Source organism: Channa argus, chromosome 5 (genome assembly GCF_033026475.1).
Source record: "Channa argus isolate prfri chromosome 5, Channa argus male v1.0, whole genome shotgun sequence".
NCBI classification, from domain to species: Eukaryota; Metazoa; Chordata; class Actinopteri; order Anabantiformes; family Channidae; genus Channa; species Channa argus.
This window is the reverse complement of record NC_090201.1, coordinates 5,527,955-5,672,133: the sequence shown is the minus strand read 5'-3', so window position 1 is coordinate 5,672,133 and position 144,179 is coordinate 5,527,955. Positions and strand designations below refer to the sequence as shown.

The window sequence follows — 144,179 nt, the reverse complement described above, 5'->3', positions numbered from 1 at the left end:
GATTGCAAAGAATGCTGGAATCTCTTAATGCACACATGCAGTACAGAGGCAGAAAATAGCAACATGTCTGAACAGCAGCTGGAGGACTCACACGCAGAGCTAAAGACAGTCACAGTAGAAGTCCCCCTCGCTGCAGGGCGGCTATAAAATTTGAAAATGATATGTGATACCATAGAACACAATGAAGAAATGTCAAGTGAGAAGATAATGTTTTTCAAAAAGGGAAGATCCGCTTCACGAGTCAAATTGGAGTCGACAGATGCGCTCTCAATCTTATCTGGGCCAGGTTACTTGACAGGCAGCCTCTCCGATGAGGATGAGGAGGCTCGGGAAAATAAAAGCCTCCCTGGATGGGAGCCAGTCTTTTTTTTGTTGTTGTTGTTGTTGTTGTTCAAATTAAAATCTGTTCTGCACAGTTAAACAACAGGGCAACCATCTCCATCGGTACCGATGGAACGTTATCCCCTATTTAGTTTTGCAACTTTGAATGCTAATTGTGAGACTGATCTCCGCGACCGTCCATGCGAGTCGGAGCTTCTGAACATGCGCACGTTGAAGAAAACTCTGCTGTTGTTTTCAAAAAGTCGGCTGAAAACTCTACTTTGTTTGGCTGGATACTGATGACGGCCGATGGCAATTAAAGTTGTGATGATAATTAGACTTTGCTGACAGAGGTGCTGACAATGGCAGTGGTGGCAGTTACAAGCACTGATTGGGATAATGAGGATGATAATGATGATAAGAACCATTACAACAATTAGCTGAAAGCGAAAGAGGGAGACAGACACAGGGATCACTGTTTTTGTATGACCTCGTCTCATTAATGTCTGATTAGGCGATATTCAGGTAGTGCTCACTTATGCCAGGACTATTACTTTGAAAGGTTATGCACAAATAATCAGCATTGTAGAGACACAAATACAGCTCAGTGGAATATTGTGTGACAAAACGTGAGAGAATTAGTCAGTTCACAGCGGTTTTCTTTTTGGCTGCTTGCAGGGGGTGCAGAGGCATCATGGATGATTTCTAAAAGAGAAATCTGGGATAAAACAAAAGAACTGGCTCCACACAAGTTAATTGAAAATGTGTGATGATGAGTGAACACATTCATCTCTCGCTGGATCTTGTGCTGCTGCCTTTAATCAACACAACTCCTCACGCTGCATTTCCTTTCCTCTCCGTCTTCGTCTTTTCTGCCCCACCCCACCACCCCCTCTGTGAGATGACAAACCTACTGGAGCCAAAGTTTTAAGCGGCCCAGTTACAGGCAACAGCAATGAACATGAAAAAAATAAAAAATAAAAAAAATTCTCGGCGGAATCGCTAGAACAGGAAGACAGTGTAGCTGGTTTTCATGTTTTGACCCTCACTTAGGCGGGGGGCGTTTAAACCTCACGCACATCCTTCAGAAGTTCAAGGGGAGAAATGGTGAAAGGAAATCTGAACGCATGACCCTCTTAAAGGATACGCTTCAACTGGCCTTTTGTATTGGCTTCACTTGACAGACACCAGGTGCAGAAGGAAAACTTCTGATGGGGGACGGGGGGGGTTGAGTCTTTACTAGATTTTAAAGACACTGATATGATAATCTTATTAATATTAGCATATGCAGCATCATATAGGGGGAGAGGTCTTCCTAAAGAGATGGATATTTAGTAATATCAAGCAAATGAAGAATATGGATAATGATAAAGATTTGAAAAAATAGAAATGAGAAGAAAACAGTTTCTGCAGTGATAAAGCCCCTGTTCATTAGTATTTTCCAGGGGGGAATGATTGATTTGTTATCTGTGCGGGTGGACACACACACACAAAAAGAAAATCTAACTTTTTTTGTTCAAGCTTTTTAAACACGAATTGTTGCTCTGTGTGATGACTCAAACGTAGTCTTGTCATTTTCTGTTAACTCTAGATCCATCCATATATCAATCAAGTACCTTCTACTACTAGACCCATGAAAGAAAAACTATGAGCTATGAGCACTACTACATAATTTAAGTTTCTACATAGATTATGAAGACTTTGAAAGCGTGAAAGTTTGAACCAGACTGTTGCTGACTTCTGTGCCTTTGCATGTATCACGGACAGGACTTACTCTTGAAAAACCTGTGCATTTACCAATTCCAAAAAAGCTGGGAAGATGTGAAAACGTAAATCAAAACAGAATGCAATGATTCACAAATCTCATCAACCCATATTTTATTCACAATAGAACATAAACAACATATTAGATGTTAAAACTGAGAATTTTTACCATTTCATGGAAAATATTAGCTCATTTTGAATTTGATGGCAGCAACGTCAAAAAAGTTGGAAGAGGGACAACAAAAGGCTGGAAAAGTAATTGCCACAAATCCAAAACAAATGGAGGAGCAATTGACAACTAATTAGGATAATTGGTAACAGGCCAGTAACATTTCTGAGAGGCAGAGCCTCTCAATTGTAAAGATGGACAGAGGTTCACCAAACTGTGTCTACAAATTGTAGAACAATTACAGAAAAATGTTCCTAAACATAAAACTGTGAAGACTTTGAAGATCCCACCATCTACAGTAAATAATATCATCAAAAGATTTGGAGATTTAGGAGGAATCTCTGTGTGCGAGGGACAAGGCCGAAGGTCAGAACTGGTTGTGCGTGATCTTTGGGCCCTCAGGCACCACTGCATTAACTATTAACTTGACTATTGCAACTCACTGGTCATCGGGATCCCTGGCGAGAGTCTTCAAAAGCTCCAGCACATACAAAACAGCGCTTCCGGGATCCTGATGAGGGTGCCCAAACATGAGCATACAACTCCTATTCTCAAGTGCTTTCACTGGCTCCCGGTCTCCTCCAGAATTCAATAAAAAAAAATTACATTACTTACATATCCCCCGGCCTACCTCAAGGAGCTTATCACTCAGCAAACTTCGTCCCACAATCTCTGTTTTACAAGTGCCCACCACCTGCATATCCCCAGCACTAAGTTACAGACTATGGGAGATTGAGCTTTCTGCTCAGCTGCCCCCCTGCCTGTGGAACTCCCTTCCTGAGCATTTGAAGGCCCCACAGACTGTAGCTGCTTTCAACAAGAACCTGAAGAATTACGTCTTCAAGAAAGCTTTTTAATAACTGGTCCTTGCTTGTTTATTGTTAATGCTTATATTTTTTATGCTCCCTTTTTCTTGTAGCACTTTGAGATTTGTTTTTAAACGAAAAATGCATTAAAAATTTAATGCATTGTTATTATTATCCATCAATGCTGAAAAGTACATAGAGGTTTTAGTGCAACATATGCTCCCATCCAGACAACGTCTCTTTCAGGAAAGGCAATACTATAAACCACATCCTGCATCCATGACAACAGCATGGCTTCACAGGAGAAGAGTCCGGGTGCTGAACACACCTCCCTGCAGTCCAGACCTTTTACCAATAGAAAACATTTTGCGCATCATAAAATGAAAATCTGGCAACAAAGGCCCAGGACTGTTAAGCAGCTAGAATCCTGCATGAGTCAAGAATGGGACAACATTCCTCTCCTCTAACTCCAGCAACTGGTTTCCTCATTTCCCAGACATTTACAGACAGTTGTTAAAAGAAGAGAGGATGCTACACAGTGGTAAATATAACCAACTTCCAACTGTTTTGAGATGTATTGCTGCCATTAAATTCATATTAGCTAATATTTTAAAATGGTAAAATGTCAGTTTGTCTCAGATTCTGTTCTATTGTGAATAAAACATGGGTTGATGAGATTTGCAAATGCATTCTGTTTTAAAAAATGTTGGCGCAGTAGTTGAGATTTGCTGTAAATGGGTCTGACAACAATCCAAATAAAGCCAGAAAGTCTCTAAAGGTGTAATTATGTTCACGTACTGCACCTGTAAGAACACATACTGTTCACAGGTTATGTTTGCAGACATTTTCATTTGTTTCTGTTATTCTTGTGTGATAGACGTATCAGACACAGCATTTTAGTGAAGATTTCATTTTTCTTCAAAGTTTGTCGTGACTGTGTTAGATGCTAATTAGAGGTGTCATAGCAATCCCCAGGGTCAGCGCTGGGAATGTCTGGTATAATGGTCAACAACATGTTGTGGGTCTTTGTTGATCATGTGTCACACACTGTCCCAAGATACAGTTTTACCATGGAAAATCATTAGAAAAGGGGTGGCTATAAAATTCGAAATCCATCTTTTGGACTATTACAAACCCGGTTAATAGGCTATTTTATTTGTCAAAATAATGAGTAAGATTTTTTCCACTATTATTTGGAAACTTTGGAAGAGCCATATCAAATGTGTTACATTTGGGATTGATGTCCAATTTTCGTAATGTCCAGGGTTGAGATTTGAAAGACAGTCTGCACTGCTGCAATGTGTGCTTACATTTCTGGGGAGGTGCACATCGGGCTACGCCGTAGGAGTTTTGAAAATTTGATGCACAACTTTCAATTAAGCTTAATAGAAATTAGTACTAACATTAGCAAGCTAGTGTTCCCCTTTTAGAGGGGACTTTTTTAAATTGCACTTTTTACGTAGATATTTGAGTCTCACTGTGTGAGATTGTTAAAATGGTGCACAAATGCTCCAGTCGACAGAATGTGAAAACAGGAAAAATGCCAACCAGAGGCCTGAAAAGAAAGTTGTTTCCATAAATATTTGCAAAAGCTGTTAAATTCTCTTTTGAAAATCTGAAGTGAACGATGTGCAATAGCTGTGTTACCATAGTTAAATCGTACAAAAGTGAGGAGTTCAACTTTAACATTTAGAAGGATTTTCAGCAATGAACTGAAAAAAAACCATCAGCTAAAGTGTGTGTAAAAATACACACACACACATACATGCACACTCTCACTCACTCACTCACTCACTCCAAAGAGAAAGACAAGCTCTAATAGGAGATAATGGATTCTAGGTCAACACCTGGTAATCCTTACATCAGTGAAGGGGAGGGCCTTGACATTTTCCAGAAACTGCCATACAACATGCCTATAATAAGAAGGTCAACTAAATTTCAAATAGAAGCAAGCTGGAACAAAGAATGCACACAAACAGAAAATGTGAAACCTTTGGATTAGAAATTGAAAAGCGAGTGTGATACTACATCAACTTTGCAGGCAAAGCTGAAAAGGACAAGAACATGTGAAAATCAAATTGCTGGTTTTCATCTGTGGCGGCTACACAGGCCTCTGTTGGAAATTTCAAACAAACCCTAAACCACTAGGTTGCTGATTTGAACTTCTAACCAGTTCATCTTGTTTTGGCATAGTCTGTAAAAATGTTCGGCCTCAGCTGCATTTATAGGCTGGCTGCATGTGTGTTTTGCATGTGTGCGCGTACATGTGTCCAACCACAGTCATCAATAAAAAAGCACATGTAGTCAGTGTTTCAGATGAGTTCTGTATTTATAGATGGTGCGGAGGATATGGGTAAGTTGACCCCCCCCTAAAAAATAAGAAAACAACTCCTCCATCTGGGTTGTCTGTTGTTCATCCAGAGACACCAACTTTGGTTTAATTCTTCCAGAGGCAAATTGAAAATCCCATAGAATTTAGTTGCCAAATGAGAATGAACGAGCCTCAAAGGGCACAGAGTTGGTCATGTTGTTTTCAAACCCCGTCTTGATCCGACTGCCTGTGAAACACACAGAGGGGAGAGTTGATAGAGGACTCCAGTGTTGTTACTGCGAGGCTGGCAACACAATAACGCCCCCTGCTGTCTGACTGATCCCCCCCACCCCCCCTCACCCACACACATACACAGACACAAATCACATTACATCCCCTACTGCTCCAACTGCCCCCCCACCCAACAGTCTTGCTGAGGAGAGCCTGCCTCGCCCTCCCCCGTCGTCTGATGTGATCTCACAGCTGCAGCCGCTCTTCGTGTACTGTACACCCACCTCTATATTGGACCCCTCTACCTCTCGACCCCTGCTCCTCACCTCACAGGCTCTCACAAGACAACAAATTAAAAAAAGAAAAACTCACCGGAGACGCGCATTCCTCCTGGTTTGGCTCTGAGAAACAACAACAACAACAACAAAAAAAATCCTCCGAACCACATCTGGTTTTGCTTTGCTGCGATCTCTCCCAGCACTGAATTGGGTCTTAAAAATACGGTCAAGTAATAAATGGAGGGTTGTGCTGCTTATTTGTACGCTGTACAATGAAATTACAAGGGCTGTAATTGGTTACTTCCATAATTGCATTTTAAGTAATTTATGTTGTGCCTTGGGGACGCCAAATGAGATCAGCTGAAATGATGATAGTAGTGAAGTCAGTAAACATTTATTGAATCTTCTCTGCAGATCCTGTCATTTCAGCTCCAGGAACATTTGTGTAAGCAAGCACTGATGGAACTGGTTAGGGCGGTGGCATGCTGGACTGAGCACGTGCACGTGTGCGTGCGTGTGTGTGTGTGTGTGGGAGAGAGAGAGACACACTCACACACACACACACACACACACACTGAGTGGTACTATTATTAGAGAGCCACTGGAGGGCAGTGAAAGTACTTCGTGTGGCAGGCAGGATCGTCACTGTTCAAGTATGTGCATGTCAGCCCAGTAAACAATCAGCAGGGTGTGAAAGAGAGGTCATGCATTATTGGCCTAGAAACACAAACATGGAGCTCTGCCTCCTCTGGCCCCCCTTCGTGTTTCTCCTTGGGCTCTCCTTCTCTCTGTCTTCCCATGACCTACTATTTATACGGATGGAAATATTCTGACTCTGATAGACCAGAACTGACTTTGAGCTTCTTTCTTTAGTGACACAGCAGGTAGAGGCTCAGGGAGTATGTGATGTGCAGAAGAAGAAGGGTTCAGTGCTGAGAGTTATTGTTAGGGCCATGCCTGTACAATAATAAGAGCTTGTTGCAGCTGTTTCTCTGGGGACCGGTACTTTTGTATGTAAATTAACTGCGACAGCGGTAGCAGGAAATAATCCGGCTGCAGTAATAACACTGTGGAGCCATGAGAGTATACAGTACAATGCAACTGCAACTAGAATATCACTTTGATTGGCCACGTATTGCCTCCTCAGTCTTACCAGTGATGGGCAGAGGCATTGAAGACTTTTTGGTCACTCAAAGATTATCTGTTGTACAATGGCTGAATTTCACAAAATGCGCCAAATGATTATTTAGAATAGCATCACTCAATAGAATGAAAAAAATCTTTTGAAATCAAGCGCCTGGGCTTATACCCCACACAGTCAGCTGTACTTTGTTTCCCAAGAGGACAAATGTAGCCCCTAGTGTATGAAACACTGAAGGCTGGCGAGGTAAAATTGCATTCGGAGTCAGAGTGCGCTGCGGCTCGGGAGCTGGTGGGTTGCTGGATGAACTAGATTCGCGTTAGGAACCTTTCCAGTCGGAGCTCAACCCTCTTTTCACGCTTCAAACACAAGAGGGTCTTTTTTAGTGCAAATTACAGCACACCGCTCAACAGCTTAGGCCACGTGGCAGCACTCCCAGAGGTCACACGTAGAGCGACCTCAACTTTCAGGAAAAATCTCGCTCTGACAGCGGCCGACAGCTGATCAAGTTGACACATTACTCTTTTTTTGTCCTGCTGCCATTCACCTGTTTATTCACATTAGATCAGTGGGCAACCCCTGTGGGACTGCATCATAAAGCTGACAGGTAGCATCACTGTTCTCCTCCAGCCTTCGCTAACCTTGTGCCTTCCCACCCTGAAACAGCGTTTGCATTGATTGCTTCTGGGGTAACCTACATAAACTTAAATATCCTTCAGTGTTGTTGTTGCTCACTGTTTCACCCCAGCTCACCCTGTCCAAGCGATGACCTATTGAGATTTGACACGTCTAGCAAGGGGGTTGGGGGGGGGGGGGGGGGGGGATTTTGAAATCTCTCAATTTGGTTTGATAAGCTGCATGCAGTAATGCGTTCTGTTCATCATCAAGTTCGGCAGCAGGGCAATCAACTCCCAGCTCTCTAATGTGGATTCTAATGCCCCTTGAAGTTGATGGAAATGACAAACATGCTGCAGTTCAGAGGATTATTACTTCTCCTATAAATTCCGCCAACAAGAAAAAAAAATGACATCTTTCTTTCTGATCAAACTCAATCTCTAAGACAGACCCGGAAACATGATCAACGTGGCTTGTTAAATTGAGCTAATGGTGGCAACGGTGTTAGTTTCTGTTCGGGCCTCAGTCAGAGGAATTGTTGTGCCGTGCTATGTGTATCGCACGGAAAGCTTGTCGAGATCAACAACAGAGGACTGACAATGGTGCCAAGAGAATATCTGAGGGCCAATTTGCTAAAGAAAGATCCGGCATCTGAGCAGCTGATCCCTTTAGATAAGAGCAAAAGCTCATTTTCAGCTCCTTACAAAAATATTTCACCAGCACAGGCTCTGCTTTTTTTTTTTTTGCATGACCATTTCAAGGTTAGCGGGAGAAACATTGGCGTTCGGTTTGCAGCCACTGAGTTTAATGGCTAAGATGATCTAAAATCCATACTTAGTTATGGAGGAAAGCTAGACAGATGAAATCCAATATGTACAGAGAGGTGTTTATGCTCCAGCAACTGTAAAAAGTTGTTTTGCAGATACACTATTAAAATAAATCCATTAAAAATGTGCCTATTCTCTCTTTTTTTGACTTATTTTGTTTTCATTCATGTTGGTCTTTGTCATATTATGTCTATTTTTGCTCTTTCTTGTCCATTTCTTTTCATGTATTATGTATCTTTCACCCAAATTGCAATCAAATTAGAAATATTAGTGCAAAGTGAATCCACCCTTCAATAAATCACATATGCTGCGTATAGGTTCTGTCATAAAATATATTTTTCTGCATTCAGAGCAAAGCCCAGCATGGTGGATGGGTTTCTGCTTTCACAGTATGGCATAGATTAAACATCATCAAATCAACAACAGAGATGTTTTCATTACTCTCAAGGGAAAGTAGCTAAAACCTGCATAAAGTTGCTGGATGCTCCTCACATGCTGATTATATATAATCAAAATAGTATAAATGATGTCAAGCATATCTTAACTGACGTTGACGCATGACTTTGTGCATGATCAACGATTGAGAAGAACGGAGTGGGAGCCACGTTTCTATGTATTTAAAATGAATCTGGTCACAACCAACCTGGCAGAAAACTGAAACCAACACAAAGTGGCCTGCGGAAGTCTTAATGTCGACCGATTCCACTGTTGAACATTTGCATATTTTTTAAATTCAGACAGTGAGAAGGAGCTCCATCTGTTTCCCTGCCTGTCTTTCATTTAGTGTGCTGTCAGTTTTTGAACCCTACATACAGCAAAAACGAAGGCAAAAAGTAAGAAACCTGCATCTTCCATCACTATACAGTTAAAATCTGTGAGCAACGCTTCCAAAATAAGTTTAAAGTAGAGGAGGAATCCAACAGTTAAAGTCCACGCAAAAAGCAACTGATTGAAATTGAAAAATGAGTTACAATCACCAAATCCTTAAGTTGACACTGGATGATGTCCATCATATCAGCATAGGCAGGACAAGTGTGTATATGGCAGACATGAGACTAAGTGGATGTTATTCAAGTATCATAAGAGTTACAGCTTTTTGTAAACTGCTAGATTTATTGCTTATCTTCAATGAAGGTTTCAACTTTTTATAGCAACTGCTGAATTAGATTGTCCAATAATATAGAAAGTAAACCCCAGGAACAAGCTTCATTTGTTCGGAAATCAAGCAATGAAAGAAATGTTGAATGAGAGCTTGCGCTGGGTTAGAGCGGCTTGTGGAGGTGTCGTCATGACAACTCTCTGTTCAAGCAAAGTACAGCTGCTCTCCCCACGAAGAGACTGCTACTGTAACTTTTTTCCAGCCGTCCATCTTTCAAGCCTACAGATGGCGAGAGTTTTACACTCAAAAGATTCATTGAAATTTAAAAAGAGAAGCTCTCATGTAAGGCTGCATGCGTATAACGTTAGTCTGTGTTCTGCATCCATACATGCTTACACTGGCAGCGAGGGACCTATGGTGCATGACGTGCGTTTTCCCCTTGCTACGGTAGTTTTCCATCTTTAATGTGCCATGCTTCATTCCCGACAGCCCCTTGAGACATACAGTGATGAAACAGATGAAAAGGGAGAAAACAAACTGAGTTGTGCTGGATGTTGGTGTGATGAGCCTCTCTGCGGCCATGCATGTGACAAGCACTGGAGGAATATGCGAACAGAGCCAGTTCCATGGCTCGACTATACAATCCATCTATTCCCCTACTTCTAACCCTGTGGTAGTATTCAGGGCTGTCTGCAAGATGAGCACGGAGGCTCAATGGAATAAAACGGAGTATTTCTATGTGGCTGAGTGGGTGTGTTTGGCTGCGTTTATCCTGCAGACCTTCATGCTCAGTTCTGAATCGCTGCTTATTTCTGATGTTCTTGGATTACCGTTCCAGTCTATTCTGGGATGCATCTGATACCAATGTGAACTGACAGTAATGTGGAAAAAATATTAAATACACAAGATGTCAGATTTGTATTTGTACTTACAAATTCCCCTCTTGTTTTGAGCACAGTTTGGTCACCTACAGCAGGTTTGGACTCAGAAGAGGAGATTAGGGGGCGTCTGAAGTTACTGTCCATGTTTCTTGTTTGAAAGGGCTCAGACAAAAAAAATGATCAAAACCAGATGCACAACAACCACAAAATAAGTCAGAAGTGATGAGAAACAGACACAAGACAGACACAAAATGACCCAACGCAGACATGAAACAGCTAAAAATAGACAAGACATTATCAAAAACAGACACAAAACAACTAAAAACAGACCGACTAGTCATAAAGTGACCAAAATTAAATATACAAAAAATTAAAATGAACAGAATTACACCTCAAATGACAAAAAACATCTGATAAATCCACAAAAAAATTAATGAATATATAAAGAAACAAACAAAAAACAAGCTCAGCAGGACTAAAAAGCAATAGTGTGCAGACCCTTCCCCTGTCTGTTCCTAGGGGCCAGTTTGCCCATAACCCCTGTATGTTTACAAAATATTCATTTGTATCTGTCTGCATTGTTGCAGCTGCTTTAATTAACAATCTGCCATTACATGTTTTCTGCAATATTTCCATTTTTCCCCAACATCTATCATTTTTTTTATGAACAACTAGAAAACGCACGCACATAATAAAAACCTCTCTTGTTCAGAAAGACATAAAACTCAGGTAAAATTCAGTATTCTGCAGCCATCAATCCTTTCAAGGATTTCAGTGTCAAGGGAAAATCTGTCAGGGTTTGCACGAGTCATACCCAGGTGAGTGTATCCGAAAAAACCTACATCGAAGGAGAATGGTCTCTGCAGTGGGAATGAAGTCTTTAGTGACATGCCAGCATGTGCAGGGGTGTGTTTGGTGCACACATTTCCACGACAGAATGTAACTACCCTTTATGCCCGTTGGAGTCCCAGCACAGATATGTAGGGCAGAGCTCATAACCCTTTGACAAGCTTAGTTAGTGCACATCAAACCGGCTGCGCTTTGGCACAGTTACTGAGAAAATGGGAGGAAAAGGCTCCTCCCCTATCTTCTGAAGCATCCAAATTATGATAGAGAGGGGGGGGAAAAAAAAAGCTCTCCCAGGCCCGCTCTGATAAAGCAAGATTGAAACCTTATCGATTCCGGGTTATTCGAAAGCGGATATCAAATATCCTTAGCAGAGAGAGAACTCGAGGAATGCTGAGTGGCTGAGATGCTGGATTCCTTCCTACTCTTGTCACAGCATCCTTCTGTGCCCGGGGCCTCCTATCGTCGCACACTGTGGTGCCAGCAGTTAGCTCGACAGCTGGTCTCCGCGCTTGCCTCCGCTCTCCGTCCCAAAACACCCAGCAACTATGGTCTCTCGTCAAGTCCTGCGAGCCAATCCAGGCTTTCATCTCCTGACAGCTGATGCGTCTCTACAGATGCTTGTTTAAATCATTCATTGAAAACACTCCGTGCTCGTGGAAAGGCCCGAGATGTCTCTTCCGCTCCTTTTTTTTTCTCTGTGCTAGCAACGAAAATTTGTGGATTGATTCATTAGTAAGAATGTGGAGGCTTTTTCAGAGTGGTGCTGCTGCTTCCATCAGCTGTAATACAGATATGACACAGTGCTCATAAGCCTGATGAAGCCTTGGCTCATTGCAATAGGCTGAGAGGCTCAGGGAGATTGCCTACTGCAGAGTCACGGAGCTTTGGTAGTTTCCACTTGATTAAGCCCGACTCAACGTGCTCAGCTCCGGCTTTAATTTAAAAAACTGCATGGGAAAAAAAATTGTAATGAGAAAGTCAAATTCACAGATATGATGTAATTGACTTGCTGAACATCTAGGAATCCGAAGGAGTTTGATTAGTGGAACCTAATCATAGTTTAATTAGTGGACTTGAGCTAGATACAGCTTATAGCGGATCAGGAAGGCTGCAGCAGACAGTGATTGAGATGTCATTTGTGTTAACATCTCGTCTACGTGCAGCCCTCCATCTCGTCCTGCCTGATTTGATCTACTTTGGAGTTTCAGATTTTACTCGCCATCACACACTCTTCCTTGATTGCAAGCTGTTCCACTAATAGAGTGCATTGTATCTCAAGCTGCTGCTGACAGCCAAAGAAAGCACTCAGCCTTATACTTATCTTGTCATGATTTTTCCGCTCCATCTTTACCTCATGTTTGTTATTACCAGCCTGCCTTTCAAGGTCCCCACCGAGGCTTTCTGCAGCATCATATGCTGCTGCTGCCTGACAAATTCTATGCTGTCTGTTTTCATCTCCTCTTTTCGATCTGCTGATATTCTCCTGAGATAAAAGCAGTCATTTATCCACATGGAAGATTTTTTATTTATTTATTTTTTGTCTGTGCCTTTTTACTACAGGTTTTAGTTTTCTGTGTGATACCTTTACATTGAAGTGGGCATTATTTACTTGTGATAGTTTAGCTTGAAAAATATACATGTCTCTTATCTCATAGCTTTTCTTTTCACGTTGAAAGCACGCATTTACCAAAATCATGTGATCAGTCAGCAGTTTAAGCAGAATATCACCACTTTGTTCAGAAACTGAAAACTGAAAATGAGCAAATTTTAAATGTCTGCAAACTTGGATGCATCTATTTACATAGTTTGGTAAACAATTATAGGACTTGGCATCTTTATTTCTTTCATAGAAGTGCAGCCTTTTTTGTAAATCCCTAATCCACCACCTGTGGGTAACCCAGGCCACATCCTTTCAACACAATCTGAAATCACTTCAGAAGCGTACAAAGTTTTTGAGTGAGGCATCTTCTTTGCCTCTTTAAGGTGCATCAAGTTGGAATGGGTTTTCCGGCCCCTGTGGATCTGACGACCTTTGAGCCCATTGTACCCAAACCTGAAATCCAAATTAGAAAAAGCCAATAGTTATTACATGTGGGAATTTATTTTTTTTTTCCAAATAGGATTGCTATTAAGTTGTTAATTTGGCAAATGTGCAGGGTTGTAAGAAATAAACGGTTATAGTGTGTTTAGGATTATTAGAGATTCAGACCAAAGTAATCCCAGGGAACAGGGGGCTTTGTTGGATGGGTAGTGGTGAGCAACTAATAAGATCCGTTGTAACAACAGTTAATTATGTCTATGTGATGCTAAAACACTGGGCACAAGAAGCTTCAAAATGGCTGACAGGTTGCTTTTCAGATGTAAGACCAGTCGGTAAACTTGGGCTGTTTTTCCCCTCGATCTAGCTTCTTTTCACAGGTCTTGAAAAACTCAAGAGAACTAACTGCATCACTACAAGTCCCTGGAGAATAGTCGTGTTCGTAATTAGTTAAATTATTTTGGGGTGAAAACAAAAAAGCAAACAGAAGTTTCAGTTCTATGCCAGTGAATATTCCTATGTGAAAAATTGCTCTGCAGCAAACACAAATGGCATTTGCTGATAACTGTGGCAATCGTCCGGGCAATAGTTACAGCATCAAGCAAAACACTGCCAGCAAAATGCTGAATGCACTTCTATGTAAAGAAGATGTGCCATCGACTGGTGTTAGCTGTTTTAAAATAAATACTGTTTTGGGATGGATCAAGGTCTGAACTCACCATAAAATAGTGCTTCCGAGTATTTTGGAGACCTGACAGAGACCGCATCCAGTAAAGGATCTTGATGCAGTGGTTTTGATCCCCATCCAAGTGTGACTGCTGTAGTTAGACCTGCCCCAATGAACTGCACCAAGGGGGAAAACAAACACTTTGGGTAATTGCTAAATCAGGCTGTGGTGCCCTGTATAGTGCCTCTGTAGTAGTGTACTGTATGTGACAATCTGAAACAAAGTACCCTCTTGGTGCCTTTTTGTTGGTGAAGGAAAATGTTTAAAGTTTGATGAAGACCCAATAACTGTATCAGGTGCCCTTCATATTTTTGTCCATCAAGTTGCTGGACCCTATCAACAGCAGGTAGCCTGCAGAACTACATTAGTCTGTGCACCAGACTGTCCTTATTCCATCAACACAAAAGTGTCAGGTCAAAGTTGGAGCGTATTTTCATTAATAGGCTGTTTTTGATGATTACGTGGTTATTAGTACTAGGAAGAAGCGGAAAGTTTTGGCTAAACACGTTGAGTTCCCATCAAGGTCCTTGGCTGGACTCTTCCCCCAGGATTTTGCAGTTACATGGTGACTAGGACTTTGTGCCACTGTGCCATCAGACCTCCCCCTTTGTGTGTGACATTTTTTATGTTAATGTTATCCACAGGCACAGACTGCAGAAGGTCCGCAACAACAAATTCGCCATCAGATGTTTTAAAGGCGTTCTTCGGTATATTTTCGTCCTTGTGTAATCTTCTAATTTACATTAGCGCCATGCCTCGGCCTTGCTTTCATCCCCAACATGACACTGTTAATCTGTATCACGGCGTGAATCGATTTTACTTTCTTTCCATTTTCTCCATCATGATTGTATGCATGCTAGCAATAGTTAATTCAAAGCCCAGTGGAGCGCAACAATATGCTGCTGCTACTCAGTTAACAAGGTTATTGATTTTGGAAACCACCCTCTACGTATGGTTGCTCCTCAAAAAACACACTAATTGCTATTTATTCCTTACTTTGGATTCGACATAGTGACTGATAATCCTTGCAAGGTCCAGCAGACTAGTTTAAACTTGGTACATCACACTGAGGATGGAGAATACTCTGATGTAGATAATGCTTCAAACAAACACAGCTTACTCCCGTTCCCCTCTCAAATCACAGACCACCTGTGTCTGCTTTAGGAAGAGGAAAATAGGGCACCGAAGTGAGGAGATGAATCTCCTGGCAATAAGAGAGCACCCATGCATTCCCTGGTTCTCTCTGCTGAATTTGAGCAAGTGCAACAAGTATGTCCCACATAAAAAGCACCACAATCATTTATCTGCAAGCATCTCACAAAAACATCACACTGCTTCAGAAGACAACACCCCAGTGGAGCGGCGTGTTTCCCTCTTCTCCTGACATTGATCAATCGGTGTGCACCGCAGGTCACTCGTTAACCCTCCCAATTGCTTTCTTGCTCGTCTCCTGAAAAACCATGCTGGCAAGACCCTTAGACAGTTGACATCAGGTTCTCAAAAACCCAGTTAAAGGTTCTATCAGTCGAAGGGCCACCGAGGTGATGTGAATGCGGGGTGGATAATCGAGGATGGGAATGAACCCTCAGGTGATTAATCCATAGGCACCCTGCTTCTTCCAGATGGCATTTCACCAGGGGAAGTGCATTAAAGTCTATGGACCCTGCTGTTACTGCTGCTGGTCTGTCACTGCCTTCTCTGCTGTTGTGATCACCCGTCGAGAGTCATTCGCCCCTTGCCCCCCTACCGTGTCGTCACTACTGCCCACTCCATCCATGCAGACTTGTTCCTGTGCACATATGAATGAGGTATTGACATTTGAATCCAGCTGAAGGATTATCACGAGTGGGCAGCTGCTACATAAGATAGACACATCCATATAAAGTAGACATGTGTGACAGACCACCAGTATTCAGGGTCTGAAAATGATACTGCTGGGAATTCTCTGCTGTGTGACATGCTCAACATATGGCCCATTTTCCTGGATACCTGTGACGCACATACAAATGAAGGGATGAATGATGCTCCCCGATGAAAGGATTAAAAATGAAATCGAGCTTTCATATGTAGTACATGACCCAGTATTCAAGCTGTTTCAGTTGGCAGTAAGCAGTGATATTTGTCATGGGAGTGTCCACACTGAACCTGATCATCGGTTCTTTACATGTTCTGAAGAAATTGCTTTCCACCAAGCTGAAATTTCAGACAGCTTATCAGGTGCATACTTCATGCAGTGTTGGCAGAAATGACTGGATAACCCTATAAATCAGCACTCACACGCGGAAGCAGGAACACAAGCCGTAATTCATCTTGGTGATAAAAATACGATTTTTGTAGGAAGGGGAACCATCTGGACAACCAGAAAGTCTGACCACATCACAACACTCCCGTGGAAATTACATTCATTCCAGTAATTTGCAACTACGGTAAAATGCGTGTAATTTAATTATGGTAACATCTACAGTGGTTGTGTTTTATATTAACCTCATAATGAATGAACAGTTCTATGAACATCTCTGTCAGGTCAAAACGTTTATGCTAAATGTATCAGAAAAGCACAATATCTCCTCATATCAACTAAAGCATAATTTAACCGTGTGGGTCACGCTAAACAGGAACGTGGACCAGTTCTCAGCATTTGATTTTGACTTGAATAAGGGACTGACTGAGATCAGTGGATGTGAAGTTCTAGTTAGTGAAATGTGGTTTTTGATGCAGTTTCTCTGCCGTCTGCCTCTGCTATCGCTGCTGTCTAAACAAGGGTGCGGCTCAGCTCCTCCAAACATACAGCGGAGCAGCAACCTGCTGCCAGCAGCTGAGGTGAGACACACAGGTTGACAACGCCAATGCTCATTACTGTGGGTGGAATAAAAACTCAGTGAGTAAAAAGCCAATAAAAGTAGTTTACTACAAACTCAAACAGGATTTCACACTGTATGAGGACTCACACTTGTTTGAAGCTGTGCACGGATGAAAAACGGCACAGTAATGGAAATGAATCAAAACACAAGTACATAACCAGTATCACAGTCTGTTATCGTATTTTTCTTCACTTACTTCTCATCAGCTTTTCCCCACAACACTGTCCTCTTCACATACATGTGACAATCTGGAAAGAGTCTCTTACGTTCGTTTTTATCGGCATTCGCCACAACCAGCTCCTTTCTTCTCAGATTCCCTTTACAAGTACCAGTCCAGCAGTGAATCACATCAAACTTTGTGCTGGATTCAAATGGCGTCCACAGGCTCAGGTTGTTCAATGTAAATGACACATGCCAGTCTGAGCAAAATAGAACATGCTAAAGCAGACATTGAAAATTATTTGCACTGGTGTCCCACTGCAGAAAATATTTACATTTTATCATTTTTAAATGACCACAGGGTCAGAAGTTTGTGCCTCCTGGCTACGTGCCGTAGTGACCTTACACCAAACACTAAACTCCAAGCTGCTTCTTGGGGGAACCTTGCATTGCAGCCGCCATCATCGGCATGTGAGAGTGTGTGTGAACGGCTGAAAGAGAAGCAACACCGTAAAAGTGCCACGTAAGCAGACTAGTTGCCATTTAGCAGACCACGGTCAATCTATGTATGGAAGCTGTAAGCAAGAAACCTACAGTGCAAAAAAGCCAAGAGTCCTGGAATAAACACTGGAGGGATATTATTATTTTATATGTATGAAGTTGAAGGTCACAGCATATTCACACACATTATATAGTACGGTTATATACACTGATCAGCCACAACATAAAATCCACCCTGTGCTTTTATTGTTGTGGTGGTCGTGGATCAATATGTGTTATGATCTGTATGAGCATGTTCATGGAGCACAAACAAAGGAGGCTGGTCTTCACAGTAACAACTTTAGTGAATAAGGTTTAATAGGAATTCAAAATAAGAAAAGATCTTCAGGGGTGAAGTGGGGGTGATGGAGGTTAGGAGGCCTACATGACAATAAACAAAAGCAAACTGCAAATCCAAAGAAAAACAAATATAAACTTTGTTGGGGGGGGGAAAAGGGACCCGCTGTCCAAGGAGAGAGAGGTGTATATTGTACAGACCTGGATTTCTAATGAGATATGTACATGTGTGTATTGTGGGTGTTTTTTGTGTTGTGAGGTTAAAGCACAGGGATTGTTTTCTGACACACTGTATGTAACTGTTAATCAGTGTGATAGCCTGTGAAACAAAACTGTCATCTGCTTGTGTCCAGGGTGTGATGAGTCTAACAATCTGAGGAGGATGCAAGACAGGATAGGCGTTAACTTCCACTTAACCATAACACAACGTTTCCCCCAATGCCTGGACCCCGTCCTCCAGTGCTAGTGTCATGCCACGCAAATGTTTGTGCGCGCAACTGTATATCTGTGAAAACATATAAGTAATAATGCATGTTAATATCATTTCTAGGAAACAAGGTTGCACATAATCAGATCCTCATCCTGTTGTTACAAACGGTGAGTCAACGTCTGGCACATTAGCATGCAAACATCGCACTGGAATCTTTCCTTAAGGTTAGCACCATTTTAATAATGCCCATAAGGAAGCCAGCCTTCCTAATAAAGTCAAAACGTGTTTTGTGGCTTTGCACAATCCTTTGTTGACTCAGAAGGCACATCCAACAGTCTCATTTGTTGATGTATTGTGTGGCTTAGGAGAAAACACAGGTGTGCCAAAGAAGCTGATTCTAACACCAGGGGAAAGAAAAACAGCACATCTGTTGTGGGTCATAGTGTTGTCAAGCAGACAGACCATATGGGCTGCTTCCGCTCAGCACCAGCCATATCTCAGCAGCACTAATCTGACAGGAATGACACCTCCGGAGAGGCTGTGAGCTATGTTTTAATGAACATTGCACGTTATTAAACTCATTATGTGCAGACTCTCCTTGCCACTAAAACTCCTACAGCCTGCTCCGTCACTGTTTCTCCCACTCGCCTTGTACTCAGATGAGTGAGTGTGTGTACGCACGCGTGTGTCTTCAACCTTACGATAACAACACGCCCAGCGTGTTCTGTTCTCTGCAGCCTGTGTGCGACATTGGAAGATTGCACATTGTAGGATGTTGGGCTACAGCCTCGACTGGTTTCCTGCACCTTTAGGCACCAAATGCAAATGTTGGTATTTTCTAAACAATGCGCTGAAGAGAAGGAATGTTTAGCACATTAGTATTCATTAGCAACTGCATGCAAATGCAAATGTTATATCTCATGTCAACCCAGACTGCTTTATTATTGCATAACTCATTTGATCAGTGTCATTAGCCCTTTGAGATGTATCTATATATATTATAGAATCTAAGGAAGAAATAATTACCCCCGTGGATTGGTCGATTTTGGCTCAGTTCACTGGCATGTATGGATTTTCAAGTGGAACCTTGTTGTAATTATCTTTGCAAATTAAAAGACATTAGCAAGCGTCTTGGTAGTTGTGCAGGGGGCATATAACTTCATTAGGCCAAAAGAGGGAATCAGCACTACCAAAGATGTAATTTGCGGTGATGGATATTTCAGGAGTCATTTCAGTTGGACCTACCTCTCGTTGGACGTGTGCTGCCTCACAATTTGGAAACGAGACAGTACTCTGGCTAGGAAGAGCAAAAAGAGATATGACATGAACTGGGAAAACTGAAAGGGAAAATGAGGAAGAAAGAAAGAATTCATGGTTCAACTGAATGAGCTCTGTTTCAGACACTCGTGCTGATTTACTCACTTCAATAAAGTCTGGGCATTCTGGCAATGAAATGAAGCTCTTATCCTGATTGTTTACATAAATCTAGCTAAGGATGAAAGTTAAACCCAACCACAGCAACTAAGGACGCATGCACTGATTTTGAACTTGCATCTTTTTGTTCTAGTTTGTGGTAGTTCATGTAACTAAATGATCAGGAATGAGGACATCAGAGGGACAGCTCATGTTAGAGGTTTTGGACATAAATTCAGAGAGGTGGTTTGGACATGTTCAGAGGAGAAACTGTGAATATATCGGTAGAAGGATGCTGAGTTTGGAGCTGCCAGGCAGGAGGTCTAGAGGAAGACCAAAGAGGAGATTTATGGATGTGGTGAGAGAGGACATGAAGTTAGTTGGTGTGAGAGCAGAGGACTCAGAGGACAGGGTTAGATGGAGGCACATGATTCGCTGTGGAGAACAGCCCAAAGAAAAGAAGATGTAACTAAATGCCATTAAAATGCCGTTCTCTCTGACGTCACGATTTTAAAATATCTCTGTACTTCTAGCTGTAAAATGCCTCTGTATGACGTCACTTGAAGGAACTTTATCTTAATATATAAGTTAAAAGTTGGTGAAGTTGCTCTTTAAATATAAACTACTTGCTTTGGAAAAAGCAAACAAAGTTGAGGTTGCCATCACTTGCAATTTTTTGAAATAACATAATAATTAATGCATCGATTTAAAAGTTAGCACCAGTTTCATCATATTTCACACATCAAACACGGCTGTGTTTAGCTGAAAGTAAACTCACTCAGGATTTTTGTTCTGCCATCTGGATGTTTTATTTTATTTTTGGTGTGTAAGAAGAAATACAAATTATTCTGACTCATTTTCAAAGTACAAAAATAGACTGAACTGGTGTTATGTCAACAATTTACTTATTTGGAGCTGATAAAATATGAGCCATGGCTCTAATGAGCTTTTTTAAAAGGAGAATATAATTTAATTCTGTGTTTTTCTTACGTTTTTGCCTGCTCCAGCCTCTTCTGCAGTACACCTGAATAGGATGAGCAGCCCCTGGCGTTTCAAGCTGCTGCTCGGTGCTGTTGGGAGTGTGAGCTCTGATCGCTTCCTCTCAGACCTTCAGCTGGATTATCAAAAGGGGGCCTTGAAATTCCTGAACTGATGCACAGAAGCTTCTGGTCCACAGCTTCAAGGCATAAAAACACTGATCTCTGATATTGCTGCCCTTTTGTTGCCTTGTTCTGTTGTTAGCCATGTGAGTATCAGAACAAATATGTTGAAAATGAAATGATTAAAAACAGACAATATCCTGCCAGAGACACTTGTTTGCATTTTCATTACTATGAACAGACTACTGAAAAAGCCTTTTGGTAGCATATTATTCCTACTCGACTAATATTTTTCACTTTGTGATTTATTCATTATCTGATTTATTTCTTATATCTCAAAGTGGAGAGGACTTAGCCAGCGCGTTGCCTCAGGCTCCATAACCAGGAAAGTGCTTGAAAGCCAAAGGCAGACAAATGTAAGGTAGCACCGCAGAATGTCTTCTATTTTAAGCTTTGAGTTGTTCAGGTTTCAAGTGGTGCATTTGTTAGTTGTGCTTTTGTTGTTGCTGAAAGCTTGTGTGAGCTTTGCTGAATGCCCATTAGATGTAGCTGATCCAAGTCAGAAACAATTGCAGTGCACTGTGTCGCTAGGCACTGGGTATAAGGTTATTGATCAACCGTCAAGATCAAGGTGCTTTAAATCTAGACGTTCATTACTGATACTTGATTTTATTGTTTTTGCTGAGCCAAAATGTGAAAATCCAAAAAAATAATCTATCCTTTAATGTCATGGCTTTGAACGTTATTTTGTTCTCATTTGCATTTATGATTAATGCAAATAATTGGATTAGATATTGGAATCCAAACCTAAAGATTATAAATCTTTAATTTATTTTTAGTCGAAATTTGCTAGAAAATGCAACACACAATGCGGAGAGGTACTGACAAACCCTCCTGTGATGCAAACTGCAGTGCAGAGATATTCGCTTGTTAAAGCTAAATCTAGATTTGCCCTGCTAACTAATCACAGAATTTTAAATAATTTCTGCAAGATTATTAAAATTTGGAGCATTCTCATTTAGTGTAAAATTGGAATTGCATAATGACGGCCACCTAAAGGCAGAGTGGGGCAGAGCATAGCAGAGCAGTGAGGCAGGGCTGGGTAGAGCAGAGTGAGTCTCATGCTGGTTTAAGTTCCATATTTGACTTCACTATTTTGTTTCTACCTTTAAATACATTGAGCTTCCACTTTCAAAATAATACATCCTTGAAGAGTTCAAATGTTGATTGTTCTGAAGGGATAGTTTAAACACTTGATAGTTGAAGCTGTGTGGACATCTCAACATTAATAGAATATTTGTCCATAATGTGCCTTGTGGCTGATTCATCTTGCTAGTATGTTTGTGTGGTACAAATGTGTACTGGAAAAACAATAGTGAGCAAAAACCTCAAAACATATCAGATAAACCAGTTTAGTATTTCTTTCCCCATTAGCAGCTGAAGGTACTGCAAATAGTGACTAATAATTTATTTTCTCTTGATTTATCTGAATAATTGTGAATAAATAGTTTTTTGTCTGATAAGGGAAAACGATCTTGTAAAAACGAGGAAAATCTGGAAAACATGACCTCAATTTTGCATTGCAGAACAGTGCTCTGCTTGCTTTTTTTACTGCTGTCTTTGCGAACGAGGGTCCTGACCCCGTGGGTTAAGTGCCCTATTTTGCCTACCCCAGCATGCGCTAACAAAATGACATTAAGCATTTGTGCAAGATGCAGAAATGTCCAATGGCCTCTAGGTTCTAACAATAATTACCACATTTGTTTGATGGTACCAGTTCTTCTCATATTAGAATACACCCTAGTTTATTGACATCATAAAAAGACAGGCTGAAAATATTGTTGGTGGAGAGAAAAAGAAAAAAAAAAGCTATAAAAAGACAGAGACAGCTGAAGTAGGTGAAGGGGCTGTTTCTTTAGATGGACAAAGAAGGAGAGGCAGTGTGCGGCAGTAAGAGAGCAAAATGCTTCGTAGCCTCAGGGGTGTGCGATGCTGAAAGAGACAGCCTAATGGAGGGTCCCTGTGAGGACTGTTGACAGTTTATTTGCTTCAACCCAGTCAGCAGCTCACTATACCACCGCTGAAAGCAGGTGCACTGTAAAACCAGTACAAAGGCAAATGAATACCTCCTAATTAAAGGTAAATATACATATTTAATGAGGCTGAAGTGGTCTCATCTACACCTCCTGCAGGGATGTCTGCATAATGTCCACAGTGCACTAATTATTGGCAGGAAAACAACGTTAGGAACACGAAGAGACAACGAGAGGGCGAGTAAATCCCCAACATACAGCGAGGAAACTATGCTTTGGTTCTTGTTTTTACCAATAACACATAGTGAGGTTTCAAGAACAGCCATAAGTTATCTTTACTCCCCAGTGCAAAGCCCAGAGAATGTTTCCAAGCTTTGACATAAACTATTATTATGTAAAGTGTTTATCATGTGGGACCTATACAGTAACCTTGGCCTCTTCAAAGCTTAAATTCATATCATGGGCAGTGCATAAACAGAGGATTCATCTCTCAGACATATGCATCCATAATGCATGACAAAAGTCATCATTTCTAAATAGATTTCCTGCAAGATGTCATTTGCAAGTGGTGAAATTAATAACCCCCGCCGAATAAAACCCCACATCACAGCTACACTCGGCAGCATCTTCATAAGGGTGTAAAAGTTTTAGCGGCCACATGCTGCCTGACAGGTACACAGCCACAGCTAAATGATAAGAAATAATGCAACATTTTTTTTGGCAGTTGCTTCCATGGATCCCAAAAGTATTTTGTCCTCCTGAGGCAGACCCGCCTTGGGAATAAGTGTGCACAGCAAGATAGCAACTGCAGTTCCTCTAAGGCCCCTGTAGCTATATTTTTAAGAAGAGCTTTCTATTTTAAGCAAACCACCGCTGAGCTAGGCTGCATGCTAGTGAGTGCTGGATGTGAGAACATACCCAGCTCCAGCTCCACTGTGAGCTCTGGAATCACATTTTAGCTCTACACCCTCCCAAAGTGTGCCGTCGTTTTTTGTTTTTTTTTAAAAAAGCACTGGAGAAAGCGAAATAAGTAGAAAAACCTTCCAGATTCTGGTCAACAAAACATGGCTTAAGGAGAATCATTTTACATGGACTTCAAAGACAGCCAAGCAGAAATCTCTCTCCTCTTAGCCAGGTGAGACCTCGTGAGATGTTTACAGGGCTGCGTCTGATGTTAGTGGAGCGATGATTTCTGAGGAATTTAAATGATGTCAAGCTTTATGAATTGCATATATACCATGGCCTTGGAAATGGCATGTTTCTAATTGGCTGATGTTAAATTCCTGTGACAGAACACCTTCTGGTCAACATTTTCACATTTTTTTCTAAATGAACATGTAACCATAGCAACAGCATACCAAGGTTTTTCCTACTTTACCAGATAACTCTCCTTCATCAAACAATGGGTTCAAATAATTACATACAATTTGACGACTTCTGTTCAAAGATGAATGAAAAGGTGAAAACCGTATGTTCCTGCCTGTTGGTACTAATCAATTTCATGTTCCCAGAGGGTAAACAGACCATGAGTCTCATGGATTAACAGAAAATCTCCTGATTGGACAGTCACCCTGCAATATTAGTGCTACAATATATGTAAACGGACCTTAGAGAAATGTTGTAATGCATAAATATAAATATTCTAAATATTCTTGCGTATTTACAGTTCATTATCTGTACGTGAGTAAATTCTTTTAGAGGTTGCTTCCATCACTGGTCACAAACAGCAAATGAAGAGTTTAGCTTCTCAATTCAGTGCTGTGTTTTGCCCTCACACCATTAATTAATCAAATCAGTTTTCTCGTAGAAGCACACTAAGACCTGCCTTCTCAGGTTGTCTCTGTCCAGCTGTCTGCACTAGCTGGCAGCTGACAGCTAGTGCAGCGGCCTAAACGAACCGAAGCACACGGGCAAACACACCATTCGGTTAATTTAAACCACACCAAACAGCTTCGGTGCGAACACGTCCTATAACTTGTTGGAGATGTAGAGTGTCCTTTATTACAGCAGTTTTTCCTTTTTCCAGTAAAGGAACTTAAAAAATTACAAATGAAATGTCTCCATATTCAGCATAGATATCACGAGGGCTTTTGAGTCCAGTCAGAAAACTACTGAAATGCTACAAGAACCACTCATACAGTCTGCAGGTGCACACAGCACCTTAATAATTCAAAAGAGATTTAAGGAATTAAATGCATGGCTGGTGGCGGGCACAGTAAAATGCCCGTTTTAGGCCAAACCTTCAGTGTAATCTTCTGTCTTATAAAGAATGGAGAGAGACACACATACAACAGTGTGTGTTGGGGGTGATCCAGCTTCACTTTTCAGAGCCAGCTTGGGCGACCGTAGCCCTGCCAGCCTTTTGTACTTCTTTTCAACTTTCAGCGTTTATAGCACTGACTGGGAAGGCAATGTTTTGGACTCTGTTTAAAAATTTATCCCATTAAAGAATATTGAATGCCTTTTTAAATTCTAATCACATAACTAATCCTCTGTATTAAGCTGCAGTTGGGTTTCTCCTTTCGGCTCCACTTCTAACTCCACAACCCATTGCTCCTTTTTTTTTTTTTTTGATGGCTGTGGTCACAAGTCTACACTGGTGGTGCTAAGATCTATCCTAACCACATATGATAAGATTATCCAAATTAGGAAACCATCTGGTGCTCAGTGCTGTGATTTTGCTGATAGCTATTTTAAAACTGTTCAAGACTACAAATGCACAGAGAAAAGGCAACAAAACAAAAAAAATGCAATTTGCACAAAAAAATGCAATTTGCATCCTACTTAGGTAAAAATATCATTAGCTGTAGAATATGAAAAGAAAGATTGAATGTTTTCTGGTCTAGTCGATGCATTATGTGTTTGACATTAAAGTGGTGCCCTGGGAGCCCAAACCCAATCAATCTGAGCAAGGCTGTAAGAGAGAAGCCAATTGCTTAAGTGTTCAGATATTCTGATTGGAGTCCCAGGTGACCAGGCCTGTCAGTAATGAGATATAATATGTGGAGCCCTGGGAGACTTCTATTCACATGATGCCTGGGGAGACTAGAGTTGCAATGGCATTTGAAATCTAATTGGAAACACTTTGGTAGTGAATAAAGGGGGACACTAGGCACTGCTGCCATATGTGTGACACAATGAAGCATAACAAAACTAGAGTCCCAGCATTCGGTGTCTCAGATATAAGTCATCACTGAAGCAAAGTAAAGCCAGCAGTTTATACAGGAGTTGGAAACTGTGTGTTGAACATCTGCATTTGGAAGATTTCACTTTAATGTCATGCAGGTTGATTGTGTCCATCGTTTACACCGGGAGTTAATGAAGGTTAGGGAGCAAAATGTATGTTGTTTTTATATCATGGAGTATGAAAATGCAAACCAATCAGCATTAACCCCTGACAGCAATCCACACATCCCCATTGTTACCTCTGAGTAATGTGATGTGATGCTCCTTTTTTTCCTTCGAATCCTTCGTAAGCCACTGTCTTACTAAGAGTTACATAGTAAGAACAGTGTTGGGTTATAATAACTATAATAATATTACTTTTCCCTGTGAGTAGTATAAAAAGTCACAGAATTTCACTAATATTGTTACAGTTATTTCCTCTGAAAACAACTCAACTACAACGTTACTTTTGTTGTCACCACAGCAAATATTAATTTGAAATGAGACATTTGATATTTGTAGTTTTGCTGCACACTTCACTATTAGCAGCACTATAGCTGCCTGGAAGATGAAACGGTCCACATTCAGCGGCTGGGAATATTTCCATTGCTTTGATTTTTTTTTTTATGGGCAAAAAGATGATAAGAACGTTACTGTATTGTGCGCAGGTAGTGGATAAGATCCTTTCCACTGCAAAAGCGCGACTTCAAACCTCTTTCAAGACTTATTTAAACAACACAATAATGCAAAGCTTCTGGAGATACACCCCAACAAAGAGGAGCCCTCTGGGGGTGCTCACAGTGCACGACCAAACAAATAAAACTAGATTTTAATCATCGACAGCAGCTAAAACAAACATCAAAGAACTAATGAGGGTTGCGGCTGCATATGTGATAAATGAAATGTTGCACATGTTGCACTCTAACCCTTTGGGAAAAGTAATGTACTGCACGAGTAACACAACAAGTTACTTTTAACAGTAAGTGATAAGCAAAGTTATAATATTAACTTTAGGCAAATGCGTAATGATCATGCATCTGCATCAAACTCAACTCAATCAAACTCTCCCCCACACTAAAGTCTCTTCATATGCCTCTGGTTCACCACAGGATTGATTTGAAGGGTTGGAAATGACCTAATACATCCTTCTACTTCCCTGAACTTTTACAGTATCATCACGGGGAGTTAAAAGGTCAAATTTCCCCAATTCTCTAACTATTCCTAAGGTATTTAAAGGGCCTGTGTCTGTTAGAAATGCAAAGGTAACATTCTAAGAAGCACAGCCCCCCACTTCCCCCAATACTTCGTAGCTAGAATACTTTACAGAAATTGATGCTGCAAACACTAACATAACGTAACATTTGACAAGTTTTGTTATTTAAGTTATTAGCTGATTATTGTCATAGTAGAAGCGAATAATTCTGCAATGTTTGCAACGAGCAAGACTAGTACACGCCGTCGAAACAGTCTCGCTGCACCCATTCAAAAAAGTTGAAAAAAAGCTGGTTAAATGATGTGTAGAGAGAGAAGAGTGGTGCTGTGGTATTTGAGACGTTGATACAGTTTAGAAAAGGCCACAATTTCCAGTGTACTTTACAGTAAACATTTTGTAGTGCATTTTAAAAGTGGAGGTACTTTATTTTCACTCTGTTCTGTCAGCTCTTCAATTTTTTCCGAACACGTCAGGGCCAATGCAGGCCCTTGTCCTTTTCATATTTGTTTCATCGCTGCCCCATAAGGAGGCAATCCAAAACGCCGCTGAGTGGTGCCACACTTTAGATAGCATGTTACAGTGCAGAGAGCCTGTCTTTCTAAAGCCTGCAGCACTCTGCATCTCCACCTGTCTATAAACACTGTGGCATGTTGCACTGTGGGAGTTCACATCCAATCAATTTGTATTTATCTGCTTCTGTTGAGCCACGAACACACACTTCTCAGATGTAACAGCTCCAACACAATTTTCAAAGCCGGCCCTTCTCCATCTAGGACTCTGTTTATTCATCCACTCCACATCAGCTTCACTCGCTGCCTTTTATATTCGTAGCATGCATATACGCACAACTGTCACATACCTGATTTAAATGCATCTCAGTGGGCATAAGAGCCAGGAAGCTACTTTTAGTCTGAGTCTGGCTATTCGAGGGAATGACGGCCGGGTAAAATGTGCAGCTGCTCTGTGGGATGGATTGAGTGCGTGTTTGGGGCTCACGGCACTGGGGGAGGCAGAGCTGCTTAGCATGGTGAGACTGGAGGTGGTGACACGTGAGGCGAGGCCGTGTCAGCGCTCAGGCTGCACATTAACAGAGGCAAAGTCATGCTGCACAAGAAGATTTCGCCTGAAAGACCATAAATCTGTTGTCCAAAGGCCTTGACATCCAATTAACTCTTGGACAAAGGAACAAGTGCTGAGGCTTTGGACTCCAACACTGTAGCATATTTTATTTTTGCAAGGATTTAAGGTCACCCTGGTACACAGCCACCTTGTCATTTTTGCAAGATGCCATGCTTCTGTAAAAACAAACTTATATTTAATATTCAGCTATATACATACACACACACATATTAACGGGATCTTATTTAAATGACCTTGAAGAGGATTCTTTCACCACAATTTGCATTGCACACAAATGTCACAGTGTAGCACTATAAAGGATGAAGTTCATTAAATGTGAATTTTCACATCTTTAAAGCTTTAATTTTTTTTACCGAGGAGCCATGTTTGTATGAGTACTTATGAGATGATAACGGGAAGCAGAGGAGGGTGCTCAGCTCTCTCATAAATGGATGGTCTAGTTGAACTTTATTATAAGTGGACTGAGGTCGCGGCAGCATTTTGCAACCTTCAGCTGGAAAATCAACCTTGACAGATTTTTTTTTTGGAAAGAAGTGCACTTTGCATGATACACTAACAGATGTGTGACGAATGGAAATGTTTGCTTAAGAGGAGCCACGCGGATCCTTGAGAGCTCAGCCTGGCAGGGATTTATATCTCAAAGGCATCTTTGGTTGGAAATACCATACAACAGTCTGTACCAATCACAACATATGACATCTACAAAATGAGATGCTTTATCTGAAAGTGCTGTGGAAGCCATTATTCCAAGCAAATCTGCACTTTTAGATCATATTTATTCCTGCTCAGTGCCACAGAACAGATAGCACTCTCCTTGGTTATCACATCATATTTTTCCCTCCATACATCACAAATGGTTAAATGCCAGATCGCATTATTTTGACAGCCTATTCAAGCATTTATAAACCTTTTCATACCATCTGTTAGCAACACACAACACTCTCTGCTAGCCTTGTATTTACTACCCTGCTCTGGCCCACAGCCCCCACAGTCATGTTCAACCCCATGCTCCCATTCAGCCATTGTTATTTCGATGGTTTACAGAAGATCCCTTTGGACAGTCAGTTGCCTCAGCATCAATGGCTGGAAATGACAATGAGACCACTGTTGACTGGACAAGCAGAGCTGCTGGTCTGGAAAGCATTCTTGGCATTTTACTATGTGAAATGATTTGACATCTCTGCTCAAATATTAGATCGAAATAAAGCACGGACCTTTGGCTTATACAGCCACTGCATATCAAATAGAAAGGATTGGTGTCTCACATTCTAGTATAAAGTTTACAAGGTTCTCTTGCCAAGCTAATGCATAAATGGCGTAATGATTGTACTGACAATACTAACATGCTGTTGTGTAGTGGATATGTTTACTATGATCACCAGCCTCGTTTAATATGCTGCATGACCTGAAGTATAGCTGAGGCTAATGGGAATGTAAGGGTTGGAGGTATTTGGACACAAACAAAAGTCTAGACATCATGACAATCTGAATGAAATGTCATGACAATCTGGGTAGTAAAACAAATCATGGGAATTAATCAAAGAATTGTGGAAATATTTCGGTCAGGATAACAGTGGTGGACCAATCGACATACCAACATTGCCATCCCTGGAGCCATTATAGCGTGGTAAAAGAAAGGACACAGACGAATGTTCCTACTCACAGCAAATAGAAATAAAACTAAAAAAATAATTGAAGCATGAGTCAGAAAGTAGGTCCCAGTGGTACACAGTAAGCTCTGTGTGTAGGGACATAGTTCAGCATAGAAAGGAAATGCCATCAAGAACTGCTATGCTACCCAGAATAAGCAAAAATAAAAATAAAAAAGTCAAACGGACATCAGAGTGATTCGTGGAAATGTCAGCCAAAGTGTGTCTAAAGAAATGGTAGCATGTGACAATGTAGAATATGTATATTTAAAAGCGAGGGAAAGTTCAAATACTGCTAAAGGTCATTGCATCGAGTCTGGAGGCCAACAGGATGACATCTGACAGTATGCTAATTATACTGCCTCTGCAGCTGGGGCCTGCAACACCTCTGCAGTGCTTTAGTACTGCTTACAATGAGCCACTGTTGTCAAGGGGTTTTTGCAAATGTACTTTAAAGCTTCACGGCAAGAGCTGCGTTCGTGTAAAATAATAACTTTCAATTACCGCCAGTATTTTATAGATTGTCACGAGAGTTTAATGAGTTTAATAGGCTACTCAGACTGAAAAAAAACAAAGAAAGACTGTAATTTAGCAGCGTCAACTGCAATGGCAGCTTTCAATGCACGAAGTGATTTTGTTACTGATGTTACTGTTAATATAGTTGTTGCCATCATGTTGGGTCACAATCCTACATTTCAGATGCTGTGAAAGAAGCAGAGAAAAGCAAGAATCTGAGAAAAGAGGAAAAATCAATGAAAGGTATTGCACAAACATTGAGCATAGCAAATACAACAATTTGCAATGCCTGAAAAAGAAATACACCACTGACATGCGGAACAACATAAACAGAACAGGTCAGCAAAGGAGAAGAACTAATGAAAGAGGCATTTTGAAAGCTGTGAAGAAATATGGTAACCCTTTAATTTAGAAGTTCCAGCTTACAAACTCATCCCAAATTTATAGCATACTTGGAATTTACTGTGTGTTCCTGTTGAGTACTGCACATACCAATAGATATTTGTAGGTACAGAGGAACAATGTGCAAAGTTTGGGGAATAAGGTGGGAAACAACCTGGCAACCTTAAACATATTTATACTGTAAGTGTTTTCTAAGTAAGGGGTATCTATGCTAATATATTTACAGATATATATTATGTGCTAAACAATAATCTGTCAATCTTCTCTGTGCAGCAGAAACAAATAAATTAGCCTTAATGTTTGAATATTTCTAAGGGGACTGTATAAAACAAATGCAAATTACTTTAGCAAATTTTAATAGCGATGCTTTTCTGACATTTCCCTGCAACCAGTTTTCTTTCTTTTGAGAGCACACTCACGTAGAGATGCAGACATGCAGGCTACTGTGGGACACAAGACAAATCCATCAAAATTCAAACACATCTCACCACTGTTCTCCAGTATAGTCAAGCTTTAGTCACCAAACATTTTCGGCAATCAGGCCTTCATCAGGGCAAAAGGCTAAATATAATGGTGTGATGTGTTTTATTTGCACCAAACATTGGTCTGATCATCCAGCCAGCGAGTACAAATGCATAATGTTTATCATTATTTAGTTGTTTATTATAAAGACACACAATTACAGACTAACCAAGCCATCATGTATTATTTTTGGTTATTTTTCGCCCACTTGGATGATAAACTGATTAGAATTTGTTGCTCAAAGGTCAAGGTGACTGTGTCTTCTATCGTGTAACGTCATATCTTGAGATAATGTAAAATAAACATTCAATTGGACAAAAGAGTGAACTGATTAGATTTTGCCGGGCATAACTCTAAGATCTGCTGTAGGTGACAGTGATTTGATATTTGTCTCATTATTGTAAGCACAATATCTCAGGACCACCTGGAGGGAATTTCTTCAATGTGTCTCTCAAACTCATGACGGACTGATTTCATTTGAGTTATCAAGGTCTGTCCTCTGCATGTCAATGCTATACCTGGCACAAACCTCCTTTCATAACTCAACTGATTATACTGAGAGACTGGACATATAATGACTTTTACTTAATCTTGTTCAGTCTCACTTTTACAGTTTTCCACCTTTCGTCCAAAGTGATGTGATTGTGTGAGTTGTCGTGCACGGTTCTAATAAAGAAACAAGTTCTCAACTTTGGTAGAGGGGAGACTGTTGATTTGAATAATGGAGTATCAGGCTAAGAGAGATCAAGAAAGGATCAGTGTGGCAGTTAGCCATCTCTCCCACAGGAACACTTTGAAAAACACAATGTCTGTTAATTTTCTCGCCGGCTGATGCCTGGGGGGTAGAATAACATTTGCGAGGCCTACCCTGGAAGTGTGACCTTGGGTCCTGGCCTAGCACTTTGACAGGGAAAGCCAAACAGGTTTTGCATACCAAGACAGGTGCCTCCTGGTTTTCAGTACAGCGGGGAGCCATATAATAGCACACTGGAACAGGTCGACCAATCCCTCCCACCAACTTCCCCTCTGTTTACTTTGTCCTGAACACCTGCTGTCTCTCAGCTGTAAATTAGAGGGAGCAGCACAGGAGTAGTGTACTGCACAGGATATGTGGGAGTGCGGCACACAAGGATTAATTGCCAGTATAGTGATAAGAGCCCTGCTTTACTCTGTTTCTCTCTACTGTCTCTCAACAGAGACTTTAAAACTCCTACTTCCAAAGCCCTCCTAGCTCCACACCACCTCTGCCAATTCGGATCCCTGGGAGTGACTAACACCATGTCTATAGTGGCAGAACCAAAGCTCAGTCCTTCACACCTCCCAGTAATTTATATATTTATTGATCGGTTGGACATCTGCTGGTGAATTTTAGCTGAATAAGAAGAAGGCGATGAACTGAACTGGCTGCAGGGAAAAAGCAAAGAAATGAGGAGGAGAGTTTGAAAACGAGATTTTACTCATTTATGTGGACATTCATGTCAGTTCTAGGAGTCTAAACCTTGAATGTGTTTTCCATCTGTCACCCGGCAACTGTATCAGAAAATCTGAGTTATACATCCAACCAACCATCTATACATTATGTGTACTCTCTTATCTTGTTTGGCAGAGGTGGGGGACCTGACTCTACTGTAGTCAGACTTGAACTGCAATTTTGAGGACTTGAGACTTGATTTTGAATTGGCATTCATGTCTTGAGACTTGACATAGACTGAGACAGATATTTTAAAAACACTTTTTGATTTTGAAACATGATTGGGTAATATGGAGTAATACGTGCAAACCTGGCAACCAACGTACATTAGAAAAGACACCTAGTTGTAATTAAAATACTTTGTTCTGCATTAGTAATGGCTTTGCATTAGTAAAGGATGATGGCTTTCAAAACAGAGGCAAGAATTTCAGTGTTTTGTGCATTAGTGCAAAGCAAAGAAAAAAAAAATCTGTTTAGTGTATTTAGGATGAGGTCAATTTTCTTTTCCTCAAATTCATTTAAAGGGTTGCTTCACTCACATTATAGTTTGCGAAATAACTGAACAACTAATTTAATTGTAGATGCAGAACTTGATGCAAAACGCTGTAAAAATGTAAAAAAACATTAACAATGGACAGTGGTGAATAAACGTGAATTGGTTTTTTTGAGCTGCCATTCAAACCGGATTTGTTTTTACCTTCATTAAAAGTGATGTTGGTGACTTTGCTCATGGGTTTGCTATAAGCAGTGTTGAGGGTAATGCATTATGTAATACATAATAAATATTACTTTTCATAGTAATGCAATAATATAACATGTTACCTCAGCTGAGCTGGCTGCTCAGGGATTGTTGTGTATAAATTACACTGGTTTAGCTTTAGGCTTTGTGAGTAGGACACATGAATGTTTGGACTGTCTGTGTGAGAGCACATATAGGAGGAATGTCTAAGGATACTTAGCAGTGACAGTGGTTTGAAAAATGGGACATGAAAACTAAAGACTTTTTTCTTTAACACGTTCATGCTTTCTCCAACCCGTCCTTTGAAGTGACACGATGGACATCTCGATCACGAGTTTTCAGTGTTAAATATTAGGAAGACTTAAATGCTGAACCAGTTTTATTACTGTTGAAAATGCAACCTGACTCCTAGGACCACAATATTTTTTTTTTCAGAATTCTAAAGGACTTGACTTGTGACTTGCTTGTCAGTGTTCTACATTATTTAACATAATCTCAGTCTAAATGTTATTTAGACTGAGTTGTTCACGTTTTACAGCTGAGCTTCACTCTCATGTGCACAAACCTTCATAGGATACAGTTAAATCAATTAAGTTGCATCTGATGGTGATGAATATTTACATAGTTATCTACACTCACTGGCCACTTTATTAGGTACCTGCACAATCTAATTCAATCCAATACTAATGTGAATTCTACTTTTACAATGTTATAACTTATCAGTTTTTCAGTTGAAACTGACAGGTCATAATTCTACCTTCTGTTTATTATTGAGGTTGAAGTGGGTATTAGTGTTGTACTGGAGTGCATTATAAGACGAGGTGGTTGTAACTGTTTGGCCACTTCATTCATTTAAAACAAGATGGCCAAAACAATGGAACCACCTCTTCTTATAATATGCTCTAATGAAGTCATACATTACTTTAATTAATTTCTGATGTTACTTTAATTAATTTCTGATGAAAGAATAGTTGTACTAGCATTAAATATTATGCTTATTTTATTATTTATCATTGAGTATTTTATTTATTTTACACATTTTAAAATAAAGAGATGCAAGCTTTTGCACCATATTGTGTCTGCGGTGGAGGTAACGCTGTCAAATAATCTTTCCATAAATGTGCTTGTAAAGGGTACACAATCATATTACTGAAGTACACATACTGTTACTCTAGTGAAATTATAATAATAAAATCACTTTGGTAAACATCTACTTTAATAAACGTTAACATGTTAAAAATAAAATTAATGATCTGAAATGTACCTTGAGTAATTACATTTACTACTTTACTTACTACTATACTAAGCACTGCACATTTATTTTGAAACACTGTTTCCTGTTGTAAAGTGACTTTAAGGAGAGCTAGGTGACAGAGAATGTTACTTTAGCTCTACATAATTAGAACATGAAATTTCCTAAACCTGGTTATCAGTAACCAGCAAGAGATGAACTGACAAAAAAAAGGAACTTAAAAAAAAAAGGACCAATTTTACAACTTGGTCGATGAGACTTTAGGCAGTTGGGAGACACAGAAGGTGTTTTGTTTCTGAGCGGGGAGGGATGTCCACTCCTCAAGCTGGTGGGACAGTTTTACATTAAGAAAATAAAATATGTTAAAAATAAATAAATAAGTATTTCTAAATGTGTAAAATATTTAAAAATCTACAGCAGCTGACAGCCTGAGGGATTTTAGTATCACATCAGAACTTAAGTGAGACAATTTACTCCCTAATGAGCCAATGTTGTAACAGGATTAGGCGGAAGTAAAATGTTGAGCAGCACTTCTGTCAGTTGTGAGATAAAATAAAAAACTAAAACTAAAAAAAACCCACCTAACATTAATTCCATTAGCCGAGCCAGAGTGTTAACGTCTCTGGTATCAAGCAAAATGTTTGCTGAATCACCAGGTCGACACAAACACAGAACATTAACAATTTGCCGCCAAGTCTATTGGCTCGGCGGGGAAATTCTCACCTGCAGAGGCCTGTGCAGGTTGGATGCAGAGTTTTGGAGTTTTAAAGTGTTATCTCAACATTTGGAGTAAAAACAAGATTAATGTTACACTAAACCATGAAGTTTCCAGTAGGACACGAAGTTCATCCCTTCTGCATATTCGTCTTCAGTCTAAACGTCAGTGGGATTCAGATTCATTTAGATCTACATTTAGCTCACTTTGGTCACTCGTTATTTGAGCGTCAGAGATCAGGTCATTTCGTAGCAGTTCATAGTAAATATACATACGTACAGTAAATACAGTAAAAGTTTTAACAGGAGCTTCACAGAAGGGGCAGTAGTGACTGGGAGTTAGAAGAAAAATTTACGTTTACAGCCCTGAAACTCAAGTTGTGCTGTTGTCCAGTGGACCAATTACCAGCCGCTTTACAACTACTATATTTTCGGACTTGGAAGCATGAAAGTGTCTTATTTGCTGAGACACCAACATGCTAAATATTGTATTTTATTTTCGAATCTGAACAAAGCATAAACAAATTTCAGTAGCAAGTACAATATGCTGATGTAAAAACAGTTTACAGTTGTTTTTACTTACTGTACATCGTGATCCACACACTTTAGGTTTTATATACTACCATCTATTTAATTGCGTTAATCAGGGGGGTCCCCATGGGCACAATAGTTGCTGATTAGATGGCTCCATTGGCTCCAAGTTATAGGAACAGAGGCCTATATTTAATTATGAGGGAGGACAGTGAGCAGGCTGTGTACTTTTTACTTGATTGTTTGTTTTACAATATATATCCAAAATCTTTTACACATATTTTATGCTTAGATTTTATAAATTATTGTATGAAGTGTACAATGTGTATTACAGGATTTGTAACTACTCAGTCATCTTATTATTTCCATCTGTGTCTTTTCTGCTTTGCCATGGAAAATGTCTGCATAGTTCAGGAGGCTGAGATTTGAACAGACTTGATGTGTGAATACATGTTTGCCTCCTACAATTGTAGAACACAATGTTATCATTGTCATTTCCTGTTTCACTGTTTATGCTCCGTGAGTCCATTATTTTCTGATTTGCCATGGCATGTTGTTAGAAAGGGTTTTTTTTTTTTTTTTTTTTTGCACATTCCAATGCAATTGCACTCTTTTACATGCTGGACATTTAAATGCACTATACCGTTTACATGCTGCTCTTTTTTTTACACCCCTAGCACACTTGACTGTACTGTACTGTAATGTAAAATAGTATACAGTAGGTTTACTGGTCGGCACTGTCTCGGGTTTTGTGTCCTGTCCTGTGTTACTTGTGTTGTCTACACTGTCTGTCTGTACTGTTTTTCGTCTGCACTGTTTGCACTTGGTTGCACTCGATGCACTTTACTATAGCTTGTGTTGTTTGTAGCACCTTGGTTCTTGGAGGAACGTTATCTCGTTTCTACTGTGTACTGTGTACCACTGTGTATAGTAGAAATGACAATAAAAGCCAATGGACTTGACTTGACTTGACTTGACATCCTACTGCTCAGCAATGTTATCCAGCTCCACCTGAACAGTCCCAAGGCGTTCCCAGGCTAAAGGACACATAATGTATAATCTCCCCAGCATGTTCTGGACAAAACCCTGGTGTCTCTTACTGCTCGATGGGCCCAAAAAACTTTCAGTGGAAGGCGGCAGGTGGCATCCGCATCAGATAACTAAACTTGCTTTTTTAGACTCAAAGGAGCATCGGCTCTACCTTGAACATCTGAAAATATCTGAAATTGATGTCCTACTTCTAAGGCTGATTCCACCCACCCAAAAAAAGGAATTTACTTCGGCCATTTGTAGTTGAGAACCTCTTCTGTTGGTCACATCCCAAAGGTCATGGGGTCGGGCAGGTGTTGGAACGTGTATCAACTAGTAAGTAAAAACGTTGCCTTTTGGCTCAACTTCCTCTTTTCTAAAACAATCTGTCAAAACACTCATTCCGTGTTGAAACTTGATCATTCTGCTTTACGTAAAATGTAATAGACTGATGTGGTTCCTACACTACAATACATTCCTGTATTAATAACAACAAAATAATTAAAAGGTGGCAGTTGTACTGTACATTGTGTGGCATTATGGGAAATCTTCATGACCTGGGACAAGATCTTTTTTTTGTGTTTGTTTTACCAGATACAGTAATCCTACGTCTTACTGTATCACTGCCCTGCTTGGTTTCCAAAGGTACAACAATTACATCATGTTGCTAAGAACTTTCTGTCAGTTTCAATCATTTTTTTTTTTTTTTTGACTGAACTTATTTGCAGTGGTAAACAGTTTCTGAGTCCACTTTAAATATATAGACTAATTTTTACATTGCTGAGCACTGGATTGTATGAGAGAACATTCCCTGACTCAACAGGCTTCTCCGATCTAACTGTTTAAACCTCTCAGATGTCACAGTGTCCAGGTTAAGGCTTTAGACGAGTACATTCAGTTTTTAGTTTGCTGGTACGGTCTGTGTTTTTAAAAACTCACTTCAAAACTTTCTAACTAATGGCTGTTTTTGATTGCATAATGTCATCACATCCATCTGCTGTTTCTGCTTTTATATCTAGTGTACATATAGTTTGTGACAGATTTGTTTCTTTGTGCCAGTTGTTCTTGTCATTCCTTTGTGCTGCAGATGCTCTTATGGTATTTTATAATTCGTAATTGCATGTTATTTCTATGCCTCTAAAATTCACTTTGTACATCTCTCTTGAAAATTGTTATTATTATCATTTTCATTATGTTGTGCTCAAGTTGTCAAAGTTATAAAACTACACAACAATGCAACAACCGGGAGCAATTTGTATGGTGATCCACCTGCTACAGCAATTTTCAATTGTTGGTTTACTAAAATTCGATGGAAATTATCCAACACTGTTTCCTTATTGGCAACAATAAAGAGCCTTTTGAACAGAGTGGATTATTTTCCTTAGATAATCAAAGCAGAAAGGATAAAGCTGCATCGGTCTTTATATTTGATTAAAGAATCATTTAGCATAGGAGGCATTACAACTTCTGCCAGAATTGATTTGACAGCCCTAAGCCTATCTCTTTTCCGTAGCTCGCACATCCCATCTGTTTGTCACCTTTTAATATGAACAGAGTCACTCAAGCTGAAAATGTGTTGCAAGTCTAATATTTACGGAAAACCAGTTATCCTAATGCATGCTAGAGCTACCAGCATTATGCCTGAACATTGGGCAAATATGTGTGGGTGTTGGTGATACACGTGATTAGAAAAGGCAGCCCCTGGAGCATTACATGGTGCTAATGGAGACATGGTGTGTGTGTTGGGGGGGGGTTGAGGGAAGGAGGTTTGACCTTGTTTGACAGTAATCAGTTAAAGCAGCAATGACGATGTAATAAAAAGTATTGCTTTAACACGGACAGTCAATTCCATTCACTAACGTAATTAACAGGTCACGGCCACCTAATAGCTACAGTCAGTCATCATTTTAACCCCTTTCAACCCCGTATCCCTCAACAATGTTATAGGTCAAAAGCTACTTCGCTGCATTCATTCATAATCTGGCAAAGAAAAATAGATATATACTAGCTGCCTAAACAATATCAATCTACACTTTGCATGCTAATTTTGTACGATGATCTCTTTCAGGTGGAGAAAAGGGAGTTTAACACAAGTTATTTTGCAGAGTGCACATTACTCGGTTCACTGCAGCTGAAAATGGTTAGTAGTTAATCATCGGAAGATTGATTTGACTTTTTTTTTCCTTCAGACTTGCTGGCTTTAAAACCTCACTGAGCATTTTAATGTGACCGTCATCAGGCGCCTGGGAAAAGTGTTGTTACCGCACTGGGCCGTTTCAACAGGCCGAGGGAGTATCGAGACCTGACAGAGGCAAACTTCAAACCCAGAAGCTTATCTCATTTTAAATTATTTACAGGCCAAAAGAAATCAATTTTCAAAGGCAATGGCAAATCTCTTCCCCTGCCCTCTGAAGTACAGTTCCCATCTTATGTTTTCAGCACACTGTCAGAACCTTTTCAAAGTCACATAAATATAAATCAGCACAGATTTTTATAACTGAGCTATTTGTGTGCTAAGATCAGGGACACTGATTAAATTGTTCCGATTCTTTCCTCCATAGTACAACCCCATTAAATCTACTCAGAGTGCTGTCGAAACACTTTTGAAATCACATAAATAAGCAGATATTTCTCTAACTAATAGATTCGGGAGATGTTGTCGATGCTCTGATTCTTTTTTTTCACAGCTAATCTTGAGCATGTTTTTTTAGAAGATTGCAAATTCTCCTCGTTTTCTTCTTGTTTTGGGAATCATGGAATTTGTGAAGATACATTATCCGGGTTCTAACATTTAATGATTGGGCCTTTGCATTTACATCTGATATCAATAATCTGTACCATTATGACAATTGTACCCGCTGTATGATCAGATGTTTGCATACAAATAAATGAGCAAAACTGGTAGATTTATCAATAGTGGTGTATCTGCAGGAAAGGGAAGTGATAAAGGAGCCACGACACACCAGTAATGTTCTTAAAAAAACTGGATTCCTTGTTTAAAAATGAACAAGGTGCCATGTGCACAGTGCCTGTGCTTCTGTGGCTTTTGGCCTGCACAGTATTTTCACCTCAGTGCCCATGTTCTACTATAACCTGACTGAACAAATTACTAGGGGAGTGAGTGAGCAAAAATTTACACAGACACGGAAAAGTCAGAAAGCAGCGTAACTACTGCTTTGTCACTGTACCATTAAAATCTGTGCAGCAGCCTTCCAAAATGAATCAGTGGTGGAGGAGAAATCAGGTTACTCTGCTGCTGCATGTATGCACGGATTTCCTGTAACCAAGTGCGTGTAAACATCTTTCCCTGATTACTTGAGAAAGCTGATTTCACTAAGTACCCCGGTTACTTACGAGCATGTAAACACAGTCAGTGAGTGACATACTGCCAACACTTATTGATGGCCTGACACTGGCTGATGGTCAAATGTTGGCTTGGTGTGTCATGCACTGTGATGCTCCCGACCCTTTTTGTCACGGTTACGGTTAAAACACAGAGCTCCAACCTTCACAGTTTTGGGCACAGAATCTATGTGGTGAAGTTATAAGGCACAAACTCCACTTTGTTGGGTTTAGACACAAAAACCTTTGAGTGAGGTTTAATTCAGGTTTAGATACTAGTAAAGTCAAAGTAGTACTTTACTGGTATTTCAAAGAGGGAAACAAACATTTAGTAATTTATATCTTAACAGTTTGAAATAAGTTAATGAATGGGTACTGTTAATGCCTCAAAATGATACATTATGCAAATCTATCTAACTTTAATTAACCACATGTAGGCTGGCTCTTCGCACGACTGATATCCAATCATCTCACTTGTGTGTTGTCTGAGTAAATGTTATCACTTTGGGGACACACAGCAAATTTTTTAACTTTTGTCTCTGAATTATAAATGGAGGAAATGTGGCACTGATTTTATCTACGTGAGAGATCTGAGTGTTAATTAATTAAACAGCCCTCTCTCTTTACTTGCCTCTTTAATTACAAATGAATTACACAATGCCCTATGTGAATTCTATCTAATCAGAGGAATAGATTTCTCCAATTAAAGTGCCCTCCAGTCTGGAGGTGAGAGTAAAATATGTCGCAGACTTGCTCATAAATCCAAGTATTGATTTGAACACAGAGGCAGGGCGATTCAATAAATATACCACAGCTCTCTCTGTGCATTGCAATGTCAATACCTATACAGAGAAAGAGAAAATGATTGGGAACCATTAAGCTGACTGCTGATAGCATAGGGAGCTCCGAATATTCTTTTAGTGTCCAAGAACTTATCTGTGATTTCTGTGTAAAAACTGTAGTGATACGCCTCTACACCATCTTTACATTTAGCAGTTTTGCAACATCTATACATATTGTGCTGCAGTTGTATTTAGGGAGAAGCTTGTGGTGTCGAGTATAAGAGTGACGCAGTATGAGGACGTATTATAGGATTTTTTTCTTTTTTAAATTGAATTTCAGAACAAAGAGACTTTGAACATAGGAAGTCAGATACGAATCTCTATTTCCGCATAAGTAATTTATTTTTTAATTACTCATTACTGGGATTATGGGTTATAGGATGGCATATGCAAGTTGAAACGTTGAATTTAATTCTACATTAAGCATTCTGGTTCAATAACCATCACACTCAGGGATGGCATCAGTGGGGTGGTCAGCGTGGCACAACCCCAGCTAAAAATCATTGTCTGGTGTACTCACCATCCCCGGCTTCCTAATGCAGCAACATATTTTATAGATGCGTATGTTTTTTGAAAAGCAAGGCAGTTATTCATATACACTTACTACTTACAACTAATATAATCTAATCAGGCTATTTTAAAATATTGAGGTGTCACAAGGACAACTTCACTGATAGCTACAGAAATGAGAGAGTTGTTAGTTTGTCATTTCTACGTCTATCAGTCAAGCTGGTCTATCAGATATTTGAATCACTATAAACAAAACTACAAGTATGTTGAAAAAAGACATGAAACATCGTGAAATGTTGTGCTTATTGATATTTGTGACTTGGCAAAGATCCAATCATGACTAATTTAAGCCGAAAACCAGGAAATTCCTTTTTGCCATTGTATAAACACAAAAACTATGCAAATTCATATTTCAACGATGTCATATGTTATATTTTATCACGTAGTTAGAAGGGAAATTGTGCAGAGAGAATATGTAGATTAAATGTAAAAGCTGTTTACACTAACAGTTATGAATTAAAAACAGCAAACAAAACTTGTTCATGAAATATGGAACAAGTGAGCTTTACTGTATAAACAGTGGTATATAAAAATTTAGAAATTGCATGTGACATGTGTAGATGATAAATACATTGTGTAAGAGTAGATGTGGGAAGAAATGCACAATGTGAAGCCAATGCAATATGTGAATGTGTGGATGTAATGACAATATAGGTAGTATAAATAAGGACAGCATAATGGTGGGGTAAAATGACAGCTATTCTGCAGCCATTGAAAGGATTTGCTTATACATCTCAGACCTACAGTGAATTTGCATTTCTTCTCTTTTTCAGTATTGTGGAAGGAAAAAAAGGGTGGACATCCAAAATTACAATCCCAATTCCAAACAACAAACAACATATCAGATGTTGAAATGGAGAAGTTTTACTATTTTTTGGAATATTTTAGCTCATTTTGAATTCGACGGCAGAAACACATCTTGAAAAATGTGGAAGAGGGGAAACTAAAATGCTGGAAAAGTAATTGCCTCAAATCCAAAGTCAAATGGAGGAGCATTTGGCTAATTATTAGATTAATTGGTCAGTAGCATGAATGGGTATAAAAGGAGCATTTCAGAGAAATTGATATCTTCAAAAGATTCAGAGAACCACCTCTGTGTGCCAGGGACAAGGCCGAAGATCAGAACTGGAAGAGTGTGATCTTTGGAGCCTCAGCATTAAAAACAGACATGATTCTCTACTGGACATCACTGCATGGGCTCAGGAACACTTCCATAAATCACTCTCTGTGCAATCCATAAATGTAAGTTAAAGCTGTATCATGCAAAGAAGAAGCCAAATGGAAACAGGATCGAGAAACGCTGCCGTGTTCTCTGGGCCAAAGCTCATTTCAAATGGTCCGAGGCAAAATTGAAAACCTTTCTTTGGTAAGATGAATCACAATTTTAAATTGTTTTTGGAACCATGGACACTGTGTCCTGTGGACTAAAGAGGAGAGGGACCATCCAGCTTGTTATCAGCGGACAGTTCAAAAGCCTGCATCTGTGATCATATGGGGGGGCATTAGTGGCTATGACATTGGCAGCTTCCACATCTGGAAAGGCTCCATCAATGCTGAAAAGTACATAGAGGTTTTAAAGCAAAATTTGCTCCCATCCTGACAACATCTCTTTCAGGGAAGGTCTTGCATATTTCAGCAAGACATTTATGTGGTCAGCTAAACTACATACTGCATCCATCACAACAGCATGGCTTCACAGGAGAAGAGTCCGGGTGCTAAACTGACCTTCCTGCAGTTCAGACCTTTCACCAATAGAAAACATTTGGTGCTTCATGAAACAAACAATCTGCCAACAAAGGTCCAGGACTGTTGAGCAGCTACAATCCTGCATCGGACAAAATTGGTAACAACGGGTTTCCTCACTTCCCAGACTTTTACGTACAGTTGTTAGAGATGATGCTACACAATGGTAAACATCACTCTCTTCCAACTTTTTTGAGATGTGTTGCTGGCATCTAATTCAAAATGAGCTAATATTTTCCATGAAATGGTAAAATGTCTCAATTTCAACATCTGATAAGTTGTTTATGTTCTATTGTATGTAAAATATGTGTTGATGAGATTTGCAAATCATTGGCTTGTGTTTATATTTATGTTTTACACATCTTTTTTGGAATTTTAGATGCACTTTTTTAACTGCAAATTAATTCAAATAGCTAATTAGGTAATCACATGGCAGCAACTTAATGCCTGTAGGTCAAGATGATTTCCTGATCATCAAACTCAGCATCAGAGAATAAAATGGTATTTTAGTGACTGTGAATGTAGTTGTTGTTGCCAGATGGGCTGGTATAACTATTTTCGAAACTCTAATCCCAGTAGATCAGCTACTGGGATTTTTATGCACTACCATCTCTAGCATTGACAGAAAATGCTCTGAAAAAGAGAAAATATCCAGTGTGCAGGGTAAAAATGCATTGTTCATGCCAGAGGTCAGAGGAGAATCGCCAGAGCGGTTTGAGTTGTTAGAAAGGCAACAAGTAACAAGCAGATGGGCTACAGTAGCAAAAGACCACACTGCATGTCACTCCTGTTAGTTAAGAAAGTGAGGCTACACTTTGCAAGGGCTCGTCAAAACTGGACAATGGAAGATTGGAATAATATCGCCTGGTCTGATGAGTCTTGATTTCTGTTGCAACATTGGATGTTAGGGTTAGAATTTTAATGTTGCTCATCCACAGTTGACTGGTCAAGTTCAGGGGAAATGAAGATTCAGAGCATGTGGGGCAACATTTGTTAAAAAAATGTTGGCCATGTGTTGTGGAATGAAGAAACATGTCAACAAGTGAGGTGGTGTGTCTGGCTCGGGTTTCTTTAACAGTTTTTGGACAACAATAATGGTCTACGACCGAGACCAATAGGCTGCAGGTTTGTCAAAGATCACCTTAACACTGCCATGTACGGTACCAACACGATCATCAGATACCTCTCAACATAACCACAGAGGTTACAAAATCACTGACGTAGCACATGTGGGTGACTATTGTATACAGGTACTGGAACAAGAATAGAGACGATATCATAATGATGACCTGATCTCTACAGTGGCAGCATGTACAGTCCTGTGCATCACACATAGGGAAGGCAGCCCGAAGCAGCCCACAGACTAGGAGTGAATGAACTAAAACAGAAATGACTTAGTTACTCAAAGCAAGTCTTTCACCACCTCGAACGAACAATGGCACAACCCAGTCCTGGAATAAATATAAATATAGATTTTGCCAATTGGGGCTACAGGCGTATGAGAGAACGCTTGGATTCTGTCACAAACATGCAAATTTTTGCTCATTATCATGGGCTGTAAGTATGTTGCCATGCTAACATGACATACTGGGGCTAACATATTTTAAAATGAATGCGGTTCAGAGGATAACTCCTCCATTAGGGTTGCAGGGAGGCTCCATAGCGGCTGTCATTGGACAGGTTCAGTTTACCTGGAGAAAACGCAGGCAAACATTTGGAGAACATAAAAAGCATAGACAGAAAGGCAGCAACCTGTGAGGTGGGATGGTAAATTATTATAGCGTCCACTGTGCTGTATAGATGACCAATGATAAAATTAATATTAAAACAATGAAAATCTTTTACTTATGAACTGTAAAAATTGTTTCATGAACTGCAGTGTGAAGTCAAGCCTTGCATTTGTGTAAAATCTTCAGCCATGAAGAACAAAATACAATGAGTCTTTTTAATAGTTTTTAATTACAATGATTAATTTGGACAACAGAAATTTGTAAAGTGTGGGTATGATCAGGATTTCATAAACAACAAAAGCCAATTACTACCCAGCTCTGTGTTTAGTCTTAAATGATGAACAGCGGGTGTTAAAGCAGCAACACAGTCAATATATAAACATGTAATTATGCACCACATGGAACTAATGCTTGTGTAGATTGAATACAGTTCGAGATTGTTCTGGACAACAGCATGACCTAAGAAATATTTCTTAGTTAAAAACTACTGCGAGAACACTACTGCTGAGCCACAATATATCATTTAAGACTTTATGGAGTTCAGGACATCCACGTAGGTGGAGCTGGAAATTGACATTGTGCCAAGACACTGTGCAAAGAAAACAGTTAAAATGTTTGAAATCTCAACTCTAAAATTAAGGGAATTTGGCTTCATTTATGTTTTAACCAAGCTAAATTAGTGACATGTGGTATTTAAAAGGGAAAAAAAAAAATCTAATTTTTTCCTCTCTGCTCCTTTACGGGGTTGTCAGGCTCCATTACAGCAGGAGAAAACCTTATAACCTCCCCTCCCAGAGCACTTGTGCAGCTCACCAGTCACCGGCCAAGCCGTTGCTATCTAATGCATAATTGGATGCCTAATTCGACCGTCTTCACTTGAGCCTTTTTTTCAATTTTTTCGCCTCTAGCTTCTTAGTCAGCAGAACAAGCTCTGCGTGTGTGTTGCATGCTATTCTTTATATCTGTGAGCACATCTCTTGTTGATAGGTAATTGTTGGAACCCTTCATCTCTTCACGATCAGAGTCTTGGAGGTTTGCTTGGCATCATAATCCATTTCTTTTGCGTTTTTATTTGTCCTATAACTATGTGGGAAAATAATAAGGCCAAAGCAACATTTTGATTTAAAGCTTTACTGAATTAGAGGGTGGTGCTTCAGTGGATGGAAGACACTGAAACACATAGAAACCACTGCATCAGACATGCACCCCTCGTATTCCCATGTTATATCTCTGCTTCACATTCAAAGCCAGTCCAATTACGAAATGGGAGCCCTTCACAGGGAACTGTTTCAGAAGTCATGTGATTATCCGTTTATTGTCATGAACCCTAAATCCTCCCCAATCCCATTTGTTGATAACTCCATGCCTGTGCTGGCTTAAGAAATATGCGATGAAACCTAGGAAATAGTATCTGGTACAGTTGCCATTCTCTCCAGTAAACACAATGCAATTATATCTGCCTGTAATGAAATCGACTAGCTGAGGCCACTCCGTCTCATCTGCAGTCATTGCTGGCACTCTGGAGATGGACTCGCTGTACGCATTCACTGTGTTGAGTGTTTTATGAGCAAACAATGATTCAATGCTTTTGTGGTCTACCACAAGCTGTGCTTCTCACACATCAACTGGAGTGCTATTAGAGAACACTTGGGGCGAGGAGGAGAGGTGGGGGTTGGTGCCTCGGGACGAACTCTTTTTGCACTGCAGGAATTGTGCTGACTGAGCCTTTGGGATAGACAGACCATGTCTGTATTCAGAGTTCAGTGAGGTTTAGGAGCTCTGTGTGACAGCAGCAGTGCTGCCAAAGGGAGAAAGGCCACAGCAAACCAAACTGGCTGCTTTTAAGCTGGTGAGAAAAGTGCCAGAGTGCTAGTCCTGTTTGTCAAAGTCCTCAGCACGGCCTAAAGCAGGAAAGATGGGAGGTTTGGACATGTATGGAAAAAAAAGACATATTTCGCAGCACGCATATTTGAGAAGAGTGAGAAGCATGTCTGCGAGCTCCAAAATTGACATTTGACATGTGCATTTGAGCACGATATATGAGAAAAAAAAAAGGCTTGAGCGCAGCCGAGTCTTTTGAAGTCACTCAGACAGCAGCACAATACAGTACAGAACAGCCTTTTGTGTTCACAGCTGCCATTTTATTTGACCTTGAAAACCTTTTGTGAAAGAGACAATTGACCGGCAGACATAAAAATCCCCGCGCTGACCTGCGGATGAACTGTTTACTTCTCCACCCAAACTCTCCCACATCTTATTACATTTTTTTTTTAAAGTTAAATAAAGAGAGCACAAGCGAGTAAGTAAGTTTTCTTACAGTATTAATGTGTGGAGGGGCTTTATCAACTAGCAGTTCCAAGAGGAAGGTACATTTCTCATCCAGCAGGAACAGTCCTTAAAATCGCTTTACCGTGAGATATTCAGACTTCCTGTCGAGGTAAGAATAGAACGCTAGAATTAGGACTGCGGAATTTGCCAGTACTTAACATTAAAATTCAAGATCTCTGTCAAGAGTCAGCACCTCACACGCAGTATCAACAATGAGAAATTAGCCAGACTTGTTCTGAAAACCACACTTCTGATAAAATCAAACATTTCCATTCCAGCCCGAGCATGCAGGTCAAATCAGTTTGATTACCACACATACAAGTTGGAAATTTCATGAAACTCTGTGTGTGTGTGTGTGTGTATTCAGTGCAAGCTTTGCATCATCCCAAGGTGTAGTAGTAATGCTGTTTGATCATATTTGCCTTCTAGGTGAAAGTGCACTTACCAAACTATAAACTCTGAGGTGGGGAGACTGATGTGTGTAAAAGGTTTCTCTTTACAGGGTCAACAACCGTTCTCAACTCACTGTCAAAGTCTGCTGCAGTCACATTCATAACTAGCTTTTCATAAGCCTTGATTCAGTTTTTTTTTTTCACAGCATGCTGCACAAAGCTTGTCTACAGTGTCTTTTAAAAATAAACTGTAGTCAAAAAAAAAAAAAACTCTGTAGCCTGTGTTGGTTTTTATCATAATGAACAGCGTGGATTTAAATCTTATATTTGTCTTTCTTGTTCAAAATATTAAATAATTTATTGTTTGGGATTTGGTAAACTTTTCTTTATTTTGGAAGTGAACAGAGAGCTCATTTTCATCTGCCCCTGGGCCACAGTTAAATATGCAAACCCTAATGAAATTAAAGCTCAAAACAAGATAGCAGCACTAAAGAAATATAGAATGAATCATCTGTGCAGTAAAACTTACTATTAACAATCATTTAGCATTTTTAAGCACTATATTACAAATGCTGAATCATTTGATCAGCACTGTCCATGTCTCATCCGGACTTGATTATAGCAACATTTTGTTATCAGGTCTGTTATCTACCTACGTTTACTAAAAATCTAGAAAATGATTGATGTTTGAAGTAAAACGTATAAAGCTAGTGCGAATCTTCTGTGTGGAATTTGCGTGTTCTCCCCCCCAGCCCCTGTCTAATCACCTTTAACCCTATATTCCATCCTGTGCTCTCCACTGTCAGAATGTATATGCAATTCCATCAAGCCACCAAATATCCCCCATAGATATATGGGCTGCTGGGACCTATAATGTTCCGTTCTCACAGTTATCTGCTATCACCCCTTCGAGGACTCTGTGCTAGTGGACCAGTGGGTGCAGAAGGCCAGTAAGCAGCATTATGCTATACTGGCCAAAAACATATCTGTGTAGGACATTTATCATAACAATTTAGATTTTCATGTTGTAGTTTACTGATCTGAATTCTCAACCAAACATGCAAATAAGACAAAAAATTGAAGCATGAAAATATAAGTGCCTTAAATAACGTTTTTAATTGAGCAAAAGTTGGCATACAGGGAACTAATCAGCAGCACAATTCTCAGAATTCCTGCACAGTTTCTCAACCAAATACTTCACATAATAAATCCAATCTGAATGCAGGGCTCCTGTCTTTCACCAGAGGTGCAGAAAAGTCTTCTGGCTGCAGGGACTTTTCCTATCACATCGACTTTCTGTAGAATAATCTCCCTGCAGAAGCTTTGAAATCCAAACCTAAAGCTCATCTGTGTGACTCAACCTTCAGTTAGGGGGTTATACTTTGATTATCAGGGATGGTACCTGTCACCAAACTCCCACTCAATCTCATTGTATCTATTAAACCTACAAGTACAATATAGTCCACGTTGTCCTGCTGAAAAGATGAGTGAAAACTCTGAAAACCACTGCATCTCCCTAACCCTCTGTTTTCACGTCTCTCTCAGCAACATGAGCAGCCAGCCTTTCTCTCCTCCTCCTTTTCCTCTTCTTACCCTCTAAGGGTTTCTGTGCTGGCCATCTAGGGATGTCTCTGTCTCTCTCTCTCTGTCTCTCTTTCTCTCTCTCTCTCTCTCTCCATCTCTCTCTCTCTCTAGCTCTCTCTCTCTCTCTCTCTCTCTCTCTCTCTCTCTCTCTCTCTCTCTCTGTGTCCCTGCTGCCATTGCCTGATTCCAGATGGGTTGGATCTGGATCTGCACCCTCCAGGAGCTTTAGCCTCTCTATTCCACCCTCTCCCAACTGTGGTCACGTTGTCTTTGTCTCTTTCTTTATGTGTGTTTGTTCCTTTCTCCAATATGTGTCAGGCTGAGTTGCTCAGCTCTGTATCGCTGCATCTGGACATTGCTCAACATCCTCTTGCATCACATGTTTACAGTTTTTGTTGTACTGTATTTTTTGTACTGTGTTGCTTTGTTCTGTACACATAACACTGGATGGGCAACATCTGGAAATGAGACGCTCTCCCCTGTTTCCCTTCCTGTGTTTATTTCCATTCTTTGCGTATGAAACATTATCCAAATCCCTTATCCAATGCTGTGGACACTGACCCTCGAAGCAAGTTTGTATATTGCGATAGCACTGGGCCATAGAGATATTGCTCAATATCTAAATATCTAAATATTTCTATATAATCTAAATATTCTCCACTGTCTTATACACTCAAAGTGTCATGGTCCCAGTGCACTTCCTCCCTTTGGACATTTATTTTATGGCCCCTTCTCCCCACTTCCTGTGCCTAGTTAATTTCCTTAGCTTTACCTTCGTCATTCCTCACTGTTTGCACCTGTTCCCCTCACTTTTTAAGTCCAGTCTTCCCCACGCTTCCCTGCCAGATCCTGGTTGTCTAACGCGTCGTAAAATGCTCTGAACTTCAGTGCTGCTTGTCTTTTGGGTTTAAACTAGTTCACTGCTTTTTCGGTTAATACCCCAGTGTTAATGATTTCACCCAACCTCTGCTTTTAGTAGTTTGTGTTCCTTATTCATGTTTCTGTTTATTAGGTGTGTTATGTTTAATTACTCCCCTTAGTCTTGTGTTCATTCTGGTTTAAAGGTTTGTTTCTCTTCTGTGTCTGTTCTGTGTTGCTGTGCTCATTTTAGTCTCCTTGGTTTTTGTGTAAGTTGGTTTTCACGGTCAGTGATTTAGGTTTTGTGGGAGGTATTTTAGTTTCTTATAATCTGTCTTGTTTTCGTTCGGGTTTTGCGTGCAAGGTGGTTTTCCCTGGGATCCGTCTACTCAGCGTTTCCGTTGTCAGTCATGTTTTCCTTTAATACCCTCCTGTTAGGAGCGTTTCTGTTCTTTGTTGATTTTTGTCAAATAAAGTCTCTTGTTGGTTCAGTCACTCGCACATTCTCTTCACTTGGGTTCACCCTTAACCATTATTGTGATAGAAAATGTAAACAGTGGAGAATAAACTCTCAGTAACACTAAGAAAACCAGTTGTTGATCAGCTCCCCAAATGTGCCTGAAAGCTGCAGGAAAAATTCTAGTGTTATTTTCAAGGTCTGAAATCCAAACTAAATTCCCCAAAAATTGTTAAAATGGAAATAAAAACATAATGCAATGATTCACAAATCTCATCAACTCATATTTTATTCACAATATAACATAAACATATCAGATGTTGAAACTAATACATTTTAACATTGCATGGAAAATATTGGCTAATTTTAAATATTATTGCAGATCTCAAAAGTTGGAAGAGTGACAGCATAAAACTGGGAAAGTAACTGCTGCAAATAAAACAAATGGAGGTGCATTTGACAACTAATTAGGTTAATTGGCAACAGGTCAGTAACATGACTGGGTATAAAAGGAGCATTTCAGAGGCAGAGCCTCTGGCTTGTAAAGATGGGCAGAGGTTCACCAATCGGTGCCAAACTGTCCAAACAGAAAAACGCTCTTCAATGTAAAATTGTGAAGACTTTGAAGATCCCACCATCTACAGTAAATAATATCATCAAAAGATTCAGGTGGAATCTCTGTGTGTTAGGTACAAGGCCAAAGCTGGATACATGGTGATCTTCTCAGGCAGCACTGCAATAAAACCAGACATGATTCTATATTTGACATCACTGCATGGGCTCAGGAACACTTCCAGAAATCACTGTCTGTGAACATGTTCACTGTGCAATTCATAAATGTAAGTTAAAGCTGTATTATGCAAAGAAAAACCCACATGTGAACACGATCCAGAAATGTTGCCCTGTTCTGGTGACCAAAGCTCATATAAAATGGTCTGAGGCAAAATGGAAAACTGTTCTGTGGTCAGATGAATCTAAATTTGAAATTCTTTTTGGAACCTTGGACGCCTTGTCCTGTGGACTAAAATGGAGAGGGACCATCCAGCTTGTTATCAGCAGACAGTGTAAAAGCCTGCATCTCTGATGGTGTGGGGGGGCATTAGTGCCTATTGTGGGGGCAGCTTCCACATCTGGAAAGGCTCCATCAATGCTGAAAAGTACATAGAAGTTTTAAAAGCAACATATGCTCCCATCCAGACAACGTCTCTTTCAGGGAAGGTCTTGCATATTTCAGCAAGACAAAGCTAAACCACATCCTGCATCCATCACAACAGCATGGCTTCGCAGGACAAGAGTCCGGGTGCTGAACTGGCCTCACTGCAGTCCAGACCTTTCACCAACTGAAAACATTTGGTGTGTTATAAAATGAAAAATCAGGCATCAAATGCCCAGGACTTTTGAGCAGCAAGAATCCTGCATCAGACAAGAATGGGACAACATTCCTCTCCTCAAACTCCAGCAACTGATCTGCTGTCTTCCCAGACTTCCCAGAAGATGATGCAACACAATAGTAGACATCACCCTGTTCCAACTTTTTGAGATGTGTTGCTGCCATCAAATTCAAAATGAGCTAATATTTTCCATCAAATCATTAAATTCTGTTTTTATTAAAATTTTACACTTCTTCACAACTTTTTTGAGATTGGGGTTGTAAACCGTAGACCTTTAATTCAAAAAAGTTGGTTATGAGAAGCTCCCTCTATAATGTTAATATACAGATTATTTATGGAAATTATTTTTTTATGATGTTTGTTATTTAAAGCCTCCTTTTCCCTGTAGAAAAGGTTCTATTCAAGCTCTACTTATGACTAAAAGCTCACAATACGATTAGGTGTGTGTGTGTGTGTGTGTGTGTAGGCTGTGCATTTAATGGGATTACTGCTACATGTATATATGATAGTATATGTATCTGAATGTATGCATATGTAAATATTTTCATTATTTAGAGAGGCTAATGGAAATTGGAGCAAGGATTGAAGGATGGGGTGAGGCTTCCTTTTGTAAATGTGTCACCTCTGAAACCTAATATGTCAGTATTCATATTTTTACTGTGAGTATTGAAACGTTCAAAACTTTTAGATCTGTCTGTGACTGAGTAAAAACAGCTAGTAAACCCACTGTGGGGATTAGCTTAGGTCTAATAATACTGTATATTGCAGTACTATATCTGAGCTATGTTGTGCTTGTTATAGACTATTTGCCATGTACAGATACCAGCCATAATAATGATATCATCTTGTGGTTTGAATGCTGTGGTGAAAGGGGTTCATCATGGCAAAAGCTAAATGCTAGTCATGATTGACAGGTGTCAGGACACACAGTTATTTTAATTTTAATGCTGCAGCTGATTGGTGTATATAAACTATGTATCCCTCATAGGCGAGGCTGGTACATCTTTATATTATTCTCCTGAAGACCAAAAACAACTGTTATAAACTAATTAAGTAGAAATGCACCTGAAAGCCATCTTCCTATACTGAATTAGCTCTTCAGAAAAATCTTATATGAAAATGAAGGACCTATGAAATAAAGTTACACCTGGTTACAGCTACAATATAGTGTGTAATAAAGCAGTTTTATATACTGCATATAAATGCCAAATTGCGGTGATTTTGGCATTACCTCATATTTCCGTCCATCAAACCACCATAGCTCACTTATCAGCTGTGTTGCGATTTCATGTCCTTTTTATCGTTTTTGCCATGACGCAATAATTCATGAAAGTTACATGTTTAAGGGAGGTGGCGTTTATGTGACCGATGCACAGGTCAGGGCTGCAGCTACAGACCTTTTCCCATACCCTCTCCTCCTCTTCCCTCACACAGAAATCAACCTGAGATATGGAAGCTCTCCCCTTGAATACCACGACCCTGCTCTTTGGCGGCAGTACATTTATGAGGCAGCTGACAGATTGACAGCCAGTGAATAATCCTCTGTATTTATGAGTGCAGTGGAGGACCTCCAAAGCAGTGGCAGGGTAATGAACAATGATGCTGATGTTGTGTAAAAACACTGAGTGGAAGAACTGTGACGGATATTAAAGTAATTTCATTTCAAGAAATCAAATGCATATAGTTCTGTATAAAGGGAAGACATCTGGCTCCAACTGGAGTGGACCTGTTTATTCAATAAAGTGTCCTTCCTGGTGCAGAATTGCATTAAATTCAGCAGAGGCTAAAACCTGATGATATGACCAGACAACTCCCGCGGAAATCTTATTGTTCCTGACAGTCAGGATAGACAGCATCTTAATGGCACACAGCAAAACAATGAGAGGAATAAATGCCTGCTGCTTTGTTGATTGTGCAGAGATGCGTTCATTCACAATGTGAAGATAAGAGCTTCTCCTCTTAAACTGTTAAATTCCTACTGAAATTCTCGTAGATGGCCTGTATTAAAGGAAGATTTTTATGGGATGCAAATCCCACAGATTTTAGTCATGTAGAAACTGTTCACAAAAACGCACTGATTAGTGCACAAATTTTATTGCTGGAATCTGACGAGCTGATGGCTGGGAAAACACAACATGCCCGGAATGCAAAATCAATTGCATCCTTCATTAGAGTCAAGCAAAGATCTCGGTCGACACATACAAATGCACAGAAAGTGAAATAGATACATCGAGCAATAACACATTCTCAGAGTATGTGCGTGACTGTGTGTGTGTGTGTGTGCGTGTGTGTGTTAACCTTAGACAACATGCCAACATTGGAGACTGCTCTTTCTAAATAATGAGATTAGCTGACAGCATGTGTGCAACAGGATAGTCTCTGTTGAAATGCACTCTTCACTCCAGACCAGCAATATCCTGTAGCTGGTCAGGTTTACTGTTGCCTGATGCCAGTAGCTTCCCAGTATTGTAATGCAGTATCCATTAGCTTTCAAGTTATCGTTTTCAATAGATACAGCAGATTAATTTGGCAAGAAATATGAGCAAACACTATCTCAGTGCTAAGAATCTAAGAATTGACAATTACTTACCTCACACTGTGGAGGAAACATTCTCTAGTGCTTCCTATAAGATTTGCTTGTTTACTGTATATTCTTACCAACACCTTCCAGCATATAAATCTGTCATATTATGGTGGTTTGCGGTGGCGGATCGGTTGCGAGAGCTGGGGGTAGGTGGAGAGATGCAGTTGGCGGAGTGTGTGTGTGTGTGTGTGTGTGTGTGTGTGTGTGTGTGTGTGTAGGCATGTGAACTTGGCAGAGAGATGAGATGAGAAAATGCACACACCAATTCTATTGTCTCCTGGAGATTGTACATCATGGCTCAGTCTGGGTGGTGTGCTTCTAAGCTCCGCGATGCATTTACTGTCCAAAGGGAGGATTAGCGAGGGACACGCAACAGGATTTGTCTTTTCTCTGGAAGGGCTCAATTTTCCATATCTCCTTCAGCAGAGGCTCAACTTGGGGTTCACCGGATGGTCGTAATTGCTAGATTGTTATTACAGTGGATTCCCAAATAAATGGAAATGTATGATGTGAATTATTGCATGAACCAGCTACAGTGGAAAGCACTGAGTTCTGGTGTCAAATGGAAAAGGCTTCACTCAGTGTTTGACCATGTGAGAAGGTTTGTGTGCGGAGAAGGTTTGTTTACATGTTTAAACTGATGAAACCAAAAGGGAACCAAATGGCACCCAAGGGTGTTCAATAGAAAATAATAATAATAACAATACGTTTTTGTGCCACTTTTAAAATACCAGGCTACTTTACCAATTTTCAACTGGGTTTCTATGGCTTTAATTTATGGTGTTAATGTACATTAATGCTTTTAAACTTCCATCTCACTTCTCTGTATTAAAATATTTTTCTGCTTCTAGCTGAAAAAGTTTTTCATCATTAGGAGTTCAGATGGCATCATCTGGGCGAGCTCTGAAAAAGCAAGATGACAAATCTATGATATGAGGAACAAGATAACTGACAATGTGAAGTGAAGATTCCTCCAAATTATGTCATCTGGAGGCATTTTCCAGCTAGAAGTAGACAGATGCTTTGAATACAGTAGGTAATTCAGAGGGAAGTTTAATGGGATTAATTTACAAGTAACAACAATAATGTTACTGTGATTAAAAAGCTCACAAACACCACACGTAAAGATACAATAGATGTGTAATGAGAGAACGAAACTATAGTAGCCTACAGCTGCTGATTAATAAACCAAGCCCAGAACCGGGCATTGCTTGTTAGCTATGACGGCCACATGTTGGGTTTTGTAAAGCTAAAACATTGTTCATTTAGAGTTTTGGAATTGGTTTAACATTACTCCTCTAACTGGAGCTAGCTGCCTAAATCAGAATTGGGAAAAACCGACTTTTAAAATTTGCTATTTTGAATAAATAAACCTGTCTATAGTTAAATACATATTATACCTAATAAAATTGTGTAAGGACGGTATGTTGGGTTTTAATGGTTCCTTTAATGATTTCAAAATGTATAGGTTAAATTCTGTGTGGCTACACAAAACTACTTAATTTCTTTCTTTTGCCAGTTATAAACTCCTGGGCTCTGTGGAGAGGGACTTGTTCACATGTACATGATGACACCACAGGGGCATCGTGGTGGTGGAGTGGTTAGCGCTGCCACCTCACAGCTAATGAGTCCCTGCTTTAAATCCACTGGCCGGCTTTTGAATTTCCATGTGGATTTTTTTTAATTTTCTTCCAAGTGCTTGTGTGGGCTTCCTCTACTTTCCTCTCGCCGTCCATAGTCATGCATGTTAGGCCAGTTTGTGACTCTAAATTGCCTGTAGGTGTGAATGTGAGTGTGAATGGTTGTCTGTCTGTGTATGTCCCTCTGTCTTCCCAAATGACAGCTGGGATTGGCCCCTTAAACAAGATAAGCAATTGAGATAATGGACGGATAACCCTAAAGAGGTAGGATATAATATGAATGAAAAAAATCACATAGAATATCTAATCAATTATTATTTAGCACATAACTTCAAGGATTATGTATTGAAGAGAAATGTCCAGTAAGATGTTGATACAGATGGCAATAGAACAGTCGCCTCCATCATGTTTCATCCAGCATTTGATGTGCACGCAAGCCGTGGTGAGGTACTGTATGTCTGGGGTATCAGCAGTGGAATCTTTGAGGGAGGGCTTAATAGGAGTGGGGGTCTGCTGATGCATACTCGTGCTCCTTCGAGTCTTCATAATTCACATTGTCAGCTGAAGAACCAACCAACCAACCCGGCGCTGTCTCTCATCATCACACACAGTCAAGAGCCTGTCAGAACAGATGAAGCCACCGGCTCAGCACTGTCGAGGAACATTGAGCTGTAATTCACATTCTCTTGCCCCGACAGGCCTCACTAAATCCAGGTCCTGCCATAAAATGCTTCGGTTTGATCAAGCAAGCTCTGCATTGAAACCACGGGAGAGCCACTGTGCCATGAACTGGATTAGCAGTGATCGACCTGCCCTGCTTCTAAATCACATGATACCGGGACCAATAATCGGTGATTCACCTTCCACGGTGTCTCCGTGTGCAACAATGTGTGAATTCTCACACTGTAAGAAAAGCAAATTATCTCATATTTTGTCAGTTAATGGCCTATTCTGAATGTAGATCTGTGTGACAATATCATAGCTTCTTTGCATTTTTTTTGTCCAAAGTGTATATCAGCAATATAGAAATTAAACTCTGAGAGGCTGCTGGAGATTAAATGAGTGTAATAATACAGAACATCAAACTGCAGCATCCTTCGCCACAGCCTAAAGAGGCATGTGAGTTCATGCGACCCTGTCTAGCTGGATCTCACAACAATAATGAGCTGCAGCAGCCTGATATTCTGCCAAGATGGCTGCTGATATACATGTACAAAGGTCCCCATGTCCCTTTTAGAGGAAGAAAAAAACCTGTGAGGATTTCAATACCATCAGCATATAGACTCTACACCTGTGCTTTAATTAAGCCACAATGCAGAAGTGGGAGCGCGACATCCAGCTCAGGGATTTGTCAGACCTCATTTATACCACTAGGCTCCATGATTGGCACCTGAGGCTTCAGGAATCCTCAGGGCAACGTGAATTCCAGGAACCGACAGAAGAATCTATGTTTCACAGGACTACAATCTTAAAGTAAGAGTGCAAAGGCTAAAAGCAAAGACTGGGAAGATATGGAAAGAGATCCGCTAGTTAAAAACAAGAATACTTTGCTAGGACATGGCATTTTTCTAGAAGGCATTTATCACTGTACACAGATGATCATTCAAGAATATATAAATGAAATTATGCAGATTGATTTAACATAAGAGTAGTTGAGCAATGTTAATCAATACACCATCCCTTGCTTTAGTGTTCTGCAGATACAAATGTATAATTCAAATAATTCAAATACATATTTAATTTGCTCCAGGCTTGTGTGCAAGAGAAGAGATTACATTACAGAAAAAAACCCTGGCATATTAACATATGTCATCTGCCAGGCTCTGGTTTTATGCTAGTTGCTCAATTAAATGCCTGTTCATATTCTCTGCGCATGTTTCTAACAGCTGTCATTACATTATAAATGTAAATGGTTTCCTATGATGCATTGGAGTCACAGAGCTATTACTGTATATGCTTCATATACAAGTGTGTGCTTCTGCTGTGTTGACTAGAAATATATTTATCAAAGGGATATAGAAGAACGAAGGTTCCTCTCAGCTCAGCTTTTAAAGTGTGATCTATCTTTTTTTAATTTTTCTTTTATCTACCCACAACATTAAACCCACCTTGTGGTCATTGGTTATGTTGCCAATACACCGTGTTCTGACATTTAGTGAGCATGTCCAACATTACATTTTTTCGATTTGAGTTTGAGTTTCATTTGAGTTTCGAAATGGCGGTCTGTTCAAACTGTGTACACGTTTTCACGCAGTTGCAAGAAACCATCACACTTTTGGAAAACGAACTAAGAAAAAAAAATGAACTTATCTTGGGGTTTTCCAACGTTGCCGCCACACAAGCGAAGCACCTCGCAGCTCTTAATACCTCGAGCTACATGGAACAAACAGTTTCTATCCACCCAGCTGTTTGTTCAGTGACCCAGGACACCGATGACACGCTGCCGTGGTCTGGCCCTGTTGCTACTGCTGGAATAGCGATGCCAACCCGCGGCCTTCTGGCCCTGTCGGATGACCAACGGCCTGTCCCGACACGGGCCTGCTCCTCGCCGCTGACACAGGAGGCCTGGATTACGGCTAAAAGGAGACATCGGACGACACCTGCTGCAGCTAATCTTGTCAACCAATCCATTGGACCACCTTCCCCGGTCCAGATGGAGAACCGTTACACTGTTCTTGAAGAGCTGGAAAGTCCGACTTCCCCGGCGGCGGTTCCCTGTGACTCCCTGCCTCGTGAGATACCACACTGCTCCACCTCCCGCGGGCAGCGCGGTCGGGGCCTGCTGCCGGGGCCTCGCCAGACCAGACGTGCCACCGCCACCAACACCATGCCTCCAGAGAGGAATCCACATGCTCCTCCTCGGCGCACCTCTCCACCGCACCGTCCTCCCGGTCCGACCATGCTAATTATTGGCGACTCCATCGTTAGAGACGTCCGCTTAAAATCAGCTAAAACGTTTTGCTTTCCTGGAGCCACAGTCACTGACATAGCGGAGAAAATTCCAAACCTGATTGAAAGACATCCTACAGCAACAAAAGTAGTGATACACGTTGGCACAAATGACACCAAACGCCAACAGTCTGAGTTGCTGAAACGTGACTTCGTGTCATTTTTCAACTCACTGGAGAGTTTCCACGACAGACGGTTCTTCATTTCCGGCCCAATTCCCACGCTGGGTCGCGGTGTTGGCTGGTTCTCCAGACTCCTCAGCCTGCACACATGGCTTCAACCACAAGTCTCCGCACACGGACTCTTCTACGTAGACAATTTCAATCTTTTCTGGGATCGTCCTCAGTACTTCAAGCAAGATGGACTGCACCCGAACTTTCTGGGATCACGGATGTTGACTGAGAACATTGTCCACAGCATCTCAGTCTCCGGAGACTGACTGACCATTGAAAACACCTGTGGCTCTGATGTGCTCACCTCTCCTGCATCCTCCGCTCCAACACCCGACAACATCCACAGGTATAAACAGTCCGAGATATTTATAGAATCTGACGTTACCAACAGACAAAATGCAGCTGTTATGGACTCTAATTTTTCACACAGGGAATATTATTATTTTGCTGAATGTTATGATCTTAACCACACTGCTATTTGCCCTATAGAGACTATGTCTGCTCCACGACCAATTAAACTTTTTAAACCAAAAATGAACACAAGGGGAGTTAATCATAAAAATCTAATACAAGTTAAGACTAATGCTCATACTGAACCAAAACCCAAAACTATTAAATGTGGATTATTAAATATTAGATCTCTCTCTTCTAAATCTCTGTTAGTAAATGACTTAATAAATGATCATCAAATTGATTTACTTTGTCTCACTGAAACCTGGTTGCAGCAGGAAGAATATGTCAGTTTAAATGAGTCAACCCCCCCAAGTCATATTAATTATCATGTTCCTAGATGCACAGGCCGAGGTGGAGGAGTAGCAGCAATATTTCACTCTAGCTTATCAATAATTCCTAGACCTAAACATAGTTATAACTCATTTGAGAGTCTTACTCTTAGCCTTTCACACGCAAACTGGAAAACTCAAAAACCACTATTATTTGTTATCGTGTACCGTCCTCCAGTCCCTTATTCAGAGTTTTTGATTGAATTTTCTGATTTTCTATCTGATTTAGTGCTTAGTACAGATAAAGTCATTATAGTGGGTGGTTTTAGTCACACATTAGACCTTGTACTTACATATGGCATTGAAACTGATAATTTAATAGTATTTCCTCATAACTCTCTTTTGTCTGACCATTTTCTAATAACATTTGAATTTACAATAACGGACTATACAGCAGTTAGGAAAAAATTCCACTACAGCAGATGTTTATCTGAAAATGCTGTGAATACATTTAAAGAAATTATTTCTTCATCTTTTTCACCACCATGTGTCAATGCTATGGTGAGTAGCCATCTTACTCCTGTACAAATTGATTACTTAGTTGACGATTCTGCAGCCTCATTGCGTATGATACTAGATACAGTTGCCCCTCTGAAAAAGAAGGCAGTGAATCAGAGGAGGCGACCTCCATGGTACAATTCACAAATGCACAGCTTAAAGCAGGCGTCACGAAAATTAGAGAGGAAGTGGCGTTCCACTAATTTAGAAGAATCCCGGTTAGCCTGGAAAAACAGTTTAAAAGTGTACAAAAAAGCTCTCCGTGATGCCAGAACAGCATATTATTCCGCACTAATAGAGGAAAACAAGAACAACCCCCGGTTTCTGTTCAGCACTGTAGCCAGGCTGACTAAGAGCCATAGTTCTGTTGAGCCTAGTATACCCTTAACTTTGAGCAGCAATGACTTTATGACTTTCTTTACTGATAAAATTGCAGCCATTAGGGAAAAGGTTCACCAGATCCTCCCTACAAATATTACAGATAGATCTTCATGTACAACAGCTCTAGAATCCTCAATAAGGCCCCAATCCATCTTAGACTGTTTTTCACCCATAGATCTCACTGAGCTAAGTTCAACTATCGCCTCCTCAAAACTAACAACATGTCTTTTAGACCCTGTTCCAACCAAATTGCTTAAAGATGTTCTACCTTTAATAGACACATTCATATTAGATTTGATTAACTTATCTTTAGAAACTGGCTATGTACCAAAGGCTTATAAAGTTGCTGTAATCAAACCATTACTTAAAAAACCCTGTCTTGATCCAGGTGATTTAGCCAACTATAGACCAATATCAAATCTCCCGTTTATTTCTAAAATCCTGGAAAAAGTAGTTGCAAAAAAATTATGTGATCACCTTTACAGGAATAATTTGTATGAAGACTTTCAGTCAGGATTTAGAGTTCATCACAGTACAGAAACAGCACTAGTAAAAGTCTCCAATGATCTTCTCCTCGCTTCAGATAATGGACTTGTGTCCGTACTCGTCTTACTAGACCTTAGTGCCGCATTTGACACCATTGACCACAACATTTTATTACAGAGACTAGAACATAGATTTGGGATTAAAGGAACCACATTACATTGGTTTAAATCTTATCTGTCAGACAGATTCCAACTTGTTCATGTTAATGATGACTCTTCTTTATGCACCAAAGTTAGCTATGGAGTTCCACAGGGCTCTGTGTTAGGACCAATACTTTTTAATCTGTACATGTCACCTTTAGGCAAAATTATTAGGAAACATTCCATAAACTTCCACTGCTATGCAGATGATACCCAGCTCTATTTATCTGTGAAACCAGAAGATACTAACCAATTAGTCAAACTTGAAGCATGTCTAAAAGACATAAAGACCTGGATGTCCTACAATTTCCTACTTCTAAATTCAGACAAAACTGAAATCATCCTCTTTGGGCCTAAAAACATGAGAAATATGCTGTCTAACAATATAGTTACTTTAGATGACATAACTTTGGCCTCCAGTACTGCGGTGAGGAACCTTGGAGTTATTTTTGACCAGGATTTGGCATTTACGTCACATATAAGACAAATCTCTAGAACAGCCTTCTTCCACCTACGGAACATTGCTAAAATTAGAAGCATCCTGTCTCAAAGTGATGCCGAAAAACTGGTCCATGCATTTGTTACTTCTAGGTTGGACTACTGTAATTCCCTACTTCTGGGGTGTCCTAATAACTCTCTAAAAAGCCTTCAATTAATCCAAAATGCTGCAGCAAGAGTGCTGACTGGATTAGGAAAGAGAGATCATATTTCACCTTCACTAGCTTCTCTTCATTGGCTTCCCATAAAATCTAGAATAGAGTTCAAAACCCTCCTCCTTACATACAAAGCTCTTAATGGTCAAGCTCCATCATATTTAAAAGATCTCATAGTTCTGTATCGCCCGATTAGACCACTTCGATCCCAAAATACAGGCCTACTTGTGGTTCCCAGAGTTTGCAAAAGTAGAATGGGAGGCAGAGCCTTTAGCTATCAAGCTCCTCTCCTGTGGAACCAGCTTCCAATCCAAATTCGGGGAGCAGACACCCTCTCTACTTTTAAGACTAGGCTTAAAACCTTCCTTTTTGATAAAGCTTATAGTTAAACTGCTCACTCAACCTGAACTAGCTTTTCTCTATACATTTACTTGTCACTACTGTATACCATTAATTCTATATCCTACAACCTGCACGATGCTTTGTTGTTGCTTTTTTGTTGTTTTGTTGTTGCTTTTCTTGTTGTTTTGTTGTTGCTTTTTGTTGTTGCTTTTTGTTGTTTTGTTGTTGCTTTTTTGTTGTTTTGTTGTTGCTTTTCGTTGTTGCTTTTCGTTGCTCTTTTCTTTTCTTTCTCCACTTTCCACTCACCCCAACCGGTCAAGGCAGATGGCCGCCCACCCTGAGCCTGGTTCTGCTGGAGGTTTCTCCCATTAAAGGGAGTTTTTCCTCTCCACTGTTGCCTAGGGCTTGCTCAAGGGGGATTTGTTGGGTTGCTTCTACATACTTGTGTAGTCTGGACTTTATTCTGTAAAGTGCCTTGAGATGACTTTGTTGTAAATTGGCGCTATATAAATAAAGTTGAATTGAATTGAATTGAATTGAATTTTTGCTGACCCAGCTCCACCAGTACAAACGAGGATAAGTGACACTATGAAACCACCAGGTGGTATTAATGTTGTGGCTGAGCTATGTAGTTTATTCTCACCCACTGTCTGCAGAAGTGACAGGCGACCGCTTATTGCTAATTTGGTTATAAGTGGTGGAGACCAAATCTGGACTGAAATAGAATCTTGGATTTACATTTACCAGGGGCCTGAAGCAACAGAAGCAAAGCAAACATTAGTTGTATTGTATATTTTATTCCAAGCAAGATTCAGTGTACTTCATATTGAAAACAAAATATAGCATGTACACGTCCGCAATATGTATCTGTATAGACACAGTCAAATCAAAGTCATTGTTGGTTTTTGCTGCAGGGTTGCTTCCTTCATTTTCATCCTTTTTTTTTTTAAGAAAGTTTCATACTATGTGAGCTCATAATATGTGGCTTTTACAATATGTTATATTACAGTTGAAATTGTATGGGTCCTGCAATAATGAACTTTGAAAACGTAAAACTTACTTCTATTATTAAGAATAATTTAAAAAAGGATTAAGCGTCTAAAGTATGCCGAGTCTATATATAACTTTGAGGATATCATTGCTTGAATCCAAAGGAAGATTTATCATCAAGGTGTGTTTTTTAAGCTTCAGCATAATCCTTTTAAGATGTTTTAGCAGGAAATTTCTCATAGTATAGGGAAAAATTATAAAGCATGAAAACGGCCATCTATCACTGTCTTGATCACCATGGTGCATGTACTGTTATAATTTGCAATCATGTAGTGCTTTGCAATAAAACTGGCAATGGAAATATAAATCAAAGATCCACTGAAATGCAATCAAGCAAATTGGGAAAAAAAGTCGAGTTACATATATTTTAGGTATCGGCGGCTTTATTTCACAAACCCCATTTCCAGTTAGGATGTTGTGTCAAATATGAATGAAAAGAAGATGCAATGATTTGCAAGTCATTTGAAACCTATTTTTGAAAACGTATAAAATCAAATTTATTAAACGTTGAAACTGGCAAATGTGTGGAATTTGAGGGATGATTGGGATCATTGTCCTGTTGAAAGGTCCAGTAATGCCCGATTCAGCTTCCTCGAAGATGCCACAATGTTTTCTCGTAGGATGTCCTGATACTTGAATTAATCCATCCTGCCTTCCACACACTGCAGGCTTCCAATGCCAGGGGAAGCGAAGCAGCCAAGGAGCATCACTGAGCCACTGCCATGGTGCACTTTGTGCTGGTGGACACATTTATACTACATTTTTTAAAATGTAGAAATTTCTTGTTATTATTTCATGGGCCTTACAGGGTCTTACAGGGTTAGGACTGCCACATTATTAGATGTTCTTCTTTTTCACAACAGCAGTTATTGAATTAATACAAAAATAGCTAAATTATCATATAATAATATATAACGTTGTCATTTTGGAAGACTCTTTTATCCAGAGCCATTTACAAGTGAGAGACATACAGCTGAGGGTTTAGTGTCTTGGTCAAAGACACTTTGCCATGTGGACTGCAGGCGTTGGAGATTGGTGCCGACCCTGCGGTCGGTGGACAACTTCTTGAGTTACAGCCATTTTTTTTTTTACTTTTTGTCATGTGTTATCGTTATTTTCATTACAGTAACATGTCAGGGTTCAGAGCTACCTAGTTAGTTAATTCATTTCCTTCTTCCCATCTTATGGTAGGTTGCAATCGGGTAAAAAATCACCTACTAATGTATATGCGTGTCAACCACATACTAGTTCTAGATTGTTTGCAACATTAATATACAGTATGCTTATTTTTTAACACAATAGCTGATCAATATTTTATTGTTTTCAAAATCACAGTTAATATCAGTAAAGTGTATATTGCAACACCATGCCCTACACTTTAATTCTACGAGAATCCATTCCAGTAGATGGATACATCTCGGTGACTCTATAACAGTGAAACAGCTTTTACCAGAACGTATCAGGAAGCTTAGTCAAGTTTATTGTGTCTTTACAGTATAAAGGAAAATACTAAAGGAGCCCTCTGTCTTCTACACTGGCACAAGAGATTCACATAGATTCACGCCAAAAAACAACATTAATGGGTGAAATCTTAGGAAGAGCAATACAGAAGGGACAGAGCACAGTGTAGACAGGAGGAGGAGCAATAACAAAATTACAATATGAAAAACAATATTTGGCAAACTGCAAAGGTACAACATAAGGAATGTGAATTAGCAGTTTCAGTCCTCACAAACTCCTCTGTACCACAGCAATCTGGAAAGAAGACAGACTACGCACAGGAGACAATATAGTCAAGGACATAATTCCCACAAAGTCAGGATAGACAAGGACACCATTTAGACACAGACGGATGAGACGAGATGCCAAGAGAGGATGAAGCAGGTAATTGCAGACAACACGTGATGTGAGAACAGTTCTGAACAGAGACAGAGGAAGAAATGTGTGTATTTTCCTGACAAAGATCTCTTGGGGCTGTGCGAGTAGTGTGACATTGTAATAGTGCAGCAAAATCTTTTTTAGAAGGTCTCTTGGAGGTCGGGGTCAACCAAGCATGCAACCTTGACATTTAAATTCTCAGTTTGCATTGTGTCTCCTATTAACAGTCAACGCTGGTTTCCACCACCACAATCATTCCCTAACATTAACCAAGTTGTTGCGCTTGTCTAAAATGGACAAAATATTTACCATAGAGATAGCAGGTCAAAAACACCTAAGCATTTTTGGAAGGCATTGAAAAATAAAGTCATCTTGAATCTAGGGACATCAGATTGTGGATCAGTTTGGAAAACAATGACAAATAACCTTTGAAAGAGCTTGACATTGAATTTATTAAAGATCTGGGAATGCAGAATGCAGAACATCAGTAAAAAGAAACACAATGTGGCCGAAAGCACAATCACTCATAACAGAAAGACAGATGAAATATCAACTGTTACACCGTCTTTTATATAAATATTTATTTACATATAAATACTGTACTGACCAAATTAAAATGTATGCACTGTATATATGTCAATGTCAACTCAGTGTTGTTATTACTCCTTTAATATCGATATCTTCCTCCATATTTCCATCACATAGTGACTTTTTTATTGTTCCTTATTGTTTTACTGTTCTGCCCCTTGCCTGTCATTGTGTTGCTGTAATAAGTAAATTTCCCCCTTAGGGATTATTAAAGTCTTACCTCATCTTATCTCATCTAATCTTATCCGGGGCTCCGCGGTGGCAGAGGGGTTAGCGCTGCCGCCTCACTGCCAGAAGGTCGCTAACTCAAATCTTTCTGTGTGGCGTTTGCATGTTCTCCCCATGCACGGAAGGTTAATTGGTGACTCTAAACTGCCCGTAGGTGTAAATGTGGGGGGGGATTGGCTCTCTATCTCTTTATATCCCCACGTGTCAGTCCTTAGAGCAACCAGGGATCTGTCCAGGATGTACCCTGCCGTTTTTCCAATGACGGCTGGGATGTGCATCATCCCCGCTGTGACCCTTAAAAGGAAATGCAGTTAGAATAATGGATGGCGATTATACATTTTATCTTAAATCTGCTTACCATAGTTATGCACACAACCAGACTTTCAGGGCAATGAGAGAATATTATCACCATTTTTGGTACATGAGTTAATTGGACTCATGCAATCATTTTTTTGTGTTTGTTTTATTTGGCCCACAAATTTGCAATAAATTTTTGAATCCCAGCGTTTAGAGTAAGGTTCACAATGTCCACAATGTGCTCAAACCTGTCATAAATCACTTGTGTTATGATGTTTTCATGAAGTGGAGTCATTACAAGAATTAAGGGGGCATAAAAAAGGCCATGTAGTCTGTAGCAGAATGGTTGCATTTTTAAAAAGACATGCAACAGAAGAGGCTGGTTTGTGTCCTGAAATTCGTTTTGTAATTGGCAAAATGTTTTTCTGACAAAAGCTTTGGAGCTTGGGCAATGTAACCCAACATGTGACATTATTTGCATTCTTTAGCAAACCTTCACTTCAAATTTAATTTATAAAGTGGCCTGCTTTCATTTAAGTGTCATTGGAACATTAGCAACATGAAGAACTGTTAAACTGACTAAACTATCAAGCAGAAGGACTTTAGTACTGTATACTGCAGAAGGCATCCATGAAAAGTATTTTTATGTCATGCTTTATTTTTTTCCAAACCTGCCAAGTTGAGCATTATCATGCCATTCAGTGGCGAATATCAGTCATCATCACTCCATAGCTATGGACTGGATAGTCACCTCCTAAATACGGCAACATTTATTATGAGTGAGACCTGAGACATCCAGCAGTTGCAGTATATTTTACAGTTGCGTTTGGTATCAGAATTTGTAATGTACAAAGTGTTGTCAGGGTGGTGACTGAGACTTTGGGGTGGATGACCGAACACTTTGCTTTGAGACAGACAACACTTTGCTGAGTCAGTTGTTGTCGCTTTAGTTAGTTCTATATTTTAAGTGGCTAGATATGTATATTTTTATTTTTTTTCCCAATATCCCTTTAACATGTAGCCGGGATGTAAAAGAAGTCAAATCGCTGACCCTGTTGCCTGTGGACAACTGCATCCGTAATAATATGGCATGATGATGACTACTGAGCCTACTAGAATGTGCAGCAGGTACCTGCCGGAGCGTAGATATGTTTCTGACAACAACTGATAATGGCCACTGAATGACGTGATAGAATCCAAAGGGGGGATCTAGTGCATATATTACCCACCATACAACTCAACTACGAACAATTATGTCAGATATTAGTGCACCTCAATCTACTAATGAGTAACATTGGCTCAAGCAGAAATGAGGGGCAGGGTATTAAAGCCCGGTAAGATCTACTAACGTCCTAGTTTCAAACTCAGCCTTACTGACAGTTGCATTACCTGAGTCCATTTATTAGAGACTGCACTGTAGACACAAAAGACTTACACAGCTTTTTTTCCCCCCACATGCAGCAGAGCTCACCAACACCTACAAACCGAATGTGATGTGACTGTGTGAAATCGGCACAGCTCCCCTTTAATAAAGATGGATCATGTGGTGAGATTAGTAGTTTAATTCCTGTTCCCAGGTTGAGAATGAATGAAAGCTTTTAAAATGAATCTATAAAGGTGACGTCAAATGTTAGTTTGTGCTTTTCTCTTACACCTGCTGCACCTTTAGAAAAGGTTACAGAAAATACATTTTTTAACACCTGGTCAGTTTTGAGATTGAAAACCCAATTGATCTGTTCTAGGCAACTCTTAAACTAACTCTTAAAGTAAAACACAACTAGCATTCACAGGCATATGCTAACCATCTTTTTCTAATTTGTTATTTCTTATCTTTGTAGAGATAGATGCCGTCCCTCCCACTCACTGTTACATTCCCAGTTGGGAGCTGCCCAACGCAGTCACAATGCCTTTTCTGTTGGCTACAGATCATCATTACAAGGGCAAATGAGGGTTAAGTGCCTATCAAGGGCAGTTCAATGGTTGCCACTGAGGGAGGAAAAACATTCCTCATTTACTTTCCCTCCTCAGATTTGGTCTGGCATTTGAAGTGGAAGTCTTATTCTTGAAAACCTTATTGGGAAAAAGTGTAAATTGGCAGTTTGTTTTTATTGGGCTTTGGGTTTCCAAGTTGAAAACCGCTGCTTTACAGTAAGCTAATTCCTAATATACGGTACAACTTTCAACTGTAAAACAATTAGCAATGCTTTGCTTCTCCACTGAGGTGGCTCTGCATGAATTACCTCTGGTTATGTAAGAAAAAGCCGGCACACAGCCACTGTCTCCTAGACCCTCGTGCCTGTCCAGCTGCCTCCTGGAACGAGCGCTGCATTTATCCTCCAAAGCTCACCGAGATCTGGAAGCTGGCAGAGGTGGTTTGACCGGGGCACCCGGTAAGTCGAAGCTGTTGTTGTGAGGTCCCCCTAACCTCACTGGAGTGGAAAGGATCGCTGTCCCAGTTTTGGCTTCTTCATTTTTCCCCTTTTCTTTTTTTTTTTTTCTTTTAACTGCTAAGACACCTCTTATTTTATGATCACAAATCCGGGAGACAGTTTTCTCCCAAATAAAAATGCAAACAAATGCTGGGTCAGCAAAAGCGATTAATAACAAACTGATTAAACTTTAATCTCAACCTTAAAAATTAATTGAATTTTTATGGACATTTATAGCTTAGAAATGTAGTTTCTGTTTTTTGTCAGGTGTGTTTACTGCAACGTTTGACACCCATGTAGTATCCAACAGTTCAGTAATAGTTATTTCTGGGGGACTGAATTCTGAATAGTTCTCTCAGCTGGGGTGAATATGGCAGTGGAAACTTCACAGGATGACATACATCGTAGCAGTTACACTCAAACTCAGTGTACAATAGCAAACATTAGCATTGGAGGCCCCGTATTACATGTAAATAATTCTATGCTATTTGAGATAATGGTTTTCTTCACTTGTGCATACATTAAGGATTGCCACTAAAAGCTTTGCCTTGCTGGCATCTCTATGCAGTTTCCAGAGTGATGGATGGAGCTTGCCTCTGATCGCTCCTTCTCATATTGTTCTCTGACCACACAGGGCAGAAACCCCCTCATTAATAAACCCCAGTGATTAATTTCCAAACCTCCCTCATGTGTTCCTTCCCTTGTCGTCTGTAAAAAAGGTGCCCTCCTAATTAGTGAACAGTGATGGAACATCTATAATTCCCAGAGACAAAGCTAAGGAGGAGTGCTGCTGCTGGAAAGAAATACTCCACTGTGGCAGAACCCTTCATCCGCACCTCAAGTCTAGCAAATAGCCTGAAGATACAGTATGTACATTTGAAATTCTATCGTCTTTCAATGTGCCTTAAAGTTTAACAGCTAAATACCGTGGCCTATATTTATTATTCTGTAAAATCTGTACATTCACACCCAACAATGTCATAAAGCTGATGTTTAATTTGATTATTGAGTTAAATAAACAATTAGTCACCACCTTAATTACATGTATCTGACATTTAGTGCAACAATAACTTTATGATAACAAATAACCTGATGCCAAGGTACGTTCAAAAGCATGCTGGATTTGATAGCTCTCTCAATTGTACCACTGATACTGCTGTGTAGCCGTCTACAACAGCTGTGGCATTTTGGCATATTCCACTGGGCCGCATTTCCCCTTACTTGTACTTTATTTGATGTTATTACAGTTTTAATTTCACCCCATTACACTATAAATGTAAAATATCCGATTTACCCTAGGCTACTCCGCTCTATATTTCAGTTAATAAAGAACACTGATGTATTAGTATGGGGTAGTAAAGGAATAGTTTGGCATTTTTTTAAGTCATTTTCCTAATTGCTTTCATGCTGAGAGTTACGTGAGAAGATTTACCTGTTAAAAATGAGGCTGAAAGTAGGCTGCAGTTACCCAAACTTGCACTTGAGCAAACAAGTATCATTTGAGCACACTGCAAGGACCATGACAAGGTAGCATTTACATTCTGTGATTGGATGAGTCAAGCCGACAATGGGTGTGTGTGAATGGTGCAGACCATTCCGTAAAGACAAAGGTGGAAGACGCTCACCAAAGGGCTGACGGTAACTGATCATTAGCTTGGTGTGTCAAGTTAATAAAATCTACTTGTAGCAACTCTTACTGCCTCTAAAGGCAGTGAAGTCTTAATGTTTTATATCCATCCAGCCTTTCCCAGCTGTCATACAGTTAGAGGTGGGGTACACCCTGGACTGGTCTCCTGTCTATCTCAGGGCAAACACAAAGAGACACATAGACAGACACATTCACACCTACAGATTATTTAGAGCCTAGCATGCTGGTCTTTAGACTGTGAGAGGAAACCAGATTACCCAGAGGAAACCCACGCAAGTACTAGGGGACAACAGGAAAACTCCACACAAAAAGGCCACGGCCGGTCAGGGACGCATTTCCTGTGTTTCAACTTTGTCTTTATGCTAAGCTAATCATCTGCTGGCTGTTACCACATATTTAACAGATATGAAAGTGTAAGCATTGTGCTTAGAAATCTCTTCTAGCCAAGCAGAAAAATACATTTTCCAAAAAGCTCCCTTTTATGTTTAAAATGAATGCAACCTCACTTTTTTAGCTTCATATTGAATGGAACAATCGATGGCCTTTACAGCTTGAGTCAAGCAGCATTACTTTGATATTTCTTTCCATTAATCACTTTTATTAATCATTTAAAATAAAGCAGATATTAAACTGCATCGAGAAAGGTCAAGCTCTTTTGATTTTCTTTAAAAAAATCATGAATTTCTGAAAAAACTAAATTGTTGAGATAAAAAAAAAAAATCACTTTTTGAACACCCTTATAACATCATTGAATTCTGCAATCACTTGGTAGCACACCTGTGATCATGTGTAAAAACAAAATGGAATTAATTATAAAACCCTGATACAGATTTCTTTATCAGAAATTAGCAAAAAGTGAAGTTCGAATTGACCTTAAGTTATTCCTCTCAACTGTAGCCTAATAGATGAACTTTAATTCTGAAATTCTTTCATATAAAGCATTTTTTAAGTTTGAAATGAAAATACTGTAGACACAGCCCTAGTGTTGTTATCTCCATATTGAAAAGATAATTTCCCCAAACTGAAGGAAAGATCACATTGAACAACTGGAATAGACCTCAAAAGTGTTATCAGTGGTTCTCTAAAGAAAAGTTTTCGTATATTTCTCATCACAACAGGATTCAGTGGTGATCATTTGCAAGCATAATACATTGCATTTCTTCACAAATAGTATAAAACTTAACAAGGAAGTAAACAAGGGTGAAAGCGAATGAGCAACCTTTTCTGACACAAATTCAAATCACACTGCTTGTGTTACTTAAAGACGACCTTTTGGTCAGACATAAAGAAACAGCTATTCTTCATAGATGCCGTGTGGCGCTAATGATGGGTAAAATGCAGAGTGCAGACGGCAGTGCAAAGCTGTGCTTTGATGAATCAGGTGATTATATTCTGAAACACTCCTTTGCTCTACAAACTACTGTGGCACAAAGTAATCCTGTTTAGATCTCACTGACTTAAAAGGCCTGCGTGCCACTGATGTGCTCGTCTTACAAGCAGAGGCCTGCTGCAATTCTTGCCTCACATAATGGAAGGAGGAACCTTTTTTTTTTCAATGAAGAATTCATATGGTATCACCATGTATTAATACGATGCGGTAATAAACGTTATTACATCTCATTTACACTTCGGATTGCACTTGAAATCGGTAAAGTCTTGGCAATTAATGGTTATGAATTATTTATCTGCAGTCTACAGATCTGCTGTATGAGTTAAAAAAGTGGTATTAACATTACATCAAGAAACAATGACAGGTAGGGTAAGGCACTAAAACTTCAGGGTAACTTACTGTAGTAACCATGTGCACTTCAATCATTAATAAAGTGAACAACATCTCACACTATAGTCGAACCCAAGTCTCCCGTGGAAAAGTCCTGTGTCTTGTTGTACCATCCACCACCCTCGTCATCTTCCCTATGAGACTTTTTCTCTTCTCATTTTACTTTTATTTTATGAAAGCTGAGAGCGTCAATCACCAATGCAAATGGGCACCTTCAGCATCAGCATGTAGCGCAGAAGGTCTTGACAAAGCGCTACTGAAGCGATTTGAAGGCCTTGGGAATGAGAACAGGCTGCCTGTCAGCACATATTTGCCACCTCGCAATGTGTTGATATTGGAAAATATTCTGAAATTTACACCAAGTATTTTAAAAGTCTCAGCATGGATGGATAAACCTCTCAGGATGCCCTTGGGCCAATATTTGCATATGGGCCCATTCCATTTTGAATGCCTAACTCTCTTGTTCTACTTTGCAGTACCCTGTCCTGCTAGCCGGAATTATAAATATTAAAATTCTAAATATCTTAAGGGTAACTTCTTGAGTCTTCTTGACTCTATATAAGAAGCTGTCAAACATACCACTGGGCTGGAATAAACATTTTTATTAAGTTATAGCTTTAGAAAAAAAATCCAACACAAATTCACAAACAATGATTAACATGCACAAATTTAGTATACAAGACAAAACAGTTACTTTTCAATATGAAAATGCTCTTCTACATGTCAGTATCTCACAGAGATCATTGATTAATACACCAGTATTAAGGTTGGAGAACACACTATATAAAAGCAAGGTTGTCTTTGATGGCCATGTTTAAAAAATATATGCAAGCTATTTACACTGCACCAGGTAGACTCCTTTCTAGCAACAATAATCACTGAAACCAATCTAACCAAACGAGCTATGTGAATATTAATAAATGTTCTGTGACCAACCTTAGATCTTTAGATTGTACTTTGTAGTATTTATTCAAGCACAAGGCCAAAATCAATAGTTTTTCTTACGAGCATAAGCAGAGGTAAGAAACTGGACCACAGCTATGTCAATAATATAAAAGCTCTGAGAAAATGCCACACATTTAAGCATTGTAAAAGAATAACCTATTTTCCCACCCATTTGGCGATGAGGTTACCTTATTTGGGTATTAAACAAAATACTCAACATCACTTTAAGCAAGGATTCGCACACATAAGCTGCTTTCGGGCCCAGTCACACCAGAAACTAAGAGTGAATTTCTGCCGGACGCCCTCAAGAAATAGGTGTTGCCAGAGGCTTGGCAGGGCAATTTGTGAACAAGTAGATTTTGGCCCAAAGGCTAAACCACACTAGACAGCCACAAACAGGCTAGTCCAAGTCATAATGAGCTCCTTAGCTCACTTGACAATGGCACATTAAGATTAAGATTAAGATATTTAAGAAATTGTAATGTTAAAGCAAAATTGAGCAATGCAACAAAACTAGTAAGCTGTGGTTACCTTTATTTTGTATTTCTACCTCTCTATTCCCACAAAAACACAGTAAGCAATGTTAGGACACTTTCTGTTGGGCCCCGAAATGAAAAAGTTGAACTTAATGGCGATCGCATAAATTCCGTGATTTCACAGGGAAAATTCACCATTTTATGTCCTGGTGTGACTTGACGTTTATGTTGTTGGAAAGAAAGATGCAGTAACACCACTGCCCAAATAATGAAAGTCCAACAGTGGTTGTGCTCAATGTATAACTCAAAAGAATCCACCAGCCAACCAAGTTCAGGTCACCAATCTGAATCAAAGTCACAATCTACCACTACACTACAGAATACTTGTAAAATCTATGACAATCTGAGCAAATACATCAAGGATCCTGACAAAACCAAATCAAAACACAACTACAACAACAACAACAAGAAAAAAAAGAAAAAAAGAATGACTTTGAAGTTATCTAATATGGAGTGGAGGGCATCTGAAACATCACTGAGTGTAACACAACAGAACGAGTGCAATAAGAGTGTGCCATCAGTCAATCAAACAGCTGAATTGTGACAGCTGTAATAATGGAGCAGGAAAATCAATATCCCATTGACTGGTCTGCAGCAGTCTAATCAACGGGCACGGAGCTTTATGAAACCAGTCAAGGAGCAGATAGGACAGCCTGATTATGTCGGCTGTTTGGACTTTTACGAGGCCTCTAGGGTCTGCACACCTGTTCAGACGGCTAAGTGAGGACATCCAGTCACCTTGCATCAATTACTTGTGCTTTCGTTTGACTTCAGGGTGGGGTTGGGGGTTAGAGAGTGCAAAATACAGACGACGACAGCCTCCAGAGCTAATGACCATACGCAGCCCCATGTTCAGCAAAGGCACAGTAATGTGTAGCAGTTCAGTTGCCTGTTTCCTTCCACATCCACATGATCACTGTCAGGACTTCAGTAATCACACCTCGGCTCTTACTTGGGTGGCTTTTGACAGACTCATCCACATGATAAAAGGGCGTGAAATGTGGCTCCCTCAGCAGAGTAGCAATGTTCTTTTGTCACTGTTCTGTCTGGTAGGTGTCCAACAGACGGTGATGGGGTGGTGGTAATATGACAGCCAAGCCTTTCACTCCATTTCCAGTCAGGACTCTTTCCCACATTATTGGCATCAATTATTCTGATGCCCTAATAGCCCATAAATTATGCTACGGATGGAGTCATACATTTATTATACCACAGCCCACAAATACCCGGACCTCCAAACACTCCACCATGTATTGTAATCCTTTGCAGTTTTCCTAAAGCTACCAACCTTTTTTGTCTTAGGTGCTCTGGCGTTAATGTTCCTAATGAAAATGTACTCAATACACCCTTTTCAATAGTGGATTTCCTCCGCTTTCTGCACCTCCTGTCTTTTGTAACTAATTTCAACGGAAACAAAATCAAACAATGCCTCTTGTGCAAAATAAATCCTACGCCTAAGCTGTTTGAAAAGAGGAAAAAAAGGGGAAAAAAAAAGCTTAAGTGAAGGCACTGTTCTCCTGTAGTCCATTATGCTCTAGGCCAGCTGGTCATCCGGGGTGTAGATGGTACATGTTCTGTGAAATGATATACGTATCTAGAACACAGGTCGTCTAAATGTAGAGGAGGAACAGTACACATGGGATCTGCTTGACACAGTAACACCATACATCTCTATTCTCTGCAATACCACCTTTTTCGCTAGACTGAGAATGCAGAGCTTGATAGGCATTTATTATTTAGAGGAGCATGAGATAGAGAGCAAAATGCCAGGATCTATCAGAGAACTGTTGAGTAGCCTAAAGCTTAGAAGCTCATAGCTCTCAAATAGACTTAATAATATTTCAGTATGCAGAGATAAGTGGGTTTGAGGCACAGTTGATCAATTTGCTATGCATCTTTTATATATTTGACAAAGCTTGGTAAAACTTTTAATCTGTAATGGATGTTTCTTTTGGCAAAAGCTGCAAAAATGAGATAAGTGTGGTCATTAGTTATACGGTAGGTGATGTTATACGGTAGAGAACTGGTTAAGTTACCAATAAGATTCATTGCTGACATAATATAATGTATAGATGCAACCAATAAATATAATCTAATCTTTCTGTTGGGACACTGATCTTTAGAAGAAACTTTTTTGTGAGTGGAAAAAAATGTTTTTTATATTGTCAAAGAAACCATAAAGCAAGCAGCCTCTGTCACCTACTTTGGTATGGACTCAATATGTGAAATGGGTTTTAAGGCATTAGTATCTCCACAGACACTAAGAAGATAAGTTATGGAGACATTATAACTTGAAGATTAAACTTGAAGCATGGCGGCACTTAAGACGCTGGAAGGAATAACCAAAGATAATCATGCACACAAATCATCACGTCTCTATCTGATAGTCCTTTAAAGGAAATGGCGTGGTCCCTTTTAAGAGTTTGGTGCAGTCCAGTCCTTTCCAGTCTTTCCCAGTCCTGCCACTAAAGCCCAGTCCAGCAGAGGGTTAACATAGGACAGGCTGACTGGAGAGACGGAAGGGGAGGGAGGCGCTCCGTAGGTTGTGATTAGACATCACCAGACGAAGCAGAGCAGCGGACTGATGAGGACGGCAAAGACGTAAGACGGGCTGAGGCAGCTCGCTCCTGAGCCCCGCGCTCCCATGCCTGCAACCAAAACCAGCAGAGCAGTTCATGAGGAACCAGTTCAAAAGCAGAAAACCTGAACTCTGCTGTGCTATCCTCTAAATTTCTGACAAGTCATCATAAATCAAAAGCCAAGTGTGAATTTCTCCATATCTACATTATTACTGGCTTCCAACACAAGAGGCTATTTAAGTACCCTGAGAAGATAAAGTTCGTATCACATCAAAGAGGAGAGCTGCAAACTGAGCCGCCTCACAGTTTTGCACAGCAGCAGGACGGGAGCACAGGACTGCTTTATATGCTGCAGCGCTATGCAGCCAGTCAACAAGGAATAATAACCCAATGGCAGAGATGGATGACACTGTGCACGCATTTCTAAAAAGGTCGCTTTTCTCCAACTAGAAAAAAGTCTATTACACATGGTTGGAAAAGACTGCAATGAAGCTAAATTAAATTTGCTCTCTGAATTATTGAATTCTTACTTAAACTTTATGAGCGGTCAAAAGGGAAGTTATACGAGGAAGGAGACAGAATAGTAAACTCACTTAATTTGTGGATGTGGATGGGTTCACTGCCGGCACCTTCACCGCCCTCACTCATGGCCTTGATCTGAATGAGATAGTTGTCATTGGCTGAGAGGCTGAGCTCCACTGTGGTTTTGTTGGTCAAGATGGTGTTGATGTCATTGTAGCGATGTCTCTTTAGCAGCACCTGAGGTAGGACAGGGTGATGGAGAAAAATGAGCTAAGGCGAAAATCACTGAGTCGAGTCTGAAGATAAATCACAGCTTTGCAATGAACTGGGACCTACCAAGTATCCAGTGACCTTTGACTCTGTCTCCATGGCTAACACAGGGTCCCAGTGCAATGTGAGCGTGGAACCAATCATGGCCCATTGTATGTTGACCGGAGCCTGATCTGGAGCTGGAAGAAATTCAGAGGTAAAGGTATTCAACCGGGTACGCAACATATTTTCCTATGGTGCTTTTTTAAAATAATGGAAAACATGTATATACAATAATTTACTGGCTCCTGGTTTGCACAATAGCTTCATTTTGAAAGACTGAATAACACATTCAGGCTACAGCAGAGCAACCCAGCAAATTAAGACAGAGTGAGTTCTATGGTGGCCCTGGGCCTCAACACACTACAACCTATAAAAAACCTAAGCAAACAGACTAAACACAAGCAAATGAAGGCAGTATTTTCGTTCATTTTTACAGCTCATGCACAGCATTTTGGACACAAGTGAAGCAAAGTGAGAAAACTCAGTCAAGAAGCAAAACAGTGCCAAAACAGAAAACCCAACCAAATACAGAAACACCTAATCCTGGCTTGTTCATCTTTTAAAGAACTCCTTGCAGCTTTCCTCTGTTTGGATTGGTTGTCTGTTTTTTTGGGTGTGTTTAAGTATTTGATTGGGTTCTCTCACCATTTTCTAAGCTATGTTGAAATTGTGCTTATTTTCCCCCCCCATTTGCTTGGTACAAGGCCACCATACAATTCACACTCCCAGCATAAAATTGGAGCCTCAAGTAAAGTATGGCAACAGTTATTAGTAGCCAATTTCAAGCCACAGTTAATAAAGCAGAGGTACAGCCAAGCTGTACAGAGAGGTGATACTGTAAGACAGTGTCGTGAGCATTTGGGACTTTCATGCAGAGTGTCTGTGAGCTGAAACTTAGCATCGACTGCAGGCCAGCATTTGCAGCACAGTTGTCCAGTTTGGCTTTAACGTAACGTTTCCATTTTAAATCTTCAATATATTCAGGGAAATCTAATTTTTGATCACATTCACACAGTTTCACACATTTACACCTGGAAGCTGCCTAATACAACCACAGTCACGGTCTGTGACCACTCTGCAGCTCCACGGGAGCAGTCAAGGTTAAGGGCCTTGCTTTAAGACAGCACATTTGTATTGCTGAGGGTTAATCCTGCTGGTCCAGGGACTGACCTGTGACCTTCCCTTTAAGCTTGTTTCTCCACCGATGACTCACTATGCAACTTAAGATAAAACTAGCACAAACCTTGAAATCAATCCACTCTGCCATGTCTGGCCTCCCCTCTCCCTGCTCTGCTACACTCTGCAACAGTATGCTCAGACAGAGTCATTTTGATATGAAAAGGAATGAAAATGAAAAGAAAAAAGCTCCAATACTAATTTAGCTAATCAAGCAGAAATCATTTTAATTTTCTGATTGGGCAAAAAAGGGTGCTCAAACACTTTTAGCAGTGAACATCTCAGTGAGTTCGGGCTACTGAAGGCCATCCACAGCACCATTCGACAGATTGAGATAAGTTTTGGTAGGAAGAAATAAGAAAAAAGTTCTTGTATTTTTGAACACCTTAATTGTCATTGCAGCTGCAGTATGTTCCACTCAACCTAGTGATTAATTGCTGTTTCTTTTTTGCTAAGTAAATGAAAGAAAATGTTATGCGCACAACCAAAAAGCTAATCAAATGTTCACCTGCCACACGGAGGAGAGTACAAAGTCAGCTGAGAAGGTGCAATGTCATTTAAGGGGCATTTAAAAATAATTCCGTCGCCTAAAGGGAAGAGACTTACGTGGTTTCTTTGTGGTGGTGTTGATAGGCACTGACTGTGGCCCCGGGCCAGCTGTATTGAAAGCAGCCACAGAGAGGTAATACGCTGTGTTCGCTTTCAGCCCTGTGATATTAACCAGTGTGTAGTTTCCTGAAATGCGCACTTTGCCAACAGTGTCTGGCTTGGTGTCGTCTTCCCAATACACAACCTGTTGGGGAGCAAAAAAACAATGGTGCATTTCAATGCATTATTGAAATTCATATTCCATTGTGAAATCTGAAGTGCAGTTTGTATTACAGAAAGGGAGGGAGGGAGTGATGAATAATAAAAAATTCACTAAAGCAGTCTCAATTACTCATGCACAACCACTCAACCACCCTAGTCATATAAAGAGGGCATTAGTGCATCTTATGATAAGTGACCCAGGAAGAAAAATCCATGATTATTGCCTGTTCTGTTGATGAAAACAACCCTATCTCCTGCTTTAGTGTAAGAAAATGAAATATTAGACATGCACAGGTTATACATACGTAAATATATATGTACAAACTGCTTTAGGTGTCCTCAAAAACCACCACTGCCTGCACCAAAGCACGTTTCTGAATTCTGTTAAACAAGACCTAGTTTGCTTTTCTTCAGGCTATTAGCTTCCAATTAAGGGCAGAGGAAAAGTGATATTTGATAAAGAAAACTGACTAATGTGCTGCCTCCTTTGGGTCATCTTCAATATTTATGGGTGTGGTATTAAATGACATATGAATTTGGTTAATAAAAAATGAAATTGAAATGTAAAGTCTGCCCTTAAGGACTTTACTTCCATCTTCCATACATTACTGTATTTTGAAATTGTTAAATGATTAAAATCAATTAAAACTGAATTTTGTAATATTTTGAACAGTACTAAGCAATCGCGGTGTTTCATTAAAGGCTAATTGTCATAAACAGATATGGTGTAAAGTGTTGGTACCCGTACACATCAATGAAACAATGCCCTGTTCTTCTAGAGTGTTCTGTGCAAGTACTGAAGTTAAAAGCTGAAAAGAATCAAAGAAGCTTTGAAACCAGCTGAATTTTTGCTTATTCCACAAAGGTCTTTTTAATGAACATAATGTATTAGTAACCCTTAGAAGTGGATTGTAGTGATATTTCAAGTTGATTTCTCGCCATTCAGCATATTAAAATGAGAAAAAAAAAAGGACATTGTGCTATTTGAAATCAATTTGTGCATCACATTGAGCATGAGAAAGAAAAGTGTGGTCTGAAGAGATGGAATAAGAAGTGAAGATGAAGAAAAATGAGGCATGATCAAGGTGAAGATCACCTACCAATGACACGTTGCTTTAAAAGTTTAAAGAAAAAGTTTAAAGGATTATGAAGTCCATGAAGCGTAGCCAAGCTTTCTGGTTGGGGCCCCAGTAGGAAAGCTGTTTGCCATGTTGAACAGGAGGATAATTTAAATGGACAATTATAAAAACATATACAAACGAAACCCTTAGGTGCTATGGGAAAGAAGCCAAACGATAGGAAACAACCATATACTGTACACTGTTCCTTCCCACTTTGTCTTTATCTTTTTTTCACATTTTTTTCATCCCAAACATTCAAAAACACTGGATTTCAACGTTACAAACATGCTGTAAAGGTCTGATTGTTTTTTCACACAAAGCCATTAGGTTTGGTTTAAGCATACAATTAATGTGGTTAGACTTAACTAAAATGTTTTAGTGTGAGTTAAAGTCAACGGTTCTGTGTCCCTTTGCACACAATCTTTTTTTGGGACGGCCCTAAACATTTGCCTGGTTTGCCTCTCCTGATGCCTCTGGCCTCTCCACAAGGCAGGTCTATGATGTAGGAAGTTAAAAGAATTTCAAAAGACAAATAAATTATTCCCACTGAGGCCGAGGAGGAGGAGGATCAGTTATGTTATGAGAATACTTTGATGTGTTTGGCACAGGGTGCCTTGAATCTGTAGAGGATATAATGAAATCAAATAAGTATCATCACAGATTACAGTCTGCTAAAGTAGAATAATTAGGTTAAGGCTCCTAATATTGTGCCCATGCCATTTTTATTTATTATATGGATGTTCAAAAAGTGGTTTGTCTATTGTATTAAACCTGTAATAAAGATTTGTGGATGCCAGTTAGTCAGTTTCAACCGTGCTGCTTTTTTTTAAAGTGGAAAGCTACTGTACCAACACTTCAATCCACGTGTGCTTGTGCAGTCCAACGATCCGGATCTGTCCTGTTTGGTGGCCTATTGAGATTCAGCGAGTTAAATCCACTTCAGGACCGTGTTTAGAGAAATGAGCTTATTTCTGAAAGGACGATGTGGCCAGCGCTATGGCAACCGGAGAGTTTTTGTGCCCGGGGCCAGAGGTGACAGATTGAATAGGGCATGAGGGATGGGAGATTTTATTTTCCTCTAGTGTGTGTGCTGTCGGTGCACCAAAGTGTTGAGGTCAATTCATGATATTACTCCGCTTTAAACAAAATCTCTGCAGAGATACATGGGAAGATAGGGTTGAATATTATACGTTTAAAAAAAGAGAAAACTAATTTGAAAGAACAATGAAAGGATGGTTATGAGCTGATAAACAAGCCACAGGGAAAAGCTCAATTATCACATTATCTTGAAAAAGAAGAAGAAGAAGAAGAAGCAAATCATTTTGCAGTGAGTCATAATGTACCTCATATCCAAGCACTCTTTCAGGGATGGCAGGAAGAGCTTCCCAGATCACTTCAATTTGTGCTGCAGACACACTTCTAGCCCTAACCCTCTTAGGAGCCACTGTGGGGACTGCAGGAATAGAGCGTAAGTGAGAATCCCAGAGACTCATCAACCATCACATACACTAATAGCAATAAGAGGAAAGGCGCAGAAGAGACCTGTAGTTTCACTGAAAAGCTATTTCCCCTGCTCTCTTTTAATGGGTTCTGTGACTGACATCAGGAAAGACTATCTGCCCAGCAAATTCAATTAACAGGATACCTCCCTGACAGCACAGCGTGGTGAGTGTCTGCTAGGATTTCCTGTAATCTACCAGCATGATAACTAATATCAAGTTGACGTTCCCAGCTTGAGAGGGAAAGGAAATAACAGCACTGGAAAAAAAAAAAAAAGAAAAAAAAAATCTAATTTCATCATTACTATACAAGGTCATCGCTGTAAGGAGCGAGATTATAGCTTATTTAAGCATCACTCTCATTGGTGAAGTCTGTGTACCTTCCTCTGCTGAGTACACCGTGGCGATGGAGCTGAAGGGCCCCTCTCCTCGGTTGTTGTACGCCCCCACTTTCACATCAAAAGGGGAGAAGGGCGGGATGGTATCGTTGCGGAAAACGTAACGTGCCACGCCCGGCGTGGAGATAACGGCTCGCGTCCACGTGACCGTGCCGACGGGCCTGAAGGCGATGATGTAGCCGAAGCCCTCTCCGTTCTGCAGTTCATCGGGCACAGGCTGGGAGCAAAACACAAAACTATAGTGATATTAAAATGCATACAGACAAAGAAACAGACAGGCCCGTCTCTGTGCGCGTACTGGCTGCTGCAATAATTCACAGCCCCTTCATTTGCCGTTACCACCCAGAACACTTCACAATCACATTTTACCTTATCTTTCCCTCTCGCGTGGCTATGTAATTGTAGCTAAAGTGCAAAACCCTTTAAAGGAAGAGCTCTCTGTCCCTGCCTTTGGAGGGAGAAATGGCACTTGCTGGAGGAGAGGTGTCTCACTCTAATGTGGGTCATAAAATTGCTACGTTCAATTCTGCACAATTAAGCAAAACCATTACTTGGCTATGGAGAGAACAGTAAAATGTGACAGATGACTTACCTCCCATGTTATCACTAATTCAGACCTTGTGCCGCCTCCACCTCCAACATCAGTGGGAGCCGTATCAGGAACTGAGAGGTAGAGCCCAGAGGGGAGCAATTAGAACACAGTTTACAAAGCTCAGTGACAAGCCTCAACCGTACTTGTAGCTTTATGACAAGGCTGCCTGCTGTAGATATCGTCTTTTATTTTAGACCCCACAAATCCCTCACTGTGTGCAAACACAAACAATTCAGAGAACAGTGAATTACTGATATTGCCCAAATGTCACTATGCATAAACCGCAAGCCAAGATTTGTAATAGTTTGCAAATGACATTCACCCTCAGCTGTTTGTGCACTGCAGTGTGATGGCAAAGCGCTCATGCACTTTCTTATAGTATTCTTTAGTAGATGGAGCATCATATTTAATGTGTCACATCAGTAAATGGTTGATGCAGCATTTATGTCTGCTACGAGATCCCTGCATTTATCAGGTTTTCTCACCGGAATCTGCTTTGGCTTCCTGGAAAAAAAATAAATAAATCTGCGGGAACCTTGGAGTTTTAGCATGTGCAGCTGTGCATATGTGTATTAAAGAGCACTTGAAAGAAAAATTCCAGAGCAAACCAGGGTAACACTATCACATTACTGCTCCAACTATATTCTGACCTTGTAATGACATCGGTAGGGTAATAAAACTCTTAAACATTATCTAGAATCATGCGATTGTTTCAGGCTCTGTCTAATATTTTAGCCCGGCCCAAAGAACTGTGCTGCGGTCCAAGAGAAAGTGACAAAGCCACTCTTTGAAGAAAAATATAGCTGCTTAAGTTACATAAGCCACATCCGCACACAAGACCTCTGAATGTCAGACTTTTCTCCACGATTTAGCACCGACGCTGGTCTGTTAACATTAAAAAAAAGCGTAAAAGCCCCAATTTGCATTGCTTTAAATGGTGGAGGCACACGCATACAAACACACACACACACACACACACACACACACACACATACACACCTCTGATTTGACATATGTTGAGTTTCTCCTCATTCTCTTCTGTTTCATGATTCTGTTTCTGGGCACGGTTTGAAATTTGCAATTTGCAATAACAGTCAATCAGATTCACCTGTTCGAATGTCGTCCTTTGACTCAACTGAACATCCTGTAGCCATCACACAACAAGTAAAGTATGTTTCACATCCAAAGTGGAAAAAAAAATGCTGCGTGCCGTTTGCATGCAAGCCCTGGTTCGGCGTTCCTCAATAATTAAAATCTCACGACAGTGCGGCAAAATCAATCACTATCTAACAGTGATTGACTTCAGTGTTTCGCTGAATCCCAGACAGATAGGCCATTACACAGAGATTCTAACAGTTACAGTGAAATAATAGTAAACAGAGTGATTTTTCTCAGGACGAGTCATGAAATCCATCAGCGCTGTTGTGATATTTCACATTTTCAGCAGATGATCAGGTAATTAGCGCTTCACCTCAAACACAAAGAACTGTCTACCACACGTATTATTCATTATGGTAAAAAGGAAAACATAAAATTACAATCAGCACAGTTTTTTTTTTTTGTTATTAATTATCCACTGCTATGTGGAGTATTTTGAAAATCACAAACAATTTTCCAATTTATGGTCAATATGTTTGGTGTGTGTGGGTGGTATGAAGTTAAGTGTTCAGCTCCACGTACTGGTGTCCTCGGTCCTGGTCTTGGCTGAGGCTGGGCTTGGCTCTCCCAGGCCGACAGAGTTGCGCGCCACCACTCTGAACTCGTACTCAACCCAGGCGTTCAGACCCACCACTGTGGCTGTCAGCATGTTTCCATTAACCACCTCCGGCACTGCAGTGTGAAAATTACACCCGTAAAACGTCACTGCACACAGACACGCACACTAGACCCAAATCGATTGATGAATAAATAAAAAAAAAAACTGCATATGAATCCACATAACAACTACAAGGACAGGAGTGTTTTGCGGCTACCTGTGTCAACGGCCTGCCAGCCCACAGTAAAGGGTGTTCGTGCCTGGATAATGTAGCCGGTGATGGGGCTGCCGTTGTCCCTTCCGGGAGTCCAGGAAAGCTGGGCGGTGCTGTCGGTGATCTCCTCCACAGCTACTTTGTCCGGAGGACCTGGTGGACCTAAATCAATCAGACATCAGGGAGGGTGAAACTGAGGTGATCACCTATTGTCTCCCTACAGCACCTTGTTACATATCAGGGCCATCACACTTCCTCCAATTAAGGGTCTTGTGCGTGCAGGGACTTTTCTCTCACTGTGCGAGGGTGTGTTTGTGTGTGAGGTGTGCAGGTCTAAGTAGCCATTACTGAACATGGGATCACCAGCAGTGAAAACTGTATTGGATCTTTGGATGAGTAAAGGAAAGAGGGGCTGCAGGGGGAAGGAGACACATGTGAGAAGAATAAACAAAGAGTCAATACAGAGGGAGACAGAAAGAAGCGAGTGTTTGGGGCTGGCTCTGCCTTTATACCGTGTCGCTGTTGTTTGCTCTGCTGTTCCACCCTATTCAAATGCTTTCCGTGATATTTTGCCGATGTGTAAATGAGCCAATTATAGTCATTTTCTGTGATAAACATTGGCTTCTCAAAGCACCTGGGACAGCTATTACAGTTTGTTAAGGGCATGAATACCAATGTAAATCACCAGAGATAGGCCCGCACACTGAGCCCGACACACCAAGCACATATCAACAAAGCTACCTCAGCTGGGCCCACAGTCACAGAACGCCATTGATTGTGTGTGTGTGTGTGTGTGTTTGCCATTTGTACATGTCAGCAGCATGTAATGTAAATAGCAACTGACATATTCTAACTCTGTGTCTTTGGTAGCATCCTTCCTTGCTTTGCTGCACCATATATCTACTGCAAGCCTCTGGGATTTTTTTTTTCTCACATCTTTCTCTGTCAACCTTCTTTCTTTTCAAATACATCTACAGATGCTTCACTGCCATGTTATTTCACAGGAAATATACTGAGGGACTTGTATGTAGGGTTAGAAAAACAAGCTCTTCAATTGAATTGATTCTCTTACCTTTGACAACCAAGATGGCAGAGGTGGACAGGCTCTCCACATCAGTGTCAATAACACAGACATACTTCCCTCCATGGTTCAGCTGTATGTTACGAATCATCAGATCCCCCGATATACTCTGGGAGAAGAGATATTAATGTTGAAAAAAATACGGTAAAGTATGAGATGTTTCATCACTCGGCTTTCGGCTCTGGGATGATTTAACATTTATAATGCTTTGCACAATCGCATCATCTCCAGGCCACTGATTTTTGCATCTCTTCAAACACCAACAACAGACATGGCAGATGTACTCTGCACAAATAATGCTGTTGGCTGTCCTTCAGGCGCTACCCAACCAACCAGCCCCCAAACCCCTGACAAACATCTACCAGTTATACACAGGACAAGAAAAACAAACACAGTGTAGTTAACTGGCGAGACAATCCTAATTATTCTATAATTACATAAGCTCAAGCAAGATATGAGCATAACTTTCAGTGTAACGAGCAAATATTATGTTAGGCGTGCATGTGACGGCCATAAGGGACCAAAATATAACATCACACCAAATATTGTTATCTTTCTCATCCGTAGGAGGACCATTGAATTATTTTGACTGTATGAGGGAGAATCTTTAATGGTTAAGACTGATGCTACATTTTTCGTTATGTGAACAAATCTCATAAAATGGCCTAACCTAACAGGCCAACAAGGCCTTCTCTCAGTGCCTTGCATGTTTAGCCCAAGCCCACTGACTTCTCTAAGTGATGTTTTTAAAAACCTGTAACAAATAAAATGTTAGGGACTAGTTTCTGCAGTGGATTAATGCACATTGTGCCCATGTTCACCATAATGAAGCTATGCATTTATGTATTTCTATACTGGTTTGTGATCAGTTGGATGTATCCAATAAAATCAGTTGATTCATTTTTCCGTCAGGCAAACTTCCAGTAACACGTCATATTTAGCATTTAGATAAAACAGCTTTTATCTTCCAATATGACTTACACACATATTTAAAATGCTTCAAACAACAAAGCCAGTGGAAAATTACAACACAGCTAAAATGGTTCTTTCCTGGGCAGATGGGATTTTAGTTTCTGTGTTGAAATGTTAGATCAAATTTAAAAAGAGGCTGAGACCCATCTTCTAAATCTAAATTGGTATTTTTTTAGTTCCTGCAGTATGGACTCAAAAGAAGGTGGCTACTTTCAACAATTGTCAATCCTGTTTGATAACGATATTTGTTGGGATGACACAAGTTCAAGTTTCAAAAGAACTTGCTCAGAGCTGATTTTGCATTGGAATAAATTGACTAGTTCATGTTCACAGTTCAGAATTTTGAATTTGTTCCATTAGAAGCTACTGTAGTTCTTTCCTTGACGACACATCCTGTAAAAACGGATTTTGTTGTCGGGACGAGTGGGTTAAAAGCTTCTCCGACTGACAAAGACCATTACGTTCTTTCAAAAAGCAACTGACCTATACTCGTAAACCATTGTAGAGTGGTACGATGACGCAGAGCTGACAGGTCAGAATGTGGGGATGCACACAGAGGGAATGAGACCTTTGTCGTCCATGTTAATAATGCTCATGTTTTTTGGCTCCAAAAAAGCTTTAAAAAACGAAATGTTCACTTACAGGGCTGTCCAGTGTGCAAATACCAATGGGTGTCAATGTGCCTAAATCTTAGGTTGTCAATCCAAAATGGTCCCAATGGTCCAGATTGTTTCAAATTTAGCTGACCAAAGGACTTTTTTTTTTTTTTTACATGTATGACAAATCTGACCCACATTTCCCACAGTTCTGCAAACAAACCTATTAGAAAGAACAGGAAGTGGTCATGCCTGCGCCACACTACAATGTAAGTTCAACGTTTTTCTGTCTTTTCTATAAACACTCAATCTGTCGTCCCTAAAACGTGCACAATTTGACGCAGACTGAAACCAAGATATTGTTAGACCCATCTTACAGCTTTAAATGCCATATGCAGACATATTCATTGTGACTGTGCATAGTAATCTGCCTCCTGAAAGTCACCTTTTAAAGCAGCCTGTCACAAAGCATGTCATCTTGTGAACAGAAGTGTGTTGCTTTAGAAACGAGTTCCCTGGGCTGACTCAGGTAAGACTCGCTGCAATCATAGCAGATTTCATCACTCCCAGAGGCTAGTGATGGTAGCTTCCCTCTGCAGCAGCTGGGCGTGTACGCCCCCTGGATGTCCACCTTTCTGAGGCACCTGACAAAGCAAAGAGTCAAACCGAATGGCATTTCTGAGCAGCCACAGGCTAAAGAGCCTGTCTCTCCTGCTCTCTATTCTCTTTTCTCCTTCCTTTCATCCCGTCTCTTCTCGCCCTGACAGTTTTTATGTGCTTGTTCGCCATGTCTGATTTTCTCTCCAGTGTCAGCCGCCACCTGGCCGACCTGAGAGCTCGCAATCGAAAGCAAGGCGTCCCACTTTGGCAGGAAGAAAGTGATGAGGCAGATTTGCTTTAATTATGTTAATTAATTCATCAGAAGCTGTTGAGCAGGGAGCTGGTAATCTCTCTGGACAGGGGTAACAGATTCTATGAAAACTATATCTCATTATACGCCTACACACAGTTCAATGTCACGAGTAACTGCCATTTATAGTCATGAAGATACAAGTTTGGCATGTTCACTTCCCAATCAGATACAATGTCGACCTTTAACACAGGAAATGCAGTGATCAAAGTGCTGACCTTGGCTGATAAATGGCACTATAAAAAGCAAAAAGAGTGTGACAAGTACAATTGAACAATTGACTTTGCCCTTCATCAAAAGGAACAAATATTCAACAAAGAGTCATCACTTATCATTATTTCAAGGCGTTCCAATTTCAAATGAACATTTACTAGTGCCAGGCCTGCCCTTGGTGAATGCCAGCCAGCTCATTACTTAATTATTTCAGGGCTCAAGATTCATAAATAGGTATGCAAATTCAATTACAGCAGAGGGAGATGATAAGAAAATGTTCTCCCTTGAGGTACCGGCATTAGAAGTTGAAGGGATGAAAAGTATAAAGACTTTATTAATGAAGACCCTCTGTATGACTGAAATGCCATTCCACCAACATATTTTTAGAAATGTAACACAAGGGAGCTCACATCGCCAATTCAAAGGTAAGGCTCCTGATTACTGACCTCATAGTGCCATTGAATGACGCTTTAATAGCATATGAATAAAGAAATATTAGTGATTCCTGATAGATATCTCTATCTTATTGAAATCCTTTCCACCACCGACCACAAAAGAAACTTCAAAATGGATGAGCCTTGGCATGAATTTCTCTGCTTGGGTATTGTTGGTGCCTAAGAAGCCCTCAGCAGGCCACTAGAGCATACCCTCGCACATCACACAGTATGTCCCAATTAATCCCAGAGTAGCCCGAAAGTAGCTGAGTTTAATGCTTGAGATGACTCACCCCTCCCACTCTTTCAAAATGTTCGCTGTCTCTCTGGAAGTCGATGAGCTGGCCGTTGAATGCCCATGAGAAAGAGACATCCAGAGCTGGATCGCAGGCAATCTGGCAGGGTAACACGATGCTCTCGCCAACAATAATCTCCATGTTAGTAGGCCTCATGGTGATTCTGGTGGGCTCTGGCCAGACAACAGATGACAGTGTACGCATGTTAATATCTGTGCCACAGGAACCTTTAACACCACCGTGACCCCATGCAACTGCCATCTCGCTCCAATTCACGGCTAAATCAAGTCACCGTCATTAAATTACCCATGGATGTGTGCTCTTTTTTTCCGATTTTAATAAGCACTTAAATTCCAAGCATGTCCATTAGCAACATTTAATGACATCTCCAGTTTGTACTTTATGCTCAGTTTGGATGAAAACATTTGAAACAGGATTACAGACATGGGAGCACATTGCCACTGGTTACTCTGGTGGATTGGAGGCCTCAGAGTATGTTGAGGAAAGGTCACAGTAATTAAATTCTATGACATTAAATGGTTCAGCTGTCAGTGTGTGAGAAGAATAGAAGCTAATGAGAAAAATAAGTCAGGTGGCTACACACACAACAGAGGACTACATGAACGTGTTATGTCACCGCATTCATAAATAGTGACCTTTAATTAAATCAAGGATGATGGAAAATGTAGCTACAATTTTGCATAATGTACACACACCAAACTTATGACAATAAACGTGGTGGTCAATGTAACACATGCAATATAACTTTAAAGTAAAACAATATACAAAATGGGCTATTCCCAAGCCATACCTCGAGAAATGACTGACCTTTATTTTGAAAGAACTGAAAGTACACTGAACAGTCGTCAAACCCTCCAACTGTCTGAATTGGTTTGCACCAGCATTAAGAGCAAATGTGGCGTACCCCCAACCCAAATAATAATATTATTATTATAACCACCATACAGTATATATTATTACCGATGCAGTAATAGTGTCAGGACTAAATGTACGCATATTATCAGCAAGCTTAAAACTTAAAATAAAGAAAGTATTTTTTTTCTATTAAAGTAAAAATATAAGCGATAACAATTTATAACATGTATAGTTTATAAAGGTCTTTATCATATATTTCAATAGAAAAAATATTAAAAATTGGCTTACACCAATCTTTCATAATAATAATAATAATAATAATAATATGTGTAAATAGGCGGGTGAGATACAGTTTACAGCAAAGTGTGTGACGCTGTAAGATGATTTGAAATGATCATTTTCCCATTCTGTCCCCTCTCCCCCACAACATTAAAAGAACCAGGTTATGCTAATGTCTGGATGATCCGTGTATATTTTATGCATTTTATATTATATCACACACTTTCTAATGATACTGTTTCTAATAATACTAATGATACTGTTCTTTAATATGACTGACTTTGGTCTGCATTACAAACGCAATGATGCATCTTTATTCCCATGTCATCAACACTGATGCTTCTGCCTTTAGTCCTGTAGAAGTAAATTAGCAAATGCGCAATTTAAGGATAATGGTGGGGAAGTTGAAATAATAGTAGAATAGGTGTGAATTAAGAAGTTAGAGCATTAAAGTAGATTCATGTCTGCACATAAAATGTGGAGCTGTAATGCAAAGGCTATATGTGGGGCTAGATTAGGCAGAATGTGGCTTTATGGGGATTATGTCCCAGACTGTTTATTAGCTGGTACCCATTGCACTGCAACCAGCAAAGTAATTCATGTATGGCAGTTCAGTCAGGTGATCAGAGACAATGTATTCACGATCTAAATCTACTACATAAACAGTGTCTCAGAATGAAAAAGGAAAAACATCCAGATTTGTACAAAGAACTCTAGGTGAGAGAGTTGTCAATTTTCAATAGAAGTGTCATCAAAATGTAACGTTAACGTTGCTTGAATGATTGTGCGTGAATGGCGTGTGTGCACACAATCTTTTAACACTGTGTGTGTGCTGCAGCCTCTGTGGTTTTCTTTAAGATATAGAATTAGACCTGATAACTGAGATCTCCTAATTGTCTTTCCACTGCATCAACATGATGAAGAGGATGTTAAGCAGGACAGGCAGGTGTAAAGTACACAAACAAACACACGCCACCAAAACTGCCCTTGTTTTTACTGCAAACCATTTATGTGCAACTGTACAGATGAAACTTGCCTGGTATAGTAAAACAAATAGATTAATAGAGGAGGGAGGGCTTTGATGAAATGTAGATTAAAGGTGCTTTGCCATTTAGGAAGTTGTTGATGCAGTTGAGAAGGACTCACCAGTGATGAGCAGCCTTGTAGTTGTACTTGCTGTCCCGAACTGGTTCTTAGCAATGCATGTGTAGCTGCCTGCATCCTGTCTGGTTACATTGGCGATCTTTAACGTTCCATTGGGAAGCAAGGTGATCCTGAAGACAGCAGAACAGCTTTTTACCGTAACTGTGCAGCTACACCCACATTCTGAACTTCATATCTGTCTATTCGTTATTTTGTAGTCAATATGTTGTAAGTATAATTTCTTTTTCTAATCAGTATCCATGTAATAGATTTACTGCATGGTGTTTTTTTTTTTTTAACCGGCATCGTGTTGTTGTCACAACTGAAAAGCCTCTCAAAGAGCACTTTGACCCCTAGTACTTTAAAGCTCCCTGCCAAAGCCTTGAAAAATGAAAATCTTCGAGGTAGGTAAACAGCAGGCCGGGTGACCCATCACCCTGACTCAGTGGTAGGCTAAATTCATGGACACATAACTAAATGAAGAGATATTTTATAAGCAGTATCACTGAATAAATGAAACATGTTTTATCGGCTTTATGCTGCTAGGGTCAAAGAGGAACCTCTATCATGCTGGGAGGACACTGACTAACTGGATATTTATTAAAATCCTAAGACATGATATGATACACAACAGTGTTTCCCTAACGAATGTATCAAGAAATGAATGAATATGCATCGAGTGATGAAGCAGAAATCACACCATTCAATGGGTCACTGTCAGTTTTTATCGGATCATATTTATCGGACATTCATTAGGTTTTGATGCGCTATGGTGCATCCAACTAGTATTAAATACAGACCTAACACCTTCTTGGCTTTATGGATCTAAGAACTGATAATACCCCATTGGATGGTGTGACAACAGTCACATCAGCTGTCCCACCCTTGAGAAACTAGTTTCTGGAAACGGCCGATGCTGCAGCATCACCCTGGCAGCAACCAGTTGTGCTCAAAGAACTGAAAAGTTACATCGAAAAAAAAAACAAAAAACTCTACAGCAATGTATTTTTTCAGAAACAATGTCTGGCTCACAGACGTACACTGTCAACAGTTATTACTAGAGCTATTTTCTATCAAAGAAACTGTTTTAATGAACTAAATGGCTGACCGTGTGATTATCAAAGTATCTAGAGACAGTGGGATATTGAAGAGAGTGATATCTCTAAATTAAGCCAAAGCAGTCTGCATGACCGGACACCACGCGGAGTAATTGTTAAAATATGTCCGTAATTTGAGTAAAACTACTACTTTCAGTGATGTGCTGTAAAGTAACAAAATGTGTTCATAATTCATTTTAAAACAAACTGCCTTTATGAGAAAACACGCCCCATCCAGTGTCAGCATACATTCAGGGTTTCTATGCATCTTGAAAGGATATGCTGATTTTTATGTAGAGTGTGCTAAATGTCAGTCAGCTTGGGAATTTGACCAATTTTCTGCTGCTAGAGCTGCAGCCCCCCCATCCGGAGCCAACTATGGAGCTCCAGCGCTGTTTTGACAAGATGCTTAGCTCATATTGTTCTTTTTCAGACCTCCTTATGAATGTGCAGCATCGGAGGGACTGAAAGAGCACAATGTTTCTTTACCGCACTAGGTGACCTGCCCGTTGTGTGTGCAGCCAGGCATAGTCGCCGTTAACACTCTTTTCTTCTCCTTCCGATTGAGATGATGAGAAGCCTGCACATGGGTTGCACAAATGTGCCATTTCTTACCTCTGGTTTACTTTTAAACCTTTCTACCTTCAATCAGTTCTTTATTTTTTTATGTGAATCGGTTCCGGTGTAGTCAATGTAAAATCAGACACATAGGGACAACAAACAAAATTAAGCAGCTCTTTATGCCGCTATGAGTGTTGCTTGAAGTTTCTCATTTCTGCATCATGTCTTTCTAGGCTAATGAGACGTCTCTGCTCTCAATTTCTCCAGCAAAGCTTTTGTCTTTGTAGGGTCTGTGGTTTCATGAATCACAATCACAAAGTAGAGCATTTTACCCCACATAATTACAAGTGCAACAGCTTAAGTTGTGCCTCTTCTATCTGGAAGCACACTACCTTTAGCAGCGAGTCGATTTTGCTCATCTTTTATCATCTTAAATATTTAATGCATGCAGCATTGATGCAATCACCTCTCACACCAAGCTATTTGCACACAACGGTGCCCGCAGTATATTAACCATGTGCAATTTTCCTGGCGGGTGCCATGCTCTCATTTTCTTCATTAGCCTTTGCTTCTATGCATCTGCACAAATGCCAAATACACTATTCAAACAAGTCGCTTTGCAGTGAATGTGAATGAACGCTGCAAGGAATGTGCACTTGGACTTTTATCCTACCTTTCAGTTCTCTGCAGGATCTCATTCCCTTTCTTCCACAGGCTAATTGCTGGGGGCGAGGCCTGAGGCTTGCATTCAAGAGTGACTTCGCTGCCTGAGCGAGCTTTTAGCAAGGCCCTTAACGGACTTTTGGAGAAACTGGGTGCTGAAGCTGTGAGGGTGGAGCAGGAAAAGGACGTGAAATTAAAAAAACTGTAGCAGTTTGCAGATCAGCTATGCTGTACTGTGATTGGCTGTCCTTCAGATTAAACTAAATCTCAGTATGAACTCAGCAGAAATGTCTCTTGGGCTTAATGCTATAGATTCACCCTCTCACACACACACACACACACATAATATCACACTAATATCCCTCAAACATGCATAGGTTGCAGCCATAATCTATGCTCATTGTCATATTTTGTCAGGCATCATTTAGACCTCTAAGAGTCATCACATGTATCAAGAAAGAATTGAATTTCTCAGATAGAAGTCATCAAAGCTTTCCAAATAAATCAATACCACATCTACATGAGAAAGCTCACACAGTGCCACTAAGCAATGTGTTTGTAGTGTCCAAATCAATATGATGAAACGACTCAAAGTAAAATGAGACACTCCATCAGATTCATATTTTTTTTTGCTGGCAGAGCCATAGTGACATCAAATGAGACTGCAGACTGATTACTGAGGAGTGCTATAGCAGGCTGCTGGTTTTTATCTTAGGAGATGATCAAACGCACAGACAGATAAGCAGGATAAAAGCAGAGGGAGGAAGGCAATCTTACCTAACACCATTAGTTGGGCACTGGAATAAATAATGCCATGTTTGTTTTCAGCCACACACTGATAAATTCCGGAATCTGACAGGTTTAACACAGCTATAGAGAGCGCCCCGTTTTCGATTTGTACCCGGCCCTGCGGAGGAAAGAGAAACAGTTCTGCATATCCATTGCAAGGCCAGTCTATTATGTCCAAAGGCACAGCAGCAATTACTGGTGCACCATGAAGGGAAGAAGACAGCAGGAGAGCAGTAAAAAAAAAAAAAAAAAAAACCCTAAAGAGCCTTGTGGCATTCTACATACTGCATGTGCAGGTTGAAATTGGGGAAGAAAAAATGGAGCTGTGGTAAAAACTGCAAACCTGCATCTTAGATACACAGAAAAAAGCAATGTTGACAATAGCACCAGCAGCATATTAAAAAGTCATTTATTTCTTGTGCTTGTTCAGTTGGAAAAACTGAAATGACAGCTCGGATGATGACTTACGGTGATTTTTAACCAAATGACTCACACATGCTCAGAGCTGCTGGAGGAGTGGCTTCCTACAGCACAATTTTAATTAGAGACGCATAGAGCTTGTTAGTAATAGTAAAAGAGATTAGATTAGTCACCTTACCTCCGAAACACTGCTGACCTGCAGGGTGAACCAAATCGATCTCATATTGATATCATGTTTCTGCAGAAAATTACAACCCCAATTCCAAAAAAAGCTGGGACGATGTGTAACACATAAATAAAAACAGAATCCACATCAGCACGTTTTTAATTCACAATAGAACATTAACAACATATCAGATGGTGAAACTTAGGCATTTTACAGTTTCATAAAACATATTAGCTCATTTGGAATTTGATGGCAGAAACACCTCTTAAAAAAGTTTGGTTTGCTTTGGTCCAGAGAACATGGCAGCGTTTCTTGATCCTGTTCACATGTGGCTTCTTCTTTGCATGATACAGCTTTAACTTACATTTATGAATTGCACAGTGAACATGTTCACAGACAGTGATTTCTGGAAGTGTCCCTGAGCCCATGCAGTGATGTCCAGGTGAGAATCATGTCTGTTTTTAATGCAGTGCCCGAGGGCCCAAAAATCACGTCTATCCAGTTTTGACCTTTGGCCTTGTCCGTTGCACACAGAGATTCCTCCTGATTCTCTGAATCTTTTGATGATATTATTCACTGTATATGGTGGGATTTTCAAAGTCTTCCCAATTGTCTGAAATTGTTCCAAAATCTTTTGCAGTTTATCACAGATTGGTGAACCTCTGCCCATCTTTATATTGGAGAGGCTCTGCCTCTCTGAAATGCTCCTTTAATACCCAGTCATGTTACTGACCTGTTAGAAATTAACCTATTAGGTTGTGAAATGCTCCTCCATTAGTTTTTTATTTTCTATTTGCAGCAATTACTTTTCCAGCCTTTAGTTGCCCCTGTTCCAACTTTTATGAGACATGTTTCTGCCATCAAATTCAATTTTACACATCGTATTAACTTTTTGGGAATTGGGGCTGTATATTCATGCTTTTTCATGTGTTTATTTAAAGGGGAACTTCGCTGACTTCATACAGATTTTGTTCATTAGGAGTAGAAGGAATAAAAATAGTCATCTATAGGGCTCAGTTGACAGTGTGCTCAGACAGAATATATGGTAAATAATTGGCCCCAAACATGTTTTGTGCAAGTAAACAGATGCAAATGACAACGCCTGGAACAGCAGTGCATTCCTACTGAATATAGTCAACATGCGCTCTTACAGTCTTTGGCTGTGGAGGCCAATCCTCGAGGTTGCGATATAGGCGACCGAATGCTTCAAATGTTTCGCTGACCACAGTAGTAAACAAACATGGCATCCGTGGACGAACGTTTACTGCTGCATGTTATTTACAATGTAGAAGTAAGATAAAGGGTTTTTTCTAGTCCTGATTTTTTTAACCGTATTTATAAAATACATCGTCTGCTTTCATAGCTGTTTTATCTAATTTGCTTGTTGCAATGTTGCTTCATATTTTCCTTTTCACACACACTTGGCCCACTGGGAGCAAATTGGTGTTCACTGTCTTGCCCAAGGACACTTTGACATGTAATCAGGAGGAATCAGGAACTAAATCGCTAACCTTGTCATTCGTAGATGACTGGTCTAACACCTGAGCTACAGCTGCCTCTCTGAGCCATGGCTGTCATGATGACAAGATAATGAAGTATCATAAATATATGCGCACATGGTCAACAGCATTGAATGTTTTGAAATAAAAGTCAAACCAAACAGAAGAGTCCAACTTTCTTTTGTTTTATGCTATATCGCGTCAATGCTCAGATTGAAGTTGGCCTCAAGCTATGATTTCTTTGCCAACACGCTCAATGTCTGTATGAAAGTGTCTGCATTCACATATTTGCATAAACCATGATTGGGGCCATGGTCTTGCGCCATTTAAAAATAACTTGGTCACTGGAGAATGTGAGTTTATTTACCTCAAGCAACAGATGTAAGCCAGTTAACAAGGATGCACAAACCTTTACTTAGGGTGTGTTCAGTCCCAGACCGATCACAGGTCAATATCAAAACTCTGGTTCCTTCTATTATTTCACTCCAGTGTTTTTATGTTTTGTCTTGTCTAAGAATCTATGTGAAATATAATTAAAATTAACATTCTGTCTGAGCTTTTCCTATTAACACCTGGCTGTACACGATAGCTTTGTCATTTTCTAAATTAATCCAAAAGTCACCAATCCCCATACAGACTTTGAAACCAACGATAATATAACTCTTCCAACATTCAGTGTCCATCAACGTGCAAACTGAATTAGCTTATCCATCTGTGCTGTAGACCTTTGTGGTTGTCCAACACTGATAAAAAAAATACATCTTTTTTCATTAATAAATAAAGTCATTACTTTATCACTAACAAATGTTCCCCACAAGCTCTAAATTGCTGTAATTGGGAGATCTTGCACATGTGCTACAGACTGATTTGTTAAATACTTTCTAAAGCATGCTTTTTACAATGAAGCAAGGTCAACAAATGGAGCAGTGTGTCTGGCTGATGTGTTTTTCATTATTTCTGGACAATAACGCAAGTCTATGGCACAAATGAATAAGCAATCCAGCATGCAGGACACTGAATGTGAGTGAAGGGAAGGCGATGTTTGCTTTAGTTCCTATATGGGTTTTGTTTGAATTCAATTAATTTAGGAAAGGACCAAAGTTATCCTTTACCGCACAGTTGAAAAGGATGCATGAAGAGAACTGATTAAAGCAGATGAAAATCGAGATAATGTAAACTGATAGCAGGTGTAAACACATAGACGAGTACAATAGATGTCATTATCTAGATAATCCATCCACTCTTTTATACCAAGTCAGCATATCTCAGGCTACTGTCTCTTGTGATTCCTCCAGCTTTATGAAAGCACAACTCACTGGAGTACCTCTTAAATTTCATGAACAGTACTTCTGTCAGTAGTGAGTGGAAGACGGATGAGAAGATGATTCTAGTCATCAGTTCTGACACAGCACATGAATTTCAGTTCAAAATTAATTTTCTTTTCTTTCTTTTTGTTATTCACGTCTGCTAATTAGCGGAGCTTAACTTGCTTTGCAAGACATCATGGAAATGAGGAACAGAACATGCAAAAGCTGGGAAAAAGACATGAGAGGTGTAGTCAAAACTTTGCACCTAAGAATCCTCCCTTTCACATCAACTGTGTGAAGAGAGATACAATTTTGAGAGAAAGCCACTATGAGCCTCAAGAACAGATACTTTTCGCCTTGTTATTTGTTTTCTTAAATCTGCAGAGCTCCACTGGAGTGTTGAACTGCTGTCTTTTCAGATAATACCTTATTTTTTGAGGGAATATCTTAAAAAGACAATAGTGGTGGAGAGCCCTGATTAACGAGTCACTCCAAACCCTCCAAACAATTTTCATACTCATTAATCCATATTAGTCTGCATTCATTATTTATTCAGTTTTTTTTATTCTCTAATAAATCAAACATACCTCAGCCGTCACTTGTTCGCCATTCTTCAGCCAGCTGAACGATGGTTTAGGCTTCCCGCTGGCCTTACACTCCCAGAAGAGGTTTTCCTCGATGGACAGAGCTGTGTCGGTCATTGTCTGAAGCCAGTGAGGTTTAGCTTTGGAATAAATGAGAGGATTACCTTTTCAAATGTGTTTCAATTATAAAAGCAGTGGATTAGCAAACGGTGCTATCACAAATCATAAAGCGGTTAAAGCAGCCTTGCATTAAATCATCAAAATTTAAGCTCAACAAGTGGATTAAAAATATAATTAAAGATTCAGTTTGGTACACAGATTTGGATATTGACAAGGATTGATTCTGACGCCTAAAAAAATATTATCCACTGTGTTACTTCCACACCCAGGACGAGTGGGATGAGTCCTTTAATTTCATGATGCTATTATGCACCACAGTTTGTAGACAAATAGGTGTCGTGTCAAACAAATGAGAAGCCGCTGGTCACCTGCATGTTTCCTGTACAAAGGTGGATATTTGTTACAGACACAATTATTCCTGTATCTCCTTTGCATTTGCCGTCATTCAATTTGACACGCTTCACTAACCGTGGAATGAAATCCGACCCCGCACAGCATTTTTGCCTCGCCGATTCTCCGCCATGCACTCGTACGTCCCCGCGTCTTCCTGCTGGAAATTAGGTATCTCAAGGACGGCGTGCGAATTCTTCATTTTGACTTTGCTGGGGAAAGGGACACCGCTGGTTCTCCTCCAGCTTATTTCTGGGACAGGGCTGTGAAAGAGGAACAAAAAGTTCCCATGGTGACAACTTGTCAGTCGCTTTGATCAAACTGCAATTAATAACAAGACTCGAAGCAAAAGCCTTGTGAAATTATTGTTCGCTGCAGATCAAACTCCAATTGCTCATGATTTCTGAAGCTCTTAAAACAACTTTGATTTCTGCTCTCCTATAAATGGATGAATCAATGAATGAATAATATGCATCCTTAAATCATCTTCAGTAGAACTAGTATACGAATAAATGAGCGTACAGCCAATCTCTCTCTCCTACACACACACACACACACACACACAATGGAGCTGACTTACTTTCCCAAAGCGAAGCATTCCAGTTTCACCAACGATTCCTTCGCAGCTGGAACCGAATCAGGGAAATGAACTTCTATTTTGGGTTCATATTCACCCATTACTCCTACCAAAGGGAGACAATAGACGACAAGCTTTTTACATCAGTGATTAACAGCACACATTACACAAATGTCAAATCAAAGAGAGAGCAGTAACACAGTGGGACACAAAAGTGTTTACGCCTATGGAGCAAAAGTGACTACAGAAGTGCTGGTAAAGAGGAAAGAAAAACCAGAGGTGGCTCATAAAAGATTCAGAGAACACATCAGGGAGACGTCTAGCTTAGTAGAGATTCATCACCTGTGGCAATTTGACTTCATTTATACCTTTATTTATATTCACATCACTAGAATGGGTCAAATACGTCCTCCCACACATACTAGTGGACCCCTATTTCCAATTACAACCCTAGACTCTGACAGCAAGTGCTGATTTGAAGTCCTGTGCATGTGTTTAGGGTAAAGGTCAGCTGGCACACACGCAGACAACACACAGAATATGGACTTGGATCTTCTTCCACGGATAATCCATATCTTAGTCGTTTCAGTGTTTAATTAGTAACAATCTGTGATATCTCAGGTATAAAAGCATTAGCGATTGATTCAGAACAGCAGTAATTCAAATAACTCGGCTAATGACAACATTTTATTGGCATTTTTGTGTCGTACAATTCCTGTTTCCCGACTTCCTGTGAAAGTCGGGCCGCTGTGTAAAATGCAATTAAAAAGAGGCTCAAATGATATACAACTAATTTGAAACCTACTTTTGTGTGTAAATAGTACAAATATAACGTATGAAATGCTGATGTTCTTTGAAAAATATATGATCAGTTTGAACTGATGTTTCAAAAATGTTGCAACAGGAGGCATAAAAAGATTGGCAAAGTTGTGGAAAGCTACAAAACAACAACATTATTGTGATTCGCTATAAAAGAGCATTTGCTCACATAATTATCATCAACAATTTGTAATATGATTTAGAACCACCAGTGAATGGTGTTTTTCGGGCCCTCAGGTGTCACTACAGTATATGAAAAACAGACATGGTTCTGTAGAGGAAATCACAAACAGCTGTGAAAACTAATGTTAGTAAGGACAGATCCACAAATGTAAATTAAAACTACTTTATAAAAAACAAACATATTTAAAGAAGATCCATACATGGTTAAAAAAAAAATATATGTCAAGAGGCCCCAAACTGTTAAGCAGCTAAAATTCTATATAAAGCAATTTTTTGCTTCAAAATTAAAGCAACCATTTTCCTCAGTTTTAACACACAGAGTGTTAAAAAAGAGGTAATGCAGAAAAATAAGTGTGTTACTGGCCGCAAATTTAAAAGAAGCAAATATTGAACTTTATCAGTTTCAACATTACTATTATGATACTGTGTTTCTGTTTTATTGACATTCAGACGTAGGTTTCAAATTATCTGCAAATGATTGCAATCCAATAACTGACATTTTACAAACAATTATCCTAACATTTCTAGAAATTGGTTAGTATGTTTGAATGATGGCTATTGTTCAAATAGAAAGGCCCTTACTTTGCCTATAAAAAGACTGTACTTTTGAAAAGGCATTGATAACATTATAAAGTGGCTAAGAAAGAACTTTTCAATGCTTTGCATAGTTATAGCATATTCATAAAAAAAAAACTCCCCTCGTTTGCCATTTTACCCCTTCTATTTTGTAATGATGCATTCAGAAATATTGGCAATGTGTACAGTCACAAGCATTAATAAATCATCTATAAACTCGTGATGAGTCTTTTTACAGTTAAAATACAAACAAAGTGGCAAGTCGTTTCCTGCAGAATGATAGAGCGGCTGTCAAAAGTACAGTAAATGACAGCTGGTGAGCGTTGTCACGTTGTCAGTTTATACAGTAAATACCTTAAAAGCTGCACTGAGACGGCAGAGCTGTGAACCATAGTTCATCGAAGTGGAACAATAGAAAACAACCACAAGTTAACTCACTATAGCAATACTGGTTAGAAAAATCAATTATAATGCTATTTTAATATAACATAACCTAAAAGTAGAAAAAAAAAGATGCTTACTGTTTGATGAGTACTTTGTTATGACTTAACAAAATAATCTAACTTATTTCCAAGGCATTTACCATCACTTCTGAGGACCAGTGGTGTAGGAGAGCTTAGCACCTTCTCCCTCGTGACTGTGTTGTTCACCACGCAGGTGTAGTTTCCTACATCTGAGCGCTCCACTTTGGCAATGTACAGACTCCCAGTCTCTTGGGAGATGAAACGTCGACTGTCTTGCTGAACAAAGTAGGGGTATTCATTGAATATCCACGCAAATGTCAGCTCTGGAACAGAAAGGAAACATCTAAATGACTGCAGGTGTAATCCATTCACTGTCATACCTCATTTTAAGGCTGACGGATTCCACACATATTAGACACATTGACCTCTTTGGCTAAGACAGCTCAACTGAAAGAAACATACCCCACTGTGGCCTAAAAATGTTAACATGTCATTTTCCTTCCCTGATCTCAGTTTTCTTGGGAAGAGATACCAAGACATGGCAAATGTATTAGCTATCAGTGCAGAAGAAATAGGAGACCTAAGGAAAGGGAGCGAAACAAAATGGATTAAGGCACGTCAGTAGCCCTCCGCTGACACATGGCCTCTATTCCCCGGGTCCCTGAGTGACTTAGTTCTTGGGAGGCGTGAATGGATGGATGGATGGATGTACAAGAGCAGGATTTTGTCGTGATGCCCCTTCACGAGCTGCAGGTCCACCGTAAGAAAAGATGGACCTGCCATTATGAATTACTGAGCCGTTTTAAGAAGTACACACTGCACAGGACAAGGTCAAGGAGATGCTCTGTGCAATATAGTGTTTCAGAGGTGAGGGGCTCCCGAGTCAAAAGGTGTTCTTGAATGGGAGCGAGCGCCCAATGTGCACATACAAAGTTGCTTCTGACTAAACAAGCAGAAGCTTTTTTAGTTTAGAATCAGTGGTTGTGAAAGAATTTTGCAAAGCAGCTGTAAGTCAAGAGAGGAGTGGGAATGCAACACAAGGGCTTTTATGCAAATAAAAAATAACTTATGAGGCACCACAAAGTCCTTCAAGTAAACAAATGTTAATGTTGGGGTACAAAGGCCCCACAATAGCAATTTCTTGCGATAATATTGTATTTATTTATCATATCTCAGAAACATAGCAGTGGATGTTGTAGTGAAGGACAAAGGCTCCTGTAGCATTCCGTCAATGAAGCTCAATGGAAACCATAACGAAAGCCCAATAGCTGTTAGATAAAGTTCAGAGGAGTTCAAGGTTGCTGTACTGTATGTGGCACATCGATACTTTCAAAATTCAAAAGCGAGAAAGAAAAAAAAAGGGGAGCAGAGGAGAGAAGAAACAGGGCAGAGCAGATGGAGCAACAGGGCAAGAAAGGAAGAAAGGGACAGCGGGCTCACACTTTACTTTCATTCACTTCAAAAAAAAGTGAGGAAACACAATAGAGCTACGGCTACAGCAGCCAACCGCATATAAGCCTATGTCAGAGAGGAAAGCTGTCAAACTGTATTTCACACAGAGTACTCTGACCGATTATCCCATAGAGCAGCTGCACAAAGCACCACGCTACAAACTGTTCTCTTGTGAAGAAAATTGGTTGTTCCAATGTGCAGGCTACTCTTATCAAGGGGGAGACAAACTAGGCAGCAGTTATTGTCCATGGTCTCAAGTTTTCTGCAGAGTGGTGGCGCAGAGCAGTCGGCATCTTTATCTTAGTTTTGTAGTCCTTCATTATTGTGTGGAGGTGTTGTAAAAAGCTGCAGATTAGCAAAAGACTGGAGATGAGGGGGGAAAAACTCGTGGCTCTGTCCAAAGGTTTGGCACCTTCAAAGCTAACTAACAACAACTTACGTGTTTTCTATTTTTCTTTTTAATTGAAAAAACTGTATGAAAATGACCAATGGCCCAGGAAATACAATCTCCTGCTTAAAAATTCTGTTCCTCCATGGAATTAACAAGTAGTGAGAGACGCTGGTCATAGATGACATATTGTCATCTATGAACAGAGCCAGGTTTTCTGTTCCCAGTCTTTGTACTAAGCTGAGCAAATTTTTCCCTCATATCAAACTTTTTTCAAGATTAACTTGAGAAACCCATTGTCAGGCTAAAGAAAAAAAGAAAACACACAAATAATAATTAGGGATTGGCTGTATTCTGTACAAACAACACAAGGCGATGATTATTAAGAACATCTGTACAAATAAATGGAGTAATCCTTCATCAAAGGTTGCCATGTGAAACGAGTGGAGGTACAGTCATTTCTATGAGTCATGCTTAAATAACTAACAACAGAACAGGGTAATGTGGAAGACGTACCTCCAGCATGTGCAGGTGGTCCGCATAACAAAACCACACCTTGGCCCTCACGGACGTTGACAGCACTTCTAACTGTTTGGGTTCTGAAGTTATCGAGATCTGATGAGTCGAATAAGATTGAAAACAAAAAGAAAGAACAAATGAAATAAATGAACATAAAGCAACATGAAGAATTCGGCATCAGAGGACGTCAGACAGTGAAACAGTTTTTTTTGCAGTACAAATTCTCAAGGGATTCCTTGAAAATAGGTGACAAACCTTTCCAGACTCTCTTCACAGATTCACTGAGGCATGTTTTCAATGTTCCATTTTGAGCACTGGGACTTTAATAGGGCACCATTGATTGCCCTGGGACACCACCTCCAGCCTCTGTCACTTTCAAAGGCATCTGGGGTGCTGATGAAATAGCTGGACCTGACTTGGTGACAATTACTCTGCAATATTACACTTTAGCACAAGGTAGGGTTTACAGTGAAATTTGATCAAATGAATGGGGGGGCCGGGGGGTGGGGGTGGGGGGGTGGGGGGGTGGGGGGGGGGGCACTCTGTGCGAACTGAACCAACATGGGGGAGCCCACATGACAAATGACAGTTTGCAGTGCCAGCAGTAATAAGTAACATCATTATTAAATGTGGTGTAATCTTGCACTTAAAAGCATTAGCTTCCCCATCAATACTCTCAGCACAATATCCCCTGCAAATGAATGAGCAGTTGCTGGCAGACAAAACCTAAACCTGGGATGATAAACCACCCCTGGCTTCATGACTGATGGAGGGAAGCTGCCGCAGTCTGCTCTGTACTCTGTCTGCACCCTCTGGCTAACAGCCTGGAGTAAGCCTTCCAAACACAAACAAAAGAAAGTCAGTGTGACCGATAAGGGAAATTAGGAGGAGGAAGATTATGGAGAGAAGTGGGACAGAGTGTTGGTAAGATTAATGAGCGGCTCTCTGATGACCGCAGTGGAATCAAACAGAGCCAAGTCACGGCAGGACACCGAGGAGGCCACAGGAGGAGATGGCTGACTTGAAATACAGTCACAGGCGACGTCCTTCTGATCTCACCAGGCTGCCTTAGTAAATACTGAGTCTATCTCCTAAAGACATTTATGATTCTAACGAGCGAGATTCTCATACCTGGCTGGGTGAAAAAAGTCCAGCAAGTGCTAATTATAACCGCCATGCTTTTGGAAACACTGGGAGGTGACTCAGGGAGCTACAATAATTTCTTATTTGATGGGGAAAGGATGATTCTATCACCGAGCGTGTGCAAAATGGTGCAGAGAAGGGTAGAGCTGGAGCCAGGCTCAAGGCTGGAGGGGATTCACTTCCTTCTACTCTGGCCTCTGAGCAGAAGAATAATGGGCTTCACTGTAGTGAACTGACCACACATTGTAACTCCGAGAGCTAGAGGCCAAACTCACTGTAGCTGCAGTGATTCCCAGCTAAAGCAGAATCCGTCTCTGAAGAATAAGAATGGCTGGCCTCGAGATTACAGAGAGCGACCATTATGGCCAGAAGATGATTGGTCTGGGCAGCGGTGCCGCCGTAGACACATTCCCTGTTATATATTGGGTCCAGCAGAGTCAGAGTGCACAGCTCCCTTTGACTGTGCATGTGTCATAATAACACACTGGTTTTTATTAATTTTTGTCTTTTCTTCATTGTGGTTTTCTTTATTTCTTCATCCTGTTAACATTATACTCGACTAAGGGGAACGGCTCATTGGACAGCTCTCCCTGACAGAGCCAGAGCACAACTAGTTGTCTGCTCGCCTTAGCTTCATGTTTAACAGGGAAAATAAAAAAAATGACTGTGGTATTAATCCTTTCATCTGACTTTTGCAGAAACAACTAAATTATTTCCTTAACAGTAATCTGAGAAAAAGTCAGAATAATAAAAACAGAATTCCCAAAGTAGGAATTTAGAAGTAATCTGTAAATCTGTGTGACAACATAAGGGCATGATTATTAGGAGCTTGTGTGCACATAAATGAGTGCAATAACAGATTGAGCTTGAAAGCATTTCATATGCTGTTATGGTGCCATGGCGTTTGCAAACAGAAAATTATTTGCACATCTAGCAGACAGTCAATGTTGGATAGCTTTGTCACTGACAGGTAACAGCTGCTTAGTGTGGTCTGAAACAAGATAGACAAGAGTATTGCGAATAAACAAAACAACGTGCTTAAAGACACAAAATGGAACTGCTAGGTAGGGTCTGGAAAGAACCTGGCTGCAGACCAAGAACAGGGATCGTAGACAAGATGGTGGACTGTTAACTTCAGCTGAAATTGCCAACGTTTTCCAGAGGTTGGTCTCTTCGGGCTGTTTCTGGGGCTCATTGCCTTGGCCAGTGGCTTTCCCTAATCCTGACCATCTTTGTCTTAAGGTCCACGTTCTTCTCTTAATTTTCTCATCTCAATACACAGTCAGTCTTGAATAAGTGCAGCTTTAAACCATTTAACTTGGAGGCAGAATGGTATTTATTTTGTTCACTCCACAAGCAAATTGCAACTGTGCACCCAGCACATCAAAGCTGAACAAAACATTTAGACCATCGGGTTTGATAAAGCACAGCTTAGTCTTGCTGCAAATTTTACTTAGTGGCTAATGTGGTTATAGGAAGATAGAATCAGGAGGCTTGTGCCCGGCTTTCCCTAACCACACGCTGAAGCATCTTTGAACAAGACACTGAGCTCCAAACTGCCCATCCTCAGTGCTGGTTCCAAGCCAGTAAAAATTGGGGAGGGTTGTATCAGGAAGGGCACCCGGTGTAAAAACTTGCCAAATCATTATGTCAACTTACTTTATTGCATAAGCTCAATGACCAAAAAAAAAAAAAAGACACCTTAACAAGACATGCTTTGACTATGTTAGCACATTCAAGTTTTAGATGTTTATGCTAAATGTTTTGTTATAATAAAAATGTAAAATTTATGGGCCAAGTGGGCAACGCTAGAAAAGAAAGTAACACATCTCTGGAGCAAACCAAGAAGTTTGAAAACTTTTTTTTTTTTTGGCTTATGTGCTTGGCGAGCAATTTTCAATCAGGTTGAATAGGCTCCATATTGGAGTCCAGTATCCACTGTACATACACAGTAAATTGTAACGGATGTTTCCAAAACAGTTTGGGTAATTATTCTACCAACTGTCTTAGTTTCTCATTCAAGTCTTTTTCTGTATTTTTTCTCTAGTCTATGACAGCATTTTTGTAACCTGGTCATGGTTTAATTTTCCCATGTTCCCACATCTTAGCAGGTTGATTCTGTGTGGTCAGTGTTGTTATACCCAATGGCAATGGTCAAAACTATAAAAACAGATATTAACACTGCGTGATGATGCTGCAAGATAGCAAGTATGCATTAAATTCTTCATTTTAGATAATTCTGTTGCAAATGTAACCTGTGAGAGGACATGTAAGCTTATAACGACTGAATTTTGAAGCAAAGCAAAGCCGCAAAGAAGGCAAATCATCTCCATCTTAGGGCGGTGGCCTTGTTATATCGCAAACAGAGTATCAACCATGCTGATCTCCTAGACCTCCCTCGCTGTGCATTAGGCAGGACAATAAATGTCAAGCAGCGATGCTCTTCACCCAGTCCCTACGAGTGAGATTCATTACTGGGCTATAGGGATAATGGCAGCCCATCTCCTGAGAGGAAGTGAAAGGCTCTCTATCCTTGGGACATGATCGATAATCTGTAGGGTTGAGTAAGAGAAGAGAGGTGCCGCTACAGTGTCTGTCTTGAAAGTAGGACCCCACTCCACAGCGTTACTTTCCAGTCCACATCAAGCAGTAGGCTGTCAGAGCTGCATCCATCCTGCCCGATCCACTCACAGTCTGCTATAAACAGTGTACATAGGGATATGGCTGGTGTTTACAAAGATACAAAGTCTTCTTAAACATTATTTGTGTTCGTTAGCCTTAAAGTCTGGATCACAGGGGCCCACGTATCACTTGGCAAAATATGAGTCAATTCAGACTGAACATAAATGCTGTCAGAGTTGGAACCACTAATGAGAATCAATGGAGTTCAGAGGCAGTCAGAAGCTACCTCACCCACTGTGTTTGTTGCATCTGACATTTCTTTCAGTCACCATTTCCCCTCTCTAAAATCTATTCCCAAGCAATCTAAATGAGAAATCGGAATAATAAAGCCAAAAGAAAGAAGGCCTGGGCCACAGGAATATTACATGCATCAGGCTGTGGCCCAGCAAATACAAAGAGATGCAGCAATGTCATAAGTATGTCAGAGCTTTGCCAGAAATGTGTTCGCAGTGGTTGGATCACTTACATGCAAATTGGAGGCTGGCTCTGCGGCTGAGGATGGACCCCCACGTGTTGAAGGCCGTGCACTGGTACGCCCCGGTATCTTGGTCCTTGTCCAGGTTGCTAATGATCAGGCTGCCCCCAGACATGCGACGCCGGTAGTCATTCCCCAGATCAATGAGTGTTCCGTTTAGTGACCATCTGGAAAAACGCAAACACAATCAGTAGATGAGCCCCCTGGAGATGCACGCCTGCAGTGTTCATCACAAAGATCAATTTGATCGGCTGCCCACGTCCTGCTGAGACGATAAAAGGTGAGTAATAAGACTAGGGTCCTGTATTATTAACAGAGAATTGTGAAAGTTGTATGTATCCCTTACAGCAAGTTAGGAAGAAAAAAAAGATTTCTTGACATTGCAGACAGAAATAGCTCCCAGTTTTCAGCAGCTTGACTCCAGTTGAGTTATTTGTTCTGCTATTAATTTAGGCAAAAATCCAAAAGCCGAGCAAATCTGCTGTGGTGAGTATTGATTTTGTCCAACTTGCATGGTAAAGTGGATTTTTTTCATCTCAGTTTTAATTACTTCAACTAAGGAGAAATCTGCTAGCAGGATATCAGAAAAAAAACTGCTTTCATTGACATTGACAAAGATAGCAGGGTTCCTCAAAAACTTCTTGAGAGACTTTAGTGAAATTTATAAGACATTTACAGGTAGACAATGGGCTGAGGAGCAGCAAATTTTGTGCAGGTTGAAATACTAGAAATAAGTTTTATTCAAAGCATGATAGAAAATTTTAGGAGTATTTATTATCTTAAAAAAAGGCAGTTGCAATGTTTGTTCATGTTGCACTTTTGCACTGTGTTTAGTGCTAATCAGCAAATGTTATACAGCAGTGGAAAAATTAAAAACAGCTTGTAATCTTAATAGGAGTGGGTAATATACATACAGTGTATCCCAATAAATTTACTACAACTCTGTGCTAAATAAACATATGAAAAAATTACCATTGAACAATATCTTTTTGGCTGCAAGTGCAAACCCATAGTGATTGAAAAATTTACCAATTAAGTAAACAGAATAATAATGAAAAATGTCCTTTTTATCTTATCAAATGCCACTGGCAAAGCAGTTGGTTTACTTCTGTTGCTCTGCTGCGAACATCTGCTGTGTTCTCCTTCTGCAAATTTTGGCTTTTTTTTTTTTGATGTTCCATTTTTAAAGTTGGTAATAATTCAATGTGTTTTCACCCTTTGTTGGCTCAGCTAACTTGCAAATCGCGGATGTTTGATTCACATCGGATTTGTCGCTAACCCGTTTCCAAATTTCAGAGGAGGTTCTTTTTTTTTTTAGAATAACCTCTTCCTGAAACTCTTCCAATGTGCAGCAATGCATACGCTAACAAAACATTACCCAGCTATAAAGAATTAAAGTTATTTGTTTTTCATGTGCCATGTTGTGAGGATCCCTCAGCCTTTCTTTAGGTTGGTTAGAGGATCTGGACTTCCTGACATGAGTACAGTACAATAGGTCAGTAAAGCAGTTCTCCCCTACGCTCCACATTGAATAATTTCCTGCTCTGTCATGCTCCACACTGCACTGTCCAGTACTTCAGATAATTATCACAATGAAATTAGAATAAATAGGAATAGTTCTAAACCAGCAGTCCAATCAGGAATGAACAATGTTGTGATTACAATAATTAAGTCAATCAATTCTGTGCGACATCACAACATGAAAAGCTGTCATGAATTCAGGGATTTTGGAGCGCAACAATCACAAAAACATCCATGTGGTCCTGATGGGACTGACTTACTAATCAAGCAGAACTAATAAAAGTGTTGTGATTGGTTAGAAGGGGCAGCATGGTGATGAAGTGGTTAGCACTGCCACCTCACAGCTAGAAGGCTGCAGGTTTGCGTCCTGAGATACAGTAGCAACCTGTCCAAGGTCACCTCACTGACAGCTGAAATAGGCTGCAGCCCCCCCGTGACCCCGCACAGGATAAGTGGTCACAGATAATGCATGAATGGATGATTGGTTAGAAGGGTGAGCCCCACTCAAGAACTTTTGGATATGTGAAAATATATGTACATGCTGTTTACATGACAAATAATAATTTTATATTGGAGATATCTGTGTCGGGGCTGAGGTGGATGATTTCCCATAATTCATTTTACAAAAAATACTTTATACAGTAGGTTTATGAAATCCTCAGATGGTATGTAGTGGTTACTGCAGCTAAATATAAAGTAAAAAAAATTATTTATTTTTTTTCTGAAATGTAGAAAGTTGCATAAAAAGACTTACAGTAGAGCTTACTCTAGTCAATTTTGTACTGTAACTGCTGGTGCAATCCGATGTGAATATGAATTCAAATATAGGCAAAAAATGGCTACACATTTTGTTAATATTACTGGTATTGCAACTTTAAAGGATTGTGTATCCTTGGCAAAGTTTTGCTCTTTCTGTGTGCTTTCTAATTAGTTTATGTTTGCACTTTCACGTTTCTGGCTTATTGCTTTGACACCGTAATATAGTATTGTCTACACACCATTTCCTTCAAGCAAAGGTCATGAGATACTCTGATATGCGAGGTGAGTTCAGGAAGTGACAGCTATTAATCACAGTGAACCAACAGAGACAAAAACAAAGAATGAACGACGAAATAACTTCTTACTGTACATTAGTCTTTGGAATCTATAGCCTAAGAGCAACATGTTTGAAGGTGATACCTACAGGAGCAGGGCGGCTATCTGGACTGTATCTCTGAACATTAAAATAGATGAAAAACTTAGAAACAAAGCATTATTGGAATGTTTAGCGTAAGTGTGTCTCAGAGCCAAGACTGTGAAATGACAATTCCAATGATAAGGTCGAAAAAAATATCAATATCATTTTTCCCCCCTCGAAGGCAAAACCACCAGGCAGTTGGATTGATGCTTCATGCGGTCTTAAAGCCAGTCATGGCTCTCCCCAGTTTCCTCCCTGGTAGACTACAAAAGACGAAGCCGTCTTTCATCTTGTCGCCTGCATTATTCATCTAACAGTCTGTTCCAGTCAATTCATCTGACTGATTCTGTCACTGTTCCAACAAAGATATTGCTTTTAAACAGCCCATACTGTACTTCTCGCTTGTCATCCTTCTAAAGTATATATATGAAAACATACACTCGCTGATTCATAATTTGAAATGAAACAATGAAACATACTTTACTGGAATGTTTTCAATCAATTGCCTGTATTTCTCTGTTTGATTTATTCCCCACTTCTTCCTTTCCATTCTCTGTTTGTGCCAAATTGGAGGATTAGGAGGAGGAGGCTAAATGGAAAAGGATTGGAAAACTAGTTAGACTTGCTGCCACACAGCATGATTGAACTTCATAGGAGAGGAAGGTGGACAGTCTGGACAGATCGCACACCCCCTGGAGTTGGATGGCTTCCTGGATGTGATGGTGTCCTCGCCCGATACAATCAGTGCAGCCACCTACCTACTCTAGCTGGAGAAACACCTGAGACACAATCTGATAGTAGACAGTTAGGCTGACAGCGCCCTTGTTTGCTTTTTTTCATACAGTATGAGCCCAGAAAAGGTGGATGACATTTAAAGGTACAGAAAAATTATAAAAGGTGCAAATGCACTGCTGTGTCTTTGCTATAGGAGGCAATAATACAATGCAACGTATTTAAGGAAGCATTTTTATGTGTATGTCCACTCATTCCTAATAATAATAAAGTTGGACAAATGTGCAACTTCTAACACATGGAATGTGCCGAGTGAAAAAATATTAACTTTCACACTTTGAAAACACACAACAGATTCCATCCTGCATTTCCCCAACCCACCTGTAATCCCTTACACCCATTTCTGCACATGTTAAAATGTGACTTTTCCACTGGATGGACAACGATTACATTTACTTCCATGATGTTATTTGTGGGGAAAAAAGCATGATGAATAAGACTCCGACTCATCTAGCATAGGCCAACTTTGCTCAGCACATTTTAATGTTGTTGGGAAACTGCCTCGATTAATCAGATTTAAAGTTGTGTCTAACGGCAGTAATTGTTTTGCAATTCTCTGAATACCATTTAGAGCACTAAACTGTGGTTAAGAAAAACAATTTCAGTGATCTGCTTAAAAAATGATGAACAAAATGTCCCTTTTATGTAATAAACATGCAATTTTGGGTTGATAGACTGAGATTTGATCTCAAATTGTCTTTGAAAATATTTTAGAAAAAATATGTCTCCTGTGACACCAGACTCTTAAAACACAACTGGCAATGCAGAGATATTCGCTGCAAAATGTTTTCGAGCGGTGCCCGCCCTTTAATCATTCAGATAATTCCAGTTGCACGTTTTAGAGCACTCTCAGTTATTATAATTTCATAGTCAGTGGATTTTGAGTCTCATGCTCGCACGGTAGCAGTATGGTCATTTTAAAATAGCAATTAAAGATTCAAATTGTATGCAGTTATACGTTTTTGTACGTCACTGACAAAATGTAGGTTAATGTTGATAAAGCATGAGCAAAAATCATGTAGTCAGCATTTATTAGAGCTCTAAACAATGTAGTATGAAATGGTAATAAGTCAGTAAATATATGTCAAGCAGAGTTATTAGGTCATCTACAGTTACAGATGACATTAATAAAGGTTAACAGCCATCAGTAAATAAATTATAAATGTTTGTAAGTCATAAAGGTTCCTTACAAGAATCAATGCCTACAGTTCTAAATGTTAATAAGTTAATAAAGAACGATACATGTAATGAAAAATTCATCAATGGGCATCTGCAGGTGATTTTATACCATTGGTGGCCCACAAGTTGCACTCAATTAGGTAGCATTTAAAAGCAATTAGAAATTACTGAACGGATGTACCTTATTAAGAAGTCGTCCCAATTCATTTTGGTTAGTGGCTAATACATAAAAGCTCCATCTATGGGACTTAATAAGCAAACATGAATGACATTAGATTCCGAGTTCAATACCTCTGAAGACATTGAAATGTTTGAACCAACCACCGACACACCAGCATTCTGGTTTACTCTTTCCTGGTTTTACAGCTCATTGCTTCCCAGCCTGAGCATCAAGACCTAATTAGTAAACAATTTGAAAACCTTAAAATGGAAAATTATACACCAGGTATGTCCATACTAAGGTAATGACCTGTAATCACATGTGGACATTGCTGTGTTTAAATGGTCATGTGACAGCAACCCAAAACATCTAAATAGAGGAAATTCAAGCTAAACACATAAAACAATAAGGGATAGGATGATTTCTACTTTAGAAAATAATTTCACTAATTATTAAAAACAATATTAATAGTCCAGGAGAGTTCCTGTTTAAACTGCATCAGTGAAACAGAAGAGTGAAGCAAGCAGAACAGAGATCTTAACATCAGCCCAACCTGAAACAGAGCAGATGTAAGACCACACGAAGCCCGAGAGGAGCTTACAGTAAATCTGGGAGAACAGTCCTACTATATTTGCAGCTGTGTGCTGCAGGGGCAGGCCGATGTGAGCATGCTCTAAATGAACTCCCTCTGACCTTGAGGTTCACATCAATTTTGCATGAGGTCTCCTCATCAAATAGACTGGGGATTGTACTGCAGCACTGGCTCACCTGGCTTTCCTTGAGGCCAGACACCCACAGAGAAGGCAGTGGCCACGCAGACCACATACTGGTAATGCACACATGCACACACACTTACACACAGAGCTTAGTGCTGATAATGGAAATTCAATTCTAACCTGGGTACTCTCCATAGTTAGGTTTAGTGGGTTATTGCTGCTGTTTTTGTTTCCCAATAAATTCATGTTTATTTGACTTTCAAGCAAAATGTATAAATATTCTTAAACCAATAAAATAGCAGTGAACAATACATTTGCACACACACACTCACACACAGGGGTGTGATGATTTTCTTACTCAAAAGAAAGGGGAATGAAAAAAATGCATATTCATAATGCTCGCACATAGTTAACAATTTAAAGTCCATGACTGTTACTTCTGAAAGATCACATTCGTGTTTAGGACCATGAGCTCCAAGAATTTTCCATAAAATAAAAAAGACAAGTAAACCTCCTAAAGATAAAAATCGATTCAATTTGAAACAGTTTCTAGATTCAGAGCTGTTATCTGGCTCTATGCCGTGACTGAATTCATAACAAAAAAAAAAACAACCTTAACATCTTCTAATCCCACTCTCACAGTTCTATTTATGTCCCCGTTACCCTGTGCCGACCCGTAAACAAAGGTAGAGTCATACATCTGCCTGAAGTCACATTACATGATAGCGGACACCAGCCAGAGTACTTTTTTATCCCCCCTTTCCAATCACTGCTGTGCCCTTGATCCTGTGTTACAGCAGATTCATAGTAAACACAGTGACAGGTGTATTCATAAAGTACAGCTCTGAGCCCCGGAGTGCGCTCTGGTGCTACACTGGACTATTTGTCAACTGAAGATCTGTCAGGGCTCCCCGTTTGTACATTCACCGTGTCACAGTGTGGGCGAGGTGAAGGTGGAGCGGAGCATCGGAGCGCTGAAAACAAAATCAAGCAGTGTGGCGCTAACTATCGACGTGTGTGTGTGTGTGTGTGTGTGCGGAGCATTAACACAATCGACAACCCGTATGCTTCTGTCATCCTGTCTTCTGTGTGTATTGTAATATTTTAATCAACCCAACAACCCATCAACCCATCTCCATGTGACCAATCTTTTCATTTTCACTAAATCACACAAGGACAGTTTTTTTTTTTTAATCATTCATTTTAATTTCGTTCTTCATTTAGTGGTTTAACTTTGGTCTCCTTTAACTGTGATGAATGTGTTTGTGTGTGATTGCGCTGCAAAGAACTCACCTACTGATTGACAGTCCCACACTGACACATGATGTATCCCTTTTGCTTTATATGAGGATAAGGATGGTGATACTGTTATGCTTTTCCTCACTGTGATTCAATTGCATTAATGACTAACACCAACATAAATTGATCCCACTAACAAGTATATTCGGTGGAGCCAAAGCCTGGAGCTACATTATTGTTCAAAAACACATCAGTGCGGGCCACAATCGTGCACTGGGTGATGCACTATTTCCATGATTATGGGTGCTGTTATTTAGCTTGAATCAATGGCTCATTCACCATCCTGCTGCTGAAAAAACTCACTGCAGCTCCAAAATTTGTCCATAGCCGAAGAAAAAAAAAATCATAATAAATGCACTATTTATTCCTGTTAGTAGACTAGTAGGAATCAATGGACTTAGGCAGACAGCCACACAAGAAAGGGAAACCACACAGTGTTCAGAGACAGATTAATGCACTGTTAGTTTTGATTTTCTCACAGTGTTTGACAGTGGCAGTAAGGTTTTTCCCTCTCTTAGTTATTATTATATTAAGTACATGTCTACTATTGAGAACAACACAATGTACCTACTGTAATGCTACTGCAAATATCTATAATATAGATTTGTAAACTTGTGAAGTATTTATTTGCTATTGCAAAATATTTTTATAATTTTCCAAAACAAGGATTTTTGTGATATATTTAAACAGATGTATCTTAGTATTTTAATCACTACTGGTTTTCTGTAAAAATGTGGATATGAAAAGTACTGTGATCTTCCACAAAGTCACAGATATCTATGAACACAATATTTATATGCTGATAAAACACAAATGGTTTAGATTTTTGGCTGACTTTATTGAAAACACTAGGCTTCTGATTTCACTAAACGCCAACTGGACTCAGGTGTTATCAAACCTGGAGTCCAGTCAATGATATAAGAATGAAGGCGTGGTTTTGAACTACCATGACTTATAAAGCCGCAGAAACAATGTCAGTGTGTTATTCACGAGCGGCACCAGGCAAACGCGATTACGTTTTTGCAGGGAATGTAATTATTACATTATGAATGAATGAAACGGTACTTTCATTAAGGGAGGAGATGCTTCGAGAGGGTGGCTGGTATATAACGCACAGGACTTTCAAACCAATGATTCCGGCCCCGGTGTCCTGTGTCTGGTGAGGGTACAAAAATACATTGTTTGGTAACATTTCATTGATATGTTCACTATAAGCATATTTCCAACTCAATATTTACATTACATGACAACATATTGTCATTATGTTGACAGTTGAAATTAAGTTTTTCAGGAAAAGACAATCTTTGTATAGGAACGTCATTTTTAGGAGGCAGGGTTGCTGGAAAGTGTTATAGAGAAATGTCAAAGACTAGATATTCATCATTGGTACTGTGTCTCACTTAATCTTCATAGAAGTGGGCAAACAGATATGATCCCTCCATAGGCACAATGCAGAATTCTCTATGAGGTAAAAAAAAATAAAAAATAAAAAGCCTAGTGTAACAGCTAAAGACTTGAAGGATTTACTGGAGTTCAACTATTCACAATAGATCAAAAATCTATCTACTAGACTTTTGCTATTAGTACTTCCACCATGATTTTTGTTTATTGGGTGTGTTCAATGAAGACATTTAAGATCATAACTGTTTCAGTTTTATCTGTTTAAAAATCTCACATTTGCATTTAGTGCCATAACTTGTGACTGTATAAAGAAACCGGGCTGTTTAGTTTATAGTAAATAAGTAATGTTGCTGAAATATCTGAAAATCTACTTATTACATTTTTCACTGAATTAAGAAAGATGTATGGATTCGGGTCACACCTGATTCATAACTAATAATTTTATTAGCGTTGAATTTGACACACTGACTTAGACGCAGTGCCATATGCAGGAAAGCTGAACGTGAACTGACATGCTCAGCACCAAGCCTATTTGTGGCTCCCTGACACTGGTTAACGTCATCTTCTGTGACAAATTCAATATAGTGCGGCCCAATTTTCCATATAGGTTTTAAACCAAATGGATGATTTTTTTTTCCCCTAATAGCTGCAGTAACTGGGAAAATTAAGTGAGCAACTCTGAATGTAATAACCCCTTTGCTTGGCATATCTAATTATACAAATATTTTTCATTTGCAGGCTATAGGCCCAAGCATAGTTTGCAGTCTTTGGTGAAAGTCACAGCATGACCACTTCCTAGAGGCATTTTATTTTTTTCACTGTACTCAGGACATTTTGAGTTTCTAATTTCAGTGTTAGTCAAAAACATTGCCGGGAATTTATGCTTTCTATTGTATCACCGGGACAAAAAAGTTCTGTCCTTGCCTGAAGGGAAACAAGTCAAGGACAATCAGTGTCAGAAAAACTGATGCAACCCAAATAAAGCTAAAAAAAATAACTCCCTCAACGTAAAATTAGGGACAAAAATCTAGTGTCTTTAAAAGCATTACCAAAAATGCCAATCCACCGTGGTGCAAGATTGCTTATTCTAACATCAATTCTTCCGTATGAACATGGGTTCTTATTTTTTTTGTCCTGATTGAGGACAGTGACTCCAAGCAATAAATCGTGACCTAGATGAACATTGCTAGCATGAGATATGTGTGTGGTTTTGAACCACAAATAGAAGCTGAGTGCTTCAAAATGGTGGAACATTACTGAACTCCAGGTGCTGCAGCTGTGGCAAACACAAAAGATGGACAAAATAACCGTGGAACCGCACAAGGCTCACTATAGAGAATTATAGGATGGAGTAAAACAAAAGTTCTACAGTATATAAAATCAGAAAAACTGGAACCTAAAATAGCTTTTATCACTAGGTCTCAGCTGTGGGTGGTGCACAGTGTGTTAAAAAACATACAATAATAGATTTTGTACATGTAGTAAACACCCATGGCATCACAACATGTAAAAAAAAAAAAAAATAAAAATCTAACAATTTACAGTTGCAGCAGTAATTTTTGTTTTGTTTTGTTTTTTGGCCACTTGGGGAAAAGACCTCCACAAAAGTATAAAAACGCAATATGCTAATATGGCTAACGTGCTCGCAAACTAGATTCCATTTACATACTGTAACCTGCAAACATGTAGTAAACTAGCATTTATTTGGAGCCGTAATTCAAAGAGCTTATGTCCCATTATTAACCCGATATTCCCCATCTATACATACTCCAGTACGTTGACTAGCAAGTCGCTAGCTTTGTCCATCAACTCTTGTCCATGTCATCCCATGTCATGAAACATGTGTTAGCTGCAGGGTTGATGAAAACGGTGACTAAACCTGAGCAGTAACATTACGGGATGTAAAAGCAAAATATTAAGCTGCAAGATACTAAAATTCCCCCTTAAACCTAATGTGAAGAGCTGATGTTGCCATGAATTGCTCTTTGTCCGTCACTGAAAATGAACCTGTCTATTTCACACAATCATCTAATCAACCATTAAAATTTTAATATTAATTAGTGCATCTTTAATATGTACATTAATATACTTATATAATATTGGCAATATTTGCTTTTATAATTTGACATTGAGACCAAAGATGCGAACAAAGTTGCATCAGACTAATAACAACACAAAGAACTGGAAGGACGGCACCTCTTGAACAACACAAACACAACGTCAGAATCTTTTAAGCTTTGGCTAAAATAACACTAGTGGTAGTTTCTACTTCATCCTGGGAAAGCTCAAGTTGCACAGCACGTATAATGATACTCCCCATTGCTGTGCCTGGACCATGTTTTCAGCTCAGACACATTATAGGAAATGTAAGCATTTAACAGAATGTCACTCACAAGGTTATTGCCTCTCTCTCCTGCTTGCTGTGCATCTACATGGTGCTGACCAAGCTCCGAAACACAATCTACCACAAAAAAAAAAAAACACTACCATTTTCAGGCAGGCTGCCTGCACCGCCAGGGAATAGTCGGCAAGATATCAAAGGATCTATGGTGCAAATGAGTCGCAAGAATCTCCTTTTCTCTCCTAATGGTTTCTTTAGCCATGCACCACATTATAAATCATCAGCTTCAGCCATACACTGGCTTAAATCTTATCATTAATAAAGTTAACCTCGCTCATATCTGAGGTGGCAGCATATTCATCAACCACACTGGCGGCTCCCTGACTCCGACTTTACATCATAGCTCAGGCTAAACTAGATAAGCTTCTTTTTTTTTTTTTCAATTAGAAACGGATGCTCAATTAAGCAGCTGCACTTTGAAGCCCGTCTTTCTGTTAGATGGTGTAATCTCGCTTGAGCATTTCTGTCCAGAAAACGTTGTTCTTTAACAAATCAATAGCAATCAACACTATCTGTACCCTCTTTGATTTCTGTGGAAGCAGCATTGAAGATTCACAAGCAATTAAACAGCGATAGATTTTCACCATGTGATGTGGCTGTGGAGCCAAAGCAGGTAGACAGTTGAGCTCATGTTGTGGGGAATAGAACTTTGATGTGGTAATTTACCTATACTGCAGAGGTGGGCTCCCTTCTGCCTCACACGAGATGGTCGCCTGTTGGTCTGGGGAGCTGATCGGTAAAATGAGGTCACTTGGCTCCGTCCTCCATCGTGGCCCTTGAAATATGACATCCTCTGTACAAACTGGGGAGAGGGGGGGAAAAGGTCTATGGTAGTACAGCCAGAGAAAAAGTCTCTTTGACCTTAAGAGAAAACACTGGATGAATTCAGCCAAAGCATCAACACTGTCAGGACAAACAGTTAATCTTGTTGAGAAATAGCAACTTTCTGACACTTGGTGTATGTTAGTTTTTCAGTGTGCTACTGTAAATACACTGTAATGTCTCCTATGTCTTTCCACAGAAAAGCTCTAGGACAATTCCCCTGGATGTGTTGTATACATTTTTTTGCTTGTCTCGCCTTGAGGAAACTAAATCCCACTTACCCTGGTTAGGCATGAACTGCTAAGGCTCAAATACTTGGTATCTTTTTGCTGTATGCTCCTGGATTTTCCTGATGAACCTGACACATAAAATACTAGCAAACATGGCAAAAAACAGTGAACGTAGTAGTTGCTGCTACTGCAAGATGTGATTAGCCTTTCTTCATCAATCCCCTTTGTAAAAGTATATACAAATGGATAGTGAAAATACCCGTAAATCATATACAGTACAGTACTTTGGAGTAAGTATTTGCAAGGTTTAAGTGCCGGAGCAACTCTAATGCATTTACATGTACACAAAGCTCATACTGATAGATACAACTAAACTAAGGTTTTCCAGTTTTCATTTCTTAGCAGGAACAATATCTGATTGTACATAATAATGTGGGACTAATGTTCAGCGTTCACTGACTGCTACTGCAGAAAGCCAGGTTTGCGCATATTTCTTACGTACGGAATGATTCTCTATAGGTGAGAAGACTGAGACATAAAGCAACGATCTATTTGCAGAACATCTTTGTCATACTACACATTCACTGGTTAATTAAGGCCATAAGGATGCACTCATTTGCCAACAGCTTAAATGGAAAAGATGTGGAACACAATCTGGTACTAAATGACAGTGAAGTCAGCAGACGGTCAGACAAGACCTAATTAATATCCTACTGCTAACAGATTGCAGCATGTGGCTAGCAGTTCTACACATAGTTTTAACAAGTAATGAAGTACTGACACATATTTTACTGCGTCATTGGTTCAGAAACTAGATCTGATAGTCAATCACCGCATGAGCAAAACAGACCATTTTCATAAGGTCGGCCAGACGGAGGCCGGGCTTTGATTTCTTGGTATTGGTATTTTCAGCATCTTTGTTTAATCATTAATCAAAATAATTTAGAAAAACGTTCATGTAAATGCAAGGAGGTCTTGTAGCTTTTCGGTCTTAAATCTTGTTAGATTCTGTGTGGGGTGGCCAGACTTTAGCCAGTTGTCGCCTGGGCCCCTCCTGGTCCACCCCTTGAACTACCCCTGAAGAACAGTAGATTTACACTAAACTAAAGCAAAAAAAAAAAACAAAAAGGAGAGAAATTTGAAATTGTTGAGTATTAAAAGAAGACTTTTGTATGGTGTGAATTTGAATAAAATGTCATTCTGGCTAACATCTAAGTGTCAGTTTATTTTAACAGACCCAGACAACATGTCACTTCAGATGTCAAAAAGATTGTTATCAGCTGTAGTGATTTTGAAGGGTTTCCAAGTGCACGATCACAACACTGAATAAAAACTAGCATCTACGGGCAACAACCGAGACCCTTTTAAAATCACTTGTTCGCCAGGAAGGTGAGGCCGCTTGGATCTCTTTCCCTGGAGTACTGGCCGTGAATTACCCATGAGCCAATCTGAATAACATTCATTGGGATTTACAATGTCATTTGAACAAGGGTTGACATTCTGGTAGAGTGTCTGCACCTCTCCTGCTCAAATCCCAGGTGGCCACACAAGGGCAGAATGAGGCACAGTGGCAAGTAGATTGTGCTAAAATGCAGGGCTGGATTCATTATATGGATTCTGATAATGATCTGGACAGGCCATAAACTGGAATGGGATTGGACTCCCAGTTGTCCCCGACAGTGTACTGTAAGTGTGCAGCAGGACACAGCTCTGGGGACGGTGAAGGACATCGCAGCAGACTGCTGTAGGGGTACAGCACATGTAGTGACTGCAACTTAATCGGTGCAGATGAAGAGATGTTCGGAGGGTATTCGCAACTGTTCTGATTCTGTCGTTTCCTCGCTAATGGAGGAAAGTCTATATAAACACTGCTCGCTGAAAATTACAAGCTAAATATAACCTCCAACCTTAAGACAATAATTTAATGGGAGACTGTAAAATCCCGTTAAAAAAAAAGAACAACAGTAACACTCTTGTGTAATGAGTCTGCATTGGAAAACACACATTTATCAGGAGAGATGTTGTTGTGACACAAACCATGAAAAACAAGCGCAGCGAGAATCAAATATAATATGTGTTAAAATATCTTACCTGCAAGGCATCCAGTGATTGATAGTAGAACAATTTGTTTCAGTGGTAACATCATCTTTAGTTGCCAACGGCTAATAAGACTCTCATCCAATATCTTGCGAATGGAAAGCTCTCCCTTGAATGCAAGAATTTTAATCTGAAGGGAAAGTAATTAAGGATGTGATTAAAAAGTGACATCTTGATCCAAATACGACAAGTATTCAACAGCAAAAAAAAAAAAAAAAAAAAACATGATTACGGCACTGCTGAGTTACATAATTGTTTTTCATTTATTTGGAGTTAGTGTAAGTGAAAAGAAAGTGAATTTTGTAGGAAGTGAGAAGCGATGGGGAGAAACCGCAGCAGGAAAAAAAAAAAAAAACTGAGGATGCAAGCGGTGCGATTTTCAGGTGGTAGAGAAGAAGAAACAGCTGCTAAATGGGTGTTTTCTTGGTTGTTTTTTTTGTTTTTTTTATTGTGCATGTTTCTTATTCCACCTAACAAGCTCAGTTCTGCAGAAGGAAATGATTGACCTCAAAAGATGCATCCCTCACACTATTTGACTATTAATAGGAGCTGGCAGACGGTGTACCAGCACTCCACAAAATGCCACTTCATAGTTTAGCAAAGGGTTTGGTGGCTAACAGAATGTAAGCAAAGTGACTGTTTTGGTTTTTATATACATGCATCATATCCCCTTAGAGCAGCAGAAAGAAACAAGAAGGCCACTAACTGACAAAAGAAACCGGCACGTTCTATTGTCAGCTACTAGCACAGACTGACAATAAACACTGTGACTAGATAGATATTTGTTATTTTGTATGATTTCCATCCAATAGCTGTTTCTTTAAAGGGCCATTCCAACACGTTTGAACATTAACATCCGTTTACTATTTGGTGATTTCATGAGTAACTCATTAATGCATTGTGATTACTTTGACGGGAAACAGTCACAATTGCTTGATTCACCAATTGCACAATGCACACAGATATCTGTCTATGTGACACGACGCAATAAAAGTCAATTAAACTTAAAGTAAAAAAAAAAAAAAATAGGAATAACGAGGGAAACGTGTCTGAAGTTTAGATGGTCTGAGCCAAAGTCTGTGTCTGCTACTTTGTCCCAGAATGTTGGTCAAATAAGTGTGAAGGATCATGTTAGTGACAGCCCTGAGAGAAAAAGCTGTTTAGGTGACTACTGTTCCTGGTCCCCATGAAGCAGAACTGAGGACGTAAGCAGGCAGCGAGCAGGGTATGGGCTCCAGCATTGTGCTTCTTTCTCTGTTCCCAGCCCTGGCATCATGTTGTTAATAAGCAGTGTGAGGGGCTTTTAAAATATGATCACTGGATTTTTGCTCATTCTTTTCTCCTTGTTTGGCTGTCCATTCATACTGAAATGGTAGTTTCCTCTCGCTAAACCTGAGCTTTTTCAAACTCCAGAGTGTGTAAATGTGAAACCCCTGGCTCAGGCCACTTCGTGTGTACTGGGAAAATGGAGCTGTGGTTGAAACTGTCATATCGGTACCTAAATGGGTGGTGGCATTAGCACGGAATTTTACTCTTGAGAGCAGTCAGTCGTCTTTGTTCTGGATGAACAAAAAAGTTCAATTTGCTTGTTCCCTTTTATTGTTCTTTGCTTTTTCCTGTGACTAAGCTATAACTCAAACCCTTTGTAGTCTGCTCACTATAAATTATGGGCAGAGTGGAAACTGGAAATGGTGTTTGGTCTTTGTTTGGTTTCTGATGCAGGCTTGGCTGTCAGTCCTGGGTGCTCAGTAAGAAGAGAATCGTGAGTTTCCCTCTCTATCTGTGTTTCAATGTGGTCGGAGCTAAACGCAGGAACCACCTGGTGTGGATGTTTATTGATGTGCCTGTTGTAGAACTTTCCCACTTTAATGAAGACATAATGTAAGTCATCCTGCTAGTTGGACATTTTTGGGGTTGCAGTTTTACTAGGAGGTAGACTGGATGGTGGTATACATTTTGGAAACCGTTCAGGCACTTTAGGAGGAGGAAGCAAGCCTCCGAGACTTGTAAATCGAGAACCATCAAGACCATGTACAGTAAACAGAAATTCAAGTCCTGGCCTCAAACTCCACTGTGCGGATAAAACTTTTTTTTTGAAGCTTAGTTAGTCTTCGCTGCTCAATTAAACATCAAGCACTGTCACCTTTTAGTGAATATTAAAGCTTCTGTTCTGGAATTCAAAGTAAAGCCAATGTCCATACAGGTGTGGAGGCTTTGGATCTTCTAAGAAAGATCGCAGCTGATGATGGATCATTTTTGGGATCATTTAGCTGTTGAGTGATTAGTAATGAACATTAGTTACATTTTATGCTATGGCAAGTGAATACGGTCAAAAACCTGGTTGTGGTTGCATTATGGGAAATTCAGACGAGATAATGTCAACATTACTTGGGATTGATTTTGACCGTCCTTTTTTTAAACTGCCTCCTGTGAGTCTTTCAACTTTACTGTAACACAATATTAAATTGCCTGCAGTACCCCTTTAATATCACTGGTCGCATTAGACCAAGAAAGCTGCTTTATGGAGGTAGTAGGCTTTTTGTCAGATATTATACTCACTGGAGTTATACATAATAATATCTTTAAAAAGATATATCAGTGATATCAGTATGTATCCTGGCAAAACATTATAGCTTACTCATATTACCCCACCCCTATTAGCCATAAGTATCGCAAGGAGTTACAGAAGAGCGATTTGCTCCATCAGATATCTAATCCAACCAGTGATCAATGACCTGAATGGCCATTAAACGTTTTTTTTTCTTTTAATGTGGAGGTGGAACTGGGAGCTTTAAGACTGTAATTGTAGTGTAAGAGGCACAGGAGGGGCTTTGCTCAAGCTCTGACCTACATCACAGTAAGTGGAAACTGATGCGCCTCTCAGGATTAAGAATTCAAACCAAAGTCCTCATCCTTACAACACAACCCTGTTGTGTGGATTAACCTAGGGCTATCTTTGGAATTACTGAAACAGACCTAAATGCTAACCACTTGTGTCATCAACTTGTAATCTTTAGGATTTTTTTTTCTGTCGTTCCAAGTTTATAGAGGACTGTGATGCAAAGTAAAGTCCACAGGGGGAGGAAATCACCCTGATCATAACTGAATGGCCAAAGTTGGCTGTAAGCTCAACTGCCCAAGTGCCAGTAATTGTTCCTCGTCTGGCGTAATTGCAGGCGCAGCAGGATTCACTGTGGATTTCCTGGTGTCTTTCAAAATTTAGGGGGCGTTTTGCCACTATAAGAACCCATCACATTGGATTACACGGTTTGAGATTCTACTGCAGAAAAAAAAAAAAAGTGCTGCATTTTTCAGTTTGAGTGCAGTATTAACTTCCATCCGCTTTCTGGGGGATCCGACCTCGTCATCCTAACCCACCATCAACCCAAGAAGCTTCAAGACGGTGAGAAGGAAAATCTTGAACAGACTTTCTGTGCGAGTTCAACGCCACAGCTACACAGTTCGTGGCACAGTGTCTACGCTGGTGTGATAGATGTTTGCCCCTTAGCACTGCTTCATTATGCAGCCTGTAAAAACCTGCAGAGACATTTTCATCTAGTGTTTGCATTTGTTCCTGAATTAATGGTTCATTAAAAGGCTCAATAAATGCCAGTTTTTCCAGGCATTGTGTAAAAAGTGTATGTCACCCTGCCTTGAAAATTTCATTTTCATTGAACAGCTTTTCAGTGCCTCTCTGTGGAGAGTGTCTCACAATGCTCCGGCCATTTCCGATGCTTTTATACTGTTAAAACTTCTAATTCGAGAGATCACGCTAAGCACTTGTCTTTTTTAGAAAACAGAAGTGCTTGAACTGAAGAACATATTGCATCACTTCTGACCTTCAAAAAGCTGCATCGGTGTCAGACCTCGCAGAGCTGAATACCTCTTGAAAATTTAAGAGCGAAAGAACAAAATAAACTCTGGACATAGAGGAAACTGATAACAGCTCCTCTTGGGCTTTGCGGTAGTGATGAGGCTGAGGTGGCATTTCCTTTCTTGGGCTTTCTCAACTGAAATGATGAGCAAAAGATTGCTCTGCCAAATGTAATGAGGCATCACAATCACACCATCACCTCCACAGAAGCAAGACCTAATGGAAGTCACTGGCTAAACACGTTTCCAGAGCAAATGAGATGAGGTCTTGGTTAGTGGGTCTGTTGTTTGGCACATAATTGATAGGAGAGGTGGTTAAAGGCATCCATTCGCCCCCTTTAGGGCAGCATAATTACAAAAGAATCTAATAAGAGATGGAGGAAAGGGAAGAGATTATAGGGGTGTGTACTCTTCAGGTCTGTATTCAGATCACGTGCAGTACACAAGCGACACAGAGCAGGAAGCTCCTCAAATATCAGATCATCCCCCCCAAAAAAGCTTAACTCTGTCAAAACTGAACACCAGTGGCACAATTGAGTCTGAATACACTGTGATGCATTCATTTCCATTTAGTTATTGTCTTCATGCCTATCGGCCGCCATCTCCATTAAATCATTTTAGCAAGAGAACCTGGGAGACAAGGATCTACCACCAGGGACAGACTCAATCTGAATACACAGCTGCTCTGTGCTTTTGCCAGTGAATGAGGAATTCACAATCAACTGTGCACTGATGCCTCCTAATTTGCTGAGTGAAGACCTGCACAAGTCTATTCCACATGAGTCAGAGAGGACCCACCCGCCCTTCACACACACACACAAAAGAAAGAAAAGAAAAAAGAGATGGTTAATGTGCAGAGCTAAATATGAAAGGAGCAAAAGAATAATAATAAGAAGAAAAGTGAGTGTGGATAATGCTTCACATGGCCGGTAAAGCAGTGAGGTTCCAAATTTTAAAAAGCCTCTTTTAATTGCACACACACTGCAAACTCAACATCTGTTCCATTAACATTACACACTAACTGCAAATTCTCTGATATTCTGACATGTTTCACTGTAAGCACAGCTTGGCAGGCTAAATTAAAAAAAAAAAGTAGCCAGTTCACATGTGTGACTGACGTGTCACATTGTGGATGTATGAATAAGGCAGCAGGATTAGAGCTGTGGATAAGATCGCGGTTGAAGCCCAAGTTGTACTTGAGCAATGACTGTGAAAAAGTGTCTACTTTGGGGGAAAAAAGCAACTAAATATGAAGGTTTTATAGGTAATAAAAAAAAAAAAGTTGTCCTTTCACACTAACCTCTTCTATCATTTTCCTACATGTTTAATATCTGTTTAGCAAAGTGAAAGCGAGCATCTGGGCAGGACTCTCTGCAGACATCATACAGCTGTGTATTTTCATGCGAAAAATCACTGAATCCCAGGAAGACAGCAGGACGCCCCCAGTGACTCCCTCCAATGTTAAACACGGCTGCATCCCTCAGCTGCTGCCTAAGGCAGGGGCAGGAGAGTAAGTGCACTTAAAAGCGCGGGGAGCAGTGATCCATTTCTCAGCCCTATCAACAGCCAGACACATCCCCAGATTCTCATCCTAGATACAGCCGCAAACTCACGACTGGAGGTCAAGGATGAGGAGCAGGAGACACTCAGGCAGCCTGCTGTTACATATATTTTTTGTGCTGTTCAATTCATTCTTTCGTCTTTCCGGAAGCGGAGCTGTACAATGTAATTGCCACTCTGCTTTAATCAAAAGGGGGTTTTTAAAGCAAACTGTTCTATACGGTACAAACTCATTCCGGCACTGCCATGCTGGATATGGTTGTGCTTTAGAATAATTTACCGCCTGGCTTCAAAGATGTGTTCCACTTCTCATTTGGCTACTGCTCATTATTCCCAAAATTTGAGCACAGGATCCATAAATAAACATGAATAGAGGGGAGAACAATTACAATCCCTGCTGAATAGTAAGATACTTTGAAGAAGGAGCAGGCTGAGCGTTTTTCTCTCCCTGTTGGGTCTGTCCTTTTGCAGTGTGGGTGTGTGTGTGTGTGTGTGGGGGGGGGGGGTTCTTATGTGCAGACCACTGGAGGCTAAATATTTGGTTTCCAGAAAAAAAAAAGAGAGTGAAGCTAACAGAATCTATATTAACAGCCCTCTCTGGTGGGCTGCAACTCTTCAAATCCACTGAGAATCTTACAACAAAGAGCTACATAAATGGTAAAGTATTATGACGTGCAATGACATTCAGATAATTAAATGACCATTTGGAGAATCCACATGAGCTCAGACTCGTTCTCTTTTCATTTGTCCCCTCTGCAGAGACTAAAATTATTGTCTTAAACAAGTTGGAGAGAGCGTTTCTCCAGGCGAACAGTCCTGATGCTGTTTCTCTGTGTGACTGAGCAGAGCAGCACCATGTGGACTTTGTCCTAGATGAGGGAAATGAGCCCCAGCAGTGGAAATCCCAGTAGGACCATCCAAACCATTTGAGGCTCTTGTAGAAAAGCAGCCATCAGCATCATGCAAGTGGGGCCACTATCTGCATGCACGCAGTGTCTTAGTGCCTCCTTTCAGAGAGTAAGATAAAGACGTATCGCTGCAGGGATGAAGCTTTTTAGGTCATTTCCTTCTGTGCGGGATTAAGTTGCATTTGCTGCCATGGAAAAGCAGAAAACTTGGCAGAACACAGCTCGTACATTCAAATTAAAAGGCACACAAATAACAGCATGGGAGCGTGCTTTCTGAGCGGCTACTTACTTGCTCTAGGATGCGATTTTTTTCCTCTTCATTAAACTGCTTTGATTGTAATTCCGCTACACGTTAACATGTGTCATCTCAGGCTCTAGCGAGCGGGTAACATTTTCTCTCACGGCAACTCTTGTCCTCTCAGAAGCCAAAGAAGCTCCAGCGGTGTTTGAGCTCTGCACTTAATTCTGCTCCGTCCAAGTGCGTCTTTCGGTCTTTAAGGATGGGACTAAGAGCAGCCTCTGTGCCTCGGTAAATTCCACAATCAGTGAGTGAACAAGCTGGCTGAGGATGATACGCGCGCTCACACCGGGATCTTCCTCGAACCTCCTGCTAGTACACTCCAGAAGATGCTGCCAAGAAGCAGAGAGGACAGCGGTGCCTCTGAGCGGATACTCACGTTGTGCGCATCCCCGGGCTCTGCTCTCTTTGTGCGCAGGAAGAAGCGCCCACTGGTGACGCGTGAAAACACCCATCGCAGCACAGTAATGCGCCACCAGCCTATGGGCACCTGCCATCCCTCCGCTTAAGTGAGTGCACGTTTGATCTCGGGATATTGATCGTTGACATGAGCAGGGTTCAAGCGCAAACTCCCAGAAATATTTTGGCCACCGTTAAGTTTTCCAAAAAACAAAAAACGGAACAAACAAGCTCACACAACGCATCCCAAACGATTGCTTTATTATTAAAACACATTTCCCGTATTTATGGTGAATGGATGCATGCTGGGAATTCGCAGTAAATGAATAACGACTCGTGAGGACCACTGCGGGTTAGAGGTTGGACAAACTCATTTGCATCAGTGAACATGACAGGTAAAGCCTATAGATCTAATCAAAGCTCTCTAATTATCATTATTCAGTGTGAAATGAGCCCACGTATTGCATTTTGAAGCTAGAGTGACATTTCTGAAGCAGTGCTGCATTCTGAAGTGCAATGTGCAGCAGAGGACCACACAGACAGGTGCTTTAGCTCTTTTGGTCTATAAATACAGTGTCACCTAATTTCAATTTCGTTGTTGTCATGATGCAACCACACGAAATCATAGTGGGTTTTTTTTTTTTTTGTGAGGTCTGTCTTTTTTCCACAGCTCTTTTTTAAAGTCTTAGTTCTGCAAGGGCATTCAATAACAAGCTTGTGACAAAGCCACAGGCAAATATTATGGGATTCTTACAAATCCAGGAAACTCGACTCATCTTGTTTTAAGCCAAACACATGAGTGCAGGTTTCACGAAATAACCTTTAATGCGGTTTATTTAAAGCTGCACAAGTTCATATTTTAATATTAATTACTATATGTGAGATGCAGGGCTTGACAGTAACACCTGCCGACTCGCCAAACACTCGCAGTAGCCACTTTGGAGGGTTGAATATTATATGTATATTTTTTTATTGTAGTCTCCAAAGCAATTTGAACTAACTGTAATGTGACACTGCACCATAACACCGCAACTCCTATGAGCACTACCTGCACATGGTGTTTGCAAATTGGTCCTTCGGCCCTGGACCCAAAGACCTGAGATCAATTCCAGAATCCTGTGTTTGGTCAGATGCAGGCAAGAAAACCACTGATGGTCGGTCAGGTCAGAGAAAGACTGTGGATGTGTTTCAAAGCATTAAAGCACATTTTATCTAAAATGAGTTACATTGTTCCTGTATTACACCAGCCCTTGATCTTCCCCTGAGCCTAACCAGCTCCTGTACCTGCCTGATCACAACCATAAAATGCTTTAATAACGCTATTGTAACACAAATTGGACATTGTAATGAAGTATATCACGGCAGAAAACTAAATTTGATATTTTGCTGCAAGATCGGATGTTTTGTTGGACAGAAATATGTTGCCTGGTTGATATGTTCAAAATCAAGATATTTGCAACTCGCTGTTTACGTTACATGTCAACATATTCTCATTATGTTAACAGAACACGTAATGTGGTTGGAATTACATGTCTCTGAAGAACTTAATCGTGTTTCCAGTTTAGTTATTGGAACATCATTTTTAGGAGACAGGGTTGTAATTCCTATTGCCTTAAGCTTTCATGTTAGTCACTGTAAGAAGAAGGTTGGGATTTTCACCCCAATAATCTCTATCCAATTTTAAAATATCTGAAAATTATGTTCAGCAACAATGCTGAGTGGCTATTAAAAAGTCAACGTCAAGCCCTGGTAATGTAAGAGGAGTCTCTCGTAGTCATTTTATAATTTTTACGCCATTGTTTAATTGACCACAACAAGTCCAATCGTAATGCCCATATAGACAGTTCTTTACATGACTGACAGAAAATATAAAAGAATTCTGAGCCTGTTACTCTTATTATAGAGCCCAATGTGGATACGGACTGACGTGTTGCATGTGTGTCAACGAGTACTTGCTGATTGGTCATGTGTTATGATGTCACAACTCACAAAGCCTTAGACCTTACGTCAGACAACCCAGAGAACCATTTTTTGCAAACAGTTTTTTGGCTCCGGGCACCAAAATGACAGCTACCGTCTCTGACAGTGGTGCCAAAATGGCAGCAGGTGTAACCCTATTTTTCACGTTAAACACTCAAAAGCACTGCATTCTAACTGTGCAAGCATAGTGCTTTGGTTAGGGACAGGCCCAAAGACATCAGGGTCAGGTTATGGGATTAGGGCTATAAATAAGCCTATTGTAATATGATGTTGTTACAACGAGACTCGCCTCCACCTCCAACTTTTACTGTTCAGTTCACCCACCAGCAGCTGCAGCAGCTGTGCAGAAGGTCATCATATTAACTTTGTACGCTGATAGTACATTAGCATCAGCAATGTGTTTACATTTAGTTCTGCTGCCACCAAGTAGCCGAGGACTGATCATTTAGCCTTAGGCTTATGCAGTATGTGGTCGGGTTTAGTGAAAGAAACTGTTAAAAACACTGCATACATTATTTAACCCATCACAATGTGTTTAGAGTCCTTAAAATAGCACAGGGAGAAGTTAAACAAAGCCCTCGAAGCCCAGAAACACATGTGCCACTTTACAGCCTTGATTTAGACTGATAACATGTCTTCCATGTCCAAGTGGCCCAAGCAACAGAGGAATCAAATGTGTGGGACTCACTATTAATAAATCTTACAACAGAGCTTTCACTTTAGCCATTTTATTTACTACATTCTACAGTACAGGATGGCACTAAAGTCCATAACTTTTATGTTGTTAGCTACTGTGAAAAGGTATGTGTGACTTTTTGTTAAAAGTGATAATATCAATTTCAAAACTCTTCATAAGCTGTGCCTGCAATTCTCTTTGAAGTTAAGGGAAGCCTTGAAAGATTCACTGCCGTCAAAAAAAAAAAAAAAAAAAAAAAAAAAAAGGCAAGAAGAGGAAGCGCGGCAGACATTCAGCCTCATGCTTCACCAACTGTCACTCATCACACTACATAAATCTCCCTATCACTGCATAAATAATTGCTGTTAGTTTTATCTGGCACAATCCATGTGATTGACTTAAATATTAAAATGACAGAGATATGAATATTTAATGTTTCTGGGCATGCAAGATTTTCAAAGGGAGTGGGGGCGGTGGAGGTGTTCAGGGAGACCGATGGAAAATATGAATGAGGTGAAGTACCATTAATTAAGGTCATTTGTGATCATATTGGTTGAGGAGTGGTGTGTCTGGGGGGGGGGGGGGGGGGGTGAAAAAAAAAATCATAACTCTCAGCAGACATATGAGGCCACCACATACAACAACCTGGTGGTTTTTGATGATGTGGCTGATTTGTGTATAATGCCACTTTAGACAATATGTATTAGGAATGAGCATTAGAATTATTTTATGAGGTTCAATAATAAGAAACTTTAAGTCGATTATTCAAAATATCATGACGTCAATACATTGAATTGTTTGAATAATCGATTATTCTTGCACATGACTAATATTCATCCATGACTAACTAGAAGGGGTAAAACAAGCATGTGACTATCTTGTATCTATAGGCAAGGATCAGTTTCAGAAAGCATCAGTATCCTGAGAGATTTTTTCCAGCTATATCTGAACACTGACCTCCCTGTAGAGGAGCCCAAATGAATATGAATGTGTCCTTATAAGTAAAAGTTGAAGTTGTGTTGTACATTATGAGGCAACATACTGTTGGTCTCAATCGTGCAGTTGCTATACTATGAAGCAAATATTGGAACATGTGACTGTCAGGCATTTCTTCATATCTAGGGGTATCATGTGAAATACATTTTTCAAACAGTAAATAGCTCTAAAATACCATTTTGTTTTTAGCCCCGCGTTTTACCTGTGAAGATTCGCTGTTAAATCTTAGAAAAGAGGGTAAAAACAATCTGAGACACTGCACAAACATTCGACAAAGCCATTACAACAATTTGGCGTCAGAAACCACTGGTGCGCTGAGCAACATAGTCAGGACGTGTTGCAGATGGAAAAAGCAACAGCTAATGACAGAAGCATTTTGAGATAGATCTGAAAACAAAGGTCAGTGATACCACCACCAAAATTCACAGAGCAGGTGTGAAGGTTTTACAATCCACCATTTGAAGTAGACTTCACGAACAGATGGAAGGAGGTTGCAGTAAAAATGTGGAAACCCAATCAAAAGAGGAATGGAATGTGCTCCTGTCCGATCCAAATATAAACGTGCTATGACACAATAAAGCTTGAATGAACATTGTGTGTTTCATAGAAACATTAAAGTTTATAAAAGCTGCAACACAACTGCAGCCGTGATTGAGAGACTTGCAAAGACTACAACGGGAACCCTGATGAATGTTGGCTGCACGTTCATGGCCCAGAAGAAACCAAAATCAAGCAGTCTGTGGGCTGGAGTCCATCATCATGACATCATGTGGAATCCAGTTTTATAATTTACTCAAGAACGTTGAAATTCAACAAAACTGACTCTACAAACAGCCCAGATTCTCATCTGCCCGGCAGCAGGCTGGTTCAGAAGCTATTAACATACATTTTGCATTATTCATGAGCACTTATTCTGATTGGCTGGAGGTGTGGCCTTCAAGTCCATTAATAATCTATATTCTTTTCCATCACTACTTTAATGGGAAGAGGAAGAACCTGCTGCAGCACACCTGAGACGGAATGTTTGAGAAGGTATGATCCTTTCTAAGATTGTATTTAAAACGCCAGTTATTTTTCAAAGGATGCTGGAGGCAGCCAGTTTATCTTTATCACAGACATATCATTTTGGTTCAGCTGGACAACAGAAAGAAACAATACTCATGGCTGTGATTGTTTGGAGTAATGGGCATTTGCATTCATATCCCACTTTGCTCGTCACCCAGCTGCAATGTAAACTCCATCTGCGGAAGTTATGTAGCTCAAACTCAGTACATACACTGTCAGCGTGCCGGGCAGTGCGAGGCTTATCTTCTTCACCTTCGCACATTCGATTTCACGGTTGGGTGTGATGTCACAGCAGGCACGGTTGTATGTCACACAAGTCACTGCTGATTACTGACAAATACACAGCATGTAGGTGTAACAGGAAATATTCGTGTTACCCTAATGATGAATTACATTCTGATATAGAGAACTGCAGTTGTAACGTACAGAGGCAAGGTCACACGATACAAGTGGTGCCTTGTTAAATAGACCTTTACTCTTAATGGGCTTTGGAGAAACAATAATCACTGGAAATCACTGACTCCAGGAGTTTGTGTATGATGTGTGCTCTAGTTTGACTCTGAGAAGAATGGGTGTGATTTCTGACACAAAAGGCATCAATCCGGTGTCTTTGCGGCACAGCACAGTGCCAAGACCACCTCTGTGTTTCTCACTGCTGTTGGGTTGATACAGGCTGTTGCACCAAATTTGGGAATAATTATTTGAGAAGCCATATGTTGGTATAAACATATGCAAATTAGTTAAAAAAAAAAAAGGAAGGAGGAAAGAAAAGAAAAGAAAAAGGTCACTAGATTGGAGAGCTTGGAGAGCTTTAAGCTTGCTATCTTTATATATATATATATAAAAAAAAATGGATGCCATGCTTCTTCGTACCTAATGGCCTCCTCTGACCCTTCCTGAGTAGGAAGAGCATGAGAAAGGAAACCGTTTTATGTCTAATTATTAAGGACTGTTGCTATTTTGCACTTTTTCAATCTTTTTTACACTTCCAATAGAACCTATTCTCCTCAAAGGACACTGTGTGAGGAGAGAAGTTAGAGAAAGAAAACAAGTGGAAAGTGATCAGAAGAATGAAATTCACCTGAAGGTGTACAGTGCTTCCCACCAGTGAGACTGGTGAGCTTTTTTTTTTTTTTTTTTTTTTAAGCTCCAGGCTTGGCAGCATACAGTATTGCTCTCATTGTTGTTTCTGCCAGTTCTCTAACGTTGGAGGTATAACAACATCCACTGGCGAGAATAACACTTTATGTTTTATTGGTGCACTTTTGCAACGAGAAACCAAGAGATGTGGGTAACACCTCTCTGTGAACTCCACAAAGGTGGACTGGGCAGAAAAAGTAGAAAACATAGAAAAACAGAAAGAAAATGAAGCACAGAGTGTTACTGTTTGATTTTTCCCATTGAACAGAAAGGAAACTGAGGGAGGATATATGAATATAAATAAAAATACACATTAACTACACACTAAAAGTATTGGAACAGTGAGGCCAATTCCTTTGTTTTTGCTGTAGACTGAAAACATTTGGGTTTGACATCAAAAGATGAATATGAGACAAGAGATCAACATTTCAGCTCTTATTTCCAGGTACTTACATCTGGATCTGATACACAACTTAGAAGATGCAACCTTTTGTTTGAACTGACCCGTTTTTGGGTGTGAGCGAAAGTATCGGACTAGATAGACCTAAAATAGATTAAAGGGAATAAGACTTAATATTTTGATGCAAATCCAACGTTTGCAATAACTGCGTCAAGCCTGTGACCATTGACATCACCAAACTTTTAAATTCTTCTTTTGTGATGCTATTCCAGGCTTTTACTGCAGCCTCTTTCAGTTGTAGTTTGTTCTTGGGGGGTGACTCCCTTCAGGCTCCTCTTTAGCCGGTAAAATGCTCCATAGGGTTGAAGTGTGGAGATTGACTTGGCCAGTCTAAAACCTTCCACGTCTTGCCCCTGATGAACTCCTTTGTTGGTTTGACAGTGTGTTTTGGGATCTCCCAATCAGTTTGGTTGCATCATTCTTTAAATCGGAAGACAAAATGTTTCTGTAGACGTCTGAGTTCATTTTGTTGCTGCCATCATCAATGAGGATTATTGAGCCCGTCCCAGAAGAAGTCATGCAGCCCAAGACATGACATTACCTCCACTGTGTTTCACCAGTGAGCTTGTATGTTTGGGATCATGAGCACATTCTTTCTTTCTCTAAACCTTAGCCTTTCCATCACTTTGGTAAATCTTAATTGGTATGTACCTCCACAGTGGGTGCAAATGGATGCATATTTGTTGTTACTTGATAGCAATAAGCAAGATGAGAGAAAAGGATGAAAATAAGAAAAAATATCTACAGTGTAAGCACATATTTACATGAGAAGAGTGCTTACAGTGTAACTATACAGATAAATATATACAGATAAAAAGAGGGCTCCACTTTAAATCACAGCCCCCACTTGGCAACAAAGGGGCTTTTCCATGCTTTGAGGCAATACAAATAAAAGCATGATTGCTATTTACCATCTCAAAAAAGCCTCTTACTTTCTTCTTATTTGTAGTTACACAGTAACTACACTGTAAGTGTTTACACTATTCAAGTAATTATTTAATAAGTTCCCATTAGCTACTAAATACTTACACTATAGGTGTTTTTCTTATCTTCATCTTGTTACACTGTTCTTTGCCAAAGTTTGCTTATTGTTATCAAGTAGACATTCAGTGCTATTTATTATTTAAATCGTTAATATCATAGGACACACCTGGCCAACAAAACACACCTTTCAGTGTCCTTCTTGGGTGGGTTTGTACAAAATGTCCTATATTCGAAGTTGTGTATCTGATCCAAATGTAAATACCCGGAAGTAAAAGCTGAAATGTTGATCTCTTGTCTCATATTCATCTTTTGATGTCAAACCCAAATGTTTTCAGTCTACAGCAAATATGTTCTACATATTGGCACTCAAAGCGCTTTACACTGCTTCTTATTGACTCATTCGCACTCACAATCACACACACACTCATACACCGATGGGGGAGCTGCTATGCAGCTGGCCAATACTCACCGGGAGCAACTAAGTTGGGGTTCAGTAACTTGCTCAAGGACACTTCGACATGTGACCGGAGGAGTCAGGGATTGAACCAACAACTGTGAGATTGGTGGACGACCGCTCTATCTTCCTGTGCCACACTCGCCCGGAAGGTAGTAAAAGGAAAACCCTCAGTGATATTATAAGGGTAAAAAAATATATATTTACACAGTCCAATGATGGCAGTTGTTTAATTCCAAAAATGAAGAGAAAACCGCATTACAAATTTGGCTCAGCTGAGGAAAACTCAACTCATTTAACCAAAGGACTCTTCCCTCTTAAACAGTAGCACCTATCTAGCTCATGATCAGTTTAGAAAGGACCATATTTAAACATTTATTTTCATTTCAGCCTTCGTTTAACTCCACAGACACAATGAGGAATAAAGGAAGGCAATAAACTATGTCATGATCGAAATAACCCTAACAATAACTGACTTTAAAAATACTTGTCTTTGTCAAAAAATGGTGTTAACTGCACCAAAATATTGATTTGATTATTATTATTGATTATTATTGATTGGGATTTAATTCAAATATACAAGCATAAATGCCATGAATGAATGAATGAGGAAGGAGAAAATGTCATAAAAGGGCCACAGGACAAATTACAACCACTTTAAAATGAGCTGCTAACCTGTTTTCTCCGGTACCAAATTAAGGCCTTTTATAATGTCCTGAACAGCATTTCCCTCAAAGTTCTATCTATTGATGCATAGATACATCAGCAGAGCAGAGTGAGTTGTTGGGACTGATGTTTTTCCAAAAGACAACAGTCTGGCTGCTGTTGCATCACATCATGCAATGCCTCTCACTGGGTCATGTCTTTAGTAGAACATCAAGCCCCTCTTTGGTGTTGCAATATGTTTCCATAAATGCTGTTCACCTGTACTGTGTTCAGGAATCAATTCTTTAAGTGAGTACTGTATGTAGCTCTACAAAAGTTTTTTATTTTTATTTTTAATGTTGCTTTCTGTTAAACTTTGTTGAATGTTGTAATTCCCAGTCATTTGTAGCATATTTATTTCTTCTTGTTCATGTTTGCACTTGATGCAGAGTCACCTCTGTTAATCTGTAAACTGTTACACTTAAAAAAAACAAAAAACAAAACTGAGCACATGGAGATTTATTTTGCGTTGAGCACTTGACTGCACACTGATGCACCAGAAATCTATTTTGGTGGCAGCCTGGTGAGATTTGTCATTTCAAAAGCAAGCAGGTGTATTTCTCTAATGCCTCAGGAAACATCTGTAGACCTGACGTCACAACTCTGTTAAAGGATTTGTCTGACATACTGAGAAACAAATTCCATGCAATTATTTCTTTTATGACATAAAACATCAAAGAACAAAGAAGACAAAGGATATAGAGAACTGTGCGAGAAGCACCCTCATCATTACCACTTGAAAAGCAGGCTGTGCCAAACTGTAGAATAACAGTACAATATACAAACAACTTAATTGACGTTAATTATTCATCACTACTAAACCAACAATGGCCCACAACAAATACTGTCCTAGTTAACATAAAAACGTGTATATAATGCAGTAGTTTAGGAAATCTGAACATCTACACACAGTGCAATAGACACACACATTTTTATAAAGGAACATCTCAGTTGATTGAATGATTCATCTGCACTCAGTTATTAGCCTGTTCGAAGCAGCACAGATTGAATTCGTAGGCTCTTCAATGGTCTCATGCCGATGATATATTTGTTTTAATTACACATCGAAGGTCAAGCCAAACACTGTATACACTACAATAAATTTGATCAAACTCCAATTCTTTGCTTACTGAATTCCATTCTTTTTTTTTGTCCTTCTCAATGTAAAACTGCTCTCAGCCAGGCTGAATACAGTGCAGCATTCTGCTGCAGAGGAGAGTGAAAATAAAGTGTGTAAACATTATGAAATGAAACATAATTTGGGCAAAACAACGAGTGACTCAGATCAAACAAGATGCACAGATGCTAAACTCTTATTTATCAATTGCAAAATTACAGTGCAGCTTCTCATTTTACCCAGTGCTGACTGTATTTACTGGGTACAATAATGAACAATGTCTGTGACAGGTTGCTTCAGCTTTCAATAATCAACATTTATTCAGGGAGTGTGGTGTTTGTACTTCATGATGATTCTTCAGTCTGTAGGAGACTGTCCTGCTGTAAAATATGACTAGGTGCTGCAGGAAGTGTTTACAAGCAGGCAAAAATGACCAACATGGGTTATTACAATAGGAAGACATGTAGCAGCTGAAGTGAACACAGTCAGCTAATATTTACATACAGAAAACACCGTCAGGAGGAGGATGGGAGTTAACGAAGCAGAGACGTTTATAACTATTTGCTGTGGTTTTCTTTTAAGAAGACCAAGTGACAAATCAGTGAATAAAATTCAAATCAGGACATTTTATCCACACATAACCTAACTTTGATTGAGAACCATAACTAAGCAGCTATATTTGAACTTTTAATCCAGCATTGCCAGTTACTATATACTTGTACTTATACTATAGCTCCTGATTTTTATTTATTAGATTAACAGTATACAGTGGTTATTTAGTGGTGGTCAGTTGTTAACAAATGTTGGACTCAGGCTTCCTGACATGTCAAAAAGTGCATCTTTGTCCAGTACCTTCTTAAATATTTAATGCCTATATCACTGACGTAAAATATGAAGTGAAAATGTCTCACAGTGACGTGGATGGTGCAACCAGACACTCAACGGTAGACCGGGGTTTGACTGTAGTGCGAGACGTAGTTCTCTTTATTGATGATTGTTTCACAATATGGCTCACGTTGTTACGATAGTAAGAAAGTACACGTGTGCTGTTGTCACTGTTCGAAGCGTTTTGTTTTAATGTACTTTACCTTACATGGAAGATGTTGTGTCAAAGATTGGGGAATTAGTTTTGAGGACCCCAGCGAGGAGACGGCAAGCGGAGGTTCGTAAAGGGGTATTTATTAAAAAAAAAAGAGTGAAGGCGACCGCAACTAAAAATCCCGCCATCAGGAGGAACAAGTACTACAAACAGTGTAAACCAACATATAACATAAATCCAAACACAAACCTAAACACCAAAAAGGAGCAAGTAACAAGAAGAATAAGCAAACCTTAGACCAAAAAATGGGAAAACTGGTGCCCAAACCAGGCGTAGCAAACCAACAGGGAACAACAGACATAGCAAAAGACTGAGGGGCAAACCGGGTTTAATAGGACGGGGGAGCAGGTGCCAAAGGATGTACAAAGCAACACAATCTAAGACACGTCAAACGTCCGATGGTGTGCGAGGACAACGTGTTGCAGCACCACGTATTGGGTACTTTGTTTTATTTCGGTCTTCGGTTTTCTGCACATGCACAGCTTTTAAGATGCAATTACAAAGACTTCAAAAAGTATGGGCAATATTTATGAGGGTCTTGATTTTCAGAATGAAGAAATATGTCATCCTGTGGGGCAGTGTGTCTGGCTGACAAGTATTCTTAAAACCAGCATAGATTGAAACAGATTTTTACCTTTAACTGACTCTAGTGTGACCGAAATCGATTACAAAACCAAAAGCTACTCTGGTCGTGTTAATTTTGCAATTACCGTTTAATTACAGTTTATGTATTTTCACAAGACATTATTATTTTTAATAAAACAGATATCAGAAAGTCACATACAGTTACTGCATTTTTCCTTCATACTACATATCTTTAAACAACCTATTGCACAGCTAGTATAGCAGACGCTACGTTGAGTATATTCTCCATGTGAACTTCCATAATCCTGCTGTTTTCATTGAGCTGCAAATCAACATCAATAACATTTTGTGACCCGTGGACTTTTGAAGTCCAGCAGAATTACACCGATCACACGCTGCATCACTACTAAATGCAAAAGTAAAAGTAAAGGGGGAGGTCATAGCACGAGGATAGGGAGGCATAAGGAACAAATTAGACTGGCTGGAAAACAGTAGCCATTACACAGCACCAAGCAGCCATCGACAAACTGATTCACTGCAGAGAGTCAGTGCGGTTAGAGTGGGGAGACTGTAGAGATGGAAAGGCAGTGAGAAACTACATTTCACCAAAGTTTGGGAAAGAGCTTTTAACTTGGAGATTTAAACGAGCAGACTTTATGCCGAGCTGGGAACATCGGAGGGATAAATAAAGCCTTTTAAGTTACAGGAGGTCTAGTGAGAAAACAGGCGTCTGTGAGGTCTTAGTTAAAATATTACATTAGAAAACGTGTCATATGACCATTATGGGCAGCATATTGGACTTCGTTACTAACAGATTTCCCTCTATCTGGGTCAGTTGTGTTCTTTCAGAGCAGCATGTTTCATCAACTGCCTCTCCCCTGGGTTGTGTTCTTTCCACATGCTTGCATATTTTAATATTTAGATAGACATTTCCTGACATTTATGGCTAATGTGTTCACTTCTGCACTCTTGCATTGATAAATTGGTTTTACCTGAGTTTCGTCAGTTTTCGTGTGAATGCTTTCTCTCTGCGGCACTAATAAACACATTTGGGGGGGTAGCCAATATGTGAGCAAGTCTTGCAGGAGCAGAAGGTGGTCGGTGGTGGTGGTGGTAGTGCGGAAAGCTAATGCTATTCTCTTCTCCGTCTACGGCCCCTGGGTGCCTATCGAGGTGTTAATACAGGTCTAAGACAACCTTGTACACGGCTTTATTTTAGCATGGAGGGACGTGGATTGCTTGTTTTAGGTGTGTGGCATTTCACGTTAATGAATAATGCACAAGTTTTATGTTGTTGACTGGTTGGTCCATGTTTTTTATTATTTATACTGGGTTTTTTTTTTTTTTTTTTCTTGCTACTGATGCTAACTCTGCAAACTAGATTTCTTTTGCAGGGAAATGAATAGAAACAGAAGGCTAGTCATATGGTAATGAAATTGTCTGTACAGGCGATGATAGAACATGTCAAATTATGACTACACACAAAGACGTAATAGTATGAATTGGATGTTTATTTCTATGAATGGTGAGGAAGAGCACAGACCTCTTAAGGAGAGATATCAATAGTGCATGAAGCTGAGAGCCTCTCACTGCACACACACATGCATGCAGCCCTTACTGCAGATGTTGATACACTGATATTCAGAGATGTACTGTAAGTGATTCACAGAGAGAACCAATGGTGGCATTCATCTAAATTTGCCAGGAAGGAAGGATAACGAGAACATTAATTGGTGTGATTCAGCTCTGCGCTGTGCACAAGAAGCAGCTGTGTTTTCACTGCGATCGTCTTGCGGCTGTGCACAGCCTCTTTCTTCACCTACGAGACCGAAGGTTGAGCCGGAGCTATGAAGATGTTCCCGTTGTTCCGTCACATGGCTCCGCCAAGCTGGGGCCTTTGTTCCTTGGCAAAATGCCACCCCACAAACCACTGCCAGAGGAACTGTGTCATGCCCCGCTCAGTTTGGTTTGTAGACAAGGAACACAGAGAATAATCCATTCTATTTGATAGCTTTCTGGCATGAAGTTGAGTGGCTGTCACGGCAACTTAAGAACAGATTTGCTGTCAAAACTGAAATATTATGTATATCACCACCCATCCATTAAGGCACATGCCCCCCCCCCCCACCTCCGGGGCCATCACTGCTCTCTGAGAATAGCTGCTTATCCACGATCTCTGCTCGGTGTGTGTAGCTTCAGCAAGAAAGTTTGCAAAGTATTCAGAGTAACTTACAACAATCCAGTGCAAGCAGTGGCAATTAAATTACCTTGTTTCCTTATCAGAAATACAATTTGGGAAGGAGAAGAAAAAAGAAGCTAATGAAACACTTCCTTGTTTGTGTAGCAAAGCTGATTGATCCAGACCAAAGTCCGGCAAAAATCTTTGTGCACAGCTGGGCACAAAGCTCCAGTCTGTCTTATTATTTCTTCATGTCAGTCATGTTAAAATGAAGAAACCAGGCTCGTGAGTTGAAAGACACGAGAGTTAACTGTCAGGATCAAGAAGTGAACCGTCCTACAACATCTCCTGAAGGCTTTGCAGCAAATTCTAGCGTTCCACTCCCGACTGCCCTTCTCCATCCAGGTTCCACTCTCAGGCTGTAACAATGATACAGGTAATAACAATCACAACATCATTAATCTCAATAACAGTGGGCTAATGGAAAGGCTTGCCGTGCTGGAAACAGCACATTTGTCAGTTAAGAAACCACATGGAACCAACAAGGACCAAAGTCGACGCTCGGCTGCTAAATGGTATGGCCTCAGCAGTAATTATTGAAGTAAAAGTGTTCAATTATGCAATTCATCAAAAAATAATGACAGCGTGGTTAACAGAGAACAGTACAACAGTGCTGACAGACCAATAAAAATCTTCAAATCAAATACCCGAACACC

At 40.0% G+C, this 144,179-nt stretch overlaps 1 protein-coding gene across 1 annotated transcript; it reads right to left on the bottom strand.

The window, feature by feature from the left end:
• Positions 1 to 73,643: 73,643 nt before the first annotated feature.
• Positions 73,644 to 130,151, bottom strand: cntn3b (contactin 3b). The gene is made up of 23 exons (XM_067505418.1): positions 129,616 to 130,151; positions 122,980 to 123,115; positions 120,503 to 120,638; positions 109,182 to 109,357; positions 104,888 to 104,986; positions 102,651 to 102,854; positions 100,493 to 100,595; positions 99,991 to 100,175; positions 99,406 to 99,542; positions 95,415 to 95,544; positions 94,648 to 94,798; positions 92,320 to 92,447; positions 90,016 to 90,191; positions 86,589 to 86,706; positions 85,520 to 85,678; positions 85,227 to 85,376; positions 83,547 to 83,617; positions 82,937 to 83,171; positions 82,401 to 82,510; positions 79,733 to 79,919; positions 77,975 to 78,087; positions 77,710 to 77,875; positions 73,644 to 77,185 (listed from the first exon to the last, which is right to left on the bottom strand). The coding sequence occupies exons 2-23, from the start codon at positions 123,032 to 123,034 to the stop codon at positions 77,094 to 77,096; spliced, it is 3,081 nt and encodes a 1,026-aa protein (XP_067361519.1). The 5' UTR covers positions 123,035 to 123,115; positions 129,616 to 130,151; the 3' UTR covers positions 73,644 to 77,093.
• Positions 130,152 to 144,179: the final 14,028 nt, after the last annotated feature.

What these genes read in the sequence shown, in the direction of transcription:
- cntn3b (XM_067505418.1), bottom strand. Translation starts at nt 123,034, where the DNA reads ATGATGTTACCACTGAAACAAATTGTTCTACTATCAATCACTGGATGC. An exon ending in ATCCTGCAGAGAACTGAAAG is followed by an intron (nt 92,448 to 94,647) that starts GTAGGATAAAAG and finishes TGCTGTCTTCAG; the next exon opens with GATCACCTTGCTTCCCAATG. An exon ending in CTGGCAGGCCGTTGACACAG is followed by an intron (nt 85,377 to 85,519) that starts GTAGCCGCAAAA and finishes TTCACACTGCAG; the next exon opens with TGCCGGAGGTGGTTAATGGA.